Here is a 143,678-nt window from a genome sequence, read left to right as displayed (position 1 = left end):
TCTATTTTAAATTCATTAATTTAAATAACTTTTTTTTTTAAATTCTGTGAACAGTATTTGTACAACACGCCATCACTGTAACTTTTGGATCCGCGGGGGTCACTTTGACTGATAAATATATAAAATCGTGCATAAAACTAATATATGGATTAACAGTATTGTAATAAACTGCTTCCCCCAAACAGAATTCAACTTCACGTTCTAATCTAAAAACTTGAATTGTAGTATCAAGGAAACATGAAGTAAAAAAAGTAAATATTTATTTCTATCAAAGAAATAATTGTTCGGATAGTTAAGAGTAGTATTCGCACGATGGGCAATACATTTAACACCTGCATCACTTTAATATATTTAATTTCATATATTCGTGCAAAAGAATTTATTAATTTGATTAAGTTATAATAAATTCAATTCAACTTCATGTTCTACTGCTCAGACTACAATTGTATTATCAAAGAAATATGAAGCAAACAATAAACAGTTATTTCCATCAGGGAAACAATTGTTCGAACAGTTAAGAGCAATATTCGTGGGATGTACAATAAATTTAACATATGAATCACTTTCACAGATTTCATTTCATATATTCGTGCAAATAAATTTATTAATTTAATTAAGTTATATTAAATTCAATTCAACTTCATGTTCTACTGCACAGACTAGAATTGTATTATCAAAGAAATATGAAGCAAACAATAAACAGTTATTTCCATCAGGGAAACAATTGTTCGAACAGTTAAGAGCAATATTCGTGGGATGTGCAAAAAATTTAACATAGGAATCACTTTCACAGATTTCATTTCATATATTCGTGCAAAAGAATTTATTAATTTAATTAAGTTATAATAAATTCAATTCAACTTCATGTTCTACTGCACATACTAGAATTATATTATCAAAGAAATATGAAGCAAACAATAAACAGTTATTTCCATCAGGGAAACAATTGTTCGAACAGTTAAGAGCAATATTCGTGGGATGAGCAATAAATTTAACATATGAATCACTTTCATAGATTTCATTTCATATATTCGTGCAAATAAATTTAATACGTGAATTTAATTAAGTTTTATTAAATTCAATTCAACTTCATGTTCTACTGCACATACTAGAATTATATTATCAAAGAAATATGAAGCAAACAATAAACAGTTATTTCCATCAGGGAAACAATTGTTCGAACAGTTAAGAGCAATATTCGCGGGATGAGCAATAAATTTAACATATGAATCACTTTCATAGATTTCATTTCATATATTCGTGCAAATAAATTTAATACGTGAATTTAATTAAGTTTTATTAAATTCAATTCAACTTCATGTTCTACTGCACAGACTAGAATTGTATTATCAAAGAAATATGAAGCAAACAATAAACAGTTATTTCCATCAGGGAAACAATTGTTCGAACAGTTAAGAGCAATATTCGTGGGATGAGCAATAAATTTAACATATGAATCACTTTCATAGATTTCATTTCATATATTCGTGCAAATAAATTTAATACGTGAATTTAATTAAGTTTTATTAAATTCTCCAAAAAATTCAATTCGATTTTACGTTTTATTGAATTATTAAGTAATTTGTGCATACGTATTAGTACATTTTTGTAGACCTAGAATTATACTATCAGAGAAATATGGAGCAAGCAGTAAATAATTATTTCCAGCAACAAGATAATTTTTGAGACAAATAAGAGCAGCATTCGTACGATGGGCAATAAACTAACATACAAATCATTTTAATAAATTTCATTTCATATATTTGGGCATATTCGTAATATGCATTTGTAAATATGTATTCGTATATTTTATATATTCGTAGATTTAACCTAGGAAATTAACTAAATTATAATGAAGAGTCCAAAAAAATTCCAGTTCAGATTCGTATTCTTTTTTACGAACTAGAATTATATTACTAAATAAATATGAAGCAAACGATAAATGTTAGGAACGGCGTTCATATGATATGTAATATATTAAACATATGTATCAATTTTAGATTTTTTTTCATATATTCATCGAAATGAATTTATTACATGATTTTGATTAAGTCATAAGAATTACTTCTAAATAATCAAATTAAACTTGACATTTTATTATACGAAATCGAATTATAATACCAAAAAAATATGAAACTAACAGGAAATAATTAATTCTATCAGCTAAATAATTGTTCGAACAATTACCCCATTCTTATGATGGGGAGTAAATTTAACATACATATCATTTAAATGGATTTCATTTCATACATTTCTGCAAATGGATTTGATGCATGATTTTAATTACGTTATAATAAATACTCTGAACAATATAATTGAACTTTATGTTCTGTTGCACGAAGAAGAATTATAATACCAAAGAAATATGAAGCAACAATAAAAAATTATTTCAATTAGTGAAATTGTTACCCAATTGTTACGATATGTACAATAGACATAAAATTTAACATATGTATCGAATAAATTTCATTTCATATATTCTTGCAATTGAATTTTTTAAAATTATAGCAAATGTTTTTTAAAAAATCAACTCCACATTTTATTTTGAGAACTGGAATCATATTGCCAAAGAAATATGAAACAAACAAGAGGGAATTATTTCCATAAACGAAAAAATAATTAATAACAGTTAAGAGCAGCATTCGCACGATGTGCAATAAATTCAATATATGTATCACTTTAATAAATTTTATTTCATATATTCGTACAAATGAATTTAACACACGAATTTAACTAAGTTATAATAAAGAGTCCAACAAACAACAACAACAACAAAAAATCAACTCCTCTTTCTATTGTAAGAACTAGAATTATATTACCAAAGAAATATAAAGCAAACAGTAAATAATTATTTCCATCAGCGAAATAATTTTTCGAACAGTTAAGAGCAATGTTCGTGGGATGTGCAATAAATTATCATTACAATAAATTTCATTTCATGAAAGTAAATCTAACATATGAATTTAACTGAATTTAAGAAAGAATTAAAACAAATTCAACTTTGCTTTCTATTATATGAACTAGAATAATATTATCAAATAAATATGAAGCAAACGCTAAAAATTTTTTCAAACAGCGAAATAATTGTTCGGACTGTAGTAGGACAGTAGCATTCGTAAGATGATTTAGCATATGCATTGCTTTAATAGATTTCATTTCATATATTCGTTCAAATGAATTCAACTTATGGATTTAACTAAGTCATAATAAAGAGTTAAAAGAAATCCAGTTGAATTCCACGTTCTAAGACATAATAAAGAGTTAAAAGAAATCCAGCTCAATTCCACGTACTATTGTAAGAATTGAAATCGTTATTACCAAAGAAATATGGAGCAAACGATAAACAATTATCATTTCATATATTCGTTCAAATTCATTCAACTTATGGATTTAACTAAGACATAATAAAGAGTTAAAAGGAATCCAGCTCAATTCCACGTACTATTGTAAGAATTAAAATCGTTATTACCAAAGAAATATGGAGCAAACGATAAACAATTATCATTTCATATATTCGTTCAAATTCATTCAACTTATGGATTTAACTAAGACATAATAAAGAGTTAAAAGGAATCCAGCTCAATTCCACGTACTATTGTAAGAATTGAAATCGTTATTACCAAAGAAATATGGAGCAAACGATAAACAATTATCATTTCATATATTCGTTCAAATTCATTCAACTTATGGATTTAACTAAGACATAATAAAGAGTTAAAAGAAATCCAGCTCAATTCCACGTACTATTGTAAGAATTAAAATCTTTATTACCAAAGAAATATGGAGCAAACGATAAACAATTATCATTTCATATATTCGTTCAAATTCATTCAACTTATGGATTTAACTAAGACATAATAAAGAGTTAAAAGAAATCCAGCTCAATTCCACGTACTATTGTAAGAATTGAAATCGTTATTACCAAAGAAATATGGAGCAAACGATAAACAATTATCATTTCATATATTCGTTCAAATTCATTCAACTTATGGATTTAACTAAGACATAATAAAGAGTTAAAAGGAATCCAGCTCAATTCCACGTACTATTGTAAGAATTGAAATCGTTATTACCAAAGAAATATGGAGCAAACGATAAACAATTATCATTTCATATATTCGTTCAAATTCATTCAACTTATGGATTTAACTAAGACATAATAAAGAGTTAAAAGGAATCCAGCTCAATTCCACGTACTATTGTAAGAATTAAAATCGTTATTACCAAAGAAATATGGAGCAAACGATAAACAATTATCATTTCATATATTCGTTCAAATTCATTCAACTTATGGATTTAACTAAGACATAATAAAGAGTTAAAAGGAATCCAGCTCAATTCCACGTACTATTGTAAGAATTGAAATCGTTATTACCAAAGAAATATGGAGCAAACGATAAACAATTATCATTTCATATATTCGTTCAAATTCATTCAACTTATGGATTTAACTAAGACATAATAAAGAGTTAAAAGAAATCCAGCTCAATTCCACGTACTATTGTAAGAATTAAAATCTTTATTACCAAAGAAATATGGAGCAAACGATAAACAATTATCATTTCATATATTCGTTCAAATTCATTCAACTTATGGATTTAACTAAGACATAATAAAGAGTTAAAAGAAATCCAGCTCAATTCCACGTACTATTGTAAGAATTGAAATCGTTATTACCAAAGAAATATGGAGCAAACGATAAACAATTATCATTTCATATATTCGTTCAAATTCATTCAACTTATGGATTTAACTAAGACATAATAAAGAGTTAAAAGAAATCCAGCTCAATTCCACGTACTATTGTAAGAATTGAAATCGTTATTACCAAAGAAATATGGAGCAAACGATAAACAATTATCATTTCATATATTCGTTCAAATTCATTCAACTTATGGATTTAACTAAGACATAATAAAGAGTTAAAAGGAATCCAGCTCAATTCCACGTACTATTGTAAGAATTGAAATCGTTATTACCAAAGAAATATGGAGCAAACGATAAACAATTATCATTTCATATATTCGTTCAAATTCATTCAACTTATGGATTTAACTAAGACATAATAAAGAGTTAAAAGGAATCCAGCTCAATTCCACGTACTATTGTAAGAATTGAAATCGTTATTACCAAAGAAATATGGAGCAAACGATAAACAATTATCATTTCATATATTCGTTCAAATTCATTCAACTTATGGATTTAACTAAGACATAATAAAGAGTTAAAAGGAATCCAGCTCAATTCCACGTACTATTGTAAGAATTAAAATCGTTATTACCAAAGAAATATGGAGCAAACGATAAACAATTATCATTTCATATATTCGTTCAAATTCATTCAACTTATGGATTTAACTAAGACATAATAAAGAGTTAAAAGGAATCCAGCTCAATTCCACGTACTATTGTAAGAATTGAAATCGTTATTACCAAAGAAATATGGAGCAAACGATAAACAATTATCATTTCATATATTCGTTCAAATTCATTCAACTTATGGATTTAACTAAGACATAATAAAGAGTTAAAAGAAATCCAGCTCAATTCCACGTACTATTGTAAGAATTAAAATCTTTATTACCAAAGAAATATGGAGCAAACGATAAACAATTATCATTTCATATATTCGTTCAAATTCATTCAACTTATGGATTTAACTAAGACATAATAAAGAGTTAAAAGAAATCCAGCTCAATTCCACGTACTATTGTAAGAATTGAAATCGTTATTACCAAAGAAATATGGAGCAAACGATAAACAATTATCATTTCATATATTCGTTCAAATTCATTCAACTTATGGATTTAACTAAGACATAATAAAGAGTTAAAAGAAATCCAGCTCAATTCCACGTACTATTGTAAGAATTGAAATCGTTATTACCAAAGAAATATGGAGCAAACGATAAACAATTATCATTTCATATATTCGTTCAAATTCATTCAACTTATGGATTTAACTAAGACATAATAAAGAGTTAAAAGGAATCCAGCTCAATTCCACGTACTATTGTAAGAATTGAAATCGTTATTACCAAAGAAATATGGAGCAAACGATAAACAATTATCATTTCATATATTCGTTCAAATTCATTCAACTTATGGATTTAACTAAGTCATAATAAAGAGTTAAAAGAAATCCAGTTGAATTCCACGTTCTAAGACATAATAAAGAGTTAAAAGAAATCCAGCTCAATTCCACGTACTATTGTAAGAATTGAAATCGTTATTACCAAAGAAATATGGAGCAAACGATAAACAATTATCATTTCATATATTCGTTCAAATTCATTCAACTTATGGATTTAACTAAGACATAATAAGGAGTTAAAAGAAATCCAGCTCAATTCCACGTACTATTGTAAGAATTGAAATCTTTATTACCAAAGAAATATGAAGCAAACGATAAACAATTATTTCAATCAACGAAATAATTGTTCTGAACGTTAAAAGTATCATTCTTACGATATATAATTTATTCAAAATGTAAATTCTCAAGGGTCACTTTCTGTTCATTTAGTGTATATGAATTGACCCCATTCCTCACAGCCTTCAGATATGGCAACTTGAGGAGGAGGAACAATTATTGATGACAGATGAGTTGTTTATCACAATATGAATTTTCTTTTATTCATGTGCCTTGGGGGTATTTTATTTAAAAAAAAGCGTTTCTGAACTCTGTGTGCCAATCGCGGAATGGAACACGAATGCAATGGCCCGCATAAAAATGCATGTAAAAAAATGAATTATACCAGACCTTGGTAAGCATCCAACAACCATATCAATTGCTATTAAATAGGTATGCAATTGATTACTTATCTCATTTCAGGCATCTTTAGATTAGTCTTAGATAATTATTTCATTAAAGCAGAATGATTTGATTTACAGAAAAGATGGATGGAGAAATTATATAGAATATGGTTTTTGTATGCTTCCGCATATAGCTCTTACTACATTTACTGTCTTTAGATCTTTATCGACAAGTCTTTTCTCTTAATAAGACAGAACGAAGATTGTTAAACAATTTTATTCGCTTTTTTTTTTTTTTTTACTTTCTCATATATACGCAGTATAAAGAAAATAGAGCAATCGTTAAAAAAATTTGAACTGCGAGATTTTGACGAATCTTTACGTTTCAGACTTTCCTGAGTTTGGAAAACACATTTTTAGAAAATGTCCGTGTATCTCTTTGTTTGTCTGTGACAAAGATAACTCAAAAACGTGTTGAACATTTACAGTCAGTTGTGTCGTCGCTGTTAATTACTAAACTCCTCGAGATAGCCAGATGCTTGATCTTTTCACCTGGGAGGATTCGCATCTGTTCATTAGCGACTACAGTGAAAGACCACATGTGGGAATTACCCGTCCAACAGATACTGAGAGTACCTTCAAAGAGAAAGGGGTGTCCAAACATCTGAATGCTAAATGTTTCTCATTGTGAAAGGACTATGATAACTCCGTGTTCCAGAAAAGTCAGTTATGAAAGGTGCATCACTAAAAGGACCTTCCCACGACCGATTGGCGCCGCTGAGGGAGCATATTGCTGAACTCCGATTGGCCGAAAGAGAGCTCAAATGACCAATGTAAATTAAGAGGCGGAGATTGTCGCCGAAATAAAGTGAGGAGATTTTTTTTTTTTTTTTTTAAGGAGAGGAGAAGAAACGAATGGGAGGCAGGCTGTTGGACTACGCCCACGAGTTCGGAGTCCGACAACTACCCCTGGAGTGGTCGTGTTGACTAATAACCTGTTAGTTCCCTGTGATGTTGTTTCTCCGTATTGATGGAGAACTGAGTTTCAAGATAAACCTTCGACTTCGACTGTTGTGTCTCTTACTACAGGTGTAAATAACTATTTATTTAACCAAGATTAGAACAAGTTGCTGTTTTGTATATATAGGGCTGTAAAATAAAGAATTGTCTGGAAATTCTGCTTCGTTATTTGATCAGTCTAGATCAAGACATTACAAGCTAGATGGTTGAAATCCAGTATACAATCTTTACATCAAATTTGCAGATTTCTATCAAGTTTTGAGATAAATCGTTCCAGAGTAAGTTTGTCTGTTCGGTTGTTCGAACATAAGTTAACACAATTACTACAAAACGAACTAAGCTAAATGAATGAAATTCGGTACACATCTTTAACACCTATAGAGTAGTCATCTATCAAATTTTGAGCCAAAACCAACAGATGATTGACTGTCTGTCGGTCTTTACTTTCATATACATGTAAATGTGATAACTGAGAGATGCAATGACTTAACCCTTTAAAGGGCCATTTTTTTCTAGTCATATTATATTTAAAAAATTTTAGGCTTGAAATTAGAATAAGAAAATGGATTCATTTAGCTTATTAGATAAATTTAATTTGATTCATTAATTAATTTGGTTAATTAATAATTAAGTAACAAATCAAGACACATCATTTTCTGTGAGATAAAGAACTGAAGCATTTAAGTTTCTCTTTCTAAAAAAATGTGTCAGAACTGATGCCAACCTACATAAATTCATACAAAGATTGATAAATTTGGTGGGAAGCATACTTTCCACGGCCTTAGAAAGGGTTAAATATATCAAATGTGATATATGCTTATATAACTACAAATGCAGTTTTGTGTCAAATTTTTGTTTCAATCGGTTGGGAAAAACGCGTCTAAAACATAAATTTGATATTTGGATACTATTAATGCGTGCTAGTGATTAATCGCCAAATAACTCACCAAAGATGGCACGATGGATTCAGTAAAAAGGCTAAATTTTCGCCAAAAAATGTTTCGTAACTATTGTACGCCAAAGCCACGTGAGAGTATGCGAGAAAGTTATGGGAAGACTATTCCCACTGATTTTACTAAGGTTAAGTTAAATAATGGTTTTGTTGAATTTTCAAATAAATATCTTATAGTCATTTTTAAGAATCAGTTTATGATAGACATTAAATCTGTTTTATTTTAATAACCTTATACTTATTCTGTTCTTTGTGTACATGAACCATTCAAATGGAGGCAAGTCGATGAAGGACATTATAGTGCTATTAATAATACTATAAAGGACATAGTAGTGCTATTGACTGGCTCATCTGTCATTAAACTTTCGAGGTACTGTAAAATCCCTTTCTTATTTCTAAATAATATAACATAAATAAAAAAATAAAAAAAAAAAAAAAAATTAAAATAATATGAAGAATGAGAAATGAAATGGAATCTTTCTTCCTTTGCTTTAAAGAAGACGGAATATCACGCAGTTTTATGCTTGACGAATCATTGGAAATGGTTTTCAGTGTAATAAAGAAAATGAATACCAAAAGTTGCTCAAAAAATATTTTCAAAATTTAGAAGTAAAAAAAGAAAAAAAAAATGAAAGACAACTATATTTGTATCATTAAAAAAAAAATTCATCAAATTTTATAAAAATGTAAAAATTAATTTTGTTTAGTAATATTTTTGGTAAAGTCGAAGAACAATTTTAAAATATGGTTTAATTTTCTAATTTTTTTTAAGAACATTCAAATGCATACATTCTTACCACAAATTATATCAGAACTAAATTAGTTATCTGGGGATCGAACGCTCTGTTCTGTAGAGAACCAACAAGCGCACGCACGCACGCACATTTTACTTTATAATTAACAGAGATGACAAAAATATTTTAATATTAAAGGAAGCTTCTAAAATAATTTTGATTTTTAAAATTTACATTTAAGTAATCTATATCATAAATTTATGCTTAAAAAATTATTTCATGCAAGGCAATTTTTTTCAACTTTTTTTTAGTATTTCCTGTTATTATTATATTATTATATAACTCACAACAATGGTCAAATGTTATGAGTACTAGGCTGACACACGTATATTTATAATTCTCTCAATTTTCAATAAAATTTTTATTTAATTATTTCAATGAGGATTCATTAGAACATTTATAGAACACATTTCGTTGTTGCAAATCGAGGTCAGATAAGCCAATCTAAACAAGAACTTCCTTTTCCAAAATTTTATGCCACACCAGCAAGACTTTTGACCTTTTAATTTATTTTAGTGTGCACTAGGTTTACATACACGGTGGTGTCATCTTGATTTTTTAAAAAGAAATTCTATTAATATTTTGAAAAAAATTTGCTTAATCTGACTGCATTTTTTAATAAAAAATTATTTATTGGTCGTTACAAAATGGCTCTGTTTTATCGTATCCTCGCATGCTTTGGGAGGGGGGGAAGAAAAATTTTATAACTATATGGGGTTGGGAGCGTTCCTCCCCCCCACTCCTTTTTTTTTTTTTTTTTTTTTCATTTACGAAATTGTAAGGATTTGTTTTTTAAAAAAGTGTTTACATAACTAATGCTCTTACATACTAAAAAATAATCTACAGAATCCCATGGAAACATATTCTATAAAAAAAGTACAGGGTGCTTTAGCCGCTAACACTATTTATAAGCGACCTTGAAATTACGTAATGCATTTCTGTCGTTTAAGAAGATAAATTTGCCAAAAGAGCGATAACAAATTATTTCTGGCGCTCCTCCACTGATGGCATCTCTGATTGGGGAATAGAGTTTCCTCCAGCGTTTACTTTCCGCTTTGTTTGTTTGCCTTGGGAGTTCAACCTCCTTCAGTAGGGGGGAAAACAAGGGAGGGGCAGCAGCTAATCGCTCAGTGCGCGAAATGGAAATCTGCAGTTAGCAAAAGCTTTTTTGTAGCCGCCCTTTTTACCAGTGGTCATCAGTAATTTTTTTTCTGTCTATTTGAGATTTTTGATTTATTTGCTGATCTTTTTTTTTTTTTCGGAGAAGGGGATAAGAGGATTCAGCTGCAGATAAATATTAGTGATGTCCAGGCACTCAGAAAAATGAAGAAAACTAAAGCCCCTCCCCTTTTTCGATGAAATTAATTCTATATATAACGTTGCGGTAAAAAAAAAAAAAAAAAAAAAATTGTAAATACGTGTTATTAATTTTTAAATTTTGAGAAGTCATAATTGTCAATTGAAAACTGAGAAAGAATTCGAGTGTTTTCTATTCTTCCAATTAAGTCAATAACGTGACTTAATTGGAAGAATGCCAGTTTTAGGCTTCCTAAAATGAGTGTTACCCAAGTTTGGGTTTCGTTAAATTAAAGCAGACAAAAGAAATTCTAATCTCTATTCCAAAATATCATTGCATAATAATGTTTTACGTTTGATTTGTCTGCCTTCTGATCGTTTGGTTTGATTGCATCAGCTGTTGCATTTCGTACGTAACAATTTTTTATCCTTCAATTTATTAAAAAAAAAGCATCTATATATCTCTCTGTCTGTTTGTCCGTCCATCTGTCCATTGCCCTTTGGACTGGGTTGGATTATCACAGTCAAAATAGACAATTCCCCTACGGTTCCAAATTTCAAATATATTATTTGCAATATTTTCTAAGTATAATAATTTAATGCTTCCATTTAATTTACAAGGGCCTTGCCGAACTGATGCAAGGGTCGAATTGATTCAGATTAAAATCAAGTATCGTTTAAATGTTAGAACATTATTTCAATATTTCTATTTGTCTATTTTTTGGAAGTTTTATATTATGTTGTTGAAAAAATCTAAAAAAATATATTGCTTTATTCTAATTTTTTTAAAGCGATTTTATTTTAAATAGTATCTGGATTGCTTTCAAGATTTTTTTTACCAGTTATTTTAAATGTTAAAACATTATTCCAATATTCCTAATTAATTACCTTTTACAAGTTTAATATTATGTTATTTAAAAATTCTAAAAAATATATTGCTTTATTCTGATTTAATGAATCGATTTTATTTTAAAATAGCATTTCAAGATTTTTTTTACGAGTTCTTTTAAATGTTACGACATTATTCCAATATTACTAATTAATTATCTTTTACAAGTTTGATATTATGTCATTTAATAGTTCTAAAAATATATTACTTCATAATTCTTAAAAGAAGCAAGATTTTATTTTTAAATAGCATTTCTATTGTTTTCAAGATTTTTTTTAACCATTTTTTTTAAAATGGAATGTTGGATTATGCATGTGTGAGTGTTCGTGTGCGTGTGCGTGTGTGTGTGTGTGTGTATGTGAGTGTTCGTGTGCGTGTGCGTGTGTGTGTGTGTGTATGTGAGTGTGCTAAATACTGAATCCACTTCTCTCAGAAAAAAATTAAATACTTTTTCAATTCCTTAGAATTTGATACATAAATTATACAATGATTTAAAGTCAATACAAAATATTATGGCATAAGTTAGAGGGGAAAAGACCCTCCCCACCCCCTAAACTTACAAAACCAGAGAGCCCCTAAAGGACTGTCTGTGGTTTATAGTTGCAAGAGCCTTTTAATAAGCTTCAGACAAAAAAAAAATGCCTAAATAAAGAAATATAAAGATTTGTGGAAGGAATTCAATGAAGAGGATATAAATTATATTAATTCTAAGATTATATGCAAAGACTTAATTTAAATCCGAGAATGAAATCCAAAGGATTTTAAAAATGGGTAAAACTGATGTGTGTTGTGTTGCGAATCAGAGTAGATAATATATCAGAAACAAGTGCAAGCATTGTGAATAGAACAATGGAAATACTATCAGGATATGTTAAACATCTTCGGCTGAGTCATATGTGGGCATGTAGGAACTTGTACCAAATGCCCGATGTAAGGATTTCTTCTGTCTTATACACAAGTGTTTTATAACAATTTGAATTTTTTTAATTAGTTTAAGATAATTACTAGTGTATAACAGTCTTGGGAGAAATTAAGCTTATTTTCTGTTTAAAAATTCCACTCCATTAACTAGTAAATGTATAACAAAAAATATCATCTGTTATGGTTTTAGTTTTATATCTCTATTACTACTACTAATATTAATAATAATTAATGTGCATTTATTTGTCTCTTAGCTGTCCGCCGACTACATCGTTTAACTTACTGCAACGGAATTTATCGTAAATATATTTAGGATGGAAAAGAGCACAAGAAAGGGATTTTTTTTTCTTTTGAAATTTTATTAATTAAAAATTAAACACAATTTTGGCATGTTTCTTCCTCAAATGTTATTGCACAAAATTCATTTGTACGCCATTATAAACCATTTTAAAAAAACCTTTATTCCCTCTCTTTATAATAATTTAGAAGTTATGCAATTGCATACGTTAGGAATAACAACTTATGGTGTAGGGAAAATAATTTTTTTAACATATACAGGGTAGCTGTATTTTTATTTGTCCTCTGATGTCACGGGACTCGGTTCCATTAAGAAGGCTCATTTTCTCAATAAACATTTCGATGTCTGCTATAATTTAAAGCTTAAGAATATCTTGTTGAGAGATTTATGAAGGTTACGCAGAAAAGGGTTAATTGAAGGTAAATGAAACTAATATTGGGTTGGCAACTAAGTAATTGCGGATTTCACTCATAGATGGCTTCAGTTGAATTTTTAGGTTGCAGACGTAGTACAAATGTAAAACCACCAAAAGAAGGTTTTGTTATCAGTTTGGTGGGATTACAAAGGAATTGTCTACTTTCAACTCTTACCACCCAACCGAAAGATCCATTCTGATGTCTACATTGAACAACTAACGAAATTAAACAATGCAGTTGAAGAAAAGCGGCCCGAATTGACAAATTGAAAAGGTGTTGTATTCCATCATGACAATGCAAGGCCATACACATCTTTGGTCACTCGGCAAAAATTATTGGAACTTGGTTGGGATGTTTTGCCACATCCACCATATAGTCCTGACCTTGCACCATCTGATTACTTTTTGTTTCGATCTTTACAAAACTCCTTGAATGGTGAAAATTTCAATAATAATGATGATGTCAAATCGTACCTGATTCAGTTTTTTGCTAATAAAAATCAGAAGTTTTATGAACGTGGGATTATGATGCTGCCTGAAAGATGGCAAAAGGTCATTGATCAAAATGGGCAATACATTACAGAATAAAGTTATTTAGTTCCATGAAAAAATTGTCTTTGATTTTCTAAAAAAAATCCGTAATTACTTAGTTGCCAACCCAATATATCCGGGGAATCAGCTAAACTCCAAAAGCGAGTAGTAATTTAAAAAAAAAAAAAAAAAAAAAAAAACGCATTTTATTTGCTTGCTGATTTTAATTCATTCATTTTGCTTTGGAACCCTTGAAAAACTACCAATTTTTAACAACTGTAATCTGAGCAATTAGATTAAGTCGGTTGTCTTTACTCCAATTTTTTAGATTTTTATAAAATTTAGGTAGAAATCCATCTGCAAGAAAGCTGTCTGTCTATTCGATTTGTGCTTGTTGACATGATAGCTCCTCAAACACAACCACATAGATGGAATTTGACTTGCGGTTTTATTTTAAAAATAGTACAGCTGCACCAAACTTTGTACCACATCTTTTAATTGTAAGACTGTCTGTCCATCTGTCTGTTCGTGTGTATATGAACACAATAACCCGAAGAAGCGAGGAAGAAAGAGAAATAAAGTTTGTCGTATCATTTGGCACCAAAATCGTAGATTTAAATCAAATTTTAAACCCAGTTAATCCAAAAGAAGTCCAAATTATATCCTCATCCTAATATAGAGAAGTTTATCATAGTTTAGTTTAATTATCTTAATGTCCCATTTGGAATCAACACATAGACTATTTTAAAACGGATGTCGTAATTTGAATCCCTATCAGATGAAGAGGATGATATCTAAGCTGGCCCCTCCAAATTTCCACATCTGACTAACGGTACCATTGGATTATTAGACCACTGGCCTACGACGTCATATTTAACGTGCACTAGGATAGCATACACGGCGGATTTTAAGTGTAATCGGGGCTGGAACTTGGAAATTTTCGACGCCAAAGCTGAAATTTTACTACCAGGCCAAGCGGCCAGAAACTTACTAGAAACGCGCCATGAATGTACACGAGTAAATCCAAAGAAAAATTCCAGCGTTGTAGCGTGAATAAATAATGCTCGGCTCAAGAAATGAATTTTTTTTAATCCTCCAGCCGTCACCAGGATCAAAGCAAATATATATTGTGCCATGGTATGTCTTTATTATATCCTACCCTCTAAACCTCCGGGGGGGGGGACACCTCGAAATGAGGATGAGCTTCCGGCATGGTGGTAGGATCTCGCCACCCTGGAGGGTACACTAATAGGTGGGGGATCTGACTAATCCCATCGATGAAGGGACGTACTTCCTTCGGGGAGAGTTGTACCGTGGCCGGTGATGACCCTTAGGATTCAACCACAGTTCTCGCCAATGTTGCTGTTGCGGCTGTCAGGTCATTCAGTTTTATGGTTTAAATCCACGTGTCTTCGTGGCGGGTCGGAGAGTCAGATGGCTGACTTACCCTACCCTCTTCAGCCTATTTTTCTTAAAAAGTGACATAGTGGCTTTTTGCCTTCAAAACGTTCCTTAAGGCTTACTTCAAAAGCATCTGTATGAATATCCTGAAATGTAGAAGGCCACGACACTGAGTTTCGATGACACCAATAGCTGGATTTTCTTCCCATGAGATTGATTTGCTGTGACAGATGTTGATATGTTGTCTGGAGACAGCCAATACCTGATGGCGATCTTTAAGGTCTCACATCCTTTCAGGTAAGTGAGTCGTCGTGGGGCAGACCAACACCCAAATCGATTGATACATAGTGACGGCAAGCCAATCATACCCAAGCAAATGCAGCTATTGCTTACATTGGAAATCATCGACCATGACCTTCTCTAATTAAAGGTGTTGTCTCTAAACCCTTATTCTCCCATTCATCATTATATTACAATTCGTATTAACATTACTTAACCCTAGCAAAATATATACTTCAGCATTGCTTGTCTTTAAAATGCCAAACTTACCACTACAATAACAGTAATCAATTTGTCCACGGATTCATATTTCAATCACTAACTTAACGAGCTATTTGTTGAATCTGTGCATTCTTTCATGGTTGCTCAAATTTCAGCACTACATTCGTAAACACCATGTTGTTATGCTCGATTATACATGCTGTTCCCCCCCCTTCTATTTCTTTTTCTTCTTTAAAAAAAATCTCTTATTACAAAGTTACCAGCGTGATAATTAGCTCACCGAATGGAATCTTTTCCGTAACCGCAAGTTAACCGTGGGATTGAAGAAAAAAAAGAGTGACAAACGGGCCAATGAGCAATGCAACAAGGGGTTATTGTTACTCCGAATAAAAATAGAACACATTCATTCTTCAAAACGCTGATTTCTCCCCTAATTGAAACAGTTTCCGCATTAGAAGCGTTACAGGGTCAGGCAACGGATTGCTGAGGGGTAGATTAATATTGAACCAGTTTTAACTTAAAAGTAAAATTGAGAATGGCTGAAGCAAAGGTCAGCATGATTTCTTTCTTTTTTTTCTTAATGCACATTGTGGTTTATTGAAAACAAAATTTCATTTACCCAAGTAGGCACAGCTAGTAAAAATCTACAATGAATATTTTATTTACGCAATATAAATAGAAGCAGTGCCGGATTTCTGTATATAATGCAAAAACTATAGCTTTAGGGCCGTCACTAAAAAATTATCAGATAGAATAGCTGTCATATATGCTAAATGTACTACTTAAATTGACTTATAATAAAAGGACTCACATCTCAAATAGTTTAAGCGTCATCAAGTCTAAATTCAAAGCTGCATAGAAATTTTATACAATTCTCATTGTGGGGTCACTTTATATAAAAATAAACAACCCTATTGAATGAAAGCCAATCGCAATATTGGGCAATAGACAATTCTGCTGAAAAAGGTTAAAAATCCAAAACATAATTGGACTCTTAATTTTTCTGAAGCTAAAGTCTATATCTGTCGGACTCTGTTATCTCTCTGAACAGACATGATCTATGAGCGATCTTTTGTATACGTTGTTACATTAGGTTTTTGCCCCTGGCAGCACAATAACCATAGTGCCTTTGAAGCAGACCACTTAACATTTGCTGTCACAACAGAGAAAGAAAAGTTCCTCACAGACACGACAGATGTTATTACATTCGAGGTACTTGCTGCTGCTATTTTACCTTTTGAGGAGTTTGTCGCTACTGTCCTTCTGTTGACCACCTCTACTCTATCTTTTGACTGACGCTCGTATAAATCTGTCCTGGTCACAAAATCCTCAATGTCGAGAGTAATACCACTGGATGTACTGGATCAGGGGTGATCGTTGATTGAGGTCTAAATTATGATCTGTGATTGAGTGAATGAAATGCATGAATGAAGTCCGCCCCGTAAAAAAGGTTGTGACGCGTGTGTAGCTAAGTCGTACTCTTGGCCCTAGATGGCGCTAATGTGAAAACAAGAGGCACTCCCCCTCCGGCTTAAAATCGCTGTCTTCGAGCTTATCCGTGGCAAATGCCATAAGAAACAACAACAACTCTATCTTTTGAGAAGACTGTCCCTGATTTTCTTCCTATGACCATATACGTTCTGTATTTTGAAGAGATTGACGCTGCTTTTCTTCTATTATTAAGACACTCTACCTTTCGGGGAAATTGTCGCTACTATCTCTGTGCTGACCACGGATGCTCTGCCTTACGGGGAGGTTGTTAATTATTTTCTTCTACTGTCCACATATTCTGTGTTTCGAAGATGTTATCACTCCTTTTTTTTTATGTTTAGTTTTGATGTTCATGGATGCTCTGTCTTTTAGAGAGATTGTTTTTGTTTCTGCCGTCCCTTTACTTTTTGGAGAGATTGTCACTGACATTAATTAATGAAATGACATTTTTAATGAGAGAATTTCTAGAAATATTTCCAATAACTGGTGAACATTTTGGATTTTTTTTTTTAAATAGACCCAAATGAAATATCAGTGCCTCAATTTTTCAAGTACTTTTCAATCAAGTTTGAAAGCATTCGAAAATTTGCGGCCAAGATTATTCCAGCATTTGGAAACATTTGGCGTGTCGAGAGTTATTGACACTTATAAGTTAAGTTAGCCTAAGTTCCGTTTAAAAGTTACATGAAGGATATTTTGAGGCTAATCTTTTAATTGTGAGCCTTAGTCATAAGACGATGAACTTATATACAACTATCCAAGCTGCACACTTATCATTCTTAACATAGCGTTCTTTGTGCACGGAGTTCGTATAGCACAGTATGGCCTAAGTGGCACTTTTTAAAAGATTTGGTTAGATAATGTAATATCCCAAATTAGAGGATGTCATTTTACTTAGTTTGAAAATAATTAGAAACAGAAGTTCTCTCAAAACAGGAACGAGAACAAAGCCTAACAGATGTTAAATGTCTGTGTTAAAGTACTAGACACCTTTTGTCAACAACTCGGAATATAGGCTATGTTTAACTATAGATAAATTTCTATGCTTAAATTGATATCCATAATTCTCTAAACAAAGTATTTTTAACCATCAAATTGTGAAAGGTATAAAAGTAAAGCTAGTTCAATAGCCTTACACCTCTTTATTCATTCTGTGCATGAATCTTCACGATAGAGTGTTACATCGAGTCTCATGGCATTAGAGTACCGTTAGAAACTGAAGTGTCTGTGTAATGTATTTTAAAGTGCACTTTATCATCGTGGTAAAGTAATTTCGGTCTTTTGATTCATCATTAAAATTGATCAGATAATGACCTGAATCTCTCTCTCTCTCTATCTCTCTCTTTTTATTTTTTATTTTTTTAATCTTTCAACAATCGAGCAAATCATGCTGTTTAATATTTAACGAAGCAATGAAAATGTGTTGGTTGATTGGTGAAAATCATGAAGGTAAAATATTTTTCAAAAATTGCCAAAATTCAGGAAAAAATTGCAAGGTAATTGAAATGGTAACATTAAACAGACAATTTTTTAAATATATATTTTAAAACAATGTGGAAAATCAGTTTTGTGCAGTAGTATTTTCCGGAGTTATCGTAGAAGAAATGACATATTTAATTATTTTAATTTTAGTTTTAAAATTTTAAAAATCAGTCCAAAGTGAAGACTTTTATCTCCGAAATATATTTATGCCAAATGCCAAATTGGTATCTCTAGGTCAAATGGTCCGTCCTGTAAAAGGGTGACACTCAGAGAGACACGCATTCGTTATTTGTAGAGATAAATATTATTGTTAAATTCCCTTTATATTATTGTTAAATTCGCTTTGTACGTAGGAGGAAAAAAAAATGCCGAAGTTTCCCTTCATTTTTAATTAATTAAAAAATTTTAATAATTACTCTGAAATGCACATTTTCTGATCTAGAATACATTTATGACATTTTGCTAGTTTCATAATTCCAGATAAAATGCTCTGTCCTGCAAAGGTCGACACATTCAGAGAAGCGCATTGTCCGTTATTTTTAGAGTTTAATATTCTTGTCAAATTTTTTTACTATGTAAAAAATGCCCAAATATCGCTTTTTTTTAATCAATTAAAGTTCTAACTAAAACTTTTAAAAAATCGCTCCTAGATGTATATTTTTACTTCCAAAATATATTTGCTTCTAATTTGGTAGCTTCCGGTCAAATGGTCTGTCCTATGGAGTGACCACATACTCACACACATTCACCTTCTTTATTTGTAGAGAAAAACATTATTGTTAGATTGTTGTTGTTACTTATGGCACTTGCCACGGACAAGCCCGCTGTTCGAAGACAGGCGATTTAAGCCTGAAGGGGAGTTCCTCCTGTTTTCATCGTAGAGCCAACTAGGGCCAAGAGTACGACTTGACTACACACACGTCACAACCCTTTTTATAGGCGGATTTCATTCACTCAACCACAGATCGTAATTCAGACCTAAATGAGAGAACGATCATCCCTGATCCAGTATCACCAGTGGTATTCCTCTCGACATGGAGGACTTTGTGACTACGACAGATTTATACGCGCGTCAGCCACCAAGCACGCAGGTTCGAACTCGCAATCTAAGAGACGCGAATCCAACGCTCTACCAACCAGGCTATGACGGCCTATTGTTAGATTTCTTACATTACTGATAACTTTTAGAAATAAACCCCCTTTTAATCATTTTTTTATGGGAGAGATGAAATCTATAGATATTATGACCTTGATTATTTGTCCTACGTTACCTTTCAACTTGAATGCTCTAGAAAAGTTATCTCAAAACCCGATTACCTGGAAACACAGAAGCAGAAGCAGCCACCACATTTCCAAATATTGGGTAAACGTTTTCACGCGTTTGATTGCGCAAGATCCTGTGCCGCGAAAAGAGCGCGTACATCAACAGTTTACGCGTTTCCAGTCGACTGTTTTCAGGAAACATTGGAGGCAAATTTATCGCGAAGGCGTCAGTCCTCGAGAAGGCTTTTTAGCAGACAACCTGGTTAATGTCCACAGATGGATTTATGGGCAGTACATCGGTCTAAACAAATTGTGATTGCCGTCTCTCAGCAGTCACTGTGTTTACACTATTATGAATCGTTCTTTAACTGCAGGGCGAGTGATTTCGTCTGTTGTGTGCGATCGATCTGATTGGATATGGATAAATAGAATGGATTTTTTTATTTTTATTCATGGCATAACCCTATGTTTATATTCCAACCGAAGAAATATTACGATGTAGAATTTTCGCGACTGTGTAGTGCAAAAACAAGAACATCACTCTAAGTTATGAAAATATCAGATTTCGTAAGCTTTTAATATTACATGACAATAATTCTTGCTGACGGCGTCCTTGCATAGCGGTAGCGCATCTTCCCCGTGATCTGGGCGTCCCGCGTTCGAATCCCGGTTCGAGCATGGATGTTCTTCATCTGTGTTCTATCTGTGAGGTGTGTGAATGTGCCTCCCTGTAAAAAGGGGTTTGCAAGCGAATATGCGAGTTTCATCTTCATATGAGCTAGAAGTCAGACTTCTGCCCTCGAGTGCTCAGGGGTCTTTATCCTCAGAAGCTACTGCAGCCCCCTTCCGTGGTAACTCGGACACGACATCATCAACAAATCTTGATGAAATTTGTTTGATCTAGGATTAAAATACCCATTTAGTATAGATTTTTAGCTACTGAATACGAATATGACAATAAAGATTTTAAAATTGGCTTCCATTTCTAAGATATTTTTTATTTTCAATTTAAGTATCAAATAATGTGTTAACCAGAAAGAGTGATCAAAACATTTACCATACTCTCTAATAAAGATGTTATTCTAGAGCATGCATTTGCGTACAATGGTTACGAAATATTAACCTTTGGCGTGAATTTGGCATTTTTACTGAATCTACCCATGGCGAGTTATTTGGCGATTAACCCCTAATAATAATTAATAGTGGCGGAAAATCGAATTTGTGTTTTAGTATTCGTTTTTCCCTAAACGATTAAAACAAAAATTTGACACAGTACTATATTTGTAGTAACAAAATCCATACCAAAATTTGATATTTTAGGTCATTGCATTTTTGAGTTATAGTATTTATATGTTAATGAAAGTATAAACATATAGATGGTCAACCTCCTATTGAATTTGGCTCAAAATTTGGCAGGTGACTACATAAGGATGTTAAATCTGTGTACATAATTTTATCCATTTGGACCTCTTAGTTTTGTAGTTATAGTGTTAATTTGCATTCAAATACCCGGGCAGATAGATTTCCTTTGAACAGATTTTGTTCAAAATTTGATAGAAATTCGCCAATTTGGTCTAAAGACCGAGTACCAAATTTCAAATTTTTAGATCAAGAGCTTTTAAGTTATCTTTTGTCACAGGTAGACGGCCATTTTCCAAAAATGGGGCTTTCGAACTCTAGAAGTTCTAAAATGTGAAGATTTGTTAGAATCTTGAATTTGAATTTGTTGACAATTACAATACTTTATACGTATAAATGAAAGTAGAAATGTATGCAATTTTTTGTCAAATGTATGTGATCACTTGGACTGTGAGATTTATCATTGGAAATTGTCCAACTTTAGTCTGCCTACAATATAGTGGAGCAGCGTCTCTGCTATCTTTTTTCCCTTTTAATGATGTCTTGTAGCAAATGCTCTCATTTTTCGTTGCTAACCTGGTCGTGATTTGCAGAAAAGAAGTTGATATAACATTGTAGGTAATAGTATTTTTAGAAAACACAGTGTAATTAAGTTTCTTATATGCAGACAACATGCCCATCACTAATCTGACAGACCTTTGATTTTACATTTTCTTAGAAATTCATTGACATTCGAGAAAACGCATTTCAAGAGCTTTTTTCTCGGCCTTTTAAAGCACCTATCAAAACTTACATTCTTAAAGAGATTATGGATGCATGGACAAGCAAAAATTTCTTTTTCTATTTCAATTACCTCGAGATTACAGGTTATTTGCTATTTAACTGCTTGGGAATTAGTGCACCTTTATTTTTGGTTTTTCTATAATTACAGAAGGTTTTTCTGCGTTTTTAGAATAATTTAGAAGCCGTTTAATTGATTTAAAATGACTATTTGTTAATATTGCCGCATTGAAAAGAAGTAGCTGACTCTCCATGGCCGAATGGTCATAGCGCTGTTCTCTTAATCTAGAGATCGTAAGTTTGAATCCCGCTATAGACAATACGATTCACCGTCTGGGTAAATATTTAATTCCTTGAATTTATGTTTTCCTTTATTTCATGTTCCAGAAGATTCTGGACCTTTCTTTAGTTTATCAGACAAGTGTTCTGGACTTTTCTTACTGTTACCAGAAAAGTATTCTGGAGCTTTCCCTGCTAGTATAAAAGCAGAAGATCTGTCAGTCACTGTGTCTCAGTTCTGAGTTGAATGAATAAATTGGTTTAACTCTACTTCTTGTGTGTGTCTTTGAGTTCCACACTAAAGGATCTACGTGACAATATTAATAAACAAAATTCGAACTATTTGTTAAATGTTCAATTTAATAGCCTTTTTTTTCTGAATTTTATGTCTGCACCGTGATTTCCATGATAGTAAGAGACTTCTCGTAAAATTCTCAGATGTATTAATTTCCATTCTTATTTCACTACTTTCCGGAACCTTTCAGTCGTGATGGATTTGCACTTATAAAGAGCAAATAGTCCATAAATGAAATGGCAGCGGATTTCGTAGGAATATATTGAAAAGGTATGCATACGATATCTTTATCAGTTTTCAATTTTTTCAAAGAATGAAGCAATATTTTTCAAAGAACGTTGTAACTTTGGCTCAATAAAGTTTTACTTTTTGAAATACATTGTGATGAAGAAATGGAATTTTTTCTGTAAATATCTTTATGCAAAACTTTATCTTGATGGCACAAGTTGAATTGATTTATAAGTTTTTTTTCAACTTTTCTTATTTTTAATTTCCCATTATAGTAGAATTTAGCTATAATCATGCGATGCTAGATTTGTTTATCTTTTTTTTTATGATTTTGATAGTAAAAAGATAAATTTTTGTTGCAATTTATTAGGTACACCAATGCTTCATCAAGGATCACGATGAATTCCCATTTATCTACCGTTAAGTAGTTTTCAGGTAGGGTTTCTACACATTGTACACTACGCATTGTTTCACGTGCACCAGGAAAAGCTGGTAAGCATTATATATTTCGTGAGTTTTTTTTTTCAGTTATAAATTTTCATGTCTTATTTAATTTAATGCAGCTACAGATACATTTAAAGACTTTGCAACTGATTTTTACATCGGCGGCTTTTCTTTTGTCATTAGAGATTTCATTTTAGGAGCATTCAGATGAGTAAGTATATTTTTCTTAGGTATTCTTTTGGAATCTTCTTTCCACACAGAAGTAATGCCGGGTTTACACTCGGCCAGTTAGAAGACGGCAAATAGGCAGCGCATGCGTAGAAAGGCTGAAAAATGCTGTTCGGTCGATGGCAAGTAATTGTCCCGACGGAACTGCGCTTACTGCGCATGCGTTTGTAGAATTTTGCAAGTTTTTTCGCTAGAAAAAATTGATGACTTATCATTCCGATTAATTCCGACATTTTGTTTTGTTTTGTTTTTTTTGATGCCAGGTTTGGGTTTTTTTATCATTTTATTTGCCATTTCTTTTCTATAGTTTTTCGAATTCAGGTACGGTTTTTTTTATATATATTTTTTTTATTTTACCATGTTTTTTTGCGTAAATGGCCGTCATTTTAATATGATACTTTGTGAAAAAGAAAATTCAGGGACGCCAAAACGGCAATTTATAACCAAGCATGGAATGCCTGAATCTTTCTTATGAAGTTGTAGCAAACATAAATCAATCCCTTTCTACGCATGCGCTGCAAACTTGCCACCTTATAACTGGCCGAGTGTTAACCCGGCATAAAAATTTCTCTCATTCCGATTTGTAACGTTGCTTATTTCGTATTTAGAAAGTTTAAAACCATGCATTTAATAACATTTTTGATTTATGGAATAAAAATATTTTTGTACGGAAATATTCAAAAACATGTCTTTCAACCTACAGCTTTTACATGAGATATTTTGAAATAAGAATAAATTTAAAAGTAGCAGACGATATTTCCAATTTCAAACAATAACTTATTTCCAGAGATTTTCATTCCAAAACAGTTGCTTTTTTATAAATCTTTATCGAAATAGCTCTAAAAATGTATAAATATTATCTGCGTTATTAATATTTAAAATTACTTTTTTAAAAAACTGAATATTTCCGTTTATGTTAAATAAGAAAAAATTGCGAATTTTTACTAGTAATTTTATATTCAGCATTCCAAAATTATTTATCGATAAATATTTTCCTGCATCAGAAAAAATCACCTGTTAAGCAGTGTTGTTATTAATTCCTCGTCTAATATTATAGTTCGTTATTATTAATATGTACTATGAGATAAATTAATTAAATTTTATACTTTTCAAAATTAATTTTAATTATGTTTCCTTCTTTTAATCAGATCATTTTGGCCAACGAAAAAAAAAAAAAAAATATCTGGCATTTAAAATTAATTTCTGGAAACTGATAATTGTTAGAAATGAAAAATATCGTTTGCCATTTTTAATTTTATTCTTCGTTCAAAATATCACATTTAAACGAGCTTTGGATTGAAGGATATGTTTTCGAAAAATAGTTTTCCAAAAATAGTATTCGCAAATTTTGTGTTTAATTTTAAATTTTATGCGATTATTATTGTTTAAATATTTGCCGAAAAACTGCTAGCTTGTACTAACATATTTCCACTTCGTGTTTTTAAATCGTTCAGTTTATTTGATTTCTGTTCTTGTTTTCCATGACAAGAACTAGCGCAGATGCCGCGTCCGATGCCAGACTTGAGTCCACTCCGCTCGCCTAGTCATAACAGGATGTGCGATAAAACCTCAGCATCCCTTTCTCAAGAATAACTCGAGAAATCCGCAGAAGTCGAACGGAAGATAAACCGAGGCTTCTTTTCCAATACGGCATGAGCTTCTGGCAGATTTCTTCTGTCTCGAACTTTGGAACAAAACAAAATCTAGAATCCAAACTAGCATCTTTCTTTAATAAAATACAGTACAGCACCGTTTATATGTTTTTCAATTGATTGATATAAAACAATATTTAAATGAACCAATATACAAGAGAAATTTTTATTAACATCTTTGATTTTTACGAACTTTTTGCTGCTAGCACAAATTTATTTAAAAATTATAATTTTTAAGGTTTTGAGAGGACGCTAGTATATAATTGTATAGAATCGAAAAAAATAATCAAACTTAATAAATTAAAATCTTTCATATAAGTTTAAAAATTATACTTTTATTACATACTAGCCGCCTTTGGCGACCAGCCGGTTCGCCAATCTTAATGTCCGTTAAAATTTTAATAATTAAATATTTTATGCAATTCCAACTTTAATAGATTCTTCAGCAAAATATTTTAAAACTTTAAATTTTGATAGTCATATCATTCACTCATAATATTATAAAGGCCTTCAGTCATAACGTGATATGTATCTCTCTAATTTTCTGTTACCCCTCGTAGAATTTATGCTTTAAATTAAAGTGTAAATGATTAATCTGCAATTAAAATAATAATATTCTTTACTGAAACAAAGCATTTTTTTTAATAATATGATTACTGATAATAGAGTCACTGAGCGTTTAAACTTTATTGGCACTAAAGAATATCTTTCTTAATTTATGAAATATCTCAAGAATTTGTCAACAAAATTTTCTCAGATTCATCATGAACAGATCGATTCATTAACAATGTTTCATTTTAAATGCATCAAACACTAAGAAAATAAAATGAATCGTTTAAAATAATCGGTCTAAAACAGCTTTAAAAAAAAACTACTTAAAAAACGATGTACTTAAAACTATAAGCATATACAAAAAATATATAACTAACATAAATAAAATTTACGTACAAAAGCATGCAACTAACCGAAAAATAATTTAAATCATCCGTTGAGAATGGTTGTCATGGCAACAATCAGAATACACTACGCATGCGTGAATTTTCTTCGCCAGTTATGCTAACGCAAATGCGTGAATTTTCCTATGCCAGTTGGGGTAACGCTATGCAGATTATACATTTTTAATTTCCTTTATTCTGTGTTATTTTAATTCAAAAGTACTTCAGAATGAATCTGAAACATGGATTAATTAACAATGTTTAATTTTAAATGCATCAAACATTAAGAAAATAAACAGAATCGTTTGAAATAATCCGCCGAAAAATGTTAACCCTAGCCTCATTACTGTTGGGAGAAAAAAAAAACTGAAGCCTTACTCATTTGGCGGTGGGGAAAATGGAAGATTTTTTTGGCGGCAAAGTTAGTTTTTAATTAATAATTAAAATTTCAAAAAAAGGTACCCCGACCTGTAAGGTATAAATGTACCAAATTTGGTAGCTGTAAGTTGAATGGTCTGGCCTGTAGAGCGCCAACACACACACACACATTGAGCTTTATTATAAGTATAGATATAGAGAACAATAATACATCTCTTATTCAAAATCGACCATCTTTGGCACTCACTTGATTTGTCGGGATAATTTAATGATTGCTGAAAATTAGTAAAAATAGTACTTTTCTTAACATGAAAAATATTTTAAAGCTCACATTTTAATAGACATATAAATAAATCATACTATTTTAGACACTTTACACCTCTCTGTTCATTATTCTATGCGTTTTCACAAGTATCTGTCTATATTTTTAAACATCTAATTGTATCACAGAAAAGAGCAGCAGTGTTTAAAAATAGATGCACTTTAAACATTTTTTTTTATAATTGCTTCATTCTGAAGTTAATCCTTAATTGTCTGTACCACAAAATTTTAAAATTTTTATCAAAACACCAATTCAAAACTATTAAAAACCTACTCAACAAGGGGAAATAAACCGAATCTTCATATCTTGATCATAAATATTGGAAAAAAAGAGTCTATAATAATGAAAAAATAATAAAGAGCCGTAAAGCAGTAAGAGCTGAGAAATAATAAAGAGATATAAAGTAATAAAAAAATGCAAAAGAAATAATAAAGAGCAAAATAGAAAACGAGTAAAAGAGCCGTAAAGCAGTAAGAGCTGAGAAAATAATAAAAAGATATAAAGTAATAAAAAAACGAAAAAAAAATAATAAAGCGCAAAATGGAAAAAGAGTAAAAGAGCCATAAAACAGTAAGAGCTGAGAAAATAATAAAAAGATATAAAGTAATAAAAAAAATGAAAAAAATAATAAAGTGCAAAATAGAAAAAGAGTAAAGGGGCTATAAAGCAGTAAGAGCTGAGAAAATAATAAAAAGATATAAAGTAATAAAAAAAATGAAAAGAAATAATAAAGTGCAAAATAGAAAAAGAGTAAAAGAGTCGTAAAGCAGTAAGAGCTGAGAAAATAATAAAAAGATATAAAGTAATAAAAAAAATGAAAAAAAAAATAATAAAGAGCAAAATGGAAAAAGAGTAAAAGAGCCATAAAACAGTAAGAGCTGAGAAAATAATAAAAAGATATAAAGTAATAAAAAAAATGAAAAAAAAATAATAAAGAGCAAAATAGAAAAAGAGTAAAAGAGCCATACATAATGAAGTGTTAGCAGCAATAATGTAAAAGTTTGAGTTTCACAACAGCAATAAAAATCTTGTTGCAAAATTTGCTTAAAATATTTTTAATTAAAATGAAAAAAAAATTGGTATAAATGAAGAGATAATTTTTTTTAATCTTAAATTAATTCAAAATTATTTTTGTATTATAATATCTTTAGAAGATATCGCAGGAAAATGCCGAACTGAAGCTTAATTTTTAATTAATAAAAATTTTCCGAAGCGATCATTTTAACGTTTCACAATACATATGATATAAGACCTAGATAGCTTTAAATCTAAGAGTCTGGATTAAAGCCCCAAAACATGTAGACAAACGCACATTTCCATTTTTACTTTCTCGTTGTTGTTGTTTCTTATGCCATGCACTTGCCATGGAGAAGCCTGCTGTTCGAAGATAACCGATTTAAGCCTGAGGTGGAGCGCCTCTTGTTTCTATAGCAGCGCCATCTAGGGCCAAGAGAACGACTTAGCTACTCACACATCATGAATGAATGAAGTCCGCCCCGTTTTACGGGGTCTCTCACCCACAGATCTTAATTTAGACCTGAATCAGAAAACGATCACCCCTGATACAGTACCCCCAGTGGTTTTACTCTCTACATGGAAAACTTTGTGACCACGACAGATTTAATGCGCGTCAGCCACCAAGCACGCGTGGAATCATCGGCCGGCGGTGTTCGAACTCGCAACCTAAGGGACACGAATCCGACGCTCTACCAACCAGGCTATCCAGGTCCTTACTTTCTTGCACTCAGAGTAAGCTAAAAGGAAATAAAGCAATTGTAAAAAGATTGAAAATCGACACTAATCACCACATTTCAAACTTCCCCGAGACCCCCCTCCCAAAAAAAACATGTTTTTGAATTTTAAACACTTTCAGCTTAGAATTATGAATTCATAAACACTTTCAGCTAGAATGTATAAAATTTGTAAACGACATTTATAAAAGATGTGTAAATTTCCATCAAATTTTGAACGAATACACAGGAACTCTGTCTGTCCGAATATAAGTTAATAAGATAACCATAAAATGAAGAGAGAACTTGATGGATAAAATTTGGTACGCAGATTTAAGATTTAAAGTTAGATACAAACTGAATCTGGAATTGAATTTTTCAGGGGATTGACCGCCTGTTCGTCTGAAGTTACACGAGAAATTTGATAAAGTAAGAACGTTATAACTTAAATAAGTGAAATTTGTAATGTGATTTTATGATTACAATTTAATTCAATTTTTTTTTTTTTTTTCAATTTGTCGGACAAAAAACCTCAAAAATACACATTTATTGTTCTGATGTCTGTATATAAACCGCATCCAAGCGATTAAGCTCCAAAGATTAACCAATTAGTTTATTTATATTACCGTTCAGCTTTTAAAGCAACACTATGGCTATTTTAGGACGGCCCTCTTAATTTTGAGGCTCGATCATATTAAGAGGAGGATATCATCAGCTGGCAACCCTCTCTCCACACCAGCGGAAGGGCGTTTGGTACAGCGTGCACCAGACCCGCTTAAGCCACGGTCCCACGACCGGAGGATCTTTACAGATGTGGTCATAAAACTGTCACCCTTCCTTCGTGGTGCCAACTCCGTCTGTGGCAGCGGCCCCACGACCGGAGAAATCTTCAGACGGCAAGCGTTCCCCTTTCGACCGCTCAAAACCCTCAGTTTCTTTGACCCCCTCCCCCCCATAGCCCAAACAAATTTTCCGGCTCTTTGATGTTATCCATTTACCGACATTTTGCGGGAAGCTACAGGCGTACTACAAGCGTACCCATAGGGGAGTGTGGTCCCCCAGTGGGTCGGATGTCATATTTATGACCAAATCCGTGAGGTGGCAGGTCGTTGGACCGCCGCTTCACACGGTGGTTCTTCGGTGGATTTGGGTCTCGAACTTGACACCCTCCGGTTCCGAAGTCGGGGCCTTACCACCAGGCTGCCACGGCTCTCCAGAAATTAGCCAAAGAGTCCTTTGATAGACTGTTTCGTAATTATTGTTCGAAGATGGTATGCGGTTAATAATACTCAAAATCTTTTATTAGAGAATATGTGAGACCACTTCCACTGATTATTATTAGTAAGGATAGAAACGATTTGTTCTCATGCAAATAGGCGTTTAAATAACAACAATAATAAAATTCTTTATTGTTGCCAGAGGAGTTGTTTGTCTACAAGTATAGTATACTATCGAGTATCCGGTTCGCGTCTATCCGGCCACCATACTATCCGACCCAGTTTTCTTTTATCGCAATAAAATGAGGAAGGCAAGGCTTCTATAAAGTCATCTATTGCGGACTTTTTCAAAACTTAAAAACTGTAAGTTTTGACTCTTATCTTAGATTTACCTTTTCATATCTGTGGAATCATCTTTCAATGAAAAATAAAATCAGTTGGAACCAATTTTCTCAAGAATGAAGCCTGCGATTTACGTTAATGTTTTGTTTACGTTTCCTGCATTTAAATTGGGCATTACAGAATTTATGTTAAAATGTGAACAGCTTATAATCTTCCTATAACTTACTTTTTCTCTAACAAATTCTTGACACATGCAGTGCTATATATAAACATTTATAAACTACCAGCGTAGAATCTTCTATTTTAACTAGACATGTTACCGACAACTTCTTCTATGATTCACCGGGCCACGGTCCCTTTCACTTTGAGATAAAGTAGAAAACTCAATAAAAAGTGAAAAAATACGTATTATATCAGTGAATTTTGATATTAGTGGGCGAAGGAATGAATTCATAGAAATCCGGCCTATCAGGTTTTTTTTGTTATCCGACCTACTCTTCCGCCACATTAGGCCGGATACTCTGGGGTATACTGTATTAAGTAGAGCATTATGAGACAAATAAAGCTTATTGATTGCTTTTTTACTAGTGTTTATATAAACAACATTTATTTCAAGTTTTTCAGTAGAGTCCATATTATATCTAAAGGAAGTGGAATAGCAACATGTTCCTCTTTTATCATAGCATAAATTAGTATAAGATAATTTGCCCTCTATTAACCCTAAAGTTCTCGAAACTGTCATTTTGACGGTTTCCAAATTCTATGCTTAAAAATTTTGATATAATTTATGTATTATTCTAGAAATTTATGATGACTTTTACTGAAATATAAGAACATTTACATATTCCTATTCAATTTCTACACAGCCCTTTTAACTCCCAGTATGACCTATACCTATTTATACCAAGACCCCCCCCCCCAAATGACGGCTTAAGCAATTTCAAAGTTTATAATATTTTATGGATCATCTATGTAATGATGGACATCACTACGTATTTACATTAATTTATACACCGCTTACTGACATTTCCTGGAAAAATTTGGATTACGTTTTTCTAGGGTTTATAAAAAACCCAACTTTTTGAAAAAACCGGTTTTTGAATTCAATATTTCCAAAAAATCGGTTTTAGCTTGTTTTCGAATTTTTGTCAAAAAATAGAATAACATTTTTAAAAATTTAATTTATATAAAATAATAAAAAACGAAATCAATATCAAAGTCAAAATATAAAAGACATTAAAAATTACATATACATATTACTTACACAAAATAACGAAAATTCAAATGAAATTTCAAATAATATTTATAATATTTTCACTCATTTTAATTTCTCCTAAGAAAATAGGATTTTAAAAAACATAAAATATCCGCTGAACGGTGGTGAAGTCTTGTTCTTATTTTGGACACAATAATGCCTGAAATTGAAAATACTCGTTCACTAGCTACTGAGCTTGGTTTTATAATTTTCAGAGCCTCAAATAACAAATCTAAGTTTTTGTTATTTTATTCGTTGCCTCAGATAATGAAAATTCAGTTTTCAATGTCTTTGGAATTGTAAGTTTTTCTTCAGGGTCTTCAAGAAGCTTATGAATTGATTTTTCTACGGTTTCTTTTAAAAAAATGTTACTTTGATGAGTAGTTTCTTCGATTTACTCTTCATCAGAATCGTTTTTCACGTTAAGAATTTAGAAATATCCTAGACAATATCTTTCCAGATAACTTAATAATTTCGGTTTTTGAAGCTAAAGAAAGTACACTAGACTTCTTGGCTGAACCAGAAATGTTTTGTGGATTTTGCTAATACAGAAAAAGAGTTGCTAATTCTACTTGTCTTCTTTCTTGAATTCGTTCTTCTGGGGCATTTAATAATTTCAAACTTATTTAAGTGTTTATATTTTTTAATTCATTTAACAGAAATTCAAATATGCCTTCACTTGTTAATAAATTGGCATCTCGTCGCCTTAAGCCTTCAGCTTCTTCATGAATCTGTCCCAACCAATATTTTTTTTTTTTTTTAAAGGAAGAGAAATATCCAGGCGTTTTGGAAAACCTATTTTCTTAATTTAAAAAAGTTTTCAAATGTGACAAATTTATTTTTAAAAAAACGGCTTTTTAAAACAGGGTTTGAAAAACCGTCAAACCCTACATTTTTCATATGAAATTTTGTTGATTGATCCAAAGTATTCGGCAACCGTTATAATGGGATCTATTTTATTCGGATTATGATTCACTTTAGAACTTGATATCCTATAAATGCAAATACAAATTGTTTTACTTGGTTTTTTTAATTAATAATTAATCAATTATTCTATTAAATAATGTTGTTTTTTAAATTATATTCTTTTATTTACATAAACTAAGTCAAATGTTACAATAAAAGCCATGATCATCAAAAATCAATCAATGTGATGGGTGTGGTAAAACTAGGTATATATTTAGCATCGGTAGTTCTAGTGTTAATTCATCAAATAGGAATAAATTCGATGTCATAATATGAAACAGAGATAATAATTAAGGCCAAAAATTAGGCAAATTTTAGAAAAGCGACGTTATAACCGGAGCTTTGTTTGATATAAACGAGTTAATTCATCATTACCATGGTTATGAATGAATCGAGATTGCAATGAAACGACGTATAAGTGAGAAACGAATAAATATTGTTTTATTATAATTATTAATTGCAATTAAATTTTTAAAATTACTCCAAATATTTAAAAAAATATATTGTTATTCTTTGCTTAGTTTTCATACACATTTTCATATAAAATGATCACTTTCTATGCGTAATCAGAAATTATGGTAATTAGACGTTCTCTCTAGGCATTAATAATGAGGAAAATCCATTCCTCGCATACTCTCTATTAAAGATGTTATCCTATATCCCCCAACCCGCATAAAATTGGGGATCTTAACAAGGCTGTAAATACCACGAGTACTCAGATTTTTATTTTCAGAGTCATGCACCTTAAAGAACCGAAATATCGACAGATAAAAGAAAAAATATCAAATAAAGAATATCGACAGACAATATATTCTCGGGTAAATATTGACATTATCGTATGGTGAATGTAGAATAATTACTATATGAATGTTGGCATTTACCGAAGAATGTTGACATTTCCCGAATTTCTGTCTTTCTCAGTAACATATGTACTTCAAAATAAACACTGTGATGAAAATCCTAATTAAGAGTTAAACGCCCAAAGAATGCTAATTTTTATTTTAATTTAAAGCTAATTTTTATCAGTCTTAAAAGCATATGTTTGAAAAGTTCCATGAAATTTCATCACATAATAAAAAATTATTACGGATTACGTATCCAATTAAATCTTTAAAAAATATTTAAAATTAGAGAAAAAAAATGGCAGAGAAATGAAATTGGTATCATTAAAATGATAATTTTTCAAGTTTTAAATTATTCAAAAAGTCATTTTTGCCTGATAATATTTTCGGAATATATCATAGAAAAACACTAAATATTTACTTAAGTGAATAATAACAATGTGTAGCCAAACGCCTATATAAAACATTATAGGAATAATAAAGGTGACTACTCTAAAAAGCCGATTTTTTGCGAAGTTTACAAAATTTTTTTAATTTAATATTGTTAATGTTTGAACTGATTTCTTTTAAAAAACCATCAACATTCTGTTTCCAATTGGGGGGGGGGGGAGTTACACTGATTTTTATATTTGTATTTACATACGTTTTAATGCCATTTTATATTTTTAGATGCTATTTTCTCAAATTCTAATCTTTTATAGAATCTTCTCACGGAAAACCTCATAAATTAAAATCTAAAGCGTACTTTTTTATTCAAACTTAGTATAATAATTTTTCAGTTTCAATAAGATATCTGTTCATTTAGAAGTATTTTAGCATTTCACAATGGGATAAAAAAATTGAAAATTCCGTGTTATTGATCAGTCGAATCCCAATATGTAAGGAATGGATAAAACCACAGCTTATTTTTTAGTTCGGGAACCAGATAATATATTTCTTATCTGCAAAATTAAAAAAAAAAACATTTGATAAACAACTAAACTAGAAGATAATTGCTTAATATCTTTTTTAGCCCCCTCCGAGGAACCCCCCTCTTATTTATTTATTTTATTTTATTTTTTTACTACTTATTTTATTTTATTTACTACTTAATTCGTATACTTTGGTTTCATAGATGTTTTTTTTTCCAAAGATTCAAAAATATAACTATTTTCGAACTTTTTTTGCCGGCGTCCTGGCATAGGGGTAGCGCGTCTTCCCCGTGATCTGGGCGTCCCGGGTTCGAGTCCCGGTTTGGGCATGGTTGTTCTTCTGTTGTTCTATCTGTGAGATGTGTGAATGTGCCCTCATGTAAAAAGGGGTTGTGCAAGCGAATGAATGATGCGTGAGTGGCAAAGTCGTACTCTTGGCCCTAGTTGGCGCTGCTATAAAAAATAAGAGACGTTCCCCCTCAGGCTTAAATCGCTGTCTTCGTAACAGCGGGCTTGTCAGTGACAAGTGCCATAAGAAACAAACAACAAACAAACGAACTTTAAAAAAAAAAAAAAATCATCTCGGACGTAGTAACATACCTTAATTTGTCATTTAACTTGCTTTTTCATTAATATTTGAACTTTGACAAGTTGACTGTGACCTTCTTATTATTTTAAAGAGCATATGTGCCAAAGTTCATCAAGATAGGACAAGTGTTGTAAGATCGTATGAAATACATAAAAGCAATTATTCATTCTTAATAAATTAGAAATTTAAAACCTTTATTGATGAAATACGAAATTAGATACTAAATGTGGAATTGCGAACACAATTATTGCGGATGGCACGTTGTCAGCAACTTAAACAAACTGGTATCAGACTATTGTCAAGTAATTATATGCAATTCATGTGGATTGCAAGGCTTCTCACTTGTCCTGACTCAACAGCAATTTTCATTCCACATCAAAATCTATTTATTCAGACACAAAGACCGTATCTCCAATATCCTACAATAACCAACCCAATTTCCATAAAATGACACCTATTTATTTTATCTCAACAACCACTTCTCGATTTCCCACAGCAATCATTCCAATTTCCATTTAAATTTTATCCTTTTTGCAGCCTGGCACGAAACATGTCATAGTCCCCACCGTCATCCTGTGGCCAAACATGTATTGCCAATGCAACAACGACAGCAAACAGTATCACTTAACACGCCGGCGTCAAATACCTCATTTCCATTGAATGCATGCATTCAATTACTTCAACAGAGCCTGCCGACCACGTGCTAGTTTAACCCGGGGCTGTCGAAACGCTTTCCGCATCCAGTCAGCAGTGACTCAACCCAGCAGAATTGTTGGCGCCCATCTTTTTTGCCAGCCCGACTTCCTACCATTCGCATTGTGTCCGGTGCAAAACAGCGTCGTCTGCTACAGGTGTGTAGGTGGACCAAATTCCTTCCCCTTTCGGCTTGTTTGTTTATTTGTTGGCTGGAAGATCGATGGTCTAGTATTAGGTTTTTTAATGGCGGGGCGTTTTCTTGGCGTGGTGACGCGAAATGGAGACGCATGATTTGGCGTGAGTCAGCCTCGCTTGGCAGGAAGGTTCGTTAGGATTGTCCTAGTGATGAATGGATGTGCCTTGATTGGAATGGATGAGGGAAATTAGGAAGAGTCAGTTGACTAAGTCAGCTTTTATGCGAATTGAAATGGCGATTCGTGGGTATATCTGTTTCGGTTTCTCTGAACTATCAATCTTTCAGCGAAGAATATCAAATTCATGCACAAGAATACCAAACTCAAAAAATTTAGATCTTGCAGTACGTAGTTCGTACTCTCCAATAGATTTTTTTATCCCCTTTCCCTCACTTAAAATTGGGCAAGGGCTAGAATACTTGTATAGCGTTGGCGAAGGATAGTTACGAAATATATATCTTTGGCGTAAATTTAACATTTTTGTCGGACGATTGACGCCAAAATTTGTAGTTGTAGTACTAGAATACGTTTGTAGTCACAAGATAACATTCATTGATATATTTCATTGTTGTTCATGTTCATTGATCAATTGATTTATTGATTTAAGTCATTGCGTTTACATGTACGCGAAAGTACAGACTGACGGACAGATGTTTGATGGATTTGGTTCAAAATTCTATAAGTATCTATATTTTAGATGCTAAACTTAATGTAACAAATTTTAAATAGCTAGATCTTTACGTTTGATAGTTCTCGAGTTCTCCTTCAGTGGAACAACCGGACAGACAGACTTCTTCTGAATGGATAAAATTTAATTGAAATCTATAAATTTGGTCTTAAGTCCATATACCAAATTTTATCCGTCTTGGCGAAAGCGACTTCGAGTTTTCGTGAAGAAATAGTTCCAAATAATTCCAAATGTGTGCTTTTTGGACTCGGAGAGATCTGCAAATTGGAGATTTGTAAAAATATCCGATTCGAAGTTTTTGGCGTTAACAATAATTTCTCTATACTTCGCATAGAAGAAAATAAGAAGAAAAAAAGGGTGCGGGCTTCTTGAAAACGCATTGATTTATTTCAAACGACACAGCATCAAAAATTATAAGGAATTTTTTAAAATTTAATATCTTTGCTTTGACTTAGTATCGAAATCTTGGTATCGAAACAGACTGTTCGAGTCTCATTTCTGTCTAGGCTTAGTCTGTGATGGCCTGACCACAGTTTAAGCTTTGACTTCGAGGGTGATGGTTTCCAGAAGATGCAAGACTTATTGTGTGTTGCGCTGTGTTTGTGACCTGGTGTCATTTTTTGTCCAGATTCAAATACATTTCCTCTGGTGAGGAGCGAAAGGCTGATAATCACTGTGACCCCCCCCCCCAACAAAGCAAATGCTGGGGGAAAACGGTCATAAGTTCGTGCATTCTGATCTGGAAGCAGGGATTCTCCTTCCGGGCCACCATTTCAGTGACACTGGAATAAAATTTTATTGTTCTGCACAACAACGAAATTGAGTTCCTCCGAGTTGTTTTCGTGCACACAGGTCATATACCATCGTGAGTTCCAGTGCTAGACAGTTCACAGACAATGGCAAACTTAAGAATAAAGGAATAAAAATCACAGGTGGTGTTAATGCACCTAGATTATGTACCATCGTGAATTCCAGCTCTAGACATTGTCCTCAAGATAGCCAATTAAATAGTCTTTAATTTAGCCCTGATGTGTGTTAATGATTTATTTAATTTCTTTTGTTTCATGCTTCTAAAGATGGAATTTGCAGCCGATTTTTCACTCATTTCTTTAGATCCTAGAATTGTAATAATTTGAAAACTTGCGCTATATACTTTAATGATAATATTGCCGGATTGAAAAGAGACAGTAGACTCTCCATGGCCGAATGGTCATAGCACTGATCTCATAATAAAGAGATTGTGAATTCGAATCTCGCTAGAGACAATGCGATTCACAGTCTGTGTAAATATTTAATTCCTTGATTTTATGTTTCTATTTATTTCATGTTCCAGAAGATTCTGGACATTTCTTTAGTTTACCAGACAAGTGTTCTGGACTTTTCTTACTGTCTCCAGAAAAGTATTCTGGAACTTTTCCTGCTAGCATAAAAGCAGAAGATGTGTCAGTCCCTGTGTTCTCAGTTCAGAGTGGAGTTAATAAATTAGTTTAGCTCTATTTCTTGTGTGTGTCATTGAATTCCACACTAAAATATCTACATGACAATATACTTAAAAAAATATTTAAGTTTAATTATTGTTTAATTGATTAATTGAAGTGATAATTCGTCATGTACGAGTTTTGCCAAATAGTAATTCTATCATCACAATGCATTGTACAATATCTCCACGTGACTATTCGATGCTCAAAATGCTTAACAATATCGTGAAGATAGCGGAAAATATTGTAGGGCATTTTGCGCTAATGGGGAAAAATGACAAAAAGTAGATATCAAGACCCCATAACATTTATAATAATGATTTAAAGGAAGATTTTGAACATTAAAAGAGAGGAAATAATTAAATGAAAAGAATTCCAGTTTTTAATAATAAAATAGTACTTCCTATTTATTTATTTTACATTCATTAATCTAATAATTAAATGTAACAGAAATTAATATCGAACCACTTAATATCGAAACATAAGGTATCTATATTAAGTGGAATGAAATGATTTTTAAACGAAATTTATTAAACTTCGCTTCAATGTTTCCGATAACTTCAGGGTATAGAAGTTTTGAATAGCGTTTTGTATGTAATAACTACAATTCGATCGTTCATGTTGTTCGAACTATATAAATTGTTCGTGAGTTATTAATATTTCTGAAAAATGAGTTGAAATTTTACGAAACATTAGGAATGTCAACCGAGACATGTATTTACGGAGTAGAATAGAAAGGCAGTCATTTTAAAATACGAATTCAAATCTACATTGATTTTTAAAAATATATATACACGTTTTAAATCAATTTTCAATTCCCAAAAAACTACCCGGCATTTTCAATTTAAAGAAATATTTTTCGATATCAGTAAGATAAAAGAAAACTTATATATCTTTTTTCCATGTTTCTGCTGATTTAAATTCAATTCTCCAAATAATTTTTAGGCGCCACCCTATTGTCTGCTTGCGTAATATTGCACATGCGCAATGAAAACAGGGATTTTAATCAATCAAAACATTATATAATCAATTAATTATTACGAATTCTTTAGTTAAACTTTCCTTTTACTTTACCATATTTATAAAAATTTTTTTAATCTATTTAATAATTTAAAATTGCTATAAATAAGGAAAAATGAATAAATAAATTGGTATTTCATTCTTATTTATATACATATCAAATCATTATATCTACGATTTTTATTGAAGAATTGCCTGAGATTTTAAAAATAATGGAATTCTTGTTATTTAGAAACAAACCGCTTTATTTTTGGTCAAAAACAACCTGTATGATTCAACCAGCGTGAGAATTCCGTCATGCAAGGTGTAGGAGGCAGCCTTGGCTACTGTTATCTAGTCAGTGACTCAGAGATTTGAAACAGATATAGCCATCTTCGGGTTATTTATATCAAGGATGTGACCGCAATTGCCTCTTATGTTAATCCTCCAGGAAACATGTCACTTGTTCCGGATGGTACACTTGCTATGCAGCTCACTTCATAACATGAAATATATCATCTTAAGGCATTTTTATGCTTTTCACATGTGAAATATTTGTTAACGTAAAGCTCAAAGGTCGTTAATGTTCAAATTAACTGTTTGCTCTGTTCAAGTGCGGAATCAACAGTTTTCCACATTCTAACTAGGTAATGTGCATATTAGTGTCTTCCGCATCCTTAAAATTCAAAAGTTTGTTTTTCTCATTTCCTTCCCCCTCTCCCTCCACTTTTAATTTGGTTTCGCCAGCTTCTGGTTCTAGCAGGTTGCTTTTACTTCCTCATCTTATGCATCATTTTATCATACGTTTCGCAAATTAATTTCTTTAATTGTAATAATATGTTAAAACGTTTGATTCTTTGTAATGAAGTTTTTCAATTGACTGATGATTGATTCTATCAGTTGATGTGTTGATTGTACGACTGTATTAACTTGATTCTTTAGATATCAAAAATAAATAAACAACATTTAATTTAAGCGTACAGAAACATTGCTGTTGTTCCAGCAAAGATCTTATTTTCACTTTAACGAGTGCCTAATAGTAATGTGCTGATTGTCTATGTTATTACTTAGACAATCTACAGACAATTTACTTGACAGACTGTCTACCTAGATAATTTGAGAAATAAAACAATCTTTTGCAATTTAACGGATTATCTTAGTTAATGTTTAGATTAGCTAGCTAATTTGTAAATTAACTGATTTCTGCACGTTAGCGGTAACATATACAGGATGACTGGTAAAATATTTTTTTTAATTAATCCTTTTTAAATTCAAAGCAGCATCTCATATAGTCAGGGGTGCAAAGCATATCCATAGTAAAGTGATTATTCTGAATTTATAGAGACTGCAGAGTCCCTAGTGGCAAAATAAGGAATTTACAAAAACATAATTTTAAAAAATAAAAGAGATTGACGAAAAAATCTAGTTAGAAAAATGTATGTTGTACCACAACGAAAACACAGGAAAAAGTTTTCTTGTAAAATTGGCGCAGATGTTTGCGATTGAAATTATGAACTTTTCCTGACTTGAAAAAAGGGTTTGTTTTGAATTGAAAATGAATTATTTGGTATATCACTCCCAGAGTGTCTTTTTTCAGATTTTTTAAATTATTATTTTTGCTTCCTTTCATCGTTGCATATATATTATTTCGCCGTTGTTTAATTCAGTAAAACGATATGATAATTACGGAGAATACATTTTTAATTTTTAGGACTAACCTTTTTTCAAGCAAACGAATAGTCCATAATTTTAATTGCAACTATTACCACCAATTTTACAGATAACTGAATGAAAATTATTCCTGTATTTTTATTGGGGTATAACGTACATTTTCTAATTAGGCTTTTCAGCCGATTTTCTTCATTGTTTAGTTATTTTTTGTAACTTCCTTAAATCACCGCTAGGGGCGATGAAACCTACCTCAATAAATTCAGCACAGTCACTATGGATACAATTTACTATGGATACAATTAAATTCCTTAGCTATACGATAAGCCATTTTGAATTTAAAAGGCTTAAAAGGATACAATACAGATAACTATGTACATATAGTATTACAATCATCTTAAAAGATTCGGGCACGAGTTTAAACGAATCTTTTCGTTTTAGAAGTTTCGTTTATATGTTTTTCGAAGTATTAAAAAAATGCAAGAGTGTATTAAGAATATTCGAGAAAATCTTAAAAATTAAATATTTTCAAATTTAAATTTACTTAATTTTTTAAATTGAAGATAATATTGTAAAAGCCGAATAATATTGTACATATTGTAAAAACATGTGTTTATAAATTTTATTATTGTATTGAAAGTGGCAATTTATTTTCTAAACATTGTAGATGTTGCATTCCTTATTTAATTTATTTTTTAACAAGTGCTGTTATCTTCCACTTTATGTTCATCAATTTGTAAAAATTATTTTCATTTTCTCCTATACATAGTATAAAAGATAGCAATAGTTAAAAAAATTCGAAATCGGAAATTTGACGAATCTCTACATCTTAGATCTCCCTGAGTTCGAAAAACACATTTTTTAGAAAATGTTCGTCTGTCTATCTGTGACAGAGATAATTCAAAAACGCTTTGAGCTAGATGGATGAAATTTGGTATACTATCTTTTCTCTAAATTTGCAGATTTCTATAAAATTTTGTGTAAAATTTGTTGAGAGGAAGTCTCTCTGCCCGGCTGTTCGAATATAAGTTAACCTAATAATTTCAAAACAAAAAGTGTTATATAGATAGAACTCAATACATAGATTTAACATCTATAATGTAGACGCCTTTAAAATTTTGACCCAAATCGGGGTTGATCGTCTGGGTCTCTACTTTCAAAATCATGCGAACACGATAATTCAAAAACACAATGACTTAAATACATCAAATTTTGTATGGTTTTTTTTTTTGTGACTATATCTGCAGTTTTGTATCAAAGTTCCGTTTCAATCAGATGTGGAAAACGTGTCTAAAGCGCAAATTCGACTTTTGGCTAAAATAACTTGCCAAGGATGACACGATAGATTTAAGAAAAATTCTAAACTCACGCCAAAAGTTAATATTTCGTAACTATTGTACGCCAATACCATGTGTGGCGTTCTCGAGCCTGACAGATTTATTATAGACTAGCCGTCTTTGGCGACCAGTCGGTTCGCCCATCTTAACGCTCGTTAAAATTTTAATAATTAAATATTTTATGTAATTCCTGTTTTAATAGCTTCTTCATTAAAATATTTTAAAACTTCAAATTTCAATTTACTCATAATATTATAAAGGCCTTCAGTCATAACGTAATCTGTATCTCTCTAATTTTCTGTTAGCTCCAGTAGAATTTATGCTTTAAATGAAAGTGGAAATGATTAGTCTGCAATTAATATAATAATATTTTTTACTGAAACAAAGCATTTTTTTTTTGTAATATGATTACTGAAAACCGAGTCACTGAGCATTTAAAACTTATGGGCTAAAAAGAATATCTTTCATAATTTATGTAATATCTCAAGAATTTGTCAACAAAATTTTTTCAGATTTATGAGCAGGTCTATTAATTACCAATGTTTAATTTTAAATGCATCAAACACTAAGAAAATAAACAGAATCGTTTAAAATAATCTGTTGAAAACAGGTAAAAAAAATTATTTAAAAAACGATGAATTTAAACTAACATAAATACAATTTAATTACAAAAGCATACAACTATTGAAAATAGATGTCAACAATCAGAACACAATGCGCATGCGTGAATTTTCAACATCAGTTACGGTAACAAAAATGCGTGAATTTTTCTACGCTAGTTGGGGTAACGCTATGCAGATTAGAAATTTTTAATTTCCTTTATTCTGTATTATTTTAATTCAAAAGTACTTCAGATTGAATCTGAAAGATCGATTCATTAACAACGTTTAATTTTAAATGCCTCAGACATTAAAAAAAGTTAACAGAATCGTTTGAAATAATCGGCCGAAAAATGTTAACCCTAGCCTCATTACTGTTGGGAAAAAAAAAAAATTGAAGCCTTACTCATTTGGCGTTGGGGAAAAGGAAAAGATTTTTTGGCGGGAAAGTTAGTTTTTAATTAATAATTAAAATTCTAATAAAAAATTCAAAAGGGACCCCAGGGGCACATTTCCGACCTTCAAGGTATACACGTACCAAATTTGGTAGCGGTAGGTCAAATGTTCTTTTCTGTAGAGCGCCAACACACACACACACATTGAGCTTTATATAAGTATAGATTATGCGAGAAAGTTTCGGAGAGAAAACTCCTGCTGGCAAAATTTAAGTGTTTGGGGAAATTTCCGGCTCCGCGTATCCAATACAAAATGGGGAAAACACTCTTGGATAAACATCGGATGGTCAAATATATTTTCATTTTCCTAAGTTGCAAGAATATTGTCCGGTTTTGAAGTTACTTTCCTGATTTCGTGGACCTTTCAATGTTTGCAACAAGTTCTAGAATCTGTTTAAGGTCAAGAAGTAATGTTCAAAGAGTAGTTTAACTTGATATATGAATCACATGTTGCAACAATACCGTACAAGGGTCAATGATACAATCGAAACAACAATTACTCCTAAGATGGAAAACTTCCGTGTTGATAGAGCACGTAAGTGTCTTCAAAGTCAATCATTTAAAGGTTAAAAAAGTTTAATGTTTGAAAAATCCATAACTAAATAAGGGATTGCAGGACAAAAAAAGGTATTTACCTTTAACTTGATATATTTTGCATAGATATGGAGAGCATTAATGTTGAATTTCACATGTCTGTCCCGGTGTTACGAAAAATTAATGTAAACACATTACTCTTTGAAGTGTCCAAAAAAAAATAACGAGAAACAATAAAAATGGCCTCCGAAGTTTTTTCTTGATTAAAAAACAGTTACTTTTAGAAGTGTGGAAAAAAAAAAAAAAAGAAAAAAGAAAGAAAATGATCGCCAAAGTTTTTTCTAGCTTGAAAAACAGTGAAAAAAAAAAGAAATAATGAAAATTATCACCAAAGTTTTTCCTTGCTTGAAAAAAAAAAAAGAAAGAAAAAAGAAAAGAAAAGAAAAAGTAAGAAAAGAAGAAAGAAAGAAAATTATCATCGAAGTTTTTTCTTCTTTGAAAAACAGCGGGGTGAGAAAAAGAAAAGTAAAGAAAATGATCACCGAAGTTTTTTTTTTTTTTTTTGCTTGAAAAACAGCGAGAAAAAAAAGAAATAAAGAAAATGATCACCAAAGTTTTTCTTGCTTGAAAAAAAAGCGAAAAAAAAAAAATGATCGCCAGTTTTTTCTTCCTTGAAAAACAGCGAAAAAAAAAAAAGAAAGAAAGAAAGAAAAGGATTGTCGAATTGTTTTTCTTATTTAAAAAACAGTTACTCTTTAAAGTGTAGGAAAAAAAATGACAATTAATAAAAATGGTCACAGAAGTTTTTACTTGCTTGAAAAACAATTATTCTTTGAAGTGTGGGAAAAATGGATAAACAAGGAAAATGGTCGCTGAAGTTTTTTTCTTGATTGAAAAACAACTATTCTTTTAAGTGTGTGAAAAAAATGAGAAATAGTTGAATTTCACAAACGTTTTTTAACAAAAATCTGATTATTTTCACAAAATTTCAAAACAACTGATGAAGACGATTCATTGTTTAACGACTTTAATCAGGCATTAGATAATTGAATAATATATGATTTTTTTCTAAATCTGGAAAATGATTAATAATGTTAAAAAAATTTGTAAATATTCATCTGTCACTTATAAAATGTTTTGAAGGTGAAAATGGTAATTGCAGGCCATCGTTATAAGGACGGGCAAAAAGGGGAATACTACGAAGACGATAGCAATTATTTTAATTATTCGAGGCAAAAGATAGAACAGTGTTTACAGACGATTGAATAAGTTAGCTGAAGGGGTGAAAAATAATCTAATTCATCAAAAATAATAAATATATGTGCCAATTTCGTGTTTTTTTAATGATAGCCAGTTTAAAATCAATCTTTGTTGCATTTTTTCCCCGTCAAAATATATGTTAAAAGTTACCAAGTGAAATGTACTTCGTTCAATCCAATGGAACTTGAAATTCTGGAAAACCCTTCAAAGAAAACACCAGCGAAAATGATCCTCCCAAAGTTTTTTCGTATACACTTGCATATTATTAACTACATTATAATACAGTATACACTTGTTTATTATTAACTCCAGCATACAGTTGTATATTATTAACTACAGTATACTAAGTGCAGTATTTAATATAAATCTTAATATATATAAATTACGTGTCACGTTGTTTGTCCGCAATGGACTCCTAAACTACTTAACCGATTTTAATCAAATTTGCACACCGTGTGCAGTTTGATCTAACTTAAAATATAGGATAGTCCTTCTTTTGAATTTTTAATTAGAATTTTAATTATTAATTAAAAACTAACTTTCCCGTCAAAAAAATCTTTTCATTTTCCCCACCATTTTTTTCCTCCAACAGTCATGAGGCCAGGCTTAAGATTTTTCGGCTGATTATTTGAAACGATTCTATTCATTTTTTGCATTTAAATCATTGCATGCATTTAAAATGAAACATTGTTAATGAATCGATCTTTCAGATTCATTCTGAAGTACTTTTGAATTAAAATAAAACAGAATAAAGGAAATTAAAAATGTCTAATCTGCATAGCGTTACCCCAACTGGCGTAGAAAAACTCACGCATTTGCGTTACCGTAACTGGAGTTGAAAATTCACGCATGCGCATTGTGTTCTCATTGTTGACATGACAACCATTATCAACGGATGATTTAAATTATTTTTAGGTTAGTTGCATGTTTTTGTAATTAAATTGCATTTATGTTAGTTATATATTTTTTGTATACGCTTATAGTTTTAAGTATATCGTTTTTTTTTAAAGTTTTTTTTTAACCTGTTTTTAACCGATTATTTTAAACGATTCGTTTTATTTTTAATTAATCGTTCTGGTCATAATGAATCTGAGAATATTATGTTGACAAATTCTTGAAATATTACATAAATAAGGAAAGATATTCTTTAGTGCCCATAAAGTTTAAACGCTCAGTGACTGTTTTCAGTAATCATATTACAAAAAAATACTTTGTTTCAGTAAAAAATATTATTATATTAATTTCAGATTAATCCTTTCCACTTTAATTTACAGTATAAATTCTACGGGAACTAACAGAAAATTAGAGAGATACATATTACGTTATGACTGAAGGCGTTTATAATATTATGAGATAATTATATGACTATCAAAATTTGAAGTTTTAAAATATTTTGATGAAGAAGCTATTAAAGTAGGAATCGCATAAAATTATTAAAATTTTAACGAACATTAAGATTGGCGAACCGGCTGGTCGCCAAAGGCGGCTAGTGTTCTTATATATTATTAACTACATACTCATGACAACTATAGAGTGTATCAGCAATCGCTCTTGATTTTTTGGCGATTAATCGCTAGAATGTAGTTAATATACAAGTAAAAGAGAACCGAAATGTGTGTTTTAGATATCACTTTACGATTGAAACCAAAATGTGATACAGAATTACAATTGCAGTTACAAAATCACAAATAAAATTTTATTTGTTTAACACATTACGTTTTATGAGTTTTGCATTTGCACTTTTTTAACAGTGCTGACAGACAGACGGTCAACTTCTTGATGAATTTGTTTGCAAATTTAATAGAGATCTGATGTTTAGACGTTAAATCTGCTTGCCAAATTTTATCCGTTTAGCTCTCTTCATTTTCTGGTTATTATGTTTATCAGACAGCCGGACAGACTATTTCCTCGGTATGAATTTGGTTCAAAGTCTGATAGCAATCTATAAACTAGACCGTAAACCAAATTTCATCCACTTAGTTTAAAATGTTTTAATTTATAAGATTCACATACAGACAGATATAATTCCAAAAATGTTCTGGGTGCTCTAAAGGGTGCTCTAAAACGATGAGAGCCAACGAAATTTCGAATTCGAATTTTTTGACCGTAATAATGCTTACTTTTTATGCACTTTTTATCTGAAAAAGTAAAAAGGAGACAATCGGAGAGTGTCTTTTTCAAAGTTGGGGGTAAATTCACTATAATATTTTGAGTTCGAAAAAAAATTAAGGGACAGTCCTTGTTAAACCTATATATCGCGTTTAATACCAAATTTATTGATTCTATTTTGAGCTGCATTTGTTTTCAAATAATGGCAACAATCACTCATTTCGCAAAGAACTGTTGGATATCGACTAATAACACTCAGAACGGCACCGTTCTCATTTTCCAATCACAGTCCATCGTGACATGTGAGTCATTTTAGGAAAAACCCGCATCTCTTTTTGACTCAGTGGCTGCCAGTTGGTGGGCCCCGGTTAGGCTCGTGCAGGCGGCCTACCTCCTTATTCAGGGGGCCGAGTGATCGGATACGTGATGTCGAAAAAAAGCGGCGACCGCCAGTCTATTCGTGCGGCCAGGTGTTCACTGAACATTTCTGCAGAGCGAAGTGTCACGATTAAAATTCCCGATCGGCAGACGTTGTTCTCGTAGTGGCAGCTGGAAACGCGCGACTCGCCGGAGCCGCGTTGAATGGGTTGGATGGCAACAATCAGCTATAAAACTCGAATTCAATGACAGGGTTTGACCTAAGTCGTATCAATTTCGTAAAATAAGCTTTCGGCTATCATAATTTTTTAAATGATAAATTATAAGTGGTGTATATCAAATTTTAAAATGAAAATATTCCTATCAGAGCGTTACACTAGAGATCTGACAAAACTCAAGCCTTGGCGACATGAATTTTTAAACTGAGAAAATGATGACAATCATATCTACACATGCACACACAAAAACAGTTTTTAAAAAAGTTCCGAATTTAAATTCAGATTTTAAATTTTTTTTAAATGCATTAAATTAATTCACAGGGCAAATTATGGTAATTTTATTCTATTATGGTAGTTGATCAAGAGTACGACGGTTTATTGGATAATTAAGTATACTTTAATCCAACGATTTTAATGACACAATTAATATCAAGCATCATAACTATAATTGGATTAGTTTATGATGACGAATAAATGATGTTAAAAGTAGGAACTGTTCTTTTATTCTTAATTTTTAGAACCTTTTGATATCATTCATTTATTTTTTGAATTTTCTGAAAAAAAAAAAAAAAGAGAGACCGATATTTGTTGTTCGAATGAACTATCGAAATATGTTGTGAGAACAGTATCTATAAATTGTATAATACAACATGTGGGATGTAAAAAAAATCGTTCAGAACTCTCAACAGGACAGACTATTTGATCTAAAATTAGCAAATTTGGTATTAAATTACTAACTGGATAGTTAGCGGCACAAACAGTGTTTTTTAGAATTTGTATTCAATTTTTTAATAAAATATAAACAAAAATATTTTTTTTCCCTTTAATATCTCCGAGCATGTAATTGCCCAGGAAAAATGTTCACAATAAAAAATATTTTTGATGGTGCAAAATTTATTTTCGTACATTCCCTCTCCTTCTTACTAAAATATATTTACGACATTACTTTTCACTGTGTCGGTAACTGAGGTTATACATATGAGCAAAATGACGAATGAAGCCCTTTTTTTTAATGTACCTTATCGCTGTTGCATAATTAAGAGCGTTAAAAAAGGAAATAAGAACACACAAATGAAGCGAGTAACATTCTCATGCAATGATGCTTTGGATTAAATGTTCAAATCTCCTTTAATTGTTTTTTAATAATGGGTTTTTGATATTTTAATTTTAATCACTAAATGTTTTTGATGGAATATAAAAATTTAGAAATATAATCGTGATTATTTTTTACAATCTTTGAATTATTAATAAAAATATCTCACTTTGAAATGAAACGAGTTTTACTATGGATTCCATTCTAGTGTTTCAGGCAGTGTAATATAAGGAAGATGACACCTAAACCGATACCACTTCTCCGAATGTTCTCACTATTCCAGCTTTAGAAAGTTGAACTCTTGAAGTTAGATAGAAAGAGAACCTGATTCAACTACATTATTGATATTCGGCGGTTTCGAATTATGAACTTTAAGCCTTCTGCCCTTGAAAACACAAGTCCAATCTTCGGCCAATATTAGACCAATCTTCAAGTAAACCAATCTGAGCGCAATGGAACAATAAAAATGACAAATAAAATATTCTCTGATCAGTTTTAGTTACATCGTTTTTCGGAATGGTTTATTTCTCCGCCTTAATGTACAACAAGAGTTGTTAAATATTAACTGTTATTTGCAGATCAATTGCAAATAAAAGTTAATATTTAACAAATAAAAGTAAAAATAAATGGCCCTTGAGATATACAGAGCATCCCGAAATGTCCAATCTATCATTAATGTTAAAAAAAAATGATAGAAAGTCAAATTTTCCGGGGTTTGTTTGGATAGTGGGGGTTATATGGTGTGAAGAACGCTCAATCAGCAGGCGGCAGTAGAAAATAAAACAACGACGTTTATTTACACGAAGACACACAGGGCAGCACAAAGACGACAACTATATACAGCACAGAAGACGATTATCTTCAGCCGAGACGTGCAGCATACAAAAAGACTCTACTGCAGACAGTAGCGCACAGCTTAGTTCAGCACTAGCTTCACTCCGTCGCTGCTCCGCTTATCCCTGGAAGACCAGTTCTTCACCGTCACTTTCGACTACGACTCAATTCACGACGACTGTTCTCTGTCGCTTCCGACGACTCTCCGATCTGGTTCGAGACGACGACGACTACTCTTTCGACTACTCAATTCACCGCCGGTTCACAAATACGACGACTCCACTGGTCCACGACAACTCTTCTTTGTCGCTTCCGACTACTCAATTCACCATTGGTTCACCACTCGACTCACCACTCTGCTGGGTCACGACTCCACGGCAGCGGCAGGACTGCTTCCTTTTATAGGCATCAGGAGGCGGGGCTAGAAGCCTCTCAACCAATCAGGAACGTTCGAGGCGTAACTCGGTTCCTACTGGACGGATCGGGAAAATTCTCGATGTTTCGGGTATAATCTATTTTGGCGCCGAAGTCGCCAAATTCTTTGCCAAGTCGCCAAATGGTAGCCAAGTTTGTCGCCAAGCTCTGGAACCTCCGAAGCGACACCGGACTCCGTCCAGTACAGATGACTGTAAAACATTCTTTCCGATGGTGGAACCAACTATGCTGGGAAGCAGCATTACAGATTCGTAACAATTATGAAACAAATATATTTGAAATGGAATTATGTTAGATCCAAAACTTAGAGAGCGGAATCAACAGGCTTTTTGTCATAAGCGAATTAAGAATACATAAGGTAAAATGTGCAACACAAATTTAGTAGAAATCAAATTTAGAACAGCACATTAATCCTGTTACTTGAATATCATTGTGCACAGCGTGACAAATATGAAAATAATTTCAAAAGAACTGCTCCCGCCTTGCCATTGCATCAACGGTAAATTGAATGAAAACTATGGTTGAAACTAAATGATCATTGAATATGAATGACATCCCATCCTATAAGAGGTACGTCGCATCATCGAAGTGAAGGTATCAAGTCCCACGCCGTTGCTTTACTCTCTAAGAAAGTGAGAACCAGCATCCATTTTTATAGTGCCCTTTATGGGGGGAAACGAAAATAATGAATATATTGCAACAAAAATAGAGGAAATTTCTGCAATTTTTATTAGTCTAATTCATTATATTCTCCCTTTAAAAGATAGTCGAACTTTTTTCTATAAATTTATTTCAATATATATATATATATATATATTGTATTTGATAACGTATTTTAGTACATTACTATTTGCTTGTATCCGTTTTGATTCGAGTGTTCTTCAGGTTTGTTATTTAATAGAATTCCGAGCCTTTATTTTTTAAAACTTTTTTTTAACGACATATTTACTTCGAATGTGTGCTACGAATTATAATTAAAAAAATATTTTAACGTTCTGTCGTTGCATATGACATTTTCTTTTACAGTGTTCGTTAGTTAATCTGTGACAATCTGATCCGAAATATAGTTAATAAGACAACAGCCCGTCTAGACGGGCACATCTTCTAGTTAGTTAATAGTTATAGTTAGTTATGCAACTGGGATGTTATTCTATAATAAATTTGTATTCTATTCAACATGTACTCCTCACTAGCGTATCCTTTTCTTTTAAATTATTCATTAAGAAAGACTCCCACTCCCACCCCTTTCTTCTTCTTTTCCGACTCCATGTTCTATTGTAAAAGAAACATGTTCCTGCACGCCTGACTTGCTCATAAAATTTATTAACTACTACCATTCTGCTCTAAGCAGTCAAGTGAACAAATCGTTGAATGTTCTTTATAGTTACCCCCTAATTTACGAATAATACTAACTATCCTTGAATATATATTCGCAATTAAAACAGCCATTTATAACAGAATTAGAGATATAGTAAAGCCGGAGCGCCTTTCCGGAGCTACTTTTACTAGCAATAAATAATAATTAACGATTGGGGTCTCCCGAAACTTTTTCGCTTACTTTTAGTTAAAAGGGTTATTTCCCTCCCCGCCCACGCATAAAATTATGGACCATGAGTAATTCTATGAATGCCATTAATGCTCAGACTTCTATTTTCAGAGCCTCGCGCATGAGAGTTTTGTGCTTCGTAGCATAGTACAGAAAACCGGTATTTGAGTATTAAGTCTTTGAAGCATACGATTTAAAAGAAAATAAAAGTACTGATAGCACGTAATACAGGGTGTTTATAAAGTCCCGGACCCATTTTGATGTTTAATAACTCATAAAATAATAAAGATATAAACAAACTTATGGCATTTATTGATGGAATAACTCATATATTTTTCTTTTCAGGTTTGAATATTTTTACTTTTGTAAATATCGTCTGCGCGTATGGTTAATTTCAGATAATTTCATTTTCCAGTCTAAATATCTGTACTTTTCTAAATATTGTCTGCTTATTAATTGCATTTTTCTCTCTTTTGTTTTTGGCAACTATTGCAATGCTATGTTTACTTTTGATGTGTTTGTTCTATGTAGTACTTTTGTATGCGATGTTTTATTCGAGCGGATATTAAGGAGAATGCATACACCACAAGAGAAAGCACAGATTTTATGGTGGTTCATAGAAATGAAATCGATAGTGCAAGCACAGAGAAATTTCAGAAGAATTTACCAAAAAGATCCTCCATCCAAAAGCAGCATCTTGCGGTGGAAAAAGAATTTTCTAGAAATTGGAAGTATCGAAGATAAGAAACGTTCCTTGCGCAAGTGATTTTGATGTTGAGCGTGTCAGAGAGACATTCTTACACAATCCTAGAATATCTGTGAGATCAGCGGCAACAGAATCGGATATGCCAATTTCGATGGTGTACAAGGATATTAAGAAAAAATTAAGACTGCATGCATAGAAAGTTCAAATTGTTCAAGTTTTGGAACCGAACGATAGGCCTAGGAGGATTGCCTTTGTAACAGATATTCTAAGGAGGATAGAAGATGCTGCTGATTTTCTGAAGAGCATAATGTTCTCCGATGAAGCATCCTTTCATGTTTCTGGCATTGTTAATCGCCATAATGTGCGCAAATGGCTCTGTGGATGCCGCCATGCTTGCTGCTACCTGGCGTGAAATTGACTATCAACTTGATATTCTCCGTGCGACGAAGGGGGCACACGTGGAAGTTCATTGACAAGGGTCATGAAACTTTTTGAGTCTATTTAACCATTTATGTTATTAATTTAAATATATCTTTATTATTTTATGAGTTATTAAACATCAAAATGGGTCCGGGACTTTATAAACACCCTGTATATCATACAAAAATGAGAAAACAAATTTACTTCGATTATTTAACAAAAATAGGTGAAAATAATATAATTTCAATAAATCCTTTCTTAGTGTGTGGGATACATGTTTAATTCTACCACTTCAGCTTCAAAATTAATATCAAACATCATGTTTGTTTTTTAATTATAAAAATTTTATTCACTCAGAATAAAATTTTACCTGTATGAACTCACTGAATCACACAATACGCCAACCATATTCACCTCAGCGCAAACTTGATAAATTCACAAATTTAATATAAATTCAACAGTGAATTTTTATTTTTATAATTTTTTTTCCGCTTACTTACGCATTTACAATTGACGCATAGCCTTGTCAACTGAATAAGAAAGAACTTTAAATAAAATATTATACTGTATGGCTATGAGTAACTTCAACTTGTCGAGATGGATTAAAAAGTATCCCACTATACATGAAAAACAAAGCAAAAGGTACAACCATTTTTAAACCATTTAGCCCTAAAGAGAATAATAAAATGCCATTGCTATAGCGATCATTGGCGTGAATTTAGCTTGCCAATTTTGGCGGTTTTTTTTTTTTTTTTTTTTTCTTGGCGATTAAACGCTCAGATGCAGTTAACACACAAATACCAGAAAACGGAATCTGTATTTCGTACGCAATTAAAATTTGGCATAAAATAATAATTGTAATCACACATAAATATTTCATTTATTTAAGTCCTTGCGTTTTTGAGTTATTATGTTTACATACATATGAAAGTACAGACCGACAGACAGTCAAAATTTTGATGGGGTTGATTCAAAATTTAATATACGGTGTACAGATTAGGTAGTAAACTTGTGCACCAAATTCCATTTATCCACGTTGTTGTGTTTTTGAATCATTACTCCCATGTGCATTTGAAAGTACAGAAAGGCAGATGATCAATACCTTGTCAGATTTAATTCAAAAATTGACAAACAACAATTTTGTGCTCCAAATTTTATACATCTTAAATTTTTTATGTAGTTACTAGGCTTGTTTGGATTAGGAACCCGAACTGATAGACTTCCTCTGAGTAGATTTCGTTCAAAGTTTGACAGTATTATACAAATTTGATCTAACGTCCATAAACCAAATTGAAAACAGCCTATCTCAAAATGTTTTTAAGCCCTCCTGTTCACAAACAGGTAGAGAAAGCATAATTCCAAAAATGTGTTTTTCGATTCAAGAAGGTCAGAAACATGAAGATTCGTCAAAATCTCGAATTCAAATTTTTTAAGGTTTACAATATTTTCTTTATACTTCATACATGCGAAAGTAATAAACAGTCGTGATTACCTCTGGACCTTTTCGTATACTTCTATAATTTTAGGCTTCATCATATTGTGAAGCAAATCGAATATCTACTTTGGAACTCAATTTTAGAATGAAACCTATATAAAAAATGCATTTATTTATCTTGCAGCGGATTGGGATGCCCGAGAATAGAACCTTGGACCTTGTGGTTCGCAGTCCAGTAAATGACCATGATACAAAAACAATTGCTCGGGTAGCGTAGCTGTTAACTGGCTTATAAGCTATTCACCACAGACTCTCCCTTCAGTGAGTCGGAGGTGACACGACCAATATGGGTATTGAGTGGTGATGTTGTAGCTGTTGATTCTAATGCGCCTATACCCATTTGAGTAGCGCCAAGCGTTATAACGAGCGGGTGTGGATGAGTAGTTGCTGATGCTGTTGCTGCGTCAAGTGAGTCTGACTACTTTGGGTTGCTGTGGGTAGATGGCACCCCAACAGCTGTACGAAGGTTGAAGGTTCATCACCCGAAGTCACCACTGTGGCGAATTGCATTGGGTGATGATAGAACCTTGGACCTTGTGGTTCGCAGTCCAGTAACATGACCATGATACAAAAACAATTGCTCGGGTAGCGTAGCTGTTAACTGGCTTATAAGCTATTCACCACAGACTCTCCCTTCAGTGAGTCGGAGGTGACACGACCAATATGGGTATTGAGTGGTGATGTTGTAGCTGTTGATTCTAATGCGCCTATACCCATTTGAGTAGCGCCAAGCGTTATGGCGAGCGGGTGTGGATGAGTAGTTGCTGATGCTGTTGCTGCGTCAAGTGAGTCTGACTACTTTGGGTTGCTGTGGGTAGATGGCACCCCAACAGCTGTACGAAGGTTGAAGGTTCATCACCCGAAGTCACCACTGTGGCGAATTGCATTGGGTGATGATAGAACCTTGGACCTTGTGGTTCGCAGTCCAGTAACATGACCATGATACAAAAACAATTGCTCGGGTAGCGTAGCTGTTAACTGGCTTATAAGCTATTCACCACAGACACTCCCTTCAGTGAGTCGGAGGTGACACGACCAATATGGGTATTGAGTGGTGATGTTGTAGCTGTTGATTCTAATGCGCCTATACCCATTTGAGTAGCGCCAAGCGTTATGGCGAGAGGGTGTGGATGAGTAGTTGCTGATGCTGATGCTGCGTCAAGTGAGTCTGACTACTTTGGGTTGCTGTGGGTAGATGGTACCCCAACAGCTGTACGAAGGTTGAAGGTTCATCACCCGAAGTCACCACTGTGGCGAATTGCATTGGGTGATGATAGAACCTTGGACCTTGTGGTTCGCAGTCCAGTAACATGACCATGATACAAAAGCAATTGCTCGGGTAGCGTAGCTGTTAACTGGCTTATAAGCTATTCACCACAGACTCTCCCTCCAGTGTCGGAGGTGAGACGAACGATATGGCTGTTGAGTATTGATGTATGAGCTGTTGATTCTAATGCGCCTGTACCCATTTGAGTAGCGGAAAGCGTTATGGCGAGTGTGTGTGGGTGAGTGGTTGCTGATGCTGGGTCAAATGAGTCTGACTACTTTGGGTTTCTGTAGGTAGATGGCGCTACAACAGCTGTACGAAGGTTGAAGGTTTATCATCTGAGGTCATGAATGTGGCGAATTGGATTGGGTGAGGATAGAACCTTGGACCTTGTGGTTCGCAGTCCAGTAACATGACCACGATACAAAAGCAATTGCTCGTGCAGCGTAGTTGTTAAATGGCTTATAAGCTATTCACCACAATCTAATTGTGTGTGTGTGTGTGTTTTTTTTTGGGGGGGGGTGCTATATTCACACATAAACTGATATAAAGATCGAGAAACCTGTAGATATTTGATCTAAAAACTTGGTGATGATTTTCATCCTAATAGTTTTTTTTAAAATTTATTTATCGTATTTACATGCAAATGGATGGACAGACCGATTTTTCCTTTGATAGAAATTTACAGAAGGATTATAAAATAAATTTCCCGACATATGAGACCGTAATTATCATACGTTCACATGAACAGAATAAAATTTTTGTTCAAGAAATTTCAAAATCTACTTGAAGAAACACAATTAATTCAAAATCTACACAAGAAACATGAAAAGTAACAGTTACACTCTAAAAGTTGCGATTGTAGTAATAAAATTTCAAAATTTTCAACTGGAAACACCAACGTTTTTTTTTTTTTTATTGTAATGTTCTCTAGAATGAAAATAACCAGCGCTAGACAGACTAAGAAGAAAAGAGAAAACAACCAATAACAGCAGAGAAACAACAGAAAAAACATTTTATTGTGTTTCAGAAATTTTCTACTTGACCACGATGACACTTTACTTGCGGAAAATGGCTCTTAGAACCAAAGCTAAGGATTCCATGCCGAAAGAATCTGTTGAATTTCACGTCTCTTTTAGGCACACCACAGTTGATTTTTCTCTTTTCTAGCGCTGGTGAGTTTCATACGGTTCCAAGTTATTTATTGTTTTTTGCTATGAACAACACATTCCAATAATAATAATAATAAAAATTGCTGTTGCCATTTGAAAATTAAACCTTTTTTCACTGTAACTGTAACTGATGTCACTATTAGAGGTTAACTGTTTTACATATGATTCTTGAACGCATACCTCAAAATACCTTGAACCGAAATTTTATTAGTTTTTAATAATCACTCTATATATTAAGCCAATTTGATAGAAGTATCTAATTTCTGTGTTAAAAATAAATTCTAAAACTTCATTCGCCTAATTCGTTTAATTTTAAAATTATTGTGTATTGTTTATGGATAAAGAGACATAATTTCATTTTTCTACAGCGCAGAGAAAAGGCCGCGGTAACCTGGTGGTAAGGTCTTAGCTTCGGAACTGGAGGCTTCAGGTTCAAGACCCAATACCATTGAAGAACCACCGAGTAAGCGTGTCTGACACAAGCTAAGTCCGTCGGGGCTAAACGTCCACCTGCTGGTGTGGTGTGGAAGTTTGGAGAAGGGCAGGCCAGCTCATGTGTCATCCTCGTCATCTGCCCGAGGTTCAAAATTACGAGGTCTGTCCCAAAATAACCCTAGTGTTGCTTTAAAACGGGATCTTTAATATAACTAAACTAAACTTCTGGGACTCAGAATGGTTTAAAATATGGCAATTCATCAAAATACCGGTGTTTTTTTTAATGATTTCAACAGTTTTGACGGTTTCTATGTTTCAAGACTTTTTTTTTAAGAGTAGGAAAAAATGAAAAACTGGAAACAGATTTTGACTTTGAAAAAAAGTTAACATAATTTACATTACCAATTTCATTTTCTAAATAAATACGAGCATCTTAAATTAATTATTTATTATGAAAGTTGATGGTACTTGTATTTCATATACATGTTTCATTTAAATGTTTCTAATTTCCTGCAACCGTGGTAAACGATTAGTTAATTGGTCTGACCTAAATGACATTCCCCTTTAAAAAAAAGAAAGCAAAACAAAAGTTTTATGAAAACAATTCGAGGCACTGTCTAAGCACCTCTTTGCAACCGCTAACTGTCCAATTTAAAATTAACCATAGGCGCAAAACACAAAAACAGTCTGAAGGACAAAAGTCCAGTTCTAAAACCGATAATCATAATCTTAAAGAATAGGGAGATAAATTAAGAACTGTCCTTAAAAAATAAAGGACACTTGGTCAATGCAATCAGTTAGGAAAAACCTCCCTTTCTCCTTTCAAACCAGAAAAAATGTTTCTTTTAATAATTGGTGAGAAAATTTATCACTCCAAGGTTAATGGTAGATCAAACAGCCATAGAAAAACAATCCGTGGAGAAAAAAATTCAATTCTCGGACATTTAAACACACACTGTACAGTTGAAGTGACGATGATAATTTTATTATTTGATACTATATGTGATAATAATATTTGAGAATGTGTGTGTGTGTTGACTCTTTACTTTGCAAACTATGGTTCCAAAAGTAACAAGTTCGACATAATTATAGGTGAAAATGTGCGTTAATTTAAAAAATATTTTAATCAACAATTTTACAAACTTGTTTTCGAATCAAGTCATGACGGGTTTTTTTTATCGATAAATTCAGAAAATATATCCCGAGAAACAGAAAAATATCGAACATCTAGTATGAAATGTCATCGAACAATAATTTCATCGTGTTAAAAAAAGAATTATTTATTTTATCGTCTGAATTTGCTCCGTATTATTTCGTCTGAGTTTTTGAATCAAGCTTACAAAATTATATTATAATAATACAAAATGAGAATCTTTGTCCTTAAATTTGAAATAGAATTATATTTCAGAAAATATATCCAACGGAAAAAAAATATCCAACATCTGGTCTGAAATGTCATAAAATATTAATTTAATCCTGCTAAAAAAGCAATTTTCTATTTATCGTCTGAGTTTGTTCCACATTATTTCGTCTGAGTTTTTGAATCAGGCTCAAAAATTATATAATAATAATACAAAATGAAAAATACCGTCTTTAAATTTTTTTATCGATAAATACAGAAAACATATCCCGAGAAACAGAAAAATATCGAACATCTAGTATGAAATGTCATCGAACAATAATTTCATCGTGTTAAAAAAGGAATTATTTATTTTATCGTCTGAATTTGCTCCGTATTATTTCGTCTGAGTTTTTGAATTAAGCTTACAAAATTATATTATAATAATACAAAATGAGAATCTTTGTCCTTAAATTTGAAATAGAATTATATTTCAGAAAATATACCAACGGAAAAAAAATATCCAACATCTGGTCTGAAATGTCATAAAATGTTAATTTAATCTTGCTAAAAAAGCAATTTTCTATTTATCGTCTGAGTTTGTTCCACATTATTTCGTCTGAGTTTTTGAATCAGGCTTAAAAATTATATAATAATAATACAAAATGAAAAATACCGTCTTTAAATTTTTTTATCGATAAATACAGAAAACATATCCCGAGAAACAGAAAAATATCGAACATCTAGTATGAAATGTCATCGAACAATAATTTCATCGTGTTAAAAAAGGAATTATTTATTTTATCGTCTGAATTTGCTCCGTATTATTTCGTCTGAGTTTTTGAATTAAGCTTACAAAATTATATTATAATAATACAAAATGAGAATCTTTGTCCTTAAATTTGAAATAGAATTATATTTCAAGAAATATATCCAACGGAAAAAAATATATCGAACATCTAGTCTGAAATGTCATAAAATGTTAATTTAATCCTGCTAAAAAAACAATTTTTTATTTATCGTCTGAGTTTGTTCCACATTATTTCGTCTGCGTTTTTGAATAAGGCTTAAGAATTATATAATAATAATACAAAATGAAAAATATTGTTCTTAAATTTGAAATAGAATTATATTTCAGACAATATATCCCGAGGGTAAAAAATATCGAACATCTGGTCTGAAATGTCATACAATCATAATTTCATCCTAAAAATAAAAAAAGTATTATTTATTTTATCGTCTGAGCTTGTTCCATATTATTTCGCCGACATTTTTGAATCAACTTTACAAAATTATATTTTAATAAAGGAAGATGAGAAATACTGTCCTTAAATTTGGAATAGAATTACGAAAGCCATGGGCATTAATTATTTCTAAATTTATTAAATTGTTAATTAAAATTGCAATTTTATTAAATTGTTAATTTTTTCTATAAATTGAAAAATTAATTCTAAATAACACTTCCTTAGCAGTTGGGTTAAATGTCTACTTTATACAGAGCTTTGATGGATTTTTTACATTACGCAATTCACAAAGATTATGCCAGCTTAAAAGTATTTATTTTCATATTAAAATAAGTTTCACACAATTTTTTTTCTGCTTTTGACGATTTTTAAAAATACTTATGAATATAATTTAATTAAAATTATAAAATATTAAAACCTTGCTATTTCAATAGTCTTACACCTGTTCTGCTCATTGTGAGCATGAACTTCCCTAATGGTTTCCGTACGTCATAATGCTTATAAAAATGTAAACTGTCTAGTTAATCTATCTTCGAACTTTTGCGGTATTTTTTTCCTTCGTGAACTAAACAGATATTATAACTTTATCTATTCATATTTTCGTCCTTTGCTTTTAAGAATGGAAACAAAATCACGTGATTAAATGTATGATAAATCAATAAAAACCATTTGAATTTCAGTGTAAAATAAAATTTATTGTTGAAAATGATGTGCAAAATATTTTTAAAAAAAAAGTTTTTAACATTCCAAAAATTATGCATAATAGTTGTAACATTCTAATTAGCATTATTAAAAAAAAAGTTTGTAAATTTTAAGATTATATAAAAATTATTTTTGAGCTATTATATTTTCGGGAATTGTCGCGGAAAAATAACAAAATCATGCTTAATTTTTTAAGTAATTAAAAATTTTTAAAAACTCTGTATGAATTGCAAGTTTATCCTTTCGCAAAGAATATTTATGGAAAATTTAGAATCTCGAATATAAGATAAATCGTCTGGCTTGTAAAAAGTCAACACGCAATCGCAAAGCACATATTCCCATATATTAATAGTAGAGATTGATTTTGTTTTGAATCGTAATCGTAATCATAAAAACAGCTCTTTCCATTTCAGTTTATTGTTATTGCATTAAATTAATTATACTGAATTTAAGCAAGCAATTGCAAACGATATAATTTATTTTATGATTTTAACAACTGCATCCATTTTATTCATTTCATATTCACTAAATTATAAAATAAATTGGATTATTTTATGTAACATCTGTTAATGTATAGTGATTAAATGAAAATTAATAAAACAGCATAGGATATTTTACCTAGCATGAGATATTTTGTTTGTTATTCTTAAAAAGCTAAAAATAAAAGAATACATTAAATTAAGAAATAAATTTAAAAATCAATTTGTAAAAACACATTTTTATGAGTAAAAGTGGATTTTTTTAAAAGAATTATTTCTTAAACATATTTATTTCAAAAATTACAACAAACAAATGTTTAAAAATACATTTCAGAAAACGCGAAACGTGGCGAAAATATTTTTTTTTCAAAAAAGTTTGTTATTAATAATAAATTAAATCGATTAATTACATTGTTAAAAGTCAATTTAATATATTCAGTAATGTTAGTTATTCTTTTAGATATTATCTATATTTTCATTTGCAATTTATTATATTTGTGTTTTTGAATTTAACTTCAGCATATTATAGCTTTATCTATTTTTTATTGTATAAATTAGAGATAATGTAAGTTAAAATAATTGTTTAAATTTCAAAAAAAATGTCTAAATTGAATTTTAAAATGATAAAGTTAATCGAAATAAAACAAACCAATGTACTTAACTTTTGAAGAATTCGGTGGATAATTTACATATGATACTCTATTACAATTTAATTATGAAAACCTATTAAATTTTAGTTAATAGGTTCATCTGCAACTTTATTAAAGGTAAATTATATAACGGCAGACAGAAAACAAACATAATTTACTTATTACTTTAATTAAAGTATTTTATAATACAATATTAATAATATAAATCCTTATTAGGTATTTTAGAATACCGGCCAAAGATCATGCTACTAGTCGTATTTTATTCTAAAATTTCAATTATGATCGAATGGTATTTATCGGCATTTTTGAAGTGGAGTTCAGCAACAAAAGCAGACAAATTAATAAACACTCTTCTTAGAACAAATTAAATTTTATAGAGGAAGACACCATCACAATTATCATATTTTAAAGGAAAATGAAACGAATAAAAAAATGGCGGTACATCATGAAATGACTATCATATTGTTTCAACATTGTATCGCAATATTGCTCAGTAATATTTTCAATATTCATAAAAAAAAAAAAAAAAAAAATGGCGCTCCTATCTTAAAGAATAGAATACTTAACATATTTTTCTTGTTATTTATATATTTATGTTGCCATTATTTCATTAAAAATCTTTATACTTTCTCTAGTTAATTAGCCAATCATTTCCGCAAGTGAAGCAGACGAATAATAAGACCGGCAAACGATTTACATACACCAATCATAAAAACGGCTCTTTCCATTTCAGACTATTGTTAATTACAGGTACATTCCTGCAGACGATAGTGAAATGTTCCATCGTTCGAAAAACTTGTTCGAATGTCACGAGGAAAGACAGCGGCAATTAATACCTAACCCCATTAAAGTATAACACAACGTGGAAAACGATATAAGAGAAAAAAGAATGTCTTTCATTTGGAAACGAAGTTAAAAAACTTTTTTTGTGTTCTTTTTTTTTTCTTCAAACAAGTTGCTTTCACGTGAGAATCCCTTATTGAGGTCGACGGAAGAAAGATTCTTTAGGTAGAATAATAGGTAGGGTCTACTCTCCCTATTTCTATTCTTTTTTTAAAAAAAACTCTCTCCATTCGTTTTCCCACGATCCTATAGTTTATAAATGTTTCCTTTTTTTTTTTTTTTTTTTTTTTTTTTTGTAACAAAATGGTGTTAGGATATTTTAAGATTTGAACATCATAGTGATTTTTTTTTCTTCTCTTCTTTGTAATAACTTCCATTCATCAATAACTTTTGAAGCAAGAGAACTTTAAAACATTTCTTGTATTATACTACAGGTCTTTCTATTCTATACAGTTCGATCTCATGGAAATATCTTCTATAAGATATTCCAAAAATATATACATTTACTGAATAATTCATACATAAACAATTAATAACACTTGCGAAGTTATATTACTCAAATTAACGACAACAACAAAAAGAAATATAATTTAATCAGGAATTTGAAATTTCCGTTTGATTTTGAAGTTTATGTATTCTTTTTTTTTTCTGTGAAAAAACGGTGCAATAATATTTTGAAATTTTATAGATCTTTGTTTTTTTTCTTTCTTTTTATTCTGTAATGTTCAAACTTCTTATTAACAGTGTTTGAAGCAAAAGGCAACAGTTTGATACTATTAAATTTATTATTACATCCCAATAAGCGTGGGAGATATGTGCAATTGATAAGTTATAATATTTTTAAAATTTGAATTTGAATTTATAGGAATTAATAATTACGTATTACATACGCACGCACACATACATATATAATTTATACATAATTCTCTTTTACGAAATAATTTCCTTTTACAACAAATCGTTGTTAGAATCCATCATTATTTGAAGATTCGAACACTTAACTATCATTTTAAAAATATTTTTATTGTAACTGAAAAATAATAAATCTTACTTCCGGATTAGTTTAAATCTTTAATTTAAATAATTTTATTTTAATATTTATATCATTATCATAAAGAAAACAAAATAATACACATATATGTGTACTGTTCATTTATTTGCACTTTATTGGAAATCATTTCTTATTTACTGCTTAAAAAACAGAAGAACTGACTAATTAGGAAGTTTTTATTTCGAATTCTTGAACATTTCGGGTTTTTTTCTTCTATTTCTTAAATTTTCTGTAATCATTAAATTTAAATATCGATTATAACTGAAGATTTATTGCCGTCCTGCTAGTCAAATACCTATGTATAATTTTCTTTAATCAGTTAGTTAAAAGATAATTTTTACTAAAAAAGTTAATTACCTATAACATTTAAATTTTATTAATGGATTAATTGATTGAATAAGTTATGCAGTGGGAAAAAATGCCAAAACATATAGATAGGTGTAATTGATATTTGAAACAGATTAATATATTTAATTTATACATTAAAAAGTCAACAAAGATTTGATTACATTATTGTTACAAAACACATAATAGCTTATTATTAATTTTCTATTAAATTCTTTGCCTTCATATTTTTTAGAATGAAACTGGCTTTTAAAAGAATGGTTATAATATGTTTCTAAATAATCAAAAATTAATTTGTATATAAATATTTTCTAAAGACTAAAAGAATACTTCGTCTGATTTTTAAATTCATTAAACTAAATGATGCAATTTTTTTTAACTAATTTTGATTTATAAATGAATACTATTGATTTATATTTATATAAAATTAGCATAAGTATTATTAACGGCGGAATTTTCTACACGGTTGAAAAAAAAATTATTTTAGTTCAGATAGAATTATTCAGAATGAAATGAATTTTATCCCATCTTTAAAAATAGAGATATAATGTTTATTTAGGATATAATAATATTTATTTAATCCAAGTATATAATAATTCATTATATTATAATATTTAATCGTTCCAAGTAAAATGAAAATCTTTTAATATTTTAAAAACGAAATGAAATGTATTAAATGCTTCATCCTAAATTCATTTAATTTTCAGAATGAAATGCAATTTAATTAAACTTGCAGAAAACGATTTTAAAATCATCAATTTATTTAATCTTTTGAATGACGTGGAATTCATTCCAGATTTCAAAATGAAAAAGAGAAATTTATGTTATCTTTCAAAATGAAATAAAATGCAATTAATCTTTTTAATAAATGAAATTTGTTTAATCTTTTAGAATGAAATGATAAATATTTAATCTTTTTGAATAAAATGATTAAACTTTTAGATTTAAATAAAATTTAGAAAATGACATGACATGTATCTAATTATTTCGGCAATAAGATAGTAAGCGAACGTTCTATTTTTGAAAGAAAATGGAAGCGCTTGCATCCATGAAATCCCACGTCGAATACAATACCGCTTTGTAATTAGAACAATTTTGGTTTAGCTGTGATTAGATACGATAGTCTTGAATTCTTTGTTTCAGTTTACATTATATCTTATCATTATCTAAGACTGATAACTTTATATAAAAGCGACAATGAACTTCAATTTTGCAATTACAAAATAGATTTTTTCTTCTTTTTTTATTATAAACTGAGAAAAATTTTAAATGTGAGATTTCTTATTTTTTTAAAAAAAAGTGCTTTTAAACATCAAAACATTCTATTTCGACGAAGAAGAATATTATTATTGCTACATTATTAATAATTACATTAGAATTTTGGTTAATTCTAGCGTTTTTAAGACGATAATGATTTTTCTGTCAGAATAATGTTGAGATAGGACATTGCGAATTTATTCTGGTTTTAGTCAAAACTGAAAACTGTTTTTTTCTGTCTCTGCATTATTTTATTAATTAAATACATTTGTTCCTTCTATTTACTGTTTACCCCCCTTCCCTCCTCCAAAAGTACTTTTAAAATTCATACAGTTGTTTACGGTCAATTTGAAATAAAGCAATGAAACAAAGTAAATAGCTCAGAAAGCTAATAAAAAAAATCTTTAAAAAAGTTTTATAAACGTTAGATTTGTACTTTTTACTTTTTGTTTTGAAGTACAATTTTTTTATTCAAATTGATGTAAACTGTTTTTTAATTAAAATTAATTAATATTTCATAAAATTCTTATTTAAAAAATTGTTTGGTTTTTAATTAGTTTTATTACTTTATTTTAAAAATTATTTTCTCTTTACTTCTTAATTGTTTATAATTTAATAAATTAATTGCATCTAATTAAATAATAAGAAATAAATCTTCCTTGCAATTTTAAGTTTTAAAATATCTGCATACTATTGCTGAACTAATTTTAAGTTTTTCTTCTTCTTCTAAATTTGAATTTTTGGCTAAACCAACTTTTTCTCATTAGCTTTGAATTAATCTCTGCTGTATAATGAATTAAGGAAAATACATATATTTTTAAAATTAAGTTTTCTTTTCTGTTACGCCCTTTCGTAAAAACTCTTTCAGATTAATTTCTGCAAACTCGCTTAAAATATTGAACAAATATTTCAAAACGGCCGTGTTCAAATGTTGTCCATGTTTGAATATTACCAAATTAATTAAATTAAACTACATTTCAATTTACTTTTTATTCATTTCTTCCAAAGTAAAATTTTGTGATTATTGAACTTGCAAACGATTTTTTTCTATAAACACATCTTATAAAAATTACATTTTTTTTAAATTTCACTTTTGTACTGTCAAACTCATATTATGAAAGAATAAACCGATAATTTCAAAAAAACTTTTTGATTTTATCACTTTGAGCAAAAAATATGCTTTAAATTTGAGAATCTTGGTTTTTTTTCTATCAATCATTTCTTAAATAATTTATTTATAATAAATATTATGAAATAATGCTTTGATTTTTTATGATAATAAAATACCAATATTTTTGTAGATTACTTTGTATTTTACTTTATCTGAATTAACTGATAAAAAGCACAAGAAAAGAATTTTTCATTTTTGGAATATCTTTTGCTAATCGCAAAGTAATTATGGTTCTAGCAATTAAATCAAACATCTTTAACTGAAACTTTTATAATTTTACAGAAATAAATCCTTAAAATTTATGGATTTTTTAACTATAAAAAGGCTTTATTTTTCATTTGAATTCTTGATTTTAAAACTGAATTATAAAATAAGTTACTCCTAAAAGTTTTCGATACAGAATTTTTGCGATTGGATGCTCATTTATTCTATTGAAAACCAGCATATTTAGTTTTAACACCTAAAAAAATCGGAAATTTTAAGATTGGATACTTATTTGTTCTATTGAAAACGTGCATATTTTTTTTATCACTTAAAAAAAATTTATACCAGTTTAGTCTTTAGAGAAAATTACTCTGCAGAATTTTAAGTAAAAAATACACTTGGATTAAGTAGATAAAGAAATCAACATATCTTTGTATAATCAAAATTTAATAAACTTTTACAATACAATATACAAATAGCTATACACAACTACAAGGACGGTATTATAATGATATGAATGTTTACTATTTACAAAAAGTACTCATTTGGTTAAATGCACAGACAGACAAAAATCATAATAACAAATATTCCATTATTCACTTATGTGCTTTCATATTTTCATTGTTTACCAGATTTACTTTTTGAATAAGAAAGATAAAGTTTATTACTTTTGCACAAAATCCATCTTTATGCTTTTTAAATGATGGTTGATTTTAAACACATTTTTAACTTGAATATGTTTTACTGATACGAATTACGTAAAAAAGTGACAAAAATTAATATAAATATTTAACTGCTCTTGAAAAAATAAATGTGTCAATATTATTTCAACAAAAATAAAAAAAAACATATTTCTTCACTGATCTCAAGGAATGTCGATAATGGAATTAATTCGTGATCACGTGATATACATCAAACACGGCATACCAATTTAATTCTGGAATTCAACATGTCAATGATTTTACAAAAAATCACAGAACGTGACGATACAACATGAATGGTATGTGGTATGTACAACCACATGCCTTGTAAGGTGGTAAAAAACACACACACACCTTGGTATCATTTAACGATGCATGTGGTTACTGTCTGTTTTCGAATATGGAAACTCTCCACAGTTTTGCGCATGCTCAAATTAATGCTGATGTTGAGAAAAAGAGGCGGGGTGACAAATGGAGGAGCAGATGCCTATTTTTTACTGAGCAATGTATATACTAAAATGCCTCAAAGTAAAACAAGTAATGCATTTCAAAATAAAGCAGAAATCAACATCAGGGAAAATGGTGAAAAAGAAAAACATGCCTATCAATGAACTGTGGATTAATGCAATTCTCATTCATTGCGTGTCATCCCTCCACGGAGTAGAATCATCCAAAAGTCGTAATCATGGGATTCTGAAACGAACAGTGAATGGTATGCGTGATGACGTTCATCACATGACAATGGTATCACTGAATTATCTACATGAAGTATAAACATCTGTGAGGACATATGTCTTTTTTTTTCAATTTTATATTAAAAAGCAGTTTAAATATATAAAAAAAATCGTAATAAATTTCATTTAGTACAAAAAAAAAAAAAAAAACACTTCTGAAATGTGTGTGTGTGTGTTTTGCAACTTATTTATATTTTCTTCTATGTACTCAAAAACATGTACAAAAAAATACATACGAAACTAACTATATAATAAACATACAAAAAGCAATGTTTCTTATTATATATGACATTACTTATCTTTATGTACATAATTAGGAACATTTGTTGTGTTGAGTTTGTCTCTTAAACGAAATCAAACAAATAAAAAAAATACAATAATAAATAGTAATAAATATTAAGTTCATCACTAAAAGATAGGATATCTTTGAAGGCAGATCTTCGTGATGAGTATGTACAAAAAATACAAAATTCCAGCATGTCGAATAATTTACAAAGCATTCTATCAGTTACATCTTAATTTGTGTGATAAAATGTTTTCCGAATGTACCTCAAGATGTTAGAATGAAGATGAACATTCCACTGCATAATTCTCTAACATTTAGATTTGGTCTGAATGCTTTTAATGTATTTCTTTTAATAAAATGTCTCTTTAATGGTAATGAAAAAAATATGGACCGGCCATAGAAGCATAAAAAAAATCTACATCAATTATCAATAATAAAAATACATAGAAATGCGAATGACTGTATAACTGTGATTGAAGTAATATGTGCTACTACGAGTCTTAGTTTAATAGATACAGATTTATGAAATTAAAAAGGTTTTATTTTTATTATTAAAAATAATTATAATTGTGTTTAGAACTGATTGTTGCTCGGTTCTATTAATTAATTTCAAATACTTCAGGATTGTGTTCTATACTATTTAAGTGATGGCAATGAAAGACAATGTAACTTTCCTGGCACTGATAGTTGAAGATGGCCATTGATCATAAAATAATCAATCAATACAATCAATGTAATCACCAAAATAATCAATCAATAAAATTTTCAGTACAATCAATCAATAAAATTTTCACTACAATCAATCAATAAAATCATCAATATAATCAATCAATAAAATCTTCACTACAATTAATCAACACAATCAATCAATAAAATCATCAATAGAAATATAACATGTTTCTATTGTGTTTAAAATTGATTGTTGCTCAGTTCTATTAATTAATTTCAAATACTTCAGGATTGTGTTTTGTACTGTTTAATTGATGGCAATAAAAGACAATGTAACTTTCCTCGCACTGACAGTTAAAGATGGCCATTGATCATAAAATAATCAATCAATACAATCAATGAAATCACCAATACAATTAATCAATAAAATCTTCACTACAATCAGGCAATAAAATCATCAGTATAATTAATCAATAAAATCTTCATTACAATCAATCAATATAATCATCAATACAATCAATCAATAAAATCATCAATAGAAATAAAACACCAATGTTGTATTATTCTTTCAGATCGAAATTCCAAAGCCATCTCTGACAGAAAGTGCATTTTTCCAGAGCAAAACTTAAAACTGATTCTCAAATATTGGAATGATATTTCAATAGTATTTAGTATCACTCTTACGAATGGTATATTTACAATATAAAGAAATTAACAGTGCTAATTCCATAAGACAATTATATTGTAAGAATATTTATAATAAATTGTTATTTTACATTTGTCAGAATAAAGAAATTAAATGCATGTGTGTTGGCACGCATGGAAGCCCAATATTTCATGACTTTAAAGAATAGTTTTTTTTTAACGATCTAGTATTACGCTGGCTGAAGTAAAACTGCTGCTACAGCAGTCTAAAAGCAAAATGCTATCTTTCTTTATTTACAGTTTAAATGAAAGAAAGTGGTCTGGTTTTAACCCTTATCATTCCTAAGTCCAGTCTGACTGCCATCTTTGTATCTTTTCCCCATTTTTGGTGAAAATAATTATGATGAAAATATCAAATTACCGATTAAAAATACCAATTATTATATAGTATCAAAAATTTTCAAAATAACTTTTAGGAATTATAACAAACTTGCAATTGTTTTTGCGCTAAAAGGAATCCTTATACTCACATATGTATAATAATAATGCATCTCATTACTTTTCGGAGTGATAAAGGTTAAAAGTGTAGGTTTTTCAGTGTTATTAGAAAAAAGCTAATAATCCTCTACCGTAAAAAGAAAGCCCAACATTTGGTGAAGTTAATTGCATGTACTTGAAGCTGTAGATGAAAGAACATTATTACTGCAATATAAATATCAATGAACACAATTTCCTTTATTTACAGTGTAAATGAGAGGAAGTACTAGAAGTGAAGCTGTAGATGAAAGTACATTTCTGTTGCAACAAAAGAATAACATTAACGAAACTTTCATTTACAGCGTAAATGAAAGGAAATAATCAGGAATTAAAATGTTCAAGAACATTCAACAGAACCAGAAAAACTAAATATATTTACAGTGTAAATGAAAGGAAGTATTCCTTTCATTTACACTGTTACTTTTAATATTCAGGAATTTCAATGATGTGAGGAAAACTAATAATCTGCTGGCCTACATGCAAGCCTAACGTTTAATGATAGTCATAGCATGGTATACTATACAGGCATATGGTACACTGTACTTGTACAGTGTACATAATATACCACGTATATTGAACTTTATAGTATATTGTACTAGAAGTGAAGCTGTAGACGAAAGTACATTTTTGTAGCAACCAAACAATAGCATTAACGAAACTTTCATTTACAGCGTAAATAAAAGACAATAATCAGGAATAGAAATGTTCAAGAACTTTCAATAAAACTAAATATATACTGACGTAAATGGAAGCCCGACCTTTAATGATGACGTTAAAAGATGTGCTGATTTGCTGACCCAGATTCTAATCTGCCTGATTATTATTGCAATAATATAAAATGCGATTCTTTTTATTTACATTGCAAAATGGCAAGGAAGACAATATAACAACCCCACAAATATCTTGACAATTCTAGCTACTAACTGGACGATATGAAAGGCAAATTTCGTGAGACATTTCGTTGAAAAACCGCCTGCTTGCATAAATGAAACAGGAATATCTTTTAACGGAGTTCAAAGTTAGCTTTCGCAGTCAGAATGGTACCAGCCATTCATTTCGCTTCAACCCACTTAGATTTGTCGTTTAAAATAAGGTACTTAAGGTCATCTTAAGGTCACGTATGCAATATCACTTTATTGTCAAGTCCCTTGGATCCAGGAGGGTGTTCGGGACACCCTTTCACGTATCCATTGGGTCCAACTGTCCCGAATTCTGGATCACAGAAAGTATAGTGTCTCCTCAGAAAGTACACGACAATGACGGTCACTATCCCAAAGCAAGACACTCCGATGGCCACCATCACAAAGTACACGGAGTTAGTGGATCTTTGAGGACTCTCTGGCTTTGGTGGGGCTTCTGAGGTATTTGTACCTGCTGAAAGAAGAGCTGAATTATTAAAAATGCAAATAAAAACACATTCAGAGACATAACACTAAGAATTGGTTTTGTTTTCTTTGTGAAAAAATTAGAATTATGTTACTAATAAATGATAAAGTAAAAAGTATTGAATCATTACTTTAAACAACAAAAGTATCATTCGTACTTCGCCAGGAGTAATAATACAGCATGCATTATAATCCATATTTGATCTACCATAAATCTTTAACATTTATCACTTTATTATAAATTAATTGAATTAAATATAGATAGATTTGAAGCAAATATCGTAAATGCTAGTAGAAAATTATTACAAATATTGTTACAATATGGGTGAAATTTCCTTCTAAGCCCTCCTCCCGATTTTAAAATACAAAATAAATAACTAAAACCAAAATAAATAAAGGAAATGTGTACTTTTTGATTGTAAAATTAGCGTATTTCTTAAATTAAATAAATAATGTGTTTTTAATTTAGTACATAACAATGCTGGCTTAGATGCATAATATATTTGTATGCTTATATGTAACGTATGTAATAATATTTTCAAATCTAATTTAAATCTTAATTAATTTCCAAATTTTATCTTAATTTAGCCCATATTTACTTTATCCTAAAATGTTCTCATATTCCCTAATCCAAATCCCTTTTTCTTTTAATTGTTTCTATACTCGCTCTAGAAAACCGATGACCTGAATTTCCAACACTCATAGAGTTCTCTTTCTTCAATTTCTGGCTTTTGAAATCGTGAGTGTGTGTGTGTAATTGAATAAATGTGTTTGAATGTGTGTATAATATAATTAATTTAAATTCCAATACATTTCCAATTTTTGTCTTAAAATAGTCCATGCTACTTTATTCTAAAATGTTCTCTTATTTTCTGATTCAAATCCCAATTTTTTATTTAATTATTACAACACGTGCTCTAAAAAAAATCCTTTTCCTTTATCGCTACAAGCGAAGGGATAAAATTCCATAATGCTTACAACATTCATTTAAAGATACCTATACTTCCCTTTCCTAAGTCAACACGTGTTAAAGAAATCCCTATCAAAATCTCATAGTAAAATCACAGAAAGGAAAAATTTCGGTCTCTTTTACTCTTGTGTCGCTATGCAGACTGGCGCATCTTTTATGATCGTTTTTTCTTGTACAAATTATGCCTCTGGAGATGAAATAAAATGAAGTTAAAATTTCAAAAGTTTCTTCTTTCCGGCCATGCCACTGCTAAAATATGTTTGCATGCGTATATATTTTATTAAATTTTTCCAACTGAAATTACTAACCACAATTCTTTGTTTTAGAAAATTAAAATATCATACCTTTTTTCGTTCCTTTTACGGGTTAGATTTTTACTTTCAAATTAAACGACATTACGTAAAAACATTTAGGTTAAAACGGTATTAACTTATAGCAATAACAAAAGTACAAACTTAAAAAGATTGTCAAGATATAGTCTCAAATATAACGAGTTCTATTAATTATATAACATTTAAGAATTGCACTTTCTATTTCTTTAGAATTAACCATCTTCGTGTGTGTTTTTTTATAACACTGAAAAATTGTAGAGATTTTAAGATTATTTAAAAGCGAAACTTTTTTATTGACACTAAACATTTTTATTGACAATATACCATATACTGAGAAATATGCTAACACTATGATAAAACTATAAAATAATTACCAAAATTATAGTTCTGAGTTGTACTAGTCGGTACAATGGGTGCAGCTTTAGCATTGCACATGTTCTTGTCACAGCACATGAGTGTGGGCCAGTTCCTGTGCTGGTCTACCGCTGGTCTTCTATTTTCGCATAGCAAATGTGTCCTTCCGGATATGCATCCTCTGACCAATGGGTCTGAACCATCCTGTCGGTCAAGGTACTGGCTAAAGCACAGACCCGTGGTGCTACAAGTTCGAGTACCTTCTTCACGGCATGCCAGAGTTGAACAAGCGCATGATATCATTCGACCTGAAATAGAAAAATGATGCCAAATTAAAAATTATAAAAAAATAAAATAAAATAACTGATCAATTTTAATTGGTTAAAATTGAAATAATAAAATAAAATAATAAAAAATAAATAAGAAATAAATTAATAAAAAATAAATAAGAAATAATAAAAAATAAATTAATAAAAAATAAAATAAAATAAGAATGTTAATAAAAAATAAAATGTTAAGAAAATAATAATATCTTTAAAATAAATAAAAAATGTTTAAAATAAATACAAATAAAAATGTTTTAGAATAGTCTTCTTTTTAATAAGGAATATGTTACGTAGTTAATTCCTGTTCATAAAAAAAACATACTAAAATAGATAAATGAAATAATTAATTCAGACTAGTAAAATTAATTGTCGTGGAAGTATATATTTCAAGTTGCCAGACCATAAATTTCTTAATTAATTAATTAAGAATGCAAAATTTGGATAATTTAAAAATCTGAAAGCAAAAGGAAAATAAATAAATAAATAAATAAAATATTTTTAAAAAAATTCAAAATTAAAGACGACATAACCGTAAGAGCTCTAAATTAAGCTAAAATTATCGAGAAAAAAAAATTTTTTTTTCCTCATTCGATTTTTAAAAATATTTCAATGGATATATTTATACTCTGAAATTTGTCTTACAAAGTGTAGTTACAGTTACTCTACAGTCAGAATTGAAAAATTCTTTATAAGTCTTTTAAGCATTAAATTTAACATTTTATAAAGTAAAGCAAAACAAATTACGCTTTATTTTCCTTTCTGATAATAAAATAATGACAGCATAGAATGAAATTTGATATTAATTTTTTCATACTAAACGATAAGAGAGCTGTTATTACGATGATGAAAATTATTCCATTCGAAACTATTTACAAGATAAAATCGAGTAATAAAACTTTTTTCTAAACAGCTTCTTATGGGGGGGGGGAAGGAAAAGAAAGAAAGGAAATTCTTTTAATCGATTAGTAAAACAGCGATAAAAGAAAAACAAAATAATGATATTGTAAGTAAAATTTATTTTGATCAAACGATTATCGAGTTGCTAGAAACATTATTTAGTCTAATTCAAAATATAAAATAGAATAATAAAATTTTTATGCATGTAAAAGGGAAGTTTTTTTTTAATCGTTCAAACAAAAAGAACAAAAACACATTAATGATAAGGCAAAATGAAGTGTAATATCCTACGTGTATCAAACTATTAAAAACATTATTTCTTTCCGAATTCGAGATATAGAATTAAATAAAAAAAATTTCGTGCGTGCAAAAGAAAAATCGTTTGCTGTTGGTCTGACCGTCAAAAGCGATGCGTGAGGTATACGAAGGACGCTATTTCGAGAATGGATTATTATTTTGTGTGCTTGCAAAAAAATAAGAAACGCGTGTTGGGATGGAAAATTCGGATGTTTTTCTGAAATGGCGCCTGTCTGACGGGGATCATTCAACCATAGATCGTTAGTACAGGAAAAACGTTCTCCATCCAGGTCCAGAAATAAAACGTGAGCTGAGAAATTGTCTTTTAACTGCCACGAAACCCGTTCCTAGAGACTTTTATTCCTGTTTCGAACAGGCATGAAAAGGGGTAAAAGAACAACACACATCATTAATCCAGATATTACGTAGAAAACAACAAAGCGCGACCTCGCCGTTGACGAGTGAAAATTGCAAACGACTTTTTTTTATTTTTTCCCTATCAGAATATAACGGTATTTAACATTGCACGTTTTACCAGGAAATAGAAATAAAATTGTGTTCTTGAACTAAGCTGTGCAAATGAATTTATTTGAAAAGATTTTTGCTCTTTTCATGAACTGTCAGATGTTCATAATCATCTGCCAACTTGATGGATAACTGGAAATTAAAAGCTTTTATAAAGCCAGATTTTTCTCTGTAAAATAATGAGTATAACATGAGTTGAAAATAATTTAATTGTGATTTCTCTGTTATATAATGCATCAGTGTTTTCCATTCATTTTTCATTACTGACATTCAATATACAGCTTCATTAAATTTATTCAACGCTATGTTTTATTCTGAATACTTATAGGACATTATTTCAAAGTGGAATCTTATATTAAATGAAATAGAATCTTTTTAAATAATAGCGATGAAATAGGATGATGCTTTGCTTTATTAATATACTAAACATGATGTAAAATATCATTATTATGATTTTGTCAAAACAGAAGGGAGAAGATAACAGAAAAGACTAAGCTGATGGAATATTAAATAGAAGTCAAGACGTTATCTCGAAATTCCGCTTAAATTACATCAAAAGTAAATATATTTTATTGAGCATTAATTTTCTATTCATTTCGCCATGATCAGGGTAAAATAATAATAACGTTTGTAATAGATTTCATATTTATATTTACTGAATTAATTTGAGATTTAATACTTTTTAAATTTAAGTTATTCATAGTTATTTATTAATTTTGTGAAATTTCCGAGGAAAAGACTTGAACGTTTACATGAATTTTATTTTTCTCTCCCGCCTTCCTACAATATTTTCTGAAAATCATTTAAACATTTTCCGAATATTTTCAAAAGACTTGCCATTTAAGCAAAAAAAAAAAAGTGTTCAAATGTGTTAACACTGCATATAACCATTGTCTCGAATATTTCAAAAAACTAACACACTTGTTAAGTTTCTTTTAATCCCTAGATATGAAAGCAATTTTCATTCTTTGAATTTCTCATTTTTAGTGTCTCTAATCTTACTTACAAGAAAAAATAAAGCTCTATTTAAGTTTGTTTAAAATCTTTTATAATATTAGAAAAACTATTCTTGCGCCATTAATATATGAAGGTAATTTTTAAAGAAATTAAAATTGTCTCTAATTAAGAATTTCGTTTATCTGCTTGTGATAATTCGTGATTATGTGAGTGGCAATTATTATTTCCAAATATTCTAAACGTTAAATTTCCTTTTAAAAACGTTTAGAGCATTCGAAAAATTTTCTGCTGATGCCAAAACGATTTTTTAAAATAAATTTTTTAATAGAAGATTCCATTTGCACTCTCTTTGATCTGTTTGGATGCGTCAGCAGTATCAGTATCATATATCTGCTAACTGATAATTTCATCTGAAACCATTTAAAGCATTCCTTAATTTTTTTAAATGTTAGAATATGAACTTTGGTATAACCAAATTTTAACTCGTTCACTGCCATTTATAAGCATTAATATATGAAATTGTTGCATAACTAAGCGCCTGTAAATTTATCTGGCAGTGAATGGGTTAAAACGTTTAGAACATTCGATGATCCGTTTCTTCCAAAACGTTTTACAAGAAACCGAATTCATTTAAAGAATATTTCAGCACAGGAAGTTCCACTTTCATTGTTCCTAGTACTCTTAGCAACTGATATACCTACTAACCTAGTGCTTTCATTAAATTATCGACTCGAATTTAACCTTGACTATTTCAGAGGTTAAAAGAAAGTGAAATTTGTTGTGAACGCGTGAATGCCTCCAGGAATGTTAGAATATGAATTTCGGTACAAGCAAATTTATAACCCTTTCGAACATTTCACGATCTGTTTCTTCCAAAAAGTTATATAAGAAATCGAATCCATTTAAAGAATATTTCAGCACAGGAAGTTCCACTTTCATTGTTCCTAGTACCCTTAGCAACTAATATACCTGCTAACCTAGTGCTTTCATTAAATTATCGACTCGAATTTAACCTTGACTGTTTCAGAGGTTAAAAGAAAGTGAAATTTGTTGTGAGCGCGTGAATACCCCCTTAATTGGTCTTAATTTGATTCTCGCTCAGGGCAGAACCTTCTTTAATGCTCAATTACGCGTTCTTCGTCATAATGGCGGTCTTTGTGCCTTTCCCCCGGCTTCTGTTTCATCGCGTTTAATTATTGAATGCATAATGCCTCGTCTCCGAGACCACAATTAGTCACTTTTTTTCTCACGGCATGGAGTCGAAAAATAAACTGAATGGCAAGAAAAATACAGCTTCTAAAATGTCGTTTGGAATATCTTCTGAAATATCAGTTGGACTGGAAGGGAGAAAAAGAGAGTGGTGTTGTGGATGATAGTGGATTGGTTGAATACCGATTTTGTTTTCAGTATTTGATATGTTTGTCCGGTTCTGGAATTACCCAGTTGTGGTTTTGGCCGGTTGAAAGAGCTGTTGCCAGGCAAGCGGATGTAAATATTTTTCAGAGTGGAGCTTTAAAAATTCAGGAAATTTTTTGTCTAGATGGCTTGTCAACAAATTCAATGACGAGGCATTCAGAACATTCATATTAAATTTAAAAATTCTACAGGAATGTAATTCAAGTCGAAAATCAGGAAGAAAACAAAAGTTTCTGCTTAAAAAGAATCCGAAGTACAACAAAAGAGTATCAAAAACTTCCATCAGAACATAAGCAAATAATTTCATAAGAATATATTATTATTTGCAAATAATGTGGGAATTCAATGGGGAGAAAAAAAAAAAAAAAGAAAAAGAAACGTTCTGATTCTGTGTTCGTTCAGAATTTTTTGCATTATTCTGTTTTTATTTTGTGAGATTATGTTCTTGGCGTGGATTTTTCCCTCTTGGAAGATTAATGCTAGAAGTAAAAGTTAGCCAGCACCAGAGGGAGTGATCACTCCAAAACTTTCGCGCATACACCCTAATGAACATGCCATGCCAGACGAAGCCTTACATGGCATTGACGTACAATAGTTCCGAAATATTAACTTTTGGTGTGAATTTAGCATTTTTACTGAATCTATCGTGTCATCCTTGGCGAGTTTTTTGGCGATTAATCTCTTATATGCGTTAATAGTACCCAAAAATCGAATTTGTGTTTTAGACACGTTTTTCTCAATCTATTGAAACAAAATATTGGCACAAAACTGCACTTGTAAAAAAAATTACGACAATTAGCCACTACTTTTAGGGCAATTATATAACAGACAATAAAATACAGGACAGAAAAATGGCGAAGCTGAAGCAATAACATATTGTAATTAAATTAAAAACTTTTCGAGGAGAAAGGTCAGAAAAAATACAGAATAATTATCTATCTATCTTTTAGCTTATATGAAAGCGCTTTTTTGAATTTAAAAAAAAATTAAAGTTACTCGAATTGAAAGAGAAAAAGCATACTAATGTAATAATGAAATATATAGTATATAATAAAAATATGAAACATAACAATAAATAAAAAATATAATAATAGAATATATTAATAATATATACTAAGATAATAATAAAAATATAAGTAATTAAATAGCTGCGATGAAGGAACATTGACTCTTTGTAAGGCTCTTAAATTATGTCTAGGATATATAATCCTAAATATGTTATTATTATATAATATATAATAATAACATATATTAATATAATTATAAAATATATTTAAAACTGTAATGAGGGAACATTTCCTCTTTACAAAGCCTTTAAAGTATGATTTTTAAAAAAGCAGAAAACACACACACATACATACAAAAAAAAGAAGAAAACGATAAAAACCCTGGATAATATTTCTTTTAAAAAATTCGTTATGTGAAATAAGCTTTTAGCTGTAATTAAAAGTGTAGGTACATTTAGGGAAATAAGTCGCTAAATTACATAGGGGAAATTAATTGCTTTAGGTTTACAACGGGAATTAACTCTTAAATGCTAGGAAGTTCTCGAATACTTGACCTAAGATGACGTGGTGTGCTTTTTCCTGGAGCTATATGCTAGCAAAACTTTTATAGAGAAGTCCATCGCAAATTTGAGGAATCGTGTCAATGACTCGAAGTCATTTAGTTTGTCAATTATTTCATTTTTGTTTTTGTAAAAATCCACAAAATTAATTAATTTTAATTACCTTTAAAAGAAAAGAAAATTTACCACAAATTACGTTGGCGAGACCTGATCTGTTGAAATGCGAACTCAGTATAAGATCATTCCCTCCTCCTCCCCCCTGCCCGAAATTATTTTCTTTGATTCAATTTAAATTTAATGCCCACACGTATGTGCACAAACCCTAAGATTTCTTTCTTTCTTATTTGATTGAAAGACAATGCAATTTTTAAAGAATTTTCTAAAAAAATGCTAGAAATAAGTGCTTTACTAGAAATTTTTATCCATTAATTTAAACTTTTTTTCACCTCTACGTAATTTACTTATAAGAATATTGAAGACAATTAAGTTGCAAGAAATACATACGCACGCATGCGCGCGCACACACACAAGCCATGGACAATCTCACCTTCTTTTTGAAATTAATAATAAACTTTGCTACCTAGTTATGCTAAAATAAAGTTTATATAATTCAAAGTTAAAATTTAGGAAATAAATGGTTCTGTTTTGAGAACTGTGACTACCTCTCTGAATTGTGAATAAAGAAATAATAAGGAATAAGATCGGGGAATTGTTTCAATATTTCAGGTGTAAAGAAGTTTGTATTCTTAATAGGCAGAACAGAACAGAAAATGAGGATTTTTAATAGTTATAAAGAATTATTAACGAAAAAAATTAAATTCTCAATGTATTAACTGCTATATATATGTATGTGTGTATATTGTCATGGATGAATAAATATTTATAAAAAACATTTCAAGTAAATAATAATACGTCTCGTGAATAAGTAAATTAATTTGGAAAATCATAATGAAGACGCTGAAACAAAATGATTTATATAGATCAAAAAAATATTTGGATGACGACTTTTCATTTTCATTTTTAAAACATTAGTCTCTCATTTCACTACTAGATGGCAGCACAGATATTTTAAATTAAAGTGACAAACTTTTCTGCAGAAAATGTAATACCCTAGGAAAAGAACGTAATTATTGAACAGAAAAGTGATTTATATGGACAAATTATTGAAAGAGAAAGTCCGAAAAAAGATATCAAGATTATGGTAGCTGAAAATGAAGAATATATTCTATTTAATTAAATGTAGCATAGTAAATCTGTATTTCATTTTTTTTTTATTATTATTTAAAATTAAAAGCATATATTATAGATTTTCTGTCTTTTCTCTTGTTTAAAAATTTTGAATAAAAATTCATATCTGCCTTTATTTAATATATATAATAGGAAACAGAAATGAAGTTTATAAAATGAATTGATAAGCTTGAATTTAGTGAGAATATATAGACAATTTTTAAAAGAAAAGTTTTTGCGAGAATCACTTAACATAGTCACTAATTTTATTCTTTGGGAAACAAAACAAAACAATACTTGCTTTTTTTTTGCCTCCAAATATATACACTTTTTTTCAAGCTAATAATTACTTAGCAGTCATTTTTTTTTTAAATTTTTTTTTATACTCAGAACATCGCCGCGGCAAAAATAGCAAACGATTTTCTTTTAAGTAACAAGAATGTTCTTTAAAGCATTTTTATGACAACTATTAAAACCTAAAAAAGAGTGGGGGGGGGGAGATCTAATAACTCATCTTTACACACATCTGCCTCTGAATCTTTATTCTAAACAATTGCCTCTTCCTCCGGATACATTAAGCAGCCTTACCCAAAAGAATGTTTAGCTTAAAAATCGTCTGACATTAAAATAAAAAAAAAAAAGAGTTTACCTTCTATGAAAAACATTATTCCTTGCTGTTTTTGTTGTTCTTTTATGGTCATTATATCGTGCGGCGGCTATTTGGTGTAGGCCAACAAAAAGGTCCTGTGTTTTGCGAGGGGGCAGAACGAGAAATCTCCGGTGCGTGTTACGGCTTAGCCCGGCGTCATAAAAGCAGAAAGGCCACTATTGTCAGCGACCGTTTTTATGCCAACAATTATTCCTTTTCGGAAAGGGTTACACATGCGAGGGTTGAACGTAATAATAATAATGATAAACGGGCTCGCAGCTTCTACGGCGCCATCTCTTTTTGCTATTAAGTTTTTTCGCTGAACTTCCATGCATTTTTTCGTTTTTGGAAGGGTGTACGAGAATCAAGTTTTTTTAAAGGTTAAAGATAAATGATTGCAGGTTGCATATCTTGGCATCTTACTACTGGTTTGTATGCTCAGGGTCAATCATAAAGCATGCATTAAATTTTTTTTATAGTTAAGGAATATATTCTGTTTAGAAGCGAATTTTGTTGTTATTATAGCAATACTTTGTACCCGATTCTGTTACCTGTATATGCATCATAATAAGGTAATCAGTACCTGTTAAGCTGTTACAATACTTTAACCAACTTATCGAACTCTTTTGTACTTAATCAAATCGCTGCAATCCTAAAATTAATTTATAATTGAAGTATTAAGAAAATATACATATGAATCAGAGATGTAGCGAAGATTAGTGGGACTCCAGGAATAATTAAATTATTTCGCCCCTCAGGTGTCTTCAGTGGTTTTGTATAGATATAGTGTGTAGTGAAAGCTTATAAGCCAGTTAACAGCTACGCTACCCGATCAATTGCTTTTGTATTGTGGTCATGTTACTGGGCTGAGAACCACAAGGCCACAGGTTCTATCCTCGCTCATCAGAACCGTTGCATTGTTGACCCGGACGTGATCCCTCAACATTTGTACAACTGTTGTGGCGCCATCTACCCACAGCAAACCAAAGTCGTCAGATTCACTTGACGCAGCAACACAAAGTCGTCAGACCCACTTGACGCAGCAACAGTATCAGCTCACACACGCTCACCATAACGCTTGGCGCTACTCAAATGGGTACAGGCGCATTAGAATCAACAGCTAGTACATTACCGCTCAACAGCCTTATCGTTCGACTCACTGGAGGGAGAGTCTGTAGTGAAAGCTTATAAGCCAGTTGACAGCTACGCTATCCGAGCAATTGCTTTTGTATTGTGGTCATGTTACTGGCTACGAACCACAAGGTCCCAGGTTCTAGCCTCGCTCATCGCAATACACCACAATGGCAATCCGGGAATATTATTTTCTTGTTTCCTCATTGATTAAATGTATTAATGCTTTGACACCATGGCATATAATTCTTTCTTCTTTTGGCTATGCGACTGACGTAAATATGAATTATTATTTTTTCAAATTAGTATGAGAAAAAAAAAATGACCCAATCGTGTGGTGGGTTAATGTGAACTGGTAAAAATTCGAAAATCACATGTATTGTGAAGTGATGTCCTTTTTCTTTCATGTAAGATATGCAATGAATTCCAAAATTAAATTTAAGTGACATATTTAATTAACGAAATTAATGGGAAAAAACTGTATATAGAAAAATAGAATTAATTAAAAAATTATGATAATCCGATGTTAATAATTTTCATCTGTAAATGTATTTTTCGATGAGATTAACAGTCCTCATTCAAAACAAAATTTTAAAACTTAGGTTTTTTTTTTTTTTTTTTTTTTTTTTCAAATTTAAGATAATACCATTAAATGGAAAAATTATTAAAAAAAGAACACTAACACTAATTATAAAAAATCCTATACAAAAAAAAGACAAACACACAGTACTGTTTTTTTCTTTCATGTGGATTAAGTGTCCAAAATCAATTACTGAAAACAAGCAATTTTCACTTGAAAATATTTTAACTTTAAACTCAGGCATTAAATTCAAACTAAAGCAAAGAAAATCAGTACACTAAGTCAGTTAATCAAGGTCGTCTAGTCAATTTATATAACATTAGTTCCAACACCTGTTATACATATGGCGCATACTAAAAAATACCTAGCAAAATAGGAATTGAAAATATACTTTTATAAAAACCAAATCTAAGATATTTTTTTAAAAAAAATTACATCTATTTATTCTTAATGTTAAAGTCGGGACAATTAGAACCTGAAATCAAAAACTGGGACAAACAATTGAAATCCGGGACATCTTGTCACCTGAATTTTTATACAAAAAAAAAAAAAAAATGTTTCTTTTAAATAAACGGAACCTCAACAAGGAGCTGATACGAACTACACATATGAATACACCACTCAACGCCAAATTCATTTTTTTTAACTGAGTTATAAAAAAAAGTACGATGATGGCAACAATTTCCTTCTAAATATCTTTCAGCTTTACGTCCTCATTTTTTCTTCTTCTTTTAAGATGAGGAAAGGGGAGAAAAGGGATTAATAAAGCTGAAAAAAAGGGATTATTATAACCTATAACCCTTTTTTTTTTCCATCTCTCTTTAAAACAAAAGCGGAAATGGAGACCACCCGCGATGGAGGAATCCGACATCGCCGTGGTTTCTAGAGCACAAAGTTTTGCCACTCGTTTCACTAACCCCCCCCCCCCCCCCATTTTCTTGCTTTAATTCAATGCTCTTTTTTTCTTAATCTTTTTCTTTTATCAAACAGTTGGCAGAGATTACGGCATCAGAATTGCGGATTATTTTTTAACAACTTTGTGGGCAAGGAAGAAAAAATAAAAATATAACTTTAGTTGATACAAGATCCGAGTAGGTTTATAATTTCAAGTGACTGCTTGCTTAATTTGATGAACCAAGAGATGTGCACTGCAAAAAAAAGTTTTCATACGAGCTCTGATATTCCAACGAATTAAACTAGAATTGTGGAGACGCTATTTACTTAAAAGTATGTTGGCTATGTTCAAAGGGGTGTCGCAAAATTTACGCAAGATTTGAATTTGCCGCCACTTGTGCATTAAAGTGTTGGCAACCCTATTAAAAAAACATTTGACAGCTGATAGTTTAAGGTCATTAACAATGGAGTGTTATACGATAGAACAACGAGTTAACGCAAGATTTGAATTAAATAAATAAAAAAGTTTTTTTCTTTAAATTGTTATGCTTTTACTGAATTGTTATGTATACAGGATAAGATTACATATGCAATGACATATAGGTCAAATGGCCTCCACGGTTTTGCTGGTACATAGGCATGTACAGTAGTAGATAGTCTTTTATTTAATATAGTAGTAGATAGTCTTATTTAATACAGTAGTAGATAGTCTTTTATTTAATACAGGAGTAGATAGTCTTATTTAATACAGTAGTAGATAGTCTTTACAATACGGTCAATTATGGATTTCAGAATTTTGCATATTATGAGGACATCCTTTTTATAAGACAACAAATTTAGTTTCGCATTTCAGTACATTCTTAACATATTCATAATTTATTTTAAGTTAATGTTTTTAAAACAATTTTACTCACTTTGTGAATTTTCTAACATTTGTTTTATTAAATTTACTTTTATTTATATAGCTCCAAATTTCCCAACATTGATACGTTTGCATTCAATATTAATGAAGAAGATGCTCTATAAATATTTAAATAATCAAGTAAACATAAAGAAACACGTAGGAAGTATACCAATCATATTAGATAAAGTGTTAACAGTACCCCTAATATTTAAACAATCACAGAATTTGCATTTTCACAAACTTATTTCTTTAATAACTAACAAAATAAAAATTACCAATCAATCTACATGCAATTCTATTCCAGCTAACCGCTCCTAGGCAGCTGCCTAGTGACAAATCCGCCACTGATTACTTTATTGCTTTTTACATAAACTAATGCCGGCGTCCTGGCATAGTTGTAGCGCGACTTCCCCGTGAACTGCGCGTCCTGGGTTCGAGTCCCGGTTTGGGCATGGTCCTTCTTCCATTGTTCTATGTGTGAATGTGCCTTCCTGCAAAAAGGGGTTGTGCAAGCGAAAGAGTGATGCGTGAGTAGCAAAGTCGTATTCTTGGTCCTAGTTGGCGCTACTAAACAAACAAGAGACGCTCCCCCACTGGCTTAAATCGTTGTCTTCGTAACAGCGGGCTTATCCAAAGTAAGTGCCATAAGAAACAACAACATAAACTGATGAACATTGGCAGATTTAATATTTTGTGCTTCTAGGCCATTCTTTTATTAGATCGGTCAAATAATTTTCACATTCCAACATATTTCTAACATGTTAACATTTTATTTAGATTAATAATTTTCATCTTATTAATTTTGCGAAAATGCTTTAGTTTTTATTTATCCATTATCATCAACAAGCCATCCATGTTTGTGCACAAAATTATTGAAGGAATTAATAAATATCCTGATAGCTAACTTAACACAATGAGATTTGTAGGGACTTGGATACGTGATAAAGTATAAATATTATCTTCATATTTTATAATTAATAGAATTTGTACTTTTCATGAACTTATGTATTTCGTAAACAGGAAAATAAAATCTTTTAACTGACATTCTGGTGATCCTCTCTCAGTCTAGAAGCCAAAGGCGTCTGCCTAATCAAAAAGTCCGACACTTCTTATAAATTAATTAAAAAGCATGACAAATGCGTCGTTTAGCATCTAATAACCATCATGAAAACGACATTTACACTGGTATATTTTTATAACGACTATGAAATCGCAATGTAAACGAAACGGCATTTACATTTTTATACAGCTGAAAAACAATTCATAAAACTAACAATTTACAAAGAGCAATTTATTTTGATTTAGAAGCAAGTGCATGATTCAACAATAACCAGAAAAGTCATTGGCGGATTAAGACATGTTGCCGCTCTAAGTAGCGTATTAACCCATTAGCTATCACAATCCTCATTTGAGGATTCTGGAATTTTACATACACCACTAGGTATCAGAAATATATTTGGTACACCTGACAGTTTAGTTTCATTCTTTCATACATCAATCAATGTTGTTAGCAGTATGTGTGTATTCTGAGCTTCGTTTCTTTACCACAAACGGAAATGGAACAGAACAGAATTGTCATTTTTGAAACATTACATTTATTTATTTGACCGTACATAAATATGTAATTTTGAGTTTATAATCATGAATTATTACTTTTTTTTATTGAAATGATTTTACTGATCATTTTATAACGATACCCTTTTTCAAAAATATCAAAAATTTTCAAAACAAAACATAATTACATCGTTACACATCTATTTGTACATGTATATATAACTTATCCGGCCAAAAATTTCAAAAATAAAGTGGCAGTTAATAGGTTAAAGGTCTCTTTTATGCCAATTTAATTTCTTGTTTATCGCATTTTGTTGCTGTTGTTTCTAATCCCAGGTGCTAGAGCTGCGCTGTATCACCTCCATGAAACCAAAGATCTCTAAAAAGTCTAAAAACAATAGCGGATCCCTTAAAATCTCAAAAATCGTAAAATTTAAACATTTAAGAATGTGATTGGGGGAGGCTTGATCTGCCTTGCACCAAGGACATTCAACAAAGATCTTCTGTCCGTGTTGGAAGGTGAGGGATTTGGTTTGTCCACTCAAAAAACGAGAGAGCCGTTTGCTATTTTCTAAAGATATTCAAGCGGTGACACCAACCGGGACTCTTACCAAAGTACCAAGGGTGAGCAGGTGGGACTCTCCAAAGTGCACTCACTGGACTCCCATCTTTTTGATAGAGGAGATTTCAGAATAAATTAGTGTTGCATCACCATGAAATATGTCAGTTGAGGCAGTCTTAGCTGAGTTATCCGCTATCTCATTTCCATTTAAACCATCATGTGAGGAGACTCATTGAAAGTGTCTTGTTCAGTATATTAATGCTTTATTTTACTTTTTTCACTTTTTTAATTGAAAAAATTTGTGAAGCCATATAGTTTTATTTATTTATTTATTAGGATTCATGATTGCATGATATCCGCAATTATATTTAAGAATCCTTCAACATTCTATTTAACTTACTGAACACAATGAAAGAGATAGGAAACTGGCCAGTTACATTTCAGAAAATGTTGATTTTATCTCACTATTTCATAGTTCAAAAAATTTGAATATTTTAAATATTTTTTTATTTGTAGATAGGCAAATAACATTTAGAAAGAAACTGCCTGCGGGCCTCCGTTCCGTTACCTTGAGCTTGTCGGAAATCCGCCAATGAGTCAAGGTGATGGAACATAAAAAAACTCTAAGGGCTGACTCACAAATGAATAAAAAAAAAAAAAAAAAATTCTAAGCTTCTTCAGACAATAGTAGAGGATTTCATATACATGTAATGGATTTCGAATCCTGTCGACAAAATAATATGTAACATTATTTTGGTTGAAGCAGAATGCAGGTTTCAAGACATAGACGAGACATCGTATTTTTAATTTCGTTTTATTCTCTCTTTAATATCCTTCTCAATAAAGCAATTTATTTACAAGCAGACGCAGCGCGACACAAAAGCAGAAGGAAAGAAGAGAGAAACAAATGATCACTAGGCATATATAACATGAGATTTCCGGCCACACGCCGATGGAATACATGTTTTAACCTCTGACCAGGGCAACGAAAGTATCACTTTCATTTGATACGTAGTACTGATGGTGCATAATGTTTACAAAGGGTTTAATTAAACCGAAAGTGGAATTGGATCACGAAATAAGAGAATATTTTTAGAATGAAGTTACTATGGGCTAAATTAAGATAAAATCTAGGAAATTAATTAAATTGAAATTAGAATTAAAATATCATTACGTACATAATATATATGCTTTTTACTTTCTCGTATGCGTAGTATACAGTAAGTACAGCAATCGTCGAAAAAACTCGAACTCGATATTTTGACGGAACTTCACGTTTTAGACCTTTCGAAAAACACATTTTTGGGAAATGTCCGCCCATCTGTCTGTGATAAAGATAACACAAAAACACTTTGAGGTAGGCATTTGAAATTTGGCATGCGGTTATTGCACCAAATTTACAGATTTCTATCACATTTTGAGAAAAAATTTTCAGAGGAAGTCCGTCTTTCCGAAAATAAATTAACATGATAACTACAAAACGAAGAGTGCTAGAGAGATAAAATTTGGTACACAGATTTAGCATCTATAGTGAAAACATTTTTTCAAATTTTGAGCCATGTCTAGGAAGGAATTGATCGTCTGTCTGTCGGTACTTTTAGAAACATGCAAACGCAATAACTAAAAAACGCACTGACTTACATATAACAAATTTGGCATCATTTTATGCAAAATTTTTGTTTTAGTCAGTTGAAAAAAAAAAAAAAAAAACGTGTCTAAAATGCAAATTCCATTTTTGGATGTTATTAATATCATTCCAGGGATTAATCGCCAAAAACTCGCCAAGGATAAGACGATAAATTCACTAAAAATGCCAAATTCCCGCCAAAAGTTAATATTTCGTAATTATTAGACACCAATGCCATGCAAGACGTTTATTATAGATGAAACCTTCATTACAGAATATGCGAGAAAAGTTTGGAATAACCACTCCCACTTTTTTTTTTTCAAAATATTATATTTTAAATTAATGTCGACTTCTACATCCTACAGATTATTTCAGACTGTCAATATGAATAGCGAATGACTATAGTTAACTCATCATCTCTTCTAACAGCTTGGTCAAGGTTTCCGCAGTTGGAACAGAAAATTCTGAACAGTATTCTATCAATAAGGATAACAAAAAAAATTAGTGCCAACTCAAGGAATTTCCACACCACAATATGCAGACGTCGACGCTTTGACCAGACACTTTTCGCGACGGAATTTATGATCCTTTCATCATGAGGGCAAGTCTCCGCCACTAGACTTCCATGGTCCAGAACCGCAAATAATACAGAAAAAGCATTTCCTCACTTAACTTGATTGGGAGCATATCTTAGTAAAAATATCTTATTACTAAGATATTTTTTGAAAATAAGGTGTGTTTTTTATACTCTTTAGCAAATGAAGTATACAAAGTAAAAAAAACACTATAATCGTTAAAACTACGATTTCGAGATTTTGATCATATTGCGACGGAATTCGTGATTCACTCATTAGAAACCGAAAATAATATAGAAAAAGTATTTTCTCATTGAATTTTATTGATACCTTGCGTATTAACAACTTTTTGAAAATAAAGCCCTTTTATACTTTATAGTAAACGAAGTATACTTAAACAGAAAACACTATAACCATCAAAAATTCGATCTCGATATTTTGATCAGATGCCACATATCGCGACGGAATTCGTGATCCTCTCATCATGAAGGCAAATCCCCGCCACTAGATTTCTATGATCCAGAATCGGAAAAAATATAGAAAAATTATTTTCTCTTTGAATTTTATTGGTTGGTACTCCACGTACTAACATACTTTTAAAAAATAAGACCCTTTTATAATTTTTAGCACACGAAGTATATACAGAATAAAAAACACTATAATCATAAAAAATTCGATTTCGAGATTTTGATCAGATTTCCAGTGGCGTAGCAAAAAGGGAGCAACAGAGATATAGATGCTCAGGACGACATGAAAACAAAACATAAATGAATTTTTGTCGTCTCTTTTAATAAAATATTATTAAATAAAATTGCTAAAGGCTACTTTTGTATAAGACAAGATTCTATTGTACATAAAAATGCATTTTAAAAGTTTAGATCTAAAATGAAAAGCGCTGTTGATATGGGTATAGAAAGTATATAAGAAGAAAGAAATTAAACGCCGAATCGTATTTCTTATTAGAATAAATCTCTCGACATTTAAAAACAACAACAACAACTTTATTTTGTTTAATTTTCTCAGATTTTACTGAACTAGTTCTAGTAAATTTTCAATGCTAAATTCAAGCTTATTGAAAATAAGAGTCATACGTATATGACCCGAAAGAAGTTTTGAAACTAATTTTTGAAAACAATGCATTCTAGTGGAACAAGAAGCTTTAAAACAGATAAATTCGTATTTTTTCGAATACATAAGAAAAAGAAAGAACCATTTTCTTCATGCTTCCCTATCCCATTTTGATTATTTTGGCAGTTTTAATTTAATATCTTTATTAAAGAAAAAGATGCATTTCGTTTTCCTTTCTTCAAACAACAATTGGAATAGCATATTCTAATTTCGTCTAATGGCACATTGTGTTTTTTCAAATCACTTCCATTCAGTTAACAAAACATATTCACCTTCACAATTCATACTACGTTATGACCATGTTTTCCATCTTATGTTTGAAAAACGGGACGAATGTTAAAAATAATTACCTGGAAATTTTCGATATCATCAAAAGACCTTTCAGAACGTAATATTAAAAAAAAATCACGATGATACTCAAGCTTTGATATAAATAAATATAATAAAAGAGAAAACACGTTTTTTTAGCGCTCTGCAGAGCAAATTATTTGAACAAGAGCTAACAAGTTTGGAATAAATAATTTTGGAACATAGAAATGTACACCTCGAAACTTTTTTTTTTCAAAATAATTTTTGGTATTTCCGTTAATACATTCGGAATTAAGGTGTATGTACACACTTGAAACTTCGAAAATCGTTCAAAATATCGAATATTTTTTTATTGTTTAATAATGCTCTCTGATCATTTAGCTTTCAAACGATACCAAGATGTTGTCAATATTCGAAATATTTCTCGAGTTATAATTATTTTTCTTGAGGTGCTTTCATTAAAAACTCTAGTCATGGCGTTTTTAAAACTCATTTTATGAAGAATGATATTTTCCCACTATGTTGCTTCATTCAAACAATCATAACTCAACAAGAAATGAACCAAATACAGTTATTTATATATCAAAATTATCTGTTTGAAATAGCGGATGTTTTGTGCCTTAATCAAAGTTATATTTATGGAAATAAATTTTTAATAGCTATTTAAAAGTTAAAATGACAGAAAAAATCTCGCTTTTTCCATTCATCTTTGATGAAAAAATTGTTTAAAAAAAACTATATACTTTTATAACTTGATTGAGGCAGACAACATGAAGACTAATATTAAGCATCATTTTCAACTAGAATTGTGTGTCTGTATAAATTAGAATTTAAGATATCATGTTTCAAAAAATAGGCTAATTACCTCATTAAATATTATTTAATTAATTAATAATTAGTGTAGTATGGTTTTTTTTCTCACTGAAATGAGTTTAAACATATATTAATGACCTACTGTGAAAAAACTGGATTTTTAAAGTTAAAATTAAAAAAAAAAATCTTCTAGTGTGTACGTACACCTTAATAACATTCCTTAAAAGTAAACACACAGAAAGGAATTTTGCACCTCCTTAAAAATAAAATAATAATCACTTTAGACATACCAATTTAAATAGAGTGCAATCTTTTTTCTAAATCTTTACAAGCCATTTTTTAAATTATGCAATATTTGCAACAATACTTTCTATGGTTGCAATGAAATGTGAACCATTTTCATTATTTTTGCAAATATTTGAACAGATTAAAATTATAATAAAGTCATCTTTTAAATGTGAAGCCTAAAATTCTAATCAATATACAAATTAAATTAAATTTAACCCCCAATTTAAATATAGAACCCAAGACACCTCTGAAATGATAATATAAAAACAATTTTCACAATGAATTGATTTTTGAAAAACAAAGAAAATATGATTTTTGTCACTGTAACTTTAACTCGTAAATTTATTTGTATGTTTTTATTCAATTTTTGAAAGCAAAGGAATGAAATATAAAGAAATGAATATATTTTTGAAGCAAGGAAATGTATTCTTCCATTTCTTTCAATTTTAACTTCTTCAATTCCATTTCCTTATAAATTTTGACTTTCTTATTTTATTTCATACATTTTTTGTGGCATCTATTAAGAATTTCCGCAAGCTTTTATTTCGTATTTTCTTATTAACATATTCTATCCATCTAATATCCAAACAAAAATATTCATACAACGCATGTAAAACGTGTCAACTGAGAAATAAAAAAGTGAAGTTTCATATTTAGATAAATTTTACATGTGATTCTAATGCGTGACTTGACTTCACCATTGAGGTTCAAGTACCCCATAAAAAGAACAGGTACAAGTTATTAAAATAACAGGGCTCAAATGTGCATCATAATTTTAAAATATCATTTTTAGGAAACCAAGACTATTAATTATGCATAAGGGATTTTACAAGGAATTTAATATAACCCCTATTCCCAATAAATCAACTCGCCAAAAATTTGCCTTGTAAAAAAATAAATAATTAGAAAGTAAATTAATTAAGAAGTAAATGCAAAATTTATGCATTATTTATAAAGAAAAAGTAACTCAAAGAAGCCCGCGTTAAAAAAAAACATAAAAAAATTTAGAAATTTTACAATTTTTTTAACATAACCAATATTTTCGATAAATCAATTGGTCGCAAAATTCGGCTTTTAAAAAATAAATTATTATAACTCAAATTAATTAAGAAGTAAATGTAAAATTTATGCATTGTTTAAGAAGAAAAAGTTACCTAAAGAAGCCAGTGTTAAAAATAAATAAAAATTATAAATTATATAATTTATTTTCCTTTCGGACATTAATCTATGCAATAAAAAAGTTAAATTTTTATTATTAACATATTTCTTTATTTTAAAAAAATTGTTTAGACTCTGTATTTGCGATTAACAAATTTTGATGCTGAAATTTGCAATTCAAGACAATATTCATAATCAACTGAAACTAAGAACAACTAAATAAACCATCTTAAAATATTTCTGTTTTAAAGCTTCATCGATGAACATAAACCAACTAAAGTGAATTCTGAAAAATCATCCTGAAAAATTTTACGTTCTCGATATAGCTTTAAGTGTTCCTTTCTCTCTTTCTGAAAACGATTCCATTATTAAAGAATTCCAATTTTTTCAGATAAATAGCAATACAAAAAAAATGTAGACGATTCTGTCAAATAATACCTTATTACGATCTACATTCTTCGGACTATTTTTTTTAAAAATTCCAAATTGCTTATTTTATTGATGTTGCCAGATTCTTTTTTTTACTCCACCATCAAAGAAATACACTCATCTTTTCCATTCTTTCAACAATTACTCCTCCTCCTATACGTTGCAGACGATATTCAAAATAAAAGAACATTCCTTTAATAGCAAGTTGCATTTCTACGGGTCCCTTCACTTCAGTTACCGAAAAATTGTCATCGTCGCCATTCATCCTTAATGCTAAAATAATGACAACGCTTTTCGTCATGTTGAATGTAGAAACGTCGGCTACTACATCCCTATAATTTCGAAGGGGATGCTTCCAAGTATCCGGCTTCGTTCCCTAGAAAACGTTGGGTCCTCCCCCTCCCTAATGATTCTTTTTTTGTCCAAGAAAGAATACAATCAACAGGTGTTGGGTAATGATTTTTTACCCCCTCTGCTCGCATCGATGATCATGTGATTAGGGAATTTCATCTTTTTTTCGTAAGTAATGTTATGGGAACTGTTTCGTTTTCTTTTTCTTTTTTCTCATAAACGACAGGTTTTGGAAATCAGAAATTGGTATTTATCGTTTGCTTTTTTTCATTTCCTTTTTTTTTTTTTTTTTTGTATCATCAGAATTGAAATGATAAATATTAGGACGCAAACGATATTTTCTGTTATTTGTAAAAAGCTGTTTTTTTTTTGTTTTTTTTTCTCCAAAGAGTTGATGGCATTCATTAAATGCTGTTTAAATCTACAAAAAATATGAAAAGCATTCTTCTTGAATATTATAGTTTTCATTTTAACAAGCATTCTTTATTTTAGAGCTTTGATGAATTTTATAATGACTTATTGTTTATTCAGCTTAGTGCTTCATTACTTTTATGTTTATTCTTTAAGTGAAGAATGAGTTTATTTAAAATCTTTTTCATTCATTTCTGAATCACTTTTTCTTTATATATATATATATATATATATATATATATATATATATATATATATATATATATATATATATGGATTTCGAAATTTACAATGCTTCACTTTCCAAATAATTAAAATCACCTTTTATTTCTTTTTATATAGGAACGAAATGATTATTTTACAATAGATAGGCTGATACGCTTTTATATATATATATATATATATATATATATATATATATATATATATGGATTTCGAAATTTACAATGCTTCACTTTCCAAATAATTAAAATCACCTTTTATTTCTTTTTATATAGGAACGAAATGATTATTTTACAATAGATAGGCTGATACGCTTTTTTTTTTGTAATTTAGAATGGATTAATTAATTTAAAGAAAAAAATTAAACACGTCCGTAAATCATTGCATAAAATGATTTTTATGATTTTTCATTTTTACTATTATTGAGTGATTAAATAATTAGGAAATGAATATTCAGTGCGATTATTTTGAGAAATTCATTCAATGTTTAAGGGAGTCTGTCTCAAAATCTTATTACATGCGATTTCAAAACTATAATAAAAGCGGAAATGATTCAGCCTTTATATATTACTTTAGAATAATTTCGAGTTAAAAATTATTTCATTTTGTATATAGCAATTTGTATGTATCTAAAATTTTTAAGCCATTGTAGCGATCAAAAAAAAAATTTTTTTTTTGTATTGATCAAAAATTTTTAAGCCATTGTAGCGATCAAAAAAAAAATTTTTTTTTTGTATTGATCAAAAATTTTTAAGCATTGTAGCGATCAAAAAAAAAAATTTTTTTTTGTATTGATCAAAATTTTTTAAGCCATTGTAGCGATCAAAAAAAAATTTTTTTTGTATTGATCAAAAATTTTTAAGCATTGTAGCGATCAAAAAAAAAAATTTTTTTTTGTATTGATCAAAAATTTTTAAGCCATTGTAGCGATCAAAAAAAAATTTTTTTTTTGTATTGATCAAAAATTTTTAAGCATTGTAGCGATCAAAAAAAATTTTTTTTTTGTATTGATCAAAAATTTTTAAGCCATTGTAGCGATCAAAAAAAAAATTTTTTTTTGTATTGATCAAAAATTTTTAAGCCATTGTAGCGATCAAAAAAAAAATTTTTTTTTTGTATTGATCAAAAATTTTTAAGCATTGTAGCGATCAAAAAAAAAATTTTTTTTTGTATTGATCAAAAATTTTTAAGCCATTGTAGCGATCAAAAAATTTTTTTTTTTGTATTGATCAAAAATTTTTAAGCATTGTAGCGATCAAAAAAAAATTTTTTTTTGTATTGATCAAAAATTTTTAAGCCATTGTAGCGATCAAAAAAATTTTTTTTTTGTATTGATCAAAAATTTTTAAGCCATTGTAGCGATCAAAAAAAAATTTTTTTTTTGTATTGATCAAAAATTTTTAAGCATTGTAGCGATCAAAAAAAAAAAATTTTTTTTTGTATTGATCAAAAATTTTTAAGCCATTGTAGCGATCAAAAAAAAATTTTTTTTTGTATTGATCAAAAATTTTTAAGCATTGTAGCGATCAAAAAAAAATTTTTTTTTGTATTGATCAAAAATTTTTAAGCCATTGTAGCGATCAAAAAAAAAATTTTTTTTTGTATTGATCAAAAATTTTTAAGCCATATTACAAATAAATTTTTTTTTTTGAAACTGCTTATAAATGGCTATACTTACGCACACAGAAAAATTATTTCATTCTGCATAGAGCAAAGAGTATACATTTCAGGATTAGGTTTTATGAATCATAAAATCTTGGTTTCTCAATTTGGTGTTGCAAAATCTTTTAGTTGGTACCCAAAAGGAAAACTTTATCGCCTTTAATTTCTGAATATTTTGTGTGTGTGTTAATATAATAGGCATTTATATAAAAGTTCATTTTACTACTACTACAAATTATTGGATGTGCACATAAAAAACTGTATATATTCCGATATAAGTTTGGAATTGTCCAAAGGAAGCAATTTTTTCCTTTTTTAATTATAAACATTGTCAAAAGCATACAATTGAATGAATGGAAGAACAATGAAAATAGTATGAATTTCTACATACGAATAAAAGTATTGCCACAGATTATTATCTAATTAATTGAAAAAAATATGTTAAAGTCAAAGGAAAATATTACAGAATTGAAAGTGTTTAATATCATTAAAAATAGATTGTTTTTTTTTTTAGTTAAAGAAATTGATAGTAAAAAATACTTTTTGTAATATAATACTATGTCTGAAAAACACAAAACACTTGTTTAATTTTTAATTAACTTATATTTTAATTAATTTTAAGGATTTCAAATATTGGCAGTGATTTTCCTTTTGTCTTGAAAAGCATGTGTGTGTGTGTGTGTGGATACAGATATAGATAGACCCTCTTTGTCTTGAAAAGTATATATAGAGAGAGATATAGATTCAGATAGATAGACATAAGTATAGATAGATAAATAGATAGAAAGATAGATATTCATTTATTAAATTGATCTATTATCGACGGTGCATATAAAACTAATTTATTATTTTACTAAAGAATAAATTAGTATTTCGACACCCAACTCCCTATAAGACACAATACACTTTTATGAAATATTATAATAGAATTTGCAATAATTTATCTTTAATAAGTGCTACAAAAATTTTATTTGGTCATAAATTGAAGGTAAATAACATTACACGTAGGTTTAGTTTAGTTTAGTTATATTACGTTATATTAGTTATATATATTATACGTTTAGTTATATTAGTTATATATACGTCCCGTTTGAAGCAACACTCGGGCTATTTTGGGACGGACGTTGTAATTTTGAACCACGGTCAGATGACGAGGATGCCACCTGAACTGGCACCCCCCTCTCCACACCACACCAACGGGAGGACGTTTGGCCAGGACGGATTTAACGTGCAACTGACCCTCTTACACGACGGTTCTTCGGTGGAATCGGGTCTCGAACCTGAAACCCTCCGGTTCCGTAGCCGAGACCTTACCACCAGGCCACCGCGGCCCCAACATTGCAAGTAGGAACTGTTAAGTTATTCAATACATGAAAAGTCGATTATCCAAATAATTATCCAGAATAATAAAAACTCTTGGTTGATAATGTCAGACAACCAACGACTGACGTAAATTGTTTATTTAAGCTGGATAATCCGACTGAACTTTAAAATAATTTAAATAACACCAGAATGTACCCAGTTCGCATAATCAACGATTTTGAATAATGATGTCGGTTAACTGAATATATTATTTATTCAATTTGATTATTATATTCAATCAATTATCGAAAATATTACTGAATTTTTAATTTCATTCATCTGAATAAGAAATAATTCAAAACAACATCAAAATCTAATTATCCTGGATAATTTCAACAGACAATAATCAATGCTGATAGTTGGCATTAGATAAAGAGAATTTCAAAAAAATCAATACTTTCGGGTTTTTTTTAATTCCGTTTTATTCTCTCTTTAATATCCATCTCGGGAAAGCAATTTATTTACAAGAAGACGCAGCGCGGCACAAAAGCAGAAGTAAAGAAGAGAGAAACAAATGATCACTAGTCTTATATAACATAGGATTTTTTGTCGAAAAACCCCAGACAATCATGTCATAAAAGAGTGAATGAAAATTAAAACATGAATTGAGAAACATTATAGTCAATAATTAAGTTTAGAAATGAATAAATTTAATATGAGCTTCAAAAAGTATTAAAAAATTCGACTTGTTGCAGCGAAAAAAAAAAAAAAAAAACGATCGACCGAACTAGAAAAATCTGATCACCAATGGTCGGTTTTAGCCAACAAATCTTTCTCCCTGTCGCCAAAGATAAGTTCATCGTAAACAATTAATAATAATAATAACAATCTCAGAAAAACAATTTCCTTCGATTAGTTTGATAGCCTCATAAATATCGATCACACATCTCAATTCCCCACTCTGTCATCTCTCAATCCCTCATCACTCCAAGTAGCTCTATCCTTTCGCCAATCCCTCCCCCCCCCCTCACATCTCTCTCCTTGCGGGATCCCTCAATGATGACAGTAGTCATAAAGAACCGCGGGTCATCGTCCAGCGGCGATTGTTGCCGACTGACCTTCGGTGGGCGCCGGTTCTCCTCCGGGATGGCCAACAATGACTAGATTGTACGGCCGTGCAATCAGGAGGGTAATTAAAAAATGGCATTGAAAAAAAATGGAGGAGGACGATTTAATTGTAAGGAGTTTCTTTGTAATGATCAGAGCACGCATTGTATATGAAGGTATGTGAAAAAAAAATGGATGTAGACTTCAATGTCTAGTACTCATTTCGGTTGTTAAAAATGTACGAGAAATTCTGTAAAAATCTTTTGTAATTTCCCCGTATATAAAACAATTGGCGTACGAAACTTCTTAAAATGGTATATAAAACTAATATTAAATGAATAAAAACTGAAAAAGCATGTTGTAAAATATAAATGAAAATTCGATCTCAATTTAAAACCTTTACAATTTTCTGAATATGAAAAAAAAAAAAAAAAAAAATTATGAAACTTTACTATTAGCCTATGTTTTTGTTCCTATACAAAGTAATATTATTGAAAAACGAAATGATTAAATTGATAAAATATGATATGAAGTTTTTATATCAGTTTATATTTATGTCAACTTTTGAACCAAAAATGGCTGCTTCGACCTCGAAACATACTCGATTAAATTCTACTCCTCTCAAGTCAAAACTTTTCCACGAATGCAGCTGAAGGCCACGGCCGGTGGCCAATGAACTGCAATGAACCTCTATAACGTTGGTTGGAATTACTACAAAATAGACAGTACTGGTGCAATTTTCTTTTTTTTTTTTTCAACGCGTGTGTTGGTTTTCAAATTCCTTGAAAATTTGACATAAATTTTTAATTATAGCATTTATTTATCTATCACGCTCCTCCTATGAAAAGAGAATACAAGTTTTTAATTATTGCATTTATTTAATTTCACATTATAGCCTCTTCCATAGAAGATGTTGACATAAATTTAAATACACTTAATTTAAGCATGGACTCAAAATTTAATTACTTAAACATGAAGCAAATATTATTTTTATTTTCTAATTATGGACTTTTTTTTTTATCTTGTTCAAATCTTATAGTTCTTGTAATTTCATTTATATAACTATTACAAAATTCGTAAAAAATATTATTTAACTTTGCATTATAGGAATGGCAAATATATGTGAAAATAAACAAAAAGTTAAAACTACAATTCTTTTTTTTTTTTTTCTTTCTTTTTTTTTTTTTTTTGTTCTTAGTTTTGGCTTTATATTCTTGATATTTTTTTCTATGAAAAACGATTCATTTTGTCATATATATATATATATATATATATATATATATATATATATATATATATATATATATATATATATATATATATATATATATATATATATATATATATATATATATATATATATATATATATATATATATATATATATATATATATATATATATATATATATATATATATATATATATAACATTATTTGTTGTGAAGCATGATGCAGTTTTGAAGACAGTGAAGAAACTTTTTAAATTCTTTTTAATCCATCGGGGAAAGCATAATTATTTACAAGCAGAGACGCGGACAAGACGTCCGCCACAGCGCAGTACAAAAGCCAGAAGTGGGGAAGAAGGGCCGAAATAAATTATCCCTCGCCTTATATAACCTTAGATTTTGATAAGGAAAATATTTCTCCACAGTGCTAATATATTATTAAGATTCTGATAGGGATTTCTGACGCATGTCAATCACATGTAAAGGAAACACAGGGATCTTTTAAGAAAGAATGTGCTTACTGGACATTTTTTACTCCTTCCCGCCGAGCGTGTGAAAGTATCGGCGTTCAGCTGAGTAAGCAATTTTATAAAGCTTCTCTTGAATTAATTAAGTAGAGAAAGTGGAATTGGCTCGCGAAATAAGAGAATATTTTAGAATGAAGTTACTATGGGCTAAATTAAGATAAAATCTTGGAAATGAATTAAATTGAAATTAAGAGTTTAAAATATCATTACATATATATATATATATATATATATATATATATATATATATATATATATATATATATATATATATATATATATATATATATATATATATATATATATATATATAATACTTTATATATAAATACTTTAGAAAATAACTAATCGAAAATTATTTTTTTTCTTTTAATTTTTAGCTTTATTTCAAAAATCGAGAGATAAAAATGCTTTCACAATTTATTAAAAAGTATCAGATTTATAAACTGCAAATTATTTCAGAAGAAAAAAAAAAGAATGAATGAATGTAATAAGATACAGTTAGTTTCAATAAATTTATAAGAAGCAATTAAATGTAGATTATTTAAATCCTTTGAGTAACTACAATTCACTGACTGTTAAATCTGTATTACACAGTAGGATGATGAACATATAGAGACTGAAAGTTCACTAGAATATAAGATCATTTTAACTAATATTTAAAAAAAAATATTCATTTTAAAAATACTCTTTTAGAAATACAGTAGAAATTAAGGCACCAAAGAGGATAGAATTCACTGCTTTGATTAAGCCTGAAAACAAAATATAAACAATAAAATAATTCATATAAATTATTTTGGATTTTGTTTTAATATTTAACATTTTTTTGAAAGCTTTCAAGTCCTGTTATTGAATTCATTACATATTAAATAAGGGTTTAATACATTTAGCACGAATTTCTAAGAGGAATTATATTATAATTATTTAAATCTAATAATTGTGGAACAGAAAAATAATACAGTGTTTTTAGTAATTGCCACATTGAATTTAGCCCTTTATTTTTGGAAATTAGAACAAAGTAATTGAAATGAAATTGAAATATTGCAAATATTAAGTCATCGTATTCTTAAATTGATGTAATTATTGAACACAAAACATCTGTTATGAAAGATAATTGTGATTTTTATTACGTCTCTGAATCTATCTGATGGAGGAAGAAAGTAAAGAAAAGCACCTTGCCAAGTTATTTTTAATTAAGTCAATAGGTGGCAGCACCAGCATTTTCATAATGATAAATTTCGCGATGGACATTTTTTTATTTTCCGAAAATGGAAATATTAACTAAATAATTTATGAATTAATTTATATTCAGTGAGTACAAAAACTCATTATTGGCAATGATTTCCTAAACTAGCAATTTTTATATTGGATAAAATACATGCACATAAGAAAAAAAATAAGAAAAATTCCCGCTGTTTTGAATTTTAAAAAAGAAAATTTTTTTCAAATTTTATCCCTTTATATCTAAAGTTTTATCACTGAATAATTTTAATATTATTTTTCATCGGTAAATTAGTTTTCTTGAAAAATCACCCCAGCAAAAAGAATTTCAATCAATAAAAATAATTGAATGCGTTAATAATTCAAAAATTTCAATCTGAGGCTTCAGCTATTATTTACTGTTTGCTATCCGAACAATATTATTCGTGTTTTTTTTAAATATCAATTAAGAAAAATAATCATATTACCCAGATAGAAGCGAAATTAAAGCGTTGCATTTTAATTCCGGGGAAGTAATGTAAATGTAATAAAATAAATGAGAAACAATTTTCTATATATTTCAATTTCAAACGGTTATAACAATACGGATAATAAAAGGATCATTGTATAAAAAAATGCAAAATAAAATATTTTAATTGAGAATTTCTTAAATGATGAATAATAAGTAATGAAACATTTAAAAACAAAGAGTATAGAAAGCGATTGTAATCTGAACTTTTTAAAATAAAAATTTAAATTACCTGATATTTAATTCTTAAACATTTTAAAAAAATTCCTTTAAAGAAACAGAATCGATAAATATCTATTTCACTGGCAAATACCTGAATATTTCATCTTGATTTTTTTTTTTTTTCAAAATCGTGCATTATATTTTATATTCAATTAGAATTATGTTATTAATACTTTTATATTACAAACATTGTTATAGCAACATTAAAATGTCATTTAAAAAAAAAGGAAAATTAGCATTAAAAATTAGCATTTTCATAATTTATCATTTTAGTACATTCATGCATGGAATATTTAAGTCAATGAACCACAATTAAAACAAAGGAAAAGAAGAATCGGAATTAAAAGGGGGAAAAACACATTCTTTTTACATTATAGGAAACAATCAATTTACATTGCCAGATGTTGAATACAGTGACAATTATAAAGAGGAAAAATAAATAATCAGAAAATGTTATTAAATTTAGAAGTAAAAGCAAATGACAAAAATTATCGTCTGGGAGTTAAATAAAAACGCTAATGTTAAAAAGGGAAAAAAAAAAAAAAAAAATGTCGTTTGGTTTTATTAGTTGAAGACAAACTGTCGCAAAAAAAAATTCTAGAGCTTTAAAGCAGCTGCCGCAAGAGCAATTATTTCTTTCTTTTCAATATTTATTTTTTCTTCGTTTCCTCTGTTCCGAGGGGGAATAATAATAATAATAAAGGAGATGCGGTTGCCACGGGCAATCATTAAACTCGCACAACACATCAATCCACTTCAGTTCCCAATGAATGAGTACATATTGGTAGAAAAGGAAATCTATTGTTCTTATATTCATTCGAAAATCTACCAGTCCCATAACAAAAAAAAAAAAAAAAAAATGCTAAAGCCCGAAATTGCCCCGGGTTTATATGGTTGGAACATACAATTCTGACAAGTTCACAAAAGAAAAACCGGTCCTTCTCAGAAAATTGTACAATACGGATGAAAATAAAAAAAAAAATCTTGCTGTTTCGTGTGCATAAGCTCTGTGACAAAATTATCGAAGGCAGACTCGAATGGAACAATTAGTTGAGGGAAAGAAGGGGTGCACAAACAGGTGCCACGCTATTGGTGGTTGAGTGAGTTCATAAAAGAAGGATAATTATTGGCTTCTGTGTTTCTTTCTTTCTTTTTCTATGGAATCCGAGAAGGTTTTTCTTTGAAATAACCAGTTGTGAAACATGTCAATAATTGAAAAGGAATGTCATGTCTAAACAATGATTTTGAAAGGCTCGCGGAGATTTGGAGTGTTGAGAAACAGGACTCAGAATTCAAAAGAAAAGATTTTCCCCCTTTTTAATTGTTCTTATTTTGTATTGATAAAAGAATTCAATAGAAATCCGGTTATCAGAAATTCAATATTATTTATAACGGTTTTTAAAACATGTTTCGCACGAATTAACAGAATTTATGAAGAGTTAATTGGATTTTTGAAATATGGTGTCAGTTAATATGAAACAGCAAGACAAATGTCATGCCATTTTTCTTTGGCAAGGTGTGCAGTAATTCACAAAATTAAATTGGTATACGTTCATTTGATGTTTGTCACGTAAACGTGAAATTATACTTTTGTTTGTTCTTAATAAAGAATCAGAACAAGTAGCTCGGCTCACAGAAGGTTTATCTTATAAGAGCAAATTAATTTTTATTTTCAATTATGCTGCGATCAATAAAAGGAGTTTAACTTGAAAATCTTCTTGTAGTAACTTTACATAATTAATTGCATATTTTTTCAGGTTATCATTTTCATTTAAACCTCAAAAAGGATATATTATATCAAAATTAAGGCATTATATAAAAAAAGGAATACATTTTGAGATGAAATATTATTATTTTATTTTTCTGTTGCTTTTAGTGGCGTAATTTTTAGTTGATACTTTTTTTATGTATAGTCAAAGAAAACGATATAAATATCTATTTGTAGAAAATATAGATTTAGACCGAAATTCTAATATATACTGATTGGAACGAATTGTTTTTGCAGACAAACATTAGATTTTGCTCCCCCCCCCCAAAAAAAAAAGTTATATACATGAAAGGTTATACCATTTGGTCCTGAGCAATCTCTTTTTATAAGTTAAGAAGTTTGTCAATCGTCGAATATTTGTCATTGAACTAACTATTAAAGAAATTGAAAAATCGTTTTCGTAAAAGAATTCTAATTCAAAACTGGGCGAATGTTGAATACTTTATAAATATGATTTAAATTCTTTTTCCTTGGGAGAAATAAAATTAATTTCAATAGCTAAATTTCAAAGCGGAAGGAGGATAAATGGCATTTGGTGTATAATATTATTTTCTTAAATAATATTATCTCCTGCCATAATTAACTTAAAAATTGCATTTCATCTTTGTAGTTTTCCGTTAAGACTGTTAGAGGGTATTTACAAGTCACTGGACCCCATCCCCACTACAACACTGCTGAATTCAGTGGTGTACAAAAGGTAAATGTATTTATTCTTTTCGCATATTTGGAGTTTAAAATAGATATAAATTTCTTATTGCTTTATTTTATAGAAGGAAGAAGGGGCAACTTAATTTTTTGATAATATATCATGGCTGGATATTTAATTTTAACAGTGAAGTCATAGGTACAAATGGTACCAAAATCGTGGTACTATTTATTGCCCCTTTATGATACATGGCTTGCAAATTGCTACAAACACATTATTACTGGCTTCACTGAGTCTGCCATCCATAATATTGCCAACAAAGACTTCAATAGCCCTTTTTGCTGTCTCGTTGGTACACCACTGCTGATTCACTACTGACCCCGATCAAGGTCAGTTGTAAAAATGAAAACGACAAAAGAATTGCAAAAAAAAACAAGATAGGGATAAGTTATTTATTTTTTGTTTGATAATTTGGAAGATCCTCATGAAATATTGTTGCTGACCATTACAATACATGACCATAAACCATCCAACATAAAAGAAGAAAGGAAAAGAAAACCCTCATCACCCATTTCCATTACCCATGATCTCATCCATGAAAATGGCGATAAATCGACCCGATAAGACATCGCACCGCACAAACAATTCTTTTTTACACATTATCACAAACCTCTTCCATTGACCATTTTTGAAGAAACCGCATGCAAAAAGACAATTGCAGACAAAGAAAGGCATAATATCCCTCGAGACTTTTGCGGGCTCCACAGGTATTCCAGTCCATTAAGGGTCGAATGATGGAAAAGTCATCATTACATCCGCCCTGAAATTCTCTCGACACCCCCCACAAAAGAATGGATACTTTTTTTTGTCGTCCGCAGACCCAGTAATCAGTTGTGGCCCTGCTCTTTTCGGGAGCCCCGCTTCGCTGGCTGGCCATCGGAAACGCCCTGGCTGGCGAAGGGTGCCAATTTTGAGCCATCCGCCGTGACCGCCCACTCGCCACCATTAGGGAAGCTAGGGAAAGGGCAGGGTTGCCAAGTTGGCGAGTTTATCACGAATGTGAATGGTAATTAGGGGGTAACCCCGGGATTTGTCATTTTGCTAGGTTAAAGTTGTTGCGTATGTAATGGTTCTTAGAGGGGTGGTAGGTAGGTATTTTGGGTAAACTTTCAAACTATGGTTTCGGAATTTTTTTTTCGGTGGCGAAGAAAAAAATATGTGGCTTCCTACGTGTATGAAATTATACAAAGAGAAAATATTATAATCAGCAAAAAAATTTGGCCTCGAGATTTTTATGAATATCCACGAATCGGACCTCCTTGAATCTGAAAAACACATTTGTGGAATTATGTCTCTCTGTCTGAATGAGCATTCAAACGATACGAAAATAGGCATGGGGTTTTTATACCAAATTAGTATGTCAAATTTTGAATAAATTCCAGATGTCTGTCTGAGTGCAAATCAACACGGTAACAATAAAACATAAAGAGCAAGATAAATGAAACTTGAGTACAGTTTTTGCATCTAAAAGTGTGGATTCGTATCAAATTTTAATGGACAGTCAATCCGTTAAAGGGTTGACTGCCCATCGGTTTATATGCTCGCATGCATGTGAACGCAATAACTCTTAGATTAATGAAATTTGGTTTTATGATTTTGCTCCTGAAATTATAATTTCATGTCAAATTTTGGTTTAAATCGATTGAAAAATGTGGTCCAAAATGCATACCTGCTTTTCCATATTACCATTACTTGACTACTCCTACTCGCCCATAGGTATAGATAAAACTGAATGACCGGACCACCGCGACAATAACACTCGTGAAAACTGTGGTTGAGTCCTAAGGGCCATCACCAGCCACGGCACAACCCTTCCCTAGGGATGTACGCAACGTCATCGATGGGAGGTAGCCAAGCCCCATATCTTTCTGTATTCACCGAAAGTGGCGAGTACCAACCACCATACTGGAGGCTTCTCTACTTCATTTTTGAGGTGTCTTCCAGTTGGAGGGTTTTCCATATTATTGCGAAGCACAAAACACTCATGAGTGAGATTTTGAAAATTAAAACTTGAGCCTCCGAGATATTTGCCTTGCCCAAGGCTTACAATTTATATGCGGGGAAAGAGGGGGGGGGGGGTAATTATTAAAGAAAAAGTTCCCGGAAAAAAAAATTCCCGCTGGTTTATTCGAAAAAAAAATGTCACATCTGAAAAGTTAGAAAATAAATACAGAGAATTAAAGTTTACTTAATTATAAATTAAATGACGAGTTGTAGTTGGATTAAATTTGTTAATAACTAGTTTTAAATTTTGAACCAAATTCAATACGGATGCTGTCATTTATGAAAATATTTCATATTCAGCCATAAGCAACAGATTTTCAGTAATTTGGTACAACTCCAATCAGATCCATCTTATAATATGCCGTTTTCAAGAGAACGAGTTGGTAGAGTTATAGAGTAACTCAATCATTGTATGAGGATTTTATTGACGTTAAAATCAGATAAGTAATAGGATCTTGAATTGTATTTTGTTATATTTATTAAATAGATTATAATTTTTTTGTTAAATTTGGTACATTTTGTAATATTTTACTCACTAAATATCGATTTGATAATAGTGATTCGAACGCCTATTTAAAAATGAATGTCTACTAATCATTAATGATGGTAATTCTCTGGTCTGATATCTGCCGGATTATTGAGAGTCAAAGGTGCTTCTAATTATTGAATCACTATATATAGCCATTGCATATCTCTTATATATAAGAAAAATATTAATTTAATCAATTTAATATTGATAATAAAGAAATTTCCTCTTTTAAAAAAATAGATTCAAATGAATATTTAAAAAATGCTAAAACAGAAATCTGCTTTTAGCTTTGTTTTACAACTGTTGCGTTTCGTCTGAGCTACGTACATAATTAATTAAACCAACAAAATGCATTTTTTATTCGTTATTGTCAAGGCCTAAAACGATATTTTGTGGCTTAGTTTGGACAAAATAAGGCCTATTTGAAAATTGCATAATTTTGTACAGTAGTCGTAAGGGAAATTGAGCCGCCTCGTCTCTAAATCGCCTCACCACACTAACAAAAGAATATTTGATCATGGCAAGTTTAATAATAGGCTCCAGAATAAGTATAAATTGTTTAAAGTAGTTTTTCAAAAAGAATTAATTACTTTTAACATGACAATATTTATAATAAGGCATGGTATCTACAAATTGTGAAATGCATGATTAAAAAATCGTTCAGCACGTTTCACGAGGTAAACCATTGGACCTAGAGTTATTAAAAGTTACTTTATGGAGAATAGATGCTTACAAATAAAAAGTTTTTCAAAATTTTTAATTAGATTCCTTATTGAATAAATAGTTAAAATTTTAGAGATTTTTTAAAAATAATTTTAAAAAAATTATTATTGTACAAAAAAATATTTTTTTTTGCGGCACTTTAAAATTAAAAAAAAATAGTACTTTTATATCCACACAGTTCTTTTTAGTTTTTCGTATATAAATTATAGAAAAATTATTGTAATCGTCAAAAAGTTCGACTTCGAGATTTTGGCGAAATACTACATCCCCCTTGAGTTTGAGAAATAGGTTTTTGGCATTATGCTTGTCTGTCTGTCTGTGAACATGATAAGTTAAAAACGCTTTGAACTAGAAAGATGAAATTTAGTATATAGACTTTCAACCAAAATTTGTGTCAAATTTTGAATGAAATTCATTCGAAAGAAGTCTGTCTAGAGATTCGAGTACAAGCGAACTTGATAATTACAAAAGGTAAAAAGCTAGATAGATAAAATTTGGTACGCATGTTTAACATTTAAAATGCTGATGATCCATATCAATTTTTGAACCAAATCTGTCAAACAATTGACCATCTGTCGGTCGGTACTTTAACTGTAACATGTAAGTGAATAATTGAATACAATGAATTAAACCAATAAAATTCGGTATGTAATCTTGTGATTACATTTGTTTAGTTGTATTAACATCCCGTTTTAAAGCAACACTAGAGCTGTTTTGGGATGGACCTCGTAAATTTGATCCGCGGTCAGATGACGAGGACGACATTTGAGCTGGTAGTTCCGTGTCATGCTTTGGCTTCAATCGGTCGGAATAAGGCGTTCTAAAATGCATATTCATACGATAAATACAGGTAAAATGCTAGATTCACACCAAAAATCCATACTTCCTAACTACTGTTCATCAAGGCTATGCAAAGCACTCGCGGTCTTAACCGAAATCCACAATTTCATACGAAGGAAATTGGATAATGTCTTTCTTGGAGAATGCGAGAAAGTTCAGGGGAAACTATTCGCAATGGCTTCCTTAATTTTAATAAATTTGTAAAAATATTTTATGTATATACTACATCAATAGTTATACATATATAATGGCATCATTATCGATAAAAATTATCAAATAAGTCAATCAATAGTAGTATTTATACAACGACGTGTTCCCAAGACTAATTTTCTTTAACTTTTCTCATCTCTTACTTATATTCATTACAATATAATATAGAAGCAAATTTATTATTAATAAAATTACCAAATATTTTTTCTTTAATAATTTAATAAATATTTAACTTAAGGCTGAGATAGTTAAATCACTTTTTTTGGACCGGAGGTTCCAAACCTGATTACATCAGTAAAGGGAGGGTATATGGTATTGGTTCGCGTTAAATCTGACGGCATTTTTTAAAATTTTTTTTTAATATTTGAAGAGGGAGGAGTTAATTTAAGAGGTATATTCGTCATCTTATAACATTTTCCAACTAGGTCTGTTTGAAAAAGTTCTAGTGTTTTTTTTTCAGAAAAGGACATTAATATAATTAAACTATATCAAATTAATTAATTCAAATAAACTCCACTATAGCATTGATTCTAAAATTGAGGAAAAAAAGCTTTAATTTTCAGAGTCCCGATGATTTAATTGTTAACCAGAGTAGATGTTAAAATTGGAAATGCCTCAAGAATCTATCTTATATAGAGAAAAAAATCTTTATTATTAATAAAAAAGATTTTAAAAGTAATAATACTATTATTTAAAGTTCAACATTTCAATATAAAAAATAAAATTCTAAAATATAAAAATATCTAAGCCTCAATCTGTTGATTAACACGAGAAATAGTACAGTTGTTATTCAATATGTTTAGGTATAATTTAGCACAACACGATTGTTTGTTGCCTAGTAATAAAATTTAGAATAGGCGTAAGAAAAAGCAATGAAAAACTTCTAAATTAATTCTATTGAAACTATTTTTTCCGAGTTAGATTATATATAAAAAAAAATTTGCATTTATTTTGTATTCTTAATAAAGACTGGGAACCAAGATTTATTTTAAAACAAGGACTCACATAAAAAAATTGGAGAAATTCTAAATATTTATAATCTATGTTATAATCTCCCTCTATTATAATTCATTGTCTCAACTGCTAATATATTAGCAGAATAAACTAGAATAAAAAAAAAATATTTCATCGCAAAAATTAGTTTTACCCTCAAAAAATCCCATGTATCGGAAGACTAATATATTTATTATCTGCAAGTAAAGTTTATTTTGAGGAACTCTTACAGAAGACTGCAAATAAAAAATTATGTATTGACAAAAATCCGAGTAAGAAAGTAATTTTTATTTAATTTCATCTGTTCCATCACGTCCATTTTGTTTAGAATTTTGAGAAAAAATTCTTTATATAGTTTAAAATACTTTACCTTTACATTTTTAAAATAGTCTGTTTCTCCAAATACAGCCAATTCTTATGTTCCGCAGATAAGTTTGAATTTGGAGTTTAAATTATTTAAAGTCATAAGAGTCATTAATTTGTCTTTAATTAATTTTTATAATATCAGAAACACTATCTGAAAAAAAATTAAAAGACATTCAGCAAAACTTCCAATTCAATTCTATTCTAACAAATTTTCGTGGATAAATAATCCAACAAAGCTGAGGAATATTTTCTGTTGTTTAAAAAAAAACAACGATATTTAAAATAAATAAATAAATAAAACAGTCCTCAAATAAATCATATTCGTCAGTAATTCAATTTAAGAAAACGGTTTCTGTAAAAAAAATTTTTTCCTAAAGTCGTCTGCATAGCAATAATAATTTCAAGAACATTAATAATTTTCAAACTGCGATACTAAAAATCATTTATTATTTTTTTCAAAGGTTACTAAAGGTTTAAAGTTAAACTATGATCTAAATAATGAATTCATACCAGAAGTGGTAACATATGCATTATTCATAAGCCCTAATATTTTAATTCCGTTGCCCATTTATGTCCAAATAATAATAGCCTTAATGCATATAAGTTGAAAAGGGAACTTCAAAAGAACAGTTGCGATATAATGTTTTATGAATAAATAAATATTTGAGCTTATCTTTTATTCGTTTTTTTTATCTTTTCCTATTTAATACTTGTTTAGCTTTCAAATCAAGTTTATTCGCATGGAAGAAAATGCAATTCAGCAGAGAATTTAAATCACGAGAGAACTGTATCTGATAAGCAGAAAATTCTTTTTTCTTCAATTATTTGAAAATTTTCTAACAGGCCGTAGCAACTCAAGATTCTGACTAATGATGAAAAGCAGAAACGGGTGTTTTCTTAGAAATTGAGCAATTCTAGAGGATTTATCTATATTCTAAACGAACAAAAGAATTTTATTTTTAATCTATTTTGTCTATAGCACTTACATTATGTAATGCGTTCTTTATTTTTTCCCCTCCATTTACAAGAATAAATGCAAATGAATATTCCAGTGTTCGAGATAATTTTTTTCTCTATTTTAATTCTGTTCTAGAAAAAAAAAACCTGATTCTGCAAACGATTTCGTTTTATATAATATTCTTAATTCACCGCACGCTTTTTTTTTTTTTTTTTTTTTTTTTTCACTGAAGATAACGAATGATGAACAGCAATAAAAATTGTATTCAGCTTGGTATTTATATGAGAGAAAGGGAGAAGGGAAAAAAAAAATGAAATAAATTTGGCATAGTTTGGCGATATTTTCAATGGGAGAAACATTTTTTCTGTCGCGTGACTATTGCTCCCGATGAAGCATTCCGGTTTTGCTGGCGAGGGAAACAGATGCCTCCATTTTTTTAGTCTTGTAACCCATTCCCCAAACATGTAATCATGAAAGCCAATTAAAGAAAAGTCTGAATTGGAATGGTTTGAAGCAGTTTTTCTACCGAAGAAATCTTTTTATGGGAGAAGAAAATACCAGTTCGACTTCTTTCGAAATTATTGGGCTGCATTTTCGAGAACTTTGCTTTTATCTTCATATAGGTTTTTCAGATTTCTTTAGAATTCCTTTTCAATCATTGAATATGCGAAAGAGTTGACAAATCTGATATTTTTAGGCCTTACTTTTGGAGAAATTCGGATGCGTAATTTGGTGTTTGAAAGAGGAAAACTGATAGCAGAATATAAAAAGAGTAAACTATTTAATTAACACAAACAAGTAAATTAATTTTAATACGCTTTTAGAACTAAATTTTATAATGCAAGGATGAAAAATAAATCAATTTGATTAGTACAGATTAAACAAAATTAATTTTCTTTCAAACAAAACAACAAAGAATAATGTATATTCTGAATTTTGCTTTCCTTATATTTAATTAAATATATTTAATAGAAATAAAAATCTCAGTTTACAAATAAATAATATCTTCAGTGAAATTTTAACAATTTTCTAACCAAAAATATCACGAGACGGTTTTATAAAAACAATCCTATGAAGAACAGAAAATATATTGAAGTATTTATATATTAATGACAGTATGAAAAAATTTAAATTATGAAGTAATAGTAGTATTCACATTTCATACATTATGATGCCTTCAAACTACAAAAACAAAAATTTATTATAGCATTTGCAACTGGATTAGAAGTCAAGATAACAATGAAAATTTTCCATATAAATATTACAAAAGCAGATCGAAAACTCAAAATATTAGCCTGATTCTGTAACTGGGCATAATTATGCTACTGGAAATCAATTCCAAAGTAATCATTTTACGATAGAACAGAAAAAATTCAGTAATTTTCTAAAATTAGCAACAATAACTTAATAAAGTGGATGCAGTAATAACTTGAAATATATCAAGGAATAGTTTTCTCGAATTAATACAATTCTACATCCAGTTTAAACACATATTATTCAAAGAATTAGATATATACTCAAAAGGAGAGGCCCGGCTGAAAACTTTTAGAGAATATTTCAATATTTAATTATTTAGAAGATTAATTTAAATATTTTATTTTAAAGAATTGAAATGTGAAGATAATAGAAATGACAAATGAGACTAATGAATAATCACATTTTAGAGAAAATACTATGGTAAGCTATAAATAAATATAAATGCCTTAAACTTCAATGTTTCGTTGACATATTCTGCCAAAATTATAGTTAAACATGTTAAAAATTAGTTACGTGTTGTTACGTTTGTTAATAATAATTTTGTTTGATATAAGAATAAATTCCTTCTAAGTTGCTAGAATTTTTAAAAATTGTAACTATTCTTTTCTATATTTTTCATATATTCTATTTGGTAAAAGGTCGTACATTTTTGCATTTTCACAAAAAGCATTAGTTTTAATTTGATCAACTAAAGTAGCTGTAAAATTTATCTTAAAAAAGTAATCAAAAGTGATTAAGGTTGAACAATCAAATTATAATGGATTTGAGACATTTAACTACCATTTTCAACTAAACGTTTTATACTTGAACAGTTTAGCAAAATTTTTGGTCTTTTCTTTTTAATTATAAAGGAAGAAAAATTAATATTTTCGACTATTCTTTTACAGTTGAATACAATTTAACAAAATTTTCGATCAAATCATTTCAATTATAAAGGAAGGAAAAAATCTTCTACAGTTGAATATCATTTAGCAAAATTTTCGGTTCAGTCTTTCTAAGTATTAAGAAAGAAAAACTAACAATTTTCGGCAAATCTTTCTTTTATAGTTAAATAAAATTTAATAAAAGTTTTAATCTAAACTTTTTAACTAATAAGAAAAAAAAATTATCAGAAAGAATATGAAAGACGAGTTAAAAACGACTGGTTAAAGTGTAATAAATTAAATTTTTCAAATTCAAACTAAATGTATACAACATATCGAGGTAAAAAAAGCCAATAATATAATGAATTTTGAATGCCTGACGAATAAAATTTCCCTCTCACAATATAGCAAACACAAGCTTCATTGCTATCATTTTGAGAATGAAATAAAGGATATTTTTGATTGTGATTCATACAAAGAAGACGACCAATTAAAACAACAACAAATTTGATCTGTGAAATTAAAAATACACACAAAAGAAAAGCCTGCAATTCACAAATAATGATTTACAAAACGATTTCACAAATAAAAAGTTACCAAACGATTTCACAAATAACGATTTACCAAACGATTTGACGATTACTTATTTACCAAAATTTCAATGAATTCCGTTTTTGAATAAATAAAAAAATTTAGTCTAATATAAATCCAAGCATTATCGTCAAAATGCAGCAGATTTCAGACATATTCCATATTTTGGAGCACTTCTTTCACAACTGATCAAAATTGCCAAAAAGAAAAATAAATATATTTTTTCAATCTATCCATTTTGTCAACAATAATAGATATCCAACTCACCTTGCACAAACAACAGAGGGATAGCGGACAGGAACGTCAAAACGAACGTTAGGCACATGTCACTGGGCGCCGCAGCTAAACGGCACGCGGCCGGTTTCCACTCTGTCAACTGATGATTGTAAAGATACTTTCGCGTGCACTCGACTCGATCGGCGTAGGGTTGCCGCACCCAAATTGTTCTCAACGCCAAATGGTTCACGCAGGAGCTCGAATTGCAAAGTTTTGAAGCGGCCGGCTCAACTGAGCTTAGTTTTATTGAATGGTGAACGTGGGTGAGAGGGGGAGGGGGTATTGTGGACACAATACAACCGCGAGTATTTGTTTTTGTTTAGATTGTTTGTTAGAGTACGTTTTTTTTTTTTTTTTTTTATGTGTGGATAGTTTTGAAGATGGATGTGATGCAGCAAAGTGGTGTTTTCAGTTTTGATGGATTATTTAAAAGAAAATTCAACTGAAAGAGGTTTATTTATGAAAGTATTATGTAGCTTTATGTTCTTTTAAAAGTTTTTTTTGCATGAACAGTATAAATTAGTACTAAATAAAATGAAATGATGAGAAGTGTAAGAGAACTAATTTCAGAGCAATTTAAGATGATAGATGTGTTTCATTAACCTTGATCGTGCTTTGAATTTTTTGCAACATAATTTTGTAAAACCCACTGCCAATTTAATCTTGCTTTAAGAGAAGAATGTTATACACACACACACACACACACACACACACACACACACACACACACACACACACATACACACACACACACATATATATATATATATATTAAAAATTCATAAACTATCTAATGCGTATGAAATTTAAAGTAGAAAAAGTTTGATTGTTTATTGTTTAAGAAGAATTAGGTTTGAATTCCATTAATCATTAACTAAATATTTAGCGGAAGAAACAGTAACCAATAATTCACAACTTTGAATAAGCGAAATGGGTGCATCAGTATCCGAATTCATGTTAGAGATAATCGCAACTTTTTCTAGAGCTCAAAAATTTTATAAATTGATTATGTTGATTGGAATAACTTAAGAATCTTTGGTAATTGCAAAAGCGAGTTTATCTTCAGTATAATTTTTAATAAAAGAAACTACAGTTCGTTTCAGAAGACCATGCCTATTACTTTTGGATGATTTTATTCTGAAGGTGGGTGCTTCGCAGAGTGCAAGCAAAACATTCTTCCAGCATTTTTTGTTTAGCACATTTTTATTTTTATAATTCTTTTTTTGATTTTCTTTTTCATTTTGTTTCTGAATTTAATTATTTTGTTTTAATTTAAGTCTGTATAATATTTCTATACGGTGTTTGATAAAAAATAAACATCTTTTTTATATATCACCTCACCCTTCATATGGCATAAGTGAAACCAATTTGAGCATGCGCAAAAGCGTAGAGGTTTAGTTTAGTTATATTAACGTCCCGTTTTAAAGCAACACTAGGGATATCTTGGGACTGTCCTCTTAATTTTGAGCTGCGGTCAGATGACGAGGACGAAACCTGAGCTAGCATCCTCCTCTCCAAATTTTGTACATCACACCAGCGGGAGGACGTTCCACCCCTACAGAATTAAAGTACACTAGACCCGCACACATGAGGGTTCTTAGGTGGAATCGGGTCCAAAACCTGAGATCCTCAGGTTCTGAAGTTATGACCTTACATCCGGGCCACCACGGTCCTTTTACTGTTTAACACTTGTAATTTTGTGAAAATATCGAAGTCGAATTTTTTTTTAATGGTTACAATATTTTCTCTTCATTTGCCGGAATGATTTCCCCGAAACTATCTCGCATTCTCAGATCGCGATATTGTAAGCATTTTCGAACGATTTAACTCCGTTAAAGGGTGATATGAAGTAACAAGTTCTCGTTTCCGGAATTCTTTATTGGTTCTTGAGTTTTCCTTCCATTCCTTTGTATTCATTTTCTTTCACGTAAACCTGAACCCTCAGTTTGGTGAAATAAACGCTTCCTGGCGCATGCTCAGAATTGCTAAGGGTTTCCGTATCTGAGAATTGGCAGTATCCTCTGATAAAGATGTTGTACCACCCCGCATAAATATTGTTGGCCTTTTGAGAGATCATGAACTTTACGAATGCACAAATTTTTATTTCAGACTGCCGTAGATGAACACTTTACTCTTCGCAGAATGCCCAGTATTAAACAGAAGAACAGTATTAATGAAAATACTATATAGTAGGGAAAAAAATTGTGTAAGCATTTTGGTTGTTTTTACACCAATCGATTAAAATCAAAATATGGCACAGAAAAACAGTTGTAATGGCGAGATTACATACCAAATTTCATTAATTCAGCTTTTGAGTTATCTCATTTACATATGTGTGAAATTACAGGCCAACACACGATTAACAAACCAACTGATTTGATTCAGAATTGATACGAATTTAAGTTTTGGATGTTAAAACTACGTAACAAATTGAAATATTTTGCTTTCTGGTATAAGAAATATATGGAAGTATTGTACAATGATGCGTAAAACTTAAGCAACAGGTGCTTTTTTTGCCATAACTCCACGAGAAATCATTTGAGAGACATGAAATTCAGAAATTGGAGACAGCATTTTGCACTTAAACGAAGCATAGTTGCGCAAAAATGAATACAATACATATAGTATGGAATCAAACAAAAAAGATGTTATTGAACTCATAGTATTGAGTATAGTACTCATGATTGTCTGTCCAAGAGGAAGAACAACAAGCAGATGTTCCTTAGTATGGGATATGCCCTCCCCTTACTGTAATGGTTGCTTTCTCTCCATACGCAGCACCTGACTGTCCAACAATTCTTGAGGTAAGAGTACCCATTTCTCAATCAGCATCTGTTTCAGTTGTTGAGTGTTTCCCGGATGATATAATCGTACCGCAAGGCATCTTCCCAAAGCATCCCGCACATGTTCTATGGGATTTAAATCAGGAGAGAATGCTGGCCAATTTATTTGAGTGATATCTTCACTTTCTAATAGTTGCTGAACATCAGCAGTCCGGTGTGACCATGCATTGTCATCCATAAAAACGAAGTCTGGTCCAATAGCAACTCGAAACAGATGCACATGAGGAAGGATACCTACTTACAATAGCAATCTCCGGTTACAGAAACTATGTCGAAAATATGGAGCTCAGTCCACCCGTTCAGCATAATACTTCCCCGACGACAATTTCAGGACCACCGTAGCTGTCTCTTTCCGTGATGTTACTGGGATGAAACCTTGTTCGAACTGTCACTAAATCAGCTGGCATTGAGAATCACTTGTGGCATTGAAAGGACTTTCATCCGTAAGGAGGTCACGACTCTATTGATGAGATGCCCAGTTTTTGTCCTCTTTACACCACTCTAAACGGTGCTACCGATGGCCAACTTTCAAATAGATGCAGCGTTCAGAACGGTGGGTGAATAGGCCGCCTTTGTGAAGGCGTCTGGCCACAGTAAACCACGATACTGTCGCCCTATTGCTGTACACAGTTGTTGAGCAGTTGCGCTTTCTGACTGGTATCGGGCTCTTTTCGCCTGCAGGACGATATATCGATCATCCACTGCAGTTGTTTCCATAGGGTGGCCACCACAAATCTTTATTTTTCAAATCTTTCTTTCTTTATTCTTCAAATCTATGGCTTAGAAGACTTTCCAAGCGCGCAAAACATTCGGTTGATTCCGAGCTCTAAGCTACACTCATCAAACTGCGTCCCTCCTCCAGCTTTCTGATCATTCTTCCAGGTGTGATATCGTCCAAGGGATTTCTTCTAGCTATATTTCACGAAAGAAATCACTTACACTTCCAGCGAATGTCTTTAATTGCGCCTCCGTTCTTCCTTTCCTTGTAGTCTTGAGCTGCGCGAGCCGACTGTACGCGCTTTGCGTACACTCACATCGCCTATGATGTTTTGTTCCTGACATTTGCATACGCATTATCTTTCTACTGAATTGCGTGTTCATTGTACTGATCGCAATAACCCCTTTTCTCCAATTTCATGGCTACCTGCTTAAAATTTACATTGTTGCTTAAGTTTTGCACGCCAGTGCAAAACTTACTAGCTTACTAGGCTTTACTAGCGCAAGAGCCATATTTGGCCACACTGTGTCAAGCATATGGTGTATTTAATATATTTATTTTAGAACAGATTTATAAATTTGTATCAAATTATGAATGAAATCCATTCTTAGGGAGTTTGATTTTCTGACTCTTTGAGTACAAGTGAAATCAGTACCTACAGAATGAAAACGCTATGTAGATGAAATTTTTTACTCAGCTTTAAAATTTAAAATATAGATTTTTTATTAAATTTTGAAACGAATTCATCATTGAATGTCTTTTTATATCTCCGCATGCATGTAAACGTATTAACTCATAAATGCAATGACTTAAGTCAATGAAATTTGGTATGTTATCTTGTATTTGTAGCTGTTGTTCCGTATCTAAATTTGGTGTCACACGTTCGGAAAAAAGGCGTCCAAACTGCATATTCCCAGGATGGATTTGGTAAAAGTGCGAGATACAAACCAAAGATTTATATTTCTTATCTATCATTCACCAACGACATGCAAGGTATTTGCAACCTTATTTAAGGCCTATAATGAAAGGAATCAAAAATCTGTTAGAAAGTATGAGGGAAAGTTTCAGAGAGACCATTCCACCGGTTACGTTTTGTGGTTCTCGCATTCCCTTCCGCTCAAACAACCGTACATACTTTTTTGTACGGTGTGAGTGGTTTTCATTCAAAAAGTTCAGGTTAGTTATATTAACGTCCCGTTGTAAAGGAACACTAGGGCTATTTAGGGACGGACCTCGTCATTTTGTACCGCGGTCAGATGACGAGGACGACACCTGAACTGGCACCCCCCTCTCCACACCACAACACGCCAGCGGGAGGACGTTTGGCTTGACGGATTTCGCATGCAACAGACCCCTTACACGACGGTTCTTTGGTGGAATCGGGTCTCGAACCTGAAACCTAACGGTTCACGAGGCGAGACCTTACCACCAGGCCACCACGGCCCTTTCAAAATATTCAGAGAAATTTATAAATGCAGCGCAAAGTCCTCGTGCCAAATTTATGTCGATTCGTTTTTGAGTCGTTGTGTTCACAGAAAAATAGGTAGATTCAAAAACATATTTTTCGGACTCGTAGAGATCTGAAACGTGGGAAATCGTCAAAATCTCTCATCTCTTTCTGGCAATTACAATACTTTCTTTTTTGTATATTTCACACACTAGAAACTAAAAGATGCAGTCAAATTCTTGTTATCAATCCTAATCTTATTTATATACTTTTAGATGATTTTTATCTATGTCAGTGGAGAACGTATGAATACATAATTACAAGATGCAATTATTTTTAACTGTGTCTTATCACGGCTGTCGAAGAATAAGAAACAAAAAATGAAGGTCATAACACTGCCAAAATTTTTATTATAAATTTTTATGGATTCTTTAAAAATGCAAATTAGCTTAGAAATAGATGTGTTTATCGCATTTTAGAAACTGCTCTTATTAAATATTAAAATAATCCCATGCTAATGATAAGTAATAGTAACACTGAAATACATTTAGCATCGAAATTTATTCATTGTCATATATATAAAAATAATTATAAATAATCTAACAGTAATTAAAAAATTATTCAGTCTAACTGTTATCATAATTTTAGAAAAATAATGAATTATTCAACAGCAAGAGAAATATTTAAAATGCAAGGCAACAAAATGAAACGAAATGAATTCTTTCTTATACTAATTATCATATAATCTATTTTAATAAACTTCATATATATGGAACTCATTCTGCATTTATAATGTTAGAGGGATTTTCTAATGCAACTTATCCAATCCATACCATGGAAAATATATATTATAAACCCTCTCTAATCTTAGTGGGATTAATCTCTCTCTTAAAAAAATGAGATTTTTCTGTTTATTTTTGAATTTTCTGTACTCTTTTCTTCTTCTTTTTTCGAATTTTGAGTTCAAGTTATTCTTCACTTTTTGGTGTACTTAATTTTAAACCTATTCATCATTCCGCTCATTGTTATTTACTTGGCTGGCATCCAAAACAGTCTGTAATTTTTGACTCACAGTAAACAAACACTTAGGCCAGTGTCGTTTCTCTCTGGCCGTATATGACCTCGAAGCTTCACCGGTAAGTTGGCCGGCGGGAGTTGTTGTAGCACCTGAACCTCGACTTGATTTTTCAAAGGGGAAGGGGAGGGGGCTTAATTAATAGAATGAGCTTGATAGCTTAATGTGCAATTATTTTATTGTTTTCAGAGATATTATAATTTAAGTGATAAGCAATTTTAATATTTTAAGTGATATTACAATATTTGCGTGAAGAGACAATATTCTATATAATATCACTTAACCAACCAATTAATTATATAAAAATAATTACAACTAACCACTGGGGCTGGGCGATGACGGAATTTCATCATCACGATATATTTCCAAACACATATTGTTGTTTTTTGATATATCATGATACCATTATTTATTTATGGTTATTATAAGTTATAAATAACATTTTTTAACATATTGACTGATCAGAACGACCCCGAATAAAAGGAAGTTTCAATTTATATAACAAAAATATTTGTTCTTCTTTTGAATAAAAATAGTTAGAAAATAATTGTGCTAAAACCTTTTTAATAAAGTGTGTCAATGGCAAAGCAATGTCTACATGTTACAATTTATAACATTGATTTTAAAACAAGTATTTTTATATATTAGAATATGACAGTATTTATAGAGATATTAAAAAAAAAATGCTGTATGAAGGTGAAACAGAATGAAGAGCAACAAAAATAAACACTAATCGATAAACAAAACAAAATCGATATTTTTCAAAAACTGACATCAAGAAATAGATTTTTCAAAAATCTTGATTTTTTTAGATAAATCGAAAATTGGCACACCCCTACTAACCACCCTTGGTGACTAACTTATTCGGACAGATAATTGACTGCTAAACAGTCAATATGGAATGCAATAATTTTTTTTAAAAACTCACTTTGCTATTTGATGCGATTCAAAAAATAAATTCAATTGAATCTATTCACTAAAAATTACCGCATTTGCAAATAAAAATGTATATATACTTTGAAATATAAACGAAAGTGAAAATTGTATTTTGGAATAAATGATTAGCAAAAGCACACGATTGAATGATTTGATGAGGGAATTTGAATTTCATCATAACATCCTCCTACTTGGGGACATCTCAATAATGAGGATGAGAATATACTTATATGGTGGTTAGTTCCCGCCACCCTGGTGGTACAGGTGGGAGTTGACTACTTTCCATCGATTTCGGGACGCACTTCCCACGGGAAGGATTGCACCGTGGCCGGTAAAGGCCCATAGGACTCAACCACAATACCAGTCAGTGTTGCTATCACGGCAGCTCAGTCATTCAGATTTTTCCGTGTGCCTTAGGGTGGGTCGAAGAAGCCAATTTGTGATTCATCATAACATCAAAAATATGTTTTCAGATTGTGTATTAAATTAAATCTTTTAAAAATGATTAAAATTAAATAGAAAAACTGTACAGAAATAAAATTAATATCATAAAAGAAGGTTTTTTGAAAAACCATTCTTGTAAGATAATAGTTTTGGAAGATCTTACTATCGATTTCTACAGGTAAATCATGGGTTAAACATAGTTAACGTAGGTTAAACATAGATTAAGCCTATTATCGCGCTTAATACCTTTTTTTTTGGGGGGGGGGCATTTTTTTTTCTATTATCTTGTTTTCTTTTACATCACCGTTCATCTGACTAAACGGAGTTTTAAGAGAAATGGTGAGCCTTCACTCGAACATTTCTAATACTTCTTTGAAGCTCTACTTATTAACTAAGAAAAGCGCTGAATACACTACAGCTGTAAAATTGTATATTGAGTCCGAAATTCGCATTATTGTTTGTATATATTTGATTATTGCAATTAGTCATTAAGTTATAATTTCGATTTATGTGTTACTTACAATAGCATTTTATACATACAAATTTTAAGAAATATCGGCAGATGAAAATTCGAAATTTATGAATATTAATTTCAATCTAATATTCAACTTCTCTTCACTCATCTATTTAACCTTTTAGAAATTTTTTTTAAATAAATGAGTTAAATAAACATGTTGATATTTGTCAACATATTACGCCAGTTCATTTTTTTCTCCTCTTCTACCATGTGGTTTTTAATAATCTTAAGCCTACCACAATTTTTGAAAATTCTGAAAGGATAAATATATATTTATCTTCTCGTGACCCTCCAAAAATTGACACCTCATCCTCACTTTAGGAACCCTTGAGTCAGAAAGTGAAAAGATGAAGAAAAATGATTTAGAGCTGGGAAAGGATGAAGGTAAAGACTTCAAGTAAGCTAATAAGGTTCCGTGATAGGAAATATAGATTTAGGTAGGCTTTCATAAAATTCGAACTTTGTTCAAATATGTATGCACATGATGTTATGAAGTGAAATTTTTAAAGTACATCGACAGCTTTATGAGCAGGAAGTATTCAGAGTTAAATATCATCACGTTAGGAATTACGCATATGTTCGGCATTTCTATGAAGTGACGTCATCTTCAATTGGCGCAACTAACTTATCATTTGGTTCTTAATTTGTAATTGAGATTTTCAGATAGTGCTATTAATTTATCATTTGTTTCCTTAATTTTAATTAATTAATCTGGCTCCATAAAGAACTGTGATAATATCGTTTGGTGTTTTCGAACTCGTATTGCAGTTTTAATTATCGCGCTTTTATAATGCTCAACTTATTTTTATTCTTTTAATGACTTTTTGTATACTTTATAACCACACTTTTACAACTTTAACCTCGCTTTTACGAACTGTAAGTATTTTTCAAAAAATTTGTAAATATTAAAATATAATTGTAAAATCAGGCTGCATAATATTCATTGAATTTTACCACACGTATAATTCTATCAGAATATTCCAGTAAGAAACATGTGATCGAGTTATTTACTACTATTCGTTTGATTCCTACTGCGACTTTACTTTCAACTACCGGAAAGCATTAAAAACGAAAGTAACTTTATATGGATATGCAGTAACTTTGTAACAATGCATCTTTATATCAAAGTACTTAAAGTCTTTTTTTTATGAAATATATAAAATAATTATTCTGTGTTTTAATTTTAAGTAATTTGTGATTTGTAATATTTTTTATTTGATTGCGACTAATCGATTGAAAAATATGGCCAAGAGCTGCGATTTCTTTATTTGGCATCACAAAATACGAATCGGTATGATACTAATATATAAATTCATTTATTCGTAAAAGTCATTTATCCGATATCTGCTAAAACCAATTATTGCAGGTTAAGAAAGATTTATTATGTATAATAACAGTTACTTGACAAAATTAAACTAATTTCTTATTAACAATGCATCAAACTGTTGAATTCTAAAGTAGAAAATTAACAATTAGAAAAAAACTTCAACCGCGATTGAGGATTTATTTTTTGGCATTAATCCAAGAATTATAAGATTAATAATTGAATTATAAGATTTTTTTTTTCAAATGATTGGATAGATGGATATTTCATGATTACTTTTTGAAAATGATTTCTAAACAGGTGAAAAAAAAAAAAAAACTTATAATTCAAAGAAAATTCAAGCTTTAATCTCAATCATATGATTCCGATTGATTTTTAAAATTTCTAGCAGTGCATAGACTAAAAAACTCATAACTAAAGTATACATACTAAACGTATAAATTTTAAAATTTATGTCTGTACGCAGCTGAATTTTATTCCACTGAATTGTTACGTATATCATTAACCATATCTCTAATATTCTTATGCAAGGAGAAAAGCAGGATGAGAAAAAAGCTGTGGGTCCGATGTCTTTTTATTAAATTGGCGTCTAAATAGTACCATTATCTTACTCATCAGGACTAAAAAAACGGATTTATCTTAAACAGTTGCCAAGCTCCCTACTTTGTCAAATCACGCCACTGAAGGAAATATTTCCTAATTACCATTTTTATTGCTTTATATTAAAAAAACGAACCACGTTTCTTTCTCTGCATTACTGGTACTGACATTTCATACATATTATTTAGTTTACACCTTTGAATAAAAATTTGAAACTAATTAGATCAAAATCTTGTTTCAAACCTTGTGACATTGAGTTTGAAGGTCGTATACCTTCTAAACGTATAGATCCAGATGTTAGCTGGGAAAAATGTTTTTACATCTGATAAGGATATATGCAAAGAAACGAGAATTTAAATGAGTACAAAACAGATGTGGAGGAATGTAAGAATAGATTGGTTGTCACATAGATAATACAAATGATTTTGAAAAATTTTATGTATTAGCGGATAGGAAGAAGTTGACGAGAAATTCTGACAATCAAGAATTTCCACTTCTAGATTTGGATGAATCTCTATCTTGTATCTATCTGTCTCTCTATCTGAATCTCTATCTGTCTTTGTCCAAAAAACAAATTTTTATTTTCTCTATACGTAAGTAAGTAAGTCAGAAAATTCGAACTGAATGTTTTGACGAATCTTTACGATTCAAACCTGTCTGAGTCGGAAAAACGCATCTTTGACACTAAGTTTATGTATCGATTTATCCGTTTGTCTGTGAACACGATAACACAAAAACATTTTGAGCTAGATGGATGAAATTTGGGATAAAATCTGAAAGAAATCCATTCAGAGGATGTCTGTCTATCCGATTGTCCGAATTTAAGTTGATTCGGTAGCCACAAAACGAATATAGTCAAATAAAGATTGGTGTGCCGAGTTAACATCTAAAGTGTAGATACATTTCGAACTTTGAACTGTATCCATCGAGAAGGTTGACAGTCTATACTTTCGCAAGCTTGGAATCTCGCTTACTCAAAAATGCAATGACTTGAATAAACGATATTAGGCATAGGTTGAAAAATAAGCACCCAAAATCCGTATTCTATTATTACCATTTATTTATTTACTAGCCATCTTTGGCGACCAGTCGGTTCGCCAATCTTAATGTTCGTTAAAATTTTAATAATTAACTATTTTATGCAATTCCTACTTTAATAGATTCTTCATCAAAATATTTTAAAACTTCAAATTTTGATAGTCGTATAATATTATAAAAGCCTTCAGTTATAACGTAATATATATCTCTCTAATTTTCTGTTAGCTCCCGTAGAATTTATGCTTTAAATTAAAGTGGAAAGGATTAATCTGCAATTAATCTAATATTATTTTTTACTGAAACAAAGTATTTTTTTGTAATATGATTACTGAAAACAGAGTCGCTGAGTATTTAAACTTTATGGGCACTAAAGAATATCTTTCTTAATTTATGTAATATTTCAAGAATTTGTCAACAAAATTTTCTCAGATTCATCATGACCAGATCGATTCATTAACAATGTTTAATTTTAAAGACATCATACATTAAGAAAATAAACAGAATCGTTTGAAATAATCGGTCGAAAAATGCCTCATTCTGTTGGGGGAAAAAAATGAAGCCTTACTCATTTGGCGGTGGGGAAAATGAAAAGATCTTTTGGCGGGTTTTTAATTAATAATTAAAATTCTAATTAAAAATTCAAAAAAGGAGCCCCTGGTGCACATTCCCGACCTCCAAGATATACATGTACCAAATTTAGTAGCTGTAGAGGAAACGGTCTGGCCTGTAGAGCGCCAACACACACACACACACATTGAGCATTATATATGTATAGATTTCATTAATTAATTATTATTATCTATTTTATTTATTTATTTCCATTATTTGTTTATTTATTTATTTTGCAGAACTACAAAGAACGAAAATTGATTGAAAATCTGAGCATTCGCAGTGTTCATTTTCTTGTCCAAGGTCTACAGTTTATATGCATAGAAAAAGGAGGATAATATTTTTAATTAGAGAGTCTACGATAAAGTTTCTGGGAGACCATTTTTACTTTACTCAACACTGAATTCAAACACTGAAAATAAAAAATGCGATGTATAAAAATTACTCTATAAGAACTGATATAAACTTAATTAAAATTAATTTTAATTTCGATAAAAACGTTTAGAATACTTGAAGAAAACTTTAAAGGGAGAATGCTCGGCAGCTTAGTAGAATATATAATTCTTTGTCCAGACCAATAAACAAAGAGACGAAAGGAATGCAAGTTAATGACCACATATCTATATTACCTGGAGAACTTTCCAATGGACGGTCGTCAGGTTAGATATTAGCTCAGCGGCAAAAAGGTCTTTTAAAAGTTCGAGTTTAACGTCATATATCATTTGAAATTTTTAATTCCAAATCTACATATGAAGCTTGTTACATTTCCAATATAGCAAACAATCATTACACGATTCCTTGTAGTTTTGCTAGTACAAATTATGTGAATATTGTAATGATTATTCAATGGATAAAAAGATCAAAACCTCCCTTGCTTCTTCGTCTAGTCTGCGCGAAAATGTTCGTTCCGAAAATAAATAGCAAATAAGAAATACAATAATTAATTTGCAGCGTTGATAATTTTTCAACCAAACAATTGTATGCTCAATAGATTTGCATGGAGAATTGCCTCGACTTACGTTTCTCTAGCTTATTGATTCATTTTCAGTCTTATTTTAGGTTTTTATTGCTATTTATGATACTTTTCCGTTAGCCGGAAGCAAGCGAAGAATCGCCAAATAATATAGAATTCCGCCAAATTCCTTACGCCAAATTCGCGTTTGGATCACAATCCGTTAGCCGGGCGCAAGCGAAAAATCACCAAATAATGTAGCATACCGCCAGATTTCTTTTGCCAAATTCGCGTTGCTTCACAATTGGCGACATTTGCGCACGACAAACGGAAAAGTACCCTATTTTAAAATTTTGTTGATCATCTTATCTGAGACTGACAACGTAAGCTTAGAGCATCAAAGCCCGGAAGAGGAAAAATAAGAAAATTCGATAAAAAAAGAAAATAAAAAATAAGTTCAGAGATCCTTTAGTTTTGCACTCGTAATGAACGAGACCTCAGTTTTATATTGTTTAACATAGCCTGAAAAAAATTTCCGAGTTTGGATGAAATGTAACACACAGTCTTTTTAAATGTATCAAATTTTGGACGAATTCTATCAACTGAGAATAAGACTATATGTCCTCTGTTTCTGTCTGTGTGTGTATATACATGTGTGAAGAAGATGACTCAAAAATACATCATTTTAGGCGATGGAATTCGGCTCGATGTTATGACCACAAAACCGAAGATCTGTATCAAATTTTGGCCAAAATTTTATCAAAGAAAAACGAGTTTTTTTTTCTATATTGCATGTTTTTACATCAGTCTAAGGATAAACTAAGTATTGAAATATTTCCAAAGATTATTTTTGTCTGCTTGTTTCTGGGACCGGATAAAGGAGGGGTGAATTGTCTAATTTAGTCATATTAACTTTCCGCTTTTAATCCACATTAGAGTTATTTTGTGATCGATTACGCAATTGTGAAGTATGGTCAGAAATGTCAAGGGTAACACCTAAATGGGAAAACTAATGTTACCTAACCTTTTTTTTTCAACATTTAAAATTTGTTTTATGACATTTATTGTACCCTCGGCGGGGCACCTCGAAATGAGGATCAGATGCTTCCGGTATGGTGGTTGGATCTCGCCACCCTGGAGGGTACACAAAAAGGTCGGGGATCTGGCTCCTCCCATCGATGACAGGACGTACTTCCTTCCGGAAGGGTTGTACCGTGGCCGGTGATGGCCAGTTCCCGCCAGGGTTGCTGTTACTGCGGTCCGGTCATTCAGTATTATTTATCCATGTGCCTTCGGGCGTGTCGGAGAGTCAGTGATATGACTTATGAAATTTATTGAAATTAACTTTTATTTCGACATAATCACCAGAATCTATATTTATAAAAGGAAGTGTTCACGTGTGTGGGTATCGATGCACTGTACAGTAGACCATTAGATCTAAGGTTAACAAATTCAGCGCAGACATTTTTTAGAATTTGGAACTTCAAAGCATTTTTTAAATTTTAAGCAAGTTAAAATTTTATTAATTAAAAATTAAACATAATTTTCCCACTATAGCTCCCTAAAATATTATAATACAAATCTGATTTTTACACCATTTCAAAAATTTAATAAATTATTTTTTCTATATTATTAATCTAATCAATGTAAATTTTTCTTGAATTATGGCTACTTTAAAAAAAAAATCTTTTTGTGAGATTTTCTGTAATAGATTTCGTTATTTCATAAAAACTAAAAAAAAAAAAAGAAAGAAAGAAAGAAAGCTCTATTTAACGATTTTTTATTATTACTAAAGATAGAAGGTAGGATAAACAAACCCCGACGAAACCAAAGGCCAAACGAAGGTACTCGATGACTTCGCCACAAAACACCAGTACCTTGCAAAGGAAACAAAAGACACTTGTTGATACCAAAAATCGGAAACCGACATAAATTGAAAAGCCCTCTAAGAGAGCATGCCAAATGTCTCTAGTAGAGTAACAAATATCAGAAAACATTAACATAAAAAACACATACTTTTCTGGAAATAGTTAATTAAACAATAGAAACCATACCCCAACAATACAGTAGAAATAATTATACAATAGCAGTTGTAATGCAATAATAAAGTTATGTAATGCACCAAAAAGTTAAACAAAAACAAAATAATGCAATAAAATTACTCAATTTCTGTTATAAAAGTAGAGAATTTTGAACCAAATCCGCCAACGAGTTGTCGCTCAGTATGCTTGTAAGCATGTAACATAAAAAACACAACTTAGACAAATGAAATTTATTAAGTCACCCTGTTTCCAAAACTGTACCTCTGTCATAAATTTTGAATTTATTTGGCGAACCAAAATGTTTCGGAGCATACTCGGGTTTTGTTTTCCTTCTTTTTTCTGCCATTGGTAAAAAAATTAAATGAGAAAGATTTTGTTAATTATCATGTGCGGAATTTCAATGAAGTATCAGAAAGTGAAAATATACTACAAAACACATGAAGTTTGAAGTAGATACCAAGGAACTTAAGTTTTTAATGGGGCTTTAGTGTCATAAAGTTCGACTTTATTAAGCAAATTATTCCTTCATTGAGAAAATAATGAACATCAAGTTAATAATAAAAAAAATTAATTTAGTTAAACATAACCAGAATTTCTGCCGGCATCCTGCGTAGGGGTAACACGTCTTCCACGTGATCTGTGAGTACCGGGTTCGAGTCCCGGTTCGGACGTGGTTGTTCTTATGTGTTCTATCTGTGAGGTGTGTGAATGTACCCCCTTGTAAAAACGGGTTGTGCAAGCGAATGTGACGCAGGAAGCAGCTAAATCATGCTCTTGGCACTAGTTGGCACTACTGAAAAAACAAGAGATGCTCACTCGGCTTAAATCGCTGACAAATCTGTCAGCGGGCTTATAAAGTGCCATAAGTAACAAGAACAATAGTATTTCTGACGAACCAACAAATCTCCAAAAGTGGCTAGTTTTTGAATAAAAGTTTGAAGGGATAACACACTCCTCGGCTCAGTAGCACATACTTCTTTTTCTTTTTCCAGATCAGAAAGCAAAAGTTTTTACAGTGTAGGCGATAATGACCACCTGAAGATGCATGAATCCCTATATTACACAAGGGCGCCAGTTGTCTCTCCAAATGACCGTGACATCGGTTTTAAAATGAGTAAGCAAATCGTAAACAAAGTCTTCCGAAAAGCGCAGCACCGCCAAATCCGGTACCACCCTCTCCACCTGTTAGGGGTCTAATTTTTTCACCATTAGCCACCAGGGTGGGGTGAGGGGGCTAAATAATGATTCTTTTCTCCAACATTTCGTCTTCTGTTCCCACGACTATAGAAAAGTAACCGCGATCTGTAACCACACATTAGAGGGACAATTCCATTGTTCCTTTTTTCTTTCTGCAGTCCCTCGCTACTATTATGGGGCAATATTGCGGCACGATGCCTCGGTCCTATGTTATCAGTTCCGGAAGGATGCAACAGGTGGCATACCGTCGGCATTCGATGACTTTTCAATTAAGTGTACTGCTGCCGTTAATGATCCACCGTCTGTTTGGTCTTTGTATGCTTACATTTCGGGGAAAGGGATCATCCCACACACAAAGGTATCCTTTGGGTACTGAACCGGAAATTTTTAAGGGCTTTGAAAGTGCTTATTAATCTTTTCTTTGGATTCAAAGAAGTGGGTGGTGTCAACCGTCTGAAGTTGAAAAACTGGATATTTGTCTACTGCAGCATGCACAAGACAATGATTCATGTTTTGTATATCAAAATAAATATATAAACAAACTTTTTTTCGCTTTGAACTGTTTGATACAGAGACTGAAATTGTTTGAGAGATATTTCGGTTGAAATTTGAATTTTAAACCTATAAAATGGACTATTAAAAAAATGGTATATTATTTAAGGGGGAAAAAGAGATTTCATAGTTTTAAACAAGCATCAAATAGCGATAACAATCTCTGAGAATTCATAACAATATTCGGATTTCCATTCTCTGTCAATGTGAGAATGTGTAAATGATAATGTTTAATGTACATTAATCTTTCACAAAAAAAAAAAAAAAAAAAAAAAAGATTTCGACAGAAAAATTGAGACTTAAACCTGTGGTCATTTGATCGTGAAGATGAGAACTCGGTTATTAGTTAAAGAACCGTGAGAACAGTATTCACGATATCAAAGAATTTCCTTTTCAGTTGTGAACTGCATTCATCAAATAACAAAATGACAATGACATAGAGTATTTATCAAATATATACAAATACATAATAGTTTTTTTATATACATAAATAACTATTATAATAAAAATAATTTATTTTCATTTACGATTTATAACTAACACGACTATTGATTTCTATCCATCATCGAAAATGATACAAATATTGATGTTCTTGTTCCTTATAAAGAGCATCTAATCACGAAATATTGTTCTTGTTCCTTATAAAGATCATCTAATCACGAAAACTATATTATTAATTAAAGATCCGCAAGAATAATGCTCATGCTTTCAAAGAATTTCTTCCTCAATTGTGAATTCCATTCATTAAATAACAAAATAACAATGACATTCATCAAATGACTATAGAGCATTCATCAAATATATGCAAACATATAATAGTTTTTCATATATACATTTAGTATGAGATATTAATAAGTTTTATTTTAGATTTATGATTAACATAATGTTGATTCTTATCCATTATCGAAAAAAGTCGAAACATGGATGTTCTTGTTCTTTATAAAGAGCATCCAACAATCCAATCATCTGATCACGAAGACTTCATTATTATTTATGGATCTGTGAGAACAATACTCATGATTACAAAGAATTTCTTCTTCAATTATGAATTGCATTAATCAAATAAGGATTATTATTTATGGATTCGTGAGAACAATACTCATGACTTGAAACAATTTCTTCTTCAATTATGAATTGAATTAATCAAATAAGAATTATTATAATGTATTCACTAATGCATGCAAACTTATAATAATTATATATATATATAAATCAATAATTTTCAGTTGCGATTTATAAATAACACAAATGTTGATGCTTGTCAATTATCGAAAATAGTAGAATTGTTGATGCTTGTCAATTATCGAAAATAGTAGAATTGTTGATGCTTTTGTTCTTTTTGCTCTTCACGAAGAATATTTGATCATGAAGGCTTGATTATTATTTATGGATCCGTGAGAACAATACTCATGACTTGAAACAATTTCTTCTTCAATTATGAATTGAATTGATCAAATAAGAATTATTATAATGTATTCACTAATGCATGAAAACTTATAATAATTATATATATATATAAATCAATAATTTTCAGTTGCGATTTATAAATAACACAAATGTTGATGCTTGTCAATTATCGAAAATAGTAGAATTGTTGGTGCTTTTGTTCTTTTTGCTCTTCATGAAGAACATCTAATCACAAAGACTTTATTATTATTTATAGATCCGTGAGAAAAATACTCACGATTTCAACGAATTTCTTCTTCGTTTGCGAATGCTAATTTTTTGGCATTAGTCAAATAATAATGACTATAGACGATTAACAAAAAATACATAAACACTTTGAATAACCATTATATGAAAAATAAATTATTTTTATTAAAAACGCAAATAATTGATTGATTCTTGTCAATTGACGGAAATAATCCAAATGTTCATTTTTGTAAAGAATATCTGATCATCAATCACCAAGATTAGATCTATGAAAACAATATTCATGATTTCAAAGAAATTTGCTCCAAATATAAATTTTTAAAAAAAATTCATTATTATTTTAAAACTTAGTTCATTAAACTGTGATAACGGAAGAGCCGCAATGTTGACTTAATATCCAAGCAATGCTAATAAAATCGACAAACAGAATTATTAAATGCTTCTAAATGTATCATTTGTTAGTTGGACATTTTTTTCCTTTGATATTTATTTTTGCTCAATTGTCTTATAGTAACTGCTCTTGAATTGTTATGATTCTTTTTTAAGTTCATATGCAAAAAGAAATAAGCCTGGCGAGAATGAGAAATTTTAGTACTTCCTCTTTTACTATCTATACTTTTGTCATAATTCCATCAAAAATTCTTAAATTAATTCACAATGTAGCCCCTTAATTCAAATAGTATTTAAATTATCAATTAATTAAAAAGGGTAATTAAAATGATTGTTTGAATTATGGAATTTTGTGCATTTTAATTATCGATTGATATTGAAAGATTCAAATAACTTCATTAAACGAAGAATATAAAAATTGTAATTTTTCATAGATTCTATATACTTAAATGAATTACGGAATTTTAAATATTTTTCAAATCTTCAGACTTAAAAGGAATTTCCAGGTAATCCATTACATTTTCGCGAAAAATATTATTTCTATGCAAAGATGCTGTAATATTGAGATACTGCAAAATTGTATGGTGCTCTGTCTTTTAAATTCTTCAATATTTGCACACAAATTTGCTGAAGCAATTCACCTAAATTTTAAAAAAATGTTATTATAAATGATTTCATAATTATATTCCCAATTGAAGTTTGGTTACTTTTTCGTATTTATTTCTCAAATTTCTGATCACAAATTTAACAAAACGAAAATAAAACCTAGATTTTTTTTTTTTTTTTTTTTTTGCTTTTGACGAGCGATCAATAGCAGGATAAGTTTAAGAACTTCATTCTAAAATGTATTTTCTGCCATTTGCTTCAGTACTTTTAAGGTAGATGACTACGTGAAAAAGTCGATTTTTTTTGCAAAATTATAAATTTTTTTAAATTTAGTATTCTTAATGTTTAAATAAGTTTCTGCATAAAACTGTAAGAAGTTTGTTTCCGAGTCTATTTTTTGGTAAGTGACACTGATTTTTATATTTGCATTTACTAATAATGCTAGTTTTACATTTTCAGACAGTTTTCTCAAATTCTAATTTTTGATAGAATTTTCTTATGGGAAACCTCATAAATTAAAATCTAATGCATATTTTCTGTTCAAATTTGGTGTTATAATTTATCAATATTTTCTGTAATTTCTGAACTAGAGAATAAGAAATCTATTTATTTAGAAATATATAATAGTTGTTTTAGTGTTTCGCGATGTGAGAAAAACTGAAAATTTCTTGTTATTTATCAGTCGAATCCTAATATTTAAAGAATAGATAGAAACAGCTTATTTTTTTAGTTCAGGAACCAGATAATATATTTCTTAAGCTATTTATAAATTTTTTTAAAAAAATCATTTCATAAACCTCTAAACTAGAAAATTTTTGCTTTATACTTATTTTTAGCAAAAAAAAAAAAAAAAAAAAAAAAAAGCATTTTTCCAGTTTTTAAAAATTTTTAAACACATAACTGGTACATTTTGGTTTCGTAGTTATTTTTTCCATCTGTCTCATACAAATATTCAAATATTCAAAATTTTAACTATTTTTGAATGTTTTTTAAAATTTATCCTGAGCTTAGTCATATAAATACTCACATTTAAAATACCCCATTTTAACCAAAAAGAAAAAAAAAAAAAAAAAAAAAAAAAGGGGAAAAAAAAGCCTCTTTTTTCCAATTTAAAAAAACGCATAACTTTTTTTTGCCGCATAACTAGTATATTTTGTTTCATTGATGTTTTTTCCAATATTTCTTATGTAAATATATAAAAAATAAACTATTTTCGAACGTTTTTCAAAAAATTCATCCCGAACGTGGTCACATATCTCTTAAAACAAATAAATCCATTTGCTAAATTCACTAGTTCCACAAACAAAGGTCGCCAACCAACCGTTTTCTGTCCGGACACGAAGCCGGAATTATTGCTGGAGCCACGCCGTCAACAACACAACAGCGTCACCAATTTGTGCCGACCTCCGCCTATCAATAAAAGATATACGCTCTTTCCTATCGGAGGGGCTTTTAGTCAGTCCCCGGCGGTGGGGCCAGTTGGAGCACCTGATAAAGATAATGGATTTCGAAGGTGAAACTATGTCGTTCCTGCCAGTCCCCGAGAGTGAGTAGATAAGGTTACATTCCGCCTTGGCACATTAAAATCGTCTGGCCTAGCCCCGAGTGAGGGCTGCTCTTGAAAATGCAGAATAAAAACTCTTGGAGTCGACTGGGATTTTGTTTTTGTTTTTATTATTTTGTTGTTCCGAATGATAGTATGCATTTCTTAAGAGGTTCTGGAAGAGAGATTGAGCCGTGCTATCGTCCAACTGGTCTCTCTTGATACTGAAGAAGTGAGGTTGTAAAAAGCGCCGTCCGTGGGATTTGCATCAGGTTGTGGTTTAACCAGTTAATTGTTTTTGACGAGCATACCCATCATGGAAAAAGGACACCATTTTGCATTTATGATGAGTTTGTCCATCAGGAGTAATTAAGTACTGACAATTTGCAAATTGAATTACAATTTTAGTAAAAACTCAGATTCGTAATTTTCAAGATATTTAAAATATTAGGGTGTCCCATAAGTTTCTTTACTATTTCTAATATGAAATGAATACACAAAATTTACTGTTTAAGATATTATTTATTATGTTATATAAGAACCTTTTTGCTCTATTACTTTCTTCTATCTCTCAGGAAGCCACATTATGACTTCTTTCAAAATTGTTGAGTTTTGGATAAGAAACCCCCCAGGTATGCTTTTATTTCGCTGATGGATTAAAAGCGCTTATGGCGAAGATAATTTTTTAATTACAGAAAGAAGTAATAATCAGATGGAGCGAGATCTGGAGAGTATGCAGGATCCGGTAAAACATCCCAATCAAACTGTAAGAGCTTCTCTCTTACGACTAATGCAATATATGGCCTCGTATTGTCATGATGAAAAAACTATGTCTCGTCTGTTCATTAATTCTGGCCGTTTATGGCAGCTTTCATTAATCCAGTTGATGACAGTACTTCGTAGAATTAATTGTTTCACCTTGAAGAAGGAGCTCGTAGAAAATTACGAATTTCCACTCCCACCAAATGGACAAAAGAGCTTTTTTGGGGTGTAGTTCCGGCTTTGCGACGGTTTAGAGCTCTGGGTGACTGAAATCGATGACATAGACGGCTAATAGATAAGCCATAAGGCCATAGAGCCAGATAAAGCCATTCTTAGCACGAGGAAAAAGAAGATTTTTGGACACCTTAATATTTTGAGGCCAAGTCGAAATCGGAGGAACAAATAAAAAATTATGCGTTGTGCCATGCTTTGTTCAATATCATTCTCTAACAGCAAATTAAAATATAAATTAATCTTTTATGTTTGTTATCGCTCATATGCAAAAAATGTATGTTAGTTTAAATAAATAAATAAATGTGATTAATGAAATAAAAAAAAATAAAAATCATTTGATTTCAACATAATTTCATACTCTGTGTTTGTCCAGTGTACTCGTCATCGCTAAATTTTTGCGACACACTTTAGATATGAATTTTTCGGAGAGGTCGAAACTGTAAACTGGTTAAAGGATAGAGCATGGCTTCGGACCAAAAAATAGGAAGAAAATAATAGATTCTTGTTTCGATACTTTGGTTCCAAAGGATTCGGAGCATAGGTAACGGTAGTATTAAATTAAGAATCATTTCTGGATAATAGTTTTTGAGCTGTCTTTGGAAAAATAAATTTTAATTTTTTGAAAATTAACTATTATTGAAAAAAGCTCGATTAATATTTTCTTTTTTAATTAGATACCAGTTTCAATATTTTTAAAAGTCAAATTTATGCTTTAATTGTCGTTTCAGTAATTTCGAAATGCTTTAATGTTTCCAGTTTTTTTTATTTTTTAGAAATTCATTATTATAAGTAACTAAATTCATGATTTCATTATTCCTTTTATATATTCAAATAGTAACTAAATTCATGATTTCATTATTCCTTTTATATATTCAAATAGTAACTAAATTCATGATTTCATTATTCCTTTTATATATTCAAATAGTAACTAAATTCATGATTTCATTATTCCTTTTATATATTCAAATAGTAACCAAATTCATGATTTCATTATTCCTTTTATATATTCAAATAGTAACTAAATTCATGATTTCATTATTCCTTTTATATATTCAAATAGTAACTAAATTCATGATTTCATTATTCCTTTTATATATTCAAATAGCATTTGCATTCTCTTTTTCATTCATAGCACTTTCTAGCAGAATTTGCGGCTAGCTGGTTTATTTTAGACATAAGCAACCCAAGATTCAAAATTTATTATTTATATACCATATTTATATTTTTGAGAAAATCTGGATTGAAAATGATGAATGCATTTTATTGAAAGTAATTATTTGATAGACATTTATTGATTTTTTTTTCTATTCAGATAGCCTTCATTGCCGACCAGCTGATATGTTGGAGATATAACATGCGTTTGATTTTAATTAAATTTCATAAGCATAATTTAATGTTAAATAAATAAAATCAATAAAATTTTTTTATACATCAAGTTATAACAGACATACAAATCGCGTTAATTTAATGGCCGCACACCTGTTCTACTTACTATGTATATGAACCTTTCTAATCGATTAAAATTCCATTCACAATGCTATTGAAGTTATCTATTATCACAATGTTATCTATTTCAAACTATACACTGTCCTTTGAGGTAATATAATTTCACCTCCTGATTCTTCTTATAAATTGTTCATATAATAAGGGTAGTTTTTCTTCCTTAGTTTTCAACAATGAAAAAAAAAAATCATGCGATCAAATAACTGATGAAAGCATGAAAGTGCTATAAACTTCACTACAACAATAAAATCTAATGTTAAAAATGAGGCAAAAAATATTTTTCAAAAATCTGCCAAAATTTAATAAAAATTTATACTCCAATTAAATTATCAATAAAAAAGCATTTAAAAAAATTTTGAATTAGCGTACATGCAAATTTTGCAAATAATATTTTCGAGAATTTATCACGGGAAAAAATGTCGCTTAGTTTATAAATAATTAAACTTCTAATTAAAATAAAGAAATATGTTCGCACACTTTAAAATATATTTCTGCCAATCTGTAAGTCGGTCTGTCCTGTAGATAATAACATTATTTATATATAATATATTTTTAAAACATTTTAATTAATTGAAAAAATAAATAAGGTCTTTTGACGAAAGTTTACAATAACTTAATTATGTGACAGATATATTTTGCCGAATTCTGAGCTGCAGGCAGGTGACGCTGCCATCAGGAAAAAAACTAAAGAACTCTGAGCAGTACTGAAAGTTGTGTGTGAGAGGAAATGTTCGTTAAGTCGCAAAGGATATAATATGTTGTGGCCAACCCTTTGGTAAAGTTTATGTTTCGTTTAATTTCTTTCCCCACATTATTATTTGTAAATAACTGTAAATATTAAAAATGTTTATCTTTCTAACTGCCTTATCCTTGCGTCTTACAATTAAAAATAAGAATAATAATAATAAATAAATGGAGAAATTACTTGGTCCACTTACGAAAGCAACTTTAATCTGACATTCCTGACTGATTTTTGTTTACACAATTTCATTGCAGATTTAATCAGTAATTTTCCACTATACGAGTCTTCCCAATCTATTTTGTTATTGGTCTCACATTGTTTTTATTTTCTTGGTAATATCGTTTATTTTATTCTTCACAGCCATTGCCAAAATCTTCGGTCTAAATTGCTATGAAGGCAACGATCTTTTCTGCTCACATTTAAACCAATGGCTTTGAAGCTGTTAAGTAATCTATTAATTAAATTAACATGGTTCTCAGCCTTGTGGTTTCTCAGAAAACTCTTAATAACAAAGGCATATAAGATACAGGCTTTTAGCCTTAACTCCTTCATAGAAAAATGGAAATAGCTTAGAAACTAGCTGATTTGAGGATTAAAAAAAAAAAATCCAGCTTTAACTCCTTAATTGTCGAATGGTGTAAAGTTATATTTAAAAAATTTTGTGACGCACATACTAAATAGGTTAGATGTGTATAATACATTTAAGTGTTTTTGGAAGTTTATTATAATTAATTAATTAGAAATGTGTTACTCATAATTTAATTAATTCTTATAAATTTATTCTAATTATTCTCCAGAAATCTCTGTACGAAGAGATGCTTTCAATGCCCATGCAAAGTTTTGGAGTTCTAGATCTCCCTTAAGGGCCAATGAAAACATACGTTGCTTCTATGTAATTATATTGAATAAAGTATGAAATACACTATACTTATTTTTTTAAAAAAATTGTCTGATAATTCAGACAAAAGATTCAGATAAAAAAGTAAATATTAATTAATTACAAATGCAATTAATAATAAACTAGCAAGAAATCACTTTTGTTTAATTTCATAAATAATATCGTTATATCTCAGGTCATTTAACCTGGAGAAAAAAAAATTGCTTTATATTAGAAAATTATATCAGAATTGAGGATATTACTGTACTTTCAACGCATTACATCAGTTTATTGCAAACTTCAGCAAGAACTTTAATTAGAAATGTCAATAAAAAACGATTTATTTTTTCATTCACTTTACAAATGTCTTCTTTCTTTCTTTCTTTTTTTTTTTTTTTTTGAAATTTTCCTTGACTATTATTCAAGTTTTTATCTCAAACTACGATTTTATTGTGCGAATCGAAAGTTGTGAGCTTTGGTACAATTTGTGTTAATTCATTTGTTAAAGATGAACGTCCCAATTTTTTTTCTTATTGCGATTTTTATGGCGATAACAGTTGTATTTCTGAACTATGATCTAATGACGTGGGCGACATTTTATCAAAAACCGCAATATCCAAACTTCCGCGTGGCACCAAAGCAAGAATAATTTCACCACGCAATTAGATTTGGCTAGCTTTAACCCGCATGTCCGACTTTTTCATGGAATAAAAACTGAAATATGTTGTTCCTCGAATGATGAGAAGCAAAGTTTTCATTAGCAAATTAAAGAGGAATTAACAGCGTCATTCATATTTAAATAAATTTAATAAAAATAATTTTTAGATGCCCTTTCATTAATATAATAAAAAGTAGATCTTTTTATTTTGATTATTTTATATTTTTACTTTCTCGTATACGTAGTATAGAAAAAGTATAATAATCGCCAAAAAATTCGAACTCGAGATTTTGACGAGTCTCCATGTTTCAGACCACCCTGAGTTCGAAAAACTATTTTTTAGAAAATGTCCGTCCGTCTGTCTGTGACAAAGATAACACAAAAACGCCTATAGACTGTTAAAATTTAGTATAAGGTCTTTATACCAAATTTGCCGACATCTTTCAGATTTTGTGTAAAATCTGTTCAGAAAAAGTCCGTCTGTCAGGCTGTTCGATTATAAGTTAGCACGATAACTACAAAACAAAGAGGGCTAGATGGATGAAATTCGGAACAAAGATTTAACATCGATAGCATAGACAAATATCAAATTTTGAGCCAAATCCAACAAAGATCGGTCTGTCGGTCTTTCAGAGACATTTAAATGCTTAACTAAAAAACGCAAATACTTAAATATATTAAATTTAGTATGGGATTTTCTGCCTATAAGTACAGTTTTGTGTCAAGTTCTTGTTTCAGTCCGTAGGGAAAAATGTGTCTAAAACACGAATTCGATTTTTAATTTTTATCAATACATGCCAGGAATTAATCGCCAAATAACTCGCCAAGGATGACACGATAGGTTCAGTAAAAAGGCTAAATCCAAATTAAAAGTTAATATTTCGTAACTACTGTACGTAAGTGCCATGTAAGGCGTTTTCAGGAATGGCACTTTTATGAGAGAATATGCGAGAAAGTTTTGAGAAAACCACTCCCGCTGTTTTATTTTTTTATTTGCAATTCGTTAGCCTAAATATTATGAAATCTTGAAAATATTATGAAATCTTGAAATCATCGATTTTTTATTCACTTTTAAATGTCTCTTCTTGAACATAATCAAAATTTATTTAAGTTTATCAAATAAATAAATTTTCTTAATATTATATTACGCTATCATTAAGAATCTACAGCTACAGAAATTTTAAAAATCTAGCACATGAGGAAGTCAAAATAATATACGAAATTTCATCTTTACTTTGAAACAAATGAGGTTAAACAAAAGTGTTTAAAAAAACAAATTTAGAAATTCACTTTGGTAAATCAAAAGATATGTATGCTTGTTTACATATTGTTGTTTGGTTTTATATTATTTTTGTTCTTGTTCGTTGGTTTTATATTGCTTTTTTAATTTCCGAATTAATTTTTTTATGCATATTCACAATCGTTTTCGTAGATTCAGACGATTTTTTTAGGATAATTGCATCTGAGATAGAGAATAAAATTTTATATCTGTTTCTTATTTATTTTCATTATGTGCATTTAAAATATTTTCTGGCACAAATTGAAATTCTAAATAAATTAGGAGCATAAAAATTAGCTTTGCCTTGTATAGAGTCGATGTATATAACCGTCTAGTGTCTACTGTCTACAACGCTGAGCGGAGTTAAAAACATTCTCATCCAGCATTATCGAATGCTAAATTTCAGCCTCTATTTTGGCGTTTAGCATTTTTTTATGGTTAATTTTTGACTTAATGGTGTCCGAATAAACCTATATATGAATAAATAGCAAAGACGAATGAGCTGAGGTTTGCACTTTTAATTATTTTATATTTATGCTAATTCACTACATTCTCTTTTCTCGCACCGAATTCATAGTTACTGTTAATATTTTCTTTCAGTATTTATTTTTTAAATTTTGTATCAAACATTTATTTTATTCTGCTAGTGGATTACTATTTGTTTCAATCCGATTTTATTGATTAATTTCGATTCACGTGTTTTTGAACATTATGGATAGAAAAGATCCCACTGCAAGGAAATAAAACTTCTAATATTATTATAAACTTACATCTGAAATGTACTACTAATAATAATTTAAAAAAAAAAATTGTTTACGCATTCAGAAAATATGCACAAGATTTTCTGTTACAACTTACATAGTTAATCTGTGACAATTATATTTGAGATATTGTTAAAAGAATAACAGCCCATCTAGACTGACCCATTTTCTAGTAATAGATATAAATGTATTTTTACTTTGAGGACAGGCACGACAAAATGAAATTTTCTAACTTTTCTTTTTAAATGTGTTTTGAGACTGACTGACTGACTAACTGTATATCGTCTGATGAGTTTTGTATTACACACAGAGTGCAAAATTCTGTTGGACTCACAGTTAAGGAATTTTCCAAAGGATTTATTAATCTTTGAATTATTTTTTTATTTGATTCAAAATTAAACGAAATTTCAACGACTTTCTTCTAAAACTTCGATGTACTGGGTGGTTATAATTATAATTCTACTTTGAAATGGTTATAAAAGGAAAACTACTGGACCAAATGTTATCAAACTTGTAATAGTTTAAAGGAGGTCAATTTCTTTCTCCCCTCCCCCTCCAAAAAAAAAGAAAGAAAAAAAATCAAAAACTCACCACTAGATGAGAAATGGGGCTGTATGCAATATTGTTAAGCAAAATAAGATATGAAAGAAGATATCAGTTTAAAATCTCTTTAATCGTTTTTAAAACATGTTACGAAGCATGTTCAAAGTGGCTTCCAACATTTTCCGAAACCAAGTTAAATCTCATTACTGCATTCTCAAAAGTAGTCTTAGCATATCAGGAGGAATGTTACGCACATGTCGGTGTACACATCTTTCAGTTCCGCCAAATTGTTCAGATTACCACCATAAACAGTGCCATATTGAACATGCTCTGTAAGCACGTTTCAGAAATGATTAAATACATTTTAAACCGATGTCTTCATGTCTTATTTTGTTTAATGATGTGGAATACTTTACCATTCTCCCTGGTGTTGAGTTTTTGAACTTTTTTTTGGCGGATAAGAAATTCCCATGACCTTCTTTAAACTATTACCAATTTTGATAACATTTGGTCCAAAAGTTTTCCTTTTATGAACATTTCAAAGAGGAACTTCAATTATAACCACACTGTATATTTTCTTACAAAAAACATTTTCAAACCATTTTATAATTTAAAAAAAATGTTGAGAGGTATCAGTTTTATTTCTATATAACTTTTCTTTAGTTTTAATAATTAATTTGTAATTAATTACTTTTTTAGTTCACAGTTAGCCTTGTATGGCTTTGGTGAACAGAAGTTACAAAAAAAAAAAAAAAAAAAGATATTTAGCGTGATTCTAGAAATTTTTTATAACCAGGTTTCGCAATCTGACCGTTGTTCAAAATTACGATGTCCGTCCCAAAATATCCCTGGTGTTACTTTAAAACAAAACGTTAATATTGCTAAACTAAATTAAACTCTAGCATTTTTACTAAATTAAGAACGCGATCTATGGCGTTTTTGTGTGTTGAGTTGGGGCTTATGACAGTTTATAAGCCCGCTGACAGTTATTTGTCAGTGATTTAAACCGAGTGAGTGTCTCTTGTTTTTACAGTAGCGCCAACTAGGTCCAAGACTACGACTTAGCTACGCATGTGTCACAGCCCTTTATACGGGGCGGTCTCTATTCATGCATTTCATTCACTCATCCACAGATCGTAATTTAAACCTGAATCAGAGAACGATCACCTCTGAACCAGTATCCTCAGTGATTTACTCCCAATATGGAGGACTTTGTGACCACGACAGATTTATACGTGCGCCAGCCACCATACACACGGTGAGTCTTCAACCGGCGGGGCTTGAACTCACAACCTAAGGGTTGCGAGTCCAGCGTCCTAGCAATGAGGCTATCCTGGCACTCATGGCGTTTTTTCAATGAGTATCCAAAAACCAAATAAGTATTTTGGACATATTTTTTTCCCGTCCCATTAAAACCAAAATTTCACACATAACTACAATTGCAGTCTCAAAATCTGATACTTAATTTCATACACTTATATTTGTCTTTGCTTTTTTTGAACTATCGCGTTTACACAGTTGTGAGAGTATAGACCTATCAATGGTCAGCTCTCTTGACGGTACAATTGAAAATTAGATACAGATTTACACTTTAGATGCTAAATATGTGTGTCAAATTTTATTTATCTAACTTTTTTTTGTAGTTGTTACATTTTCTCGTGCTCAGAATAACTCGTAATATTCGTTCTCGTACTCGTAATATTCCCCAGAAAGGATTTCGTTTAAATTTTGATCAAAATTTGGTGCCAAGCCCATGTACTGATTTTTCCCCAGAAAGGTTCAAAGTGTTTATGAATTATTGTGTTCACAGACAGAGAGTCATCATTCCAAAAATGTGCTTTTCGAACTCAGTGAAGTGTGAAATGAAGAAATTCGTCGAAATCTCGAGTTCGAACTTTTTAACGATTGCAATATATCTCTCTCAATTCTCTTTGTACTTCGTAGAAATAAAACAAGTAAAAAAATTGCTTTTTTGGACGCTCGTTTCAAATCAAAATTGTCTCTTCCTTTAAAATAAACAGGTCTAACTTTTTAGATTGGTACTTTCATTTTCTCGTATGCGACGTATAGAGAAAGTGTTGTAATTGCCAGAAAAATAAATCGTTGTAGAAATAAAAATCGTATATCGTATCGCAAAAACGTAATCGTACCAGAAAAAAAAATCGTAGTAAAAATCGTATCGTATTGTATTCAGAAAAAAAAAAATCGTAAAAAATTGTATAAAAAATAGTATCGTCGTATATCGTAAAAAAAATCGTAAAAAATTGTATAAAAAATCGTATCGTCGTATATCGTAAAAAAATCGTATCGTAATCGTAAAAATAAATGTATAGATTTTGACCAATCTCCACATTTTAGACCTCTCTGTGTTCTAAAAAATTTATTTTTGGTATTGTATTTTGTCTGTAAATACGATAACTTAAAAACGCTTTGAGCTAAATGAATGAAATTTGGTATATCAACTTATGACGGAATTCTTAAATTTCTATCAAATTCTGAACAAAA

At 30.4% G+C, this 143,678-nt stretch overlaps 1 protein-coding gene across 1 annotated transcript; it reads right to left on the bottom strand.

Moving 5' to 3' along the window:
- Positions 1-66,554: 66,554 nt before the first annotated feature.
- Positions 66,555-113,505, bottom strand: LOC129989369 (uncharacterized). The gene is made up of 3 exons (XM_056097867.1): positions 113,320-113,505; positions 72,692-72,979; positions 66,555-71,004 (listed from the first exon to the last, which is right to left on the bottom strand). Exons 1-3 carry the CDS (start codon positions 113,375-113,377, stop codon positions 70,745-70,747), a joined length of 606 nt encoding a protein of 201 aa, XP_055953842.1. The 5' UTR covers positions 113,378-113,505; the 3' UTR covers positions 66,555-70,744.
- Between the last annotated feature and the right edge of the window lie 30,173 nt (positions 113,506-143,678).

This window comes from Argiope bruennichi, chromosome 10 (assembly GCF_947563725.1).
Source record: "Argiope bruennichi chromosome 10, qqArgBrue1.1, whole genome shotgun sequence".
NCBI classification, from domain to species: Eukaryota; Metazoa; Arthropoda; class Arachnida; order Araneae; family Araneidae; genus Argiope; species Argiope bruennichi.
Note: the sequence above shows the minus strand (reverse complement) of the source record. Positions and strands in the feature narration are given on the sequence as shown.

Bases quoted from the DNA above. Each gene is read 5' to 3' on its own strand.
- LOC129989369 (XM_056097867.1), bottom strand. From the start codon at position 113,377: ATGTGCCTAACGTTCGTTTTGACGTTCCTGTCCGCTATCCCTCTGTTG. The intron at 72,980-113,319 runs GTGAGTTGGATA...TTTCTATTTCAG, and splicing joins CCCTCTGTTGTTTGTGCAAG to GTCGAATGATATCATGCGCT. The intron at 71,005-72,691 runs GTAATTATTTTA...CTCTTCTTTCAG, and splicing joins AACTCAGAACTATAATTTTG to CAGGTACAAATACCTCAGAA.